Source organism: Oryzias latipes, chromosome 4 (assembly GCF_053564925.1).
Source record: "Oryzias latipes strain Hd-rR chromosome 4, Olatipes_Hd-rR_3.1".
NCBI classification, from domain to species: Eukaryota; Metazoa; Chordata; class Actinopteri; order Beloniformes; family Adrianichthyidae; genus Oryzias; species Oryzias latipes.
In genome coordinates, this window is record NC_136240.1 from 15627426 (window position 1) to 15728643 (window position 101218).

The following is a 101218-nucleotide window of genomic DNA, read 5'->3' on the forward strand; positions in this document are numbered from 1 at the left end:
CACTCTCTATCTTTAAAAAATGTCCTTAGGAATATTTATTGTAGCGCATAACAATTCGCAGACAATTTCATTTGCATATGATTTGAAGTGAAACAAGATTAGAATTTTTCTTCATTTAAATCATGTTTTTCTCAAAGGAATTCATGGTTATTTCCTTTTTTAAGTAAACTAATAAATATGGAGTTTTAAACTTTCAAATTAGGTGATTTTTGTATTTTAACATTTCATTTTAATCGTCCAGATGATAACCAAACATTCACTTAACAAAAAAAAGAAAAAAACCTGCAAATTACTGCAATTAAACACTATTATATTAACTGTAAACCAGTGCCTCCCCTTGGGATTTTATTTAAATGTATCTATTTGCTGAGCTTTTAAATAACTCACTGTGGTTGACACACATTTTTGTTTTTCTACTTTATGATCATCTCATATAGTTATTATGCTGTTGGAATGCTGTTTAGCATTTGGGCTAAGCGTTATAAAATGAGTCCGCGTGGGTCTGGATTTCTGGCAGCTTTTCATGATGGTTGAACTAAAAAAAACACGGTTTACCTCTGCTTTGGTAAATATAACAGCTCAAGCCCTAACGACAGGACTACTACAACCATGCTTCACATCTGCATAGACACTTGGGGGTTGAAATATTTATTTGTTGCTTTCTGCTATATATTAAGTTTTATTTTTGTTTGTTTACAAGATGTGGGATTGTGTAATGTGCTCTTGCGTGTCCATAAAGACAACCCAGTTTGATTGAACATGTATGTCTGCAAGTTGTGTTTACATTTCAAAGGTTTGGTTTATGCTCAGTACAAGTTATGATTCTTGTTAATGATCTGCTAATTAAACCAATTTAAGTGGAAGCTACTGAGCAGCATTAAATCTGTCGAGCATTAAACATTTTTATGTTTTAAGCAGAAACGTTTGAAGTTTTCTTTTTATTTCTCTTAGTATATTTCAGAGGTCTGCAACATTTAAGCTAAGAGAGCCATTTGGTTCTGTTTCCTATAGACCAAAACCCAACACGAGCTGTAGAGTTTCACTTCATCATTTGGAAAGATACATTTGTTTTATGTTTAGTTTCCATTCCCGTCAAAAAAATACAGCTTTTAAATATTTACCATAATTATACCAGTGCTATGTTTTTCTATATAGAACTGTTTTACCTAATTTTACTTATACCAGCACCACATACAAGGTTCTTTCAAGATAAAACACATCCTGCGTCAAATAGGATCCCCCTGCTGCCGAGCTATTCTTAAAACAAAAATCCAAGAAAGAGAAGTCAAACATGGCATTTAGTATCATTATGACTTTTGTGTGCCTTCATCGTTTTCCTCCTTTTACTATTCATATAAACCTGACAACTTGGCGGGGAATCCAAGTTTTTAAAGCTTTAAGGATTTTACCTCTGAACATCAACTAGACACTGTTGTGCATCAGAAGACATGAACATATCCTTTAAGCTTATTCTTATAGTCAATTTAACCTTTTACCACCATGTTACTCGGTTATGTGACATGTCAAAAAATAAAGGTAAAACTGAACAAATTACCCAAAATAACAAACCTATCATTTATTCAAATTGTTAGTATTTTCTTCAAAGCCAAAGGGCCACAATGGAGGCATAAAAGAGCCGTTGCAGACCCCTGCTCAGACATGCTGAGATGTAAATGAATACAAATATGAGAATAAAGCTGTTCTGTTGAGATCAAAAACGGTTGTACTATGGGCTGTTTCTAACACCCTTGAAATGCTATATGTCTTTCTCATCTTCATTAAACTTTAAAGAAGATATTTCTTCCTACATTTGAAAAACATTTGCCGACTGAGAAAAAAAATCAGATATCCTAGTGAGCATGATCCCCAGGGCTGAGACCTTTTACTCATTCATTACTCTCTTCTCAATGGACACAATGTAATTCGTCTCACCACAGAGTCAGAGTTAAAGCAGAACTCCTTCCTAATTTCCCATAAGCTGAAGAAGCTCAGAGAGGTTACATCTCCAGGGAGGAGCGTTAGTAAGAAGATCACGACTGCTTCAGACTGACTGCAGCAAAATGTAAAACATGTGACTATTTGTGACTCAAGTGCATTGTGCTGGTTGTCATGTTTATACAGAAGAAGTTGAATTTTTGGTTTAAAAAAATGCCTAAATTGATTTAATGGCAGTTTGCTCAAGATATAAATGTTTTTCATTTCAAAAAAGGATTTACTAAACAGAGTCTGTGATTCTCCTGATATATTATTCAAAATAGGTTTAACCTTTGTGCTATCCCATGACCCCACCTTTACATTGACGTGTTCTCCCTACCATGACAAAGGTGGACAAAGGTGGAGAGGATTTCATGTAATCCATGGACACCCATGACCCAACTCCCAACGTTAAAGTGCCTAGGATATCACAAGGGATAATGTTGATCCCATGATTTTCAAAGCCAGCCTTAGCTACGTGTTTACAACATTCTCGTGCCCACTGGCTGCTCCGATCATCACTGTTCAATAACATTTTAAGGGCTGTTCAAAAGTATAGCGTTAGTGGGAACCTGTTCCTCCTACCTGCTGTTGATTAATGATCTGTGTGCAGGAATGATTGGGGACTTTGGAAATCTAAGCAGGGGTTCATTGAGCACTTGGATTGATTGATTGATTGATTGATGCAAATTAAAAGTCCCACTCAAATCATCTTTTGATCTATTGTAAAAGTGTTTTCAGTGGTCATTTAGTTATGATTATGCCATTTTCAGCCAAAATAAAAAAAACCTGTGTCGTTTTCTAAGGCATGGGCTATGTCTGAATTCCTTCACTAATCACTACATAGTGCACTAATGTGCGTTTGCCATTTTGTAGTGCTGACCGAATATACAATTCCAAAATTGAGTGCCCTAGAAATTTCGCAGAAGTCTCTGCGAAAAACCAGCATGCATCGATGCACAGAAGATTGGCGAATATAGACCAAAATGCATTGTGTTTGAACAAAGAAAATATATATATATATTTTAAAATATCAACGTTTTCATCTTCAGAACTCAGTGAATTAATAAATGGCCGTCGCAAAATGCTCATTTGAATGAGATTTTCACTTCATGAAATCAATGACATCATATTTGCAGTTAAAAAATAAAAAGTAGTGAGCATGGTGTCTGAATTTTTTTTATAAACCAGGGCACTACATAGTCTGCACTATGTAGTTTTTTAGTAATTAGGGAGTAGGGTGGGAATTCGGAAATGTCCATAGTTTCTGTAAAGCAGCAGTAGTTCATTAAAAAATTGTCTCTGCATTTTGTGCAGGACCATTGGGGTGAAGTAAGCCCGCCCCTACTTCCCGTCATCCTTCTGTTTACACACTCTTCTGCTAGCTCACAGCCCCTCACACCCCCAACCCGACATTAACGGTGCAACAACAATAGAAAGCAATATTGGAGCTTTGCAGCCATGCAGTTTTGAGTTCAGACGAGGAAAACAAAGACGTAGCTGGAGTTGTCAAGACAAAAACTTTTTTGTTGTTTAAACAAGTTTTTGTCTTTTGTATATACAGTTGAGTCACTAGGTTCCCTCTGGAATTCTCGAGTTGCTGAGTGAAACTTTGTTTGGCCCTTAACAGGGCAGACAAATTGATTTGTAGATTAAAAAAAACATAGTGCTGTCACAAAAACATTGAACAATGCTCACTGGTGACAAAAAACATTTGAGGAAGATAGGAAAAATCAGCCAATTACTGTTCACCAGATGGAGAAGTGAGAAGTATTAGTCCACTTTTGATGAACGACGGAGAGTGGAACCAGGATGGTCAGGTGATTTGATGTTAGGGGTCTGTGTGATCACATGGTTTTTATTGGTAATTGTACCCTGCCAGTCTATTTTTGCACTTTGGAATCTCCTGATTTGCTATTTTAGGCTTTAACTTTCAGAGAAATCACGTTAAGATGCGTTTTAAGTTTGCGACACAAATAAACGGAAAAAGCAGCTGAAAGTTAATATGGTCTTTGGACATCTTTTAAATACCGTCAAAGCAGGTCTTCTTTTTGCATCAGTGTTTTATTATTTAGTATTTTATCCGTTTTATGAAACACACCTAATTTATTTGCTGCACCGTCATGAAAGTAGGGGCAGAATTTGCAAATCCTTTGGAGATTGCGCAATAAAATCGGCACACGTGTGTTTTATGAGCAAGGACCCAACAATACAGGTATGTATAAATAATATTTAAAAAATAGCATAAAAGTCAACCAATTTATCAACTTTTAACTTTTTCCCTGAAATCTTGATTACATATCAATAACTACATGAAATAAGGGTAAAAAGGCAAAGAAAGCAACAATATTTAACTAACTATTCTGTGCTTTTTGCGTATAGCTTTTGAATTTAATTGAACATATTTTATTATCATTTATGATGACTGTTTTATTTTTTTACTAAATGTTACCAAGCAGTTTTTCTCCCACCTGTCCTGCAGGTGGCACTCTAGGCACTTTTAATTCTACTTGATTCTGCAAATGGTAACAGGCTATAACAATCGCTTAGTTTTGAGTAAATACAAGATGATATAAGGAAGTTAGATCTATATTTTATCTTGTAGAGATTGGAGCCCTTTGTCTGCTTTGTTTTCTGTCGTATTTTTGGTTTTCTGTCTTGTGTGGTTGTGTTCCTTTTGTCAGTCTCACCGCATTTCATTTGCTAATTATCCACAGCTGCCTTTACTTAGGTTAATTATCCTCAGCTGCCTTTACTTAGGTTAATTATCCTCAGTGTATCTACCGGTAACAAGTTTCTATTTTTTCAGGTTCATTGTTGTCCTCTTATCTGTGTTGTCACAGTTTTTTTTATTTTTTTTAAATGTAATTATCTCCCTTATTTCACCAGTTGTTCTTGTTAAACCTTTGAGTTTCCGTCCAAACCCTGGTCTCCTGCATTTAGGGGTCTGGTTATTGACATGCTTCAGAAATAAACATGAGTCTGTTGGAGGAAGAGGAGCAATAAGAAGACTTTAGGAATCAGGTAAAGAAACAGGAGGCAACATTCACAATGGACAATTAAGAGAAAGGCATTTTTGAGGAAAAAAAAATGACTGAATGTACAGAAGGGGCGGGCTATTCAAAGTAAAAAAAATAAATAGAAAAAACCCACAAATGGCACACATCGTTACAGAGTCTTTATGGAACATTCTTGAAAATTAAGCTTGATGAAAAGGACCGGAAGACAGAACGCTTCCAGTAAATCCTGTGACCTCTTTCTCAGTGTCAACACATTCATAACCTTTAAATGCAATTTTCTTGAAAAATGCCTCAATTTCTGAACATTTCTGTTCACTATCTTCTCTGTAGCAAGCAATTAATTACCAGGGTTCAAATGTTAGGAAAGTACTCTGAAAGTTTGTCCTCCAGGGGAATGCCTGACCTCAAGTGGATCCTCTGAGAGGGAAAGCGCAGTGTATGGCCTCTGTTTTCATTTGAAAACTTTTTTCCTCAAGTGTTCCCATGCATGTGAGCCTCCCAGCGGATGTTAAAATATGACGAGTATATTTGCAGCTTGACCTTTGAGAGTTTTATCACATGACACAAAGGCGGGCTTTGAAGTAGAGGCAAACTTCCTACAGGTAAAGCAGCTATAGCAGTTTATTTCTGGATTTCACAAAAATGAAAATTATGTTCTCAGACTTTTTAAAATATTTGTTTCTATCAGGTTAACAGGCGTATAACCTGCATTAACTTTTTATTTCTTCATCTGGGTTTCCCTTGTCAGCCAAGTTGCAGCTACCTTGTTTTCACAGGATCCCTGTGGCTTTTTCGTGCTCTGAATTCAACTCGGATTAAGATGGAGCAAACAGCTGGAAGTTCTTCCGCATCGGGCCAAAATTCTGTCAGAGGTGGGCCGCCTTCCAGCACAAGAGGTTTGAGGTTGCTGTTTAGTTCTGTCCAACAACGTTGAATAAAGTCAGCAAACCAATTAAAATGAAGTGAAATACAAATGGTGGCAAAAAACTAAAAATAATGGTGACTAAAAAGTTGGATGTTGAAATTAGATTTCATATTTACTGTAAGACTGGATGCAGCGCTGGATTTGTTTATTTGTTTCCTTATTTTTGGCTTCCTCTTGATTTTATTTATTTTTCTATGTTTGTAATTAGTTAAAAAACCAGGAACAGAGGTCAAAAGTTGGTGTCACAAATATGATCCCCCTTTTACCTCTGAGGTTGGTTTCATGTTTAAGTCTAAATATTTATTCGGTAGAGATGAGCTCTTCTCAAAGAATCACTGTAATTTAGTGAAAATAAATGAGAGTGACTGGAAAGAACAGCCCTGTCCTTCCTCCAGGCACAGCGAGTTCAATAATCTGATGGGAAGTTATTTCCAGGTAAGACTTTGTTTAGTTCTTTTCCCGTGTTCCTGCTTCTTGGACTGTTCGTCATTTAACGCTAATATTTTCCGAAGCGGTGTACTTGAAGTTGTTTTGAAAAGTTTCCAAACTTGAGGCCTTTCTTTCGTGTCGCCTGAAGAAATGAATTTTTGTTTGGTGTGTAAATTGCAGCTCAAGTCTATTTGCAAATCAGTCAAGTTGTCTGTGAACATTGTTAACAATTACACAACTGTAACAACTTTATGATGATGTGACATCTTTTTTAAAACGTATAAAAGCTCAAAGGTTGCTGATGAGCCAAAAACAGTTATGAATATATAATCTGGCTATATGTGTGTAGATTCTTGTTGTTTGCTACCTGAGTCCAGTCATTCCTGACTTTTGTCTATCTTTTCATCAAAGCAACTTTCCTCTTTTTGGCAGTACGATTTAACAGCATCGCCTCACTAAACTGCAATAGCGTGAGCCAAAGACTACATTCATATGTTAAATTAAACATTAAATTCTGGAACAATATTTTTGAGAACAATGAAATATAAAATATTTTCTTTATTAAATTATATTGATCAGTTTGTTCTCATTGCTTTTTCCTTTTTTGCATCAATCTAAAATGCCAACATAAGTCACTAAAAAGGACCAAGAAGGACCAAGTCACTCCTTTTTGGTGATTTTGTTTCTAAAACAGTGTTGTATGAGCATAAAATAGGGGTGTTTGAACCTTTTACGTCTTAGCAAAAAAAAAAAAAAAAAAGTAGGATTGTTTTTCTTTTTTTTTTGCTCTGGTATCTGCAAAAAATTTCAAAAACATGCAACAACAGACTATTGTAAACCAAATCTGAACTTGTGGGTGTCTTTATATAAGTTTATATTTAACTTGTTTTTATATGTAATGCTGAGAAAACGCTGACCTGTCATTGTTTGGAACACAGTTTGACATCATGGTAACTAAAAGCCGGTAAACTCGTGTTTGGCTGATGAAGACTGGCTCTTTTGCTTTGAGTAACAAAAAAACAGAAAAAACATCAAACAAATCCACAAGTGTTTTCCCCGATCACTTGATTCCAGGAACAGAATTTAAACATTGGCATGGGATCACTTAAACAGTATTCTTCAATTTGCTTTTTTGAGGAGAATTCATAAATTAAAAGACATAAACAGACTCTGCAAACAGATGAGCTAAAGCATTAAATGTATCAGTATTACAAATACACAAATGCTCTTCAAATGAACGGAAACGGATCGTAAGATGAAACGCAGATATATATTTGTTTGCTTGTACACAAAGTTTTCCTCATCCTATCCATCAACAGGGTTCCCAGGAGAAATCAGTGACTTCATGTCCCGTTTCCACGGTGACGGGGTTCGCTACAGGGCCAAGCTGATTGGCTTGGACCCAGTACCTGACGCACGTGGAGAGAAAATGTGCTGGGATTCCATGATGAAGCTAAAGGTGATCTGTCCTCCACTGCAAGACGAATCTGACTCTGTATGCTTTTGTTCAAAGTCATTCATCTGCTCTCTTTGAAAACACCAAACAAAACCATACTTAAAAAAACTGACTAATGTGACAGAAGTTAAAGTCAGAGAGAACAGGAAATGAAAGAGGGGCCTAATTAAATGTGGGGCTACTCAGCCTTGCTGCTGCAGGAAATTTTGTTGTTTTGCAAAATTGGGGATTCATCTTTTAAAAGAGACATTTGGAAAGAAAAAATGAACTTGGTTCAAGAAAACAACAACAAGATTGTGGGAAAAATCCTGCTTTTGAAAATGGGCTTTTGTCTGTAGGCAAGTAATGACTTCAGGACTTTTAACCATGTGGGACTCTGTATAATCCAGTGAGAGTTTGTTTTCAGGATGCTCTTTATAATTGAGAAGCTAAAGAGGAAAGAGCAAGACACGCACTGTAAGGACGAATGTCTGAGTAACTGAAGAGGCCAGGGTCCAAAAAGTAAACATTATAGATTCAACTTAAATTGACCAAATTATTTTTTAATAGAAACAAACTAATTTTGCAGCAAAATTCCACATGGAGCTGCAGTGTTAGATACATGTTGTACAAATACTCCAACACACTGTTTGAATGGGAAACTTTTAAAGTAATTCATTTAGCTGAAACTCGTCATTCCACTAAAGATGCTGTCAGTTGATGAAAGATCAGTATGTCTTTCCTAATCATGATTGATACAGCAAATCAATAGATTTTTTTTTTACAATTTGGGAATATTGTTGGACAATTTTTGTCTTTCAAATCAGTATTTGTTCCAGACTTGCAGTGTGCTACTTCAAAGTGAATACTAGCAGTCTTTCTGAAGCCTCTGCTAGTTTGAAAAGCTGCAGTTTGACCTTAAACTACATGTTTTAAACCCAAGGTTAAATGTTTTATTGTAAATTGAGTAATTTCCAAAGGCCCTGAATGTTATTCTTTCAACCTCTACACATCTGTTCTATTATCCTGTTAAATTCTGGGATAATTTATTCCTCCAATTTAGCTTATTTTAAATCTTTAAATTGTGTTTATCATAAAGCCTTATAATTTTTTATAAGACATACTTGAGAATCTTTTTCAAATCTTTTTGATAATAATTCACCATTTCTCATTGTTTAAGGCAGATAAATTCTCCAAAATATTGACCTTCTATACCGTATTGAACTGCAAGCCTCATTGTTACCTGCTGCGCTCCATCTTTATTGGTATTCATCATGCAGACATTTTACATTTTTATTTCTGCACATGATGGTTTTTAAGCTTTTTTTGCTTCATGTTTATGTTAACGTAAGACAAACTTGTGTTTTTGTGTGTGTGTCTGCTTGCACATGTGTGTGAAAAGGGCTTGGAGGGTGTTGCACGAAAACAGGGTAAACACAAGCAGAAGATTTGGCTGAAAGTTTCCTCCAATGGCTTGAAAATTGTGGATGAAAGGACTGGGGTGAGTCAACTCACTGATAACTCCAATGTTGCTCACAATTTTTGTTGCATTGGTGATATAGGTTTGGGTTGCGAGGGGGCTGTAAGCTACCGAGGAGAGCATGATGTAAACAGATGGGTGACAGAAAGTGTGTGTATGTGTGTGTGTGTGTGTGTGTGTGTGTGTGGGGGGGGGGGGGGGGGTGTTACTCAGCGCCAACAGTCAACCCTTAACTTCGAGGCACATTTCTGATGAACTACTGCTGCTCTGCAGAAGCTAGTTCCTAATAAAATACAGTTTTTTAAAATTATTTTGCCTATGATTGGAGTCAAATCTCTTTTTAGGAAATGTACGGTAAGCATTGACCTTAATGTCTAAATTCCCCTGCAGCACTATAACTTTTTTTGAACTCTCATCGATCATTTGAGGATGAGATGAAACAAAAGCGTTTAGTTTCTAACCTTGCTTTCCAGTATGTTCTTCATGACCAGGAGAAGAGCAGGATCAGCTCACTGACAAAGGATGGTTCCGACCCCAGAGCTCTGGCTTACATCTATCAACATGAAGATTCTTATGTCCTGTTTTACATCAAGACAGCCTGCCTGGTATGAATGCACACAAAATTTAAAATAAGACATAATTAAAGGTGTGATGAGCAACAACGTAGTCTGCAGGTACTGCGGTTTTATGAAGTAAAATTAAAGAAGTTTTATTTTTTTTCCAATGAGCAATAAACTAACTAATAAATGTGCATAAACAGTGCCATGCCTTTATCTGCAAGAACAAAAATGTTTTTACCAAAAGTTTTTGTTTAGAAATATCTCAATAAAGGACGTAGCATATATTTATCAAGTTTAAAAGCTCAACTTCAACTTGCAGAAAGGAAAAGCGAGTTTTAAGCTTTGGCTCTGTAGAAGTGTTTAAAAGCTTTAAAAAAAAAAACAAAGATGAAAGATGCTGCCATCTTCTTGATGGAGTTATTATTCCCAATCATAGACATTTGCAGTTATACTAATGGTTCACACTGAAGTTGCATTGGATTTATTAAACTAGGAATGTCAAATCGAGTCAAGTAGAATTTAATTGGTTTCTTGAAAGGAAGTACAGTAAACCCTTGTTTTTCGCGGGGGTTACGTTCCAAAAAGAACCCGTGATAGGCAAAATCCGTGAAGTAGAAACCTTTATTTTTTTTTTTTACAATTATCATACAATTAAATACTCTATTATACATTGAAAAGAAAGAACAAACCATTTTACAGGCTCAAACTTTTGTTTAACAAATAAATGTACTTTAGAAACGTTTTTTTCAACAAATAACTTCTATACTGTTCTGTCAAATATAAATTTAATCATCAATGTGAACAGAAGGCGTCAAATCGCGGAGATTAGCCCCGCCCACCGCGACCCGAGTATTTGATTAAACGGGAGAAAATTTAAAATGATTATGAAAAAAATACAAAGTACAGTGGGACAAATAGTGACTCAGGTGTATTTCACTGCTCTTCCGACTAAGCCGCTGCATCCTGACTCCGCTCTGCAGTGTTTTCTCCCTTTGTTTGAAGCCCGCGGTGCAGGTGTGTTTGTTTGGGAGAAGAACATAGTGATAGGCAGTTGTTGTTGCTCTTTTTTCTATGGGTTTAAGAGAAACTCGAAATTGCAAGAGAATTTGCACGTACGTAATGTTAATTTGGCAAGCTGTTGTACGTACGTGGACATATTAAACTGCAACGTTATTGACGCACAGGTAGAGAAGAAGCGGGGTGACTTTTTAGCCAATCAGAATGCAGAACACAATGCACGATGCAAATCCGTGAAGTAGCGAAACCGTGAAAAGTAAACCGCGTTATAGCGAGGGATCACTGTATGAAGAAACAAACTTGTATAATTCCCACCCATGTTGTTTTTCATTTGGCCCAATAAATAATAAACTGTCTTTCCAAATGTTACTTTGAAAGAACAAATAATAATAAATAAGATAAATACATTTGAAATCCTTAGTACAGAAAATTGACTTTAGTGCAAAACAAGAGTCTAAAAATGGGATGTGGTTTAAATGATGTTTATGTATTTGTTGACACATTTTTTGTAAGTTTGTTTGCTGAGTTTTCCTCTCTGGATTCCAGGCAGATCCAGTTATTAATGACATTAAAGAAGTTTGCCAGAACGTGGAGCCAAAGCCTTCAGATCAACCCACAAAAGCACAGGTCAGAAGAATACATTTGCCAATATGAGCAAGTTGTTCGATTGCTCTCATAGCTTGACTGTACGTTCTTTTGTTGTTTTTTTCAGGTTTCCCCTGTGATTGAACAGAACATTTTGGTTTCTCCAGTTCAGGTACTTTCTTTTAATTCTTCAAATGTCATGATTTTGAAATCATAATTTGTTTTATTACAGGAAGCATTAACTGGGAATGTGCAGAAAGAGCCTGAGCTTCCATCATCACAGCCAAAGCAGCAGGTAGTAATTGCAGCACTCATCCTGTGGTGGCACAGGGATAAAAAGAATAATCAGTTGTTTTAACTGAGCATTAGAGGTGGTCATTACTCCAAAACTCTCCTAAATTCAGCAGAACTAAAGACCTGTGTAAAACTGTGATTTGAAAACAGAGGGGAGGTTTTGTCAAAAAGCAAGATGTTAAAATACCACTTGTATTGTACTATAAGGTACATTTTAGTTTGAAAAACGTGTATGAATTTGTGGATAAATATTGTAGATATAAGAGCTTCTTTGTGTTGAAAAGCAGCAGGCATTGAAAACACAATTATTTATGTATTTATGTGTGTCTATGTACTTTTTTTGTATCCACACAGTCCTCTTGCAGTAATGAACTGATGGAAGTGTTTTCCAGTCCACTTCCAGATCCTCTGTCACCCCAAGAGAACGCCTGCATAGGTGAATTGGGTGAGTGAGGGAACAACTGTTGTATGCGCTATGATAGAGAGAATCAATGTCCTGACTTCAGGTCTGTGTTTTTTTTCTTTTCTTTAATAGACCCGGCTGCACAATACACAGGTAAGACTATATTATTTTGCATATTAGAAACTGGTTCATATTTTCCTTTCCCAGCTGGGACAATTGGAGAAATAAAATAAAATTATAATTATCAAACGCATCACAAATCCTCTATGCTTGAAATGAGGAAAAAGGTTTGTGTGAATTGTAGCACCTCTGTATTGTGTTAACACCGTTCAGACTGTGGTGATGAAACTCATTTTAGATGTGGTGACAGGCAGGCAGCACATGAGGCCTCCAGATGTGTCAAAGAAATACAAATGTACACTCACTGGCCACTTTATTAGACACACCTGTCCAACTGTTTGTTAACTCCAATTTCCATTCAGCCAATCACATGGCAGCAATTCAATGCATGCAGGCATGTAGACATGGTCAAGATGATGTGCTGCAGTTCAAACCAAGTACCGGAACGAAGAATAAAGTTGACTGGTCTGAGTGTTTCAAAAACTGCTGCTCTACTGGGATTTTCACGCAGAACCATCTCTAGGGTTTTCAGAGAATGGTTCAAAAAAGAGAAATATCCAGTGAGCGGCAGTTCTGTGGGTGGAAATGTCTTGTTGATGCCAGAGGTCAGAGGAGAATGACCAGACTGGTCCCAGCTGATAGACAACAGTAGCTCAAAATAACTACTGGTTACAACCAATGTTTGCAGAAGAGCATCTTTGAACGTACAGCACATCCAACCTTGAGGCAGAAGACCACACCGGGTGCCACTTCTGTCTGCTAAGAACAGGAAACTGAGGCTACGACTCACACAGGCTCACCAAAACTGGAGAATAGCAAATTGAAATAATGCTGTCTGGTCTGAGTCTCCATTTCTGCTGCTACATTCAGATGGTACTCAGAATTTGGCAACAACATGAAAGCACAGATCCATCCTGCCTTGTATCAATGGTTCAGGTTGAACATGACAAGTTTAATGTCCTCAAATGGTCTCTACAGTCACTAGATCTCGACCCCTTAGAACACCTTTGGGATGTGGTGAAACGGTAGACTGGGATCATGGATGTGCAGCCGACAAATCTGTAGCAACTGTGTGATGCTATCATGTCAACTTGGACCACACTCTGTGAGGAATGTTTCCAGGACCTTGTTGAATCGATGCCACTGAGGATTTAGGCAGTTCTAACGTGACAATGGAGCTCATAAAAGGCAGCCCAAGTGGCACAGAAAGTTTGAAAGTCAGCCACCAGCAGAGCCACTGCACAGCCTCTCATCTAGAGAGACAGAGCAAATGAGAGAAACCACAAATACCCCTGCAGTCAGGAAACACAAGTGTGACACGCTGACAACAGCGTGCCTCCAATCAGAGATCAAACATCACATCGGCCAAATCTTTTCAGCTCCTGACATGTCTTCTCACATTGATTTGAATGTATTGATACATGAATAACAGCATTTTTGTATGATTTCAAAAATAAGTTAATTTCATTCATCTTCTCAGGGCCTCCGGCGGAAACCTTCTCCAAAGATCAGATCCTCTCCATGTTCCCCTCACAGCAAGGTGGAGGGCCTCTATACTCTACCACCATGATGCCTTGGGCTCAGCCGGGGTTTCTGGGAAACCAGAGTGCAGGTGGCTGGAACGCCGCACCTGTCAGCTCTCCTGCTTGGCCACCATCAAGTGTCTCACCACTCCCTGCAGGAATCCAGCCTCAGCCTCACTTTGGCTACAGCCCCCACCCTGGATTTACAGAAAGAAGTGTAGCAGGTGATCCTGTAGTTTCTGTTGGGCACCCCACCGCTTTGGGCTCTCTCTGCCCCACCTCTGGAACAAATGCAGCTCGGGAATCAAACTCCCTGGATATTAACTCTCTGTTGTAAAGACCTGCTCAGACATGGGAACATTTAGCGTAAAAGTCTGAATTCCTTTTCTTGCGAACATAATTCATCATGAACTACATTTATTATATTAATTAAATACATACTGTGCATGAAAAATGCTGGATCGCAAACAAAACATGAAAGAAAACATTTCAACTATAGCTTAATTTCAAATTGATTACTAGACAGTTTTTCTTTAAAATACTGGACAGATGTAATCTGGATTCACATGAAATGCTTACTTCAGAATTTGTCTGTTCTTCCTTGATTTTAACTTTATTTTAGGATCAGAGTCCACATTTAATGAAGGTTTTCAGGACACATTCCTGCAAGAATCAATCGTTTTTTTTCCCACTTAAGAAAACAGCAATACTCTATTTATGTTTGCTCTCTGATTGTAAAATTATTAAAACATAAGAAACATAAAAAGATGGCATTAAAAATCTGCATCAATGAAAATCCCGCATCCACTTCCAGACTGTCTTAAAACTGTACTGCTGGATAGCCCCAATGTTGCTCACCATTTTTGTTTCACCAGTAATGTTAGGTTGGGGTTGTGAGGGGCTGTAAGCTAGCGGGAGAGAGTGTAAACAAAGGGGTGATGGGAAGTGAAGGCAGGGTTAAACCGCACTAACAGTCCCGCCAACAACTCAGAGGCAAATTTCTAGCGAACAACTGCAGCTTTGCAGAGACTATGTCCTAGAAAATGACACAGCTTTTTTGGTTTTGGCTAAAAACAGCGTAATCATAATGTGGGACTTTAAACAGATGTTTCAATATATACTAAAACCTTGTAGTGTGAGATAATTATAGTTTAAGTTTTTTTTTACCAACTGTAACAAACCCTCACATCTTCTACATCTAATGTGTAGGTTAATTTATGATGGGAATTTTTATTTTATGGATGGTTTCTCACACGGTTTCTTGTTTATTTGAATAAAAACTCCAAATTAATTCTTGTTCTGCTCTGTGCTTTTGTCCAGAAGTTGTCAGCATTTTCCACACTCATACAGGTGTTGTCTCGACAAGATTTGCATTTTATCACAGGCAGTGTGGTAACAAAAAAGACCTTTCAGGAAGATGACAGTGGCAGGCTCGTGCTTCTTGTGACAGCCCCCCTCTTACCAAATGTGAATTTCAGAGCATTTCCTCCTTTCACTAGGGTTCCTGACACAGGTCATGGGGCTGTGTTAACAGCAGCATTCAGCCTGGATACTTAGGATTTTCCTGATATGGAGTAACTTTTCTACCAATAAACCATCACTAAAGGCAAACATGGTGAGGGAATTCAAACTGCTTTCTTTTTGTTCTGGCTGCCTGCTCAGTTGCTCTTTTTACCACACACTTCACGCTTTTTTTCGGGTTAGTCTGACTCTCTGACCACTTCCTCTTGACCTTCCTAAGTTTTCAAGAATACTTTTGAACAAATTGTTTTGATTTGCTTTGGGTCCAACTTCAGTTTTCATGTGGGAAATTTGAATAAAAATCATGAAGGAAAAAAATAGAATTCCTTTATAGTTTATAAAAGGGGAAGTATGAGCTGACTGACATTTCAACAGCTGATAAGTTTTATTACACAGACTTTTCTAGTTAAACATTCACAGCATTTTCAGTTGGATGGCTTTTACTCTTCTATTTTTTTATTTATTCAGACTCAAATGAGTTATCTTATCTGATTGCTCGTCTGAAAAGTATACTGCGAGTTGACACTTGGTTGTTTCAATAAAATTCAATTAAAAATCACCATACATTCGTTTATTAATTTTAGTGTTGCAAAAAAGTGCCAAATGCTTATTTGTCTTTTCAAATGAATTGTGACTTGTACAGAGATCCTTAAAGCTGTAAAAGCAGTTTATAGGATTAAATGAACAACACATATTTTTCCTCAGGGGCTCTCAAAGAATAAAAATATAGAATTCTGACATTAAGATGTTATTCTTGTCAAAGGTTTTGCATTTTTAGTTGTGTTGGTGTGGACTGGGCCATCAGTTTTAATCAAAACTATTACTGAGAAAAGATCAGTTAATTTCTATGAAATGCAAAATTATGTTTTTTTCTACCTTCATTTCATCTTTCAGCATTAAACAGCCTGCATTTTCTGTTGGGTTTGGGTGCACCTGCACTGTGGCTTTGCCTAAGTTAATGTATCAAGGAAACTAGACTGACACACACATGCACGCAAACACACACTGCTTTTTTTTTTTTAAATTTGTCGGAATTGGAACTTGTGTGATGGTGTGTACTCATTTTGTGGTGTGAAGAATGCTTTTTTAAATGCTATTTTGCTCTGATGTATAACAAGAAAAAAAAGACTTTTAAAAGAAAACAGTGCTTAAAATATGTTAGTACAGAGGGTGCTTCCATGGCAACCAGTGCAGGATGCTACCTGAGGTGAAAGTGTGGTTGCTAACATTTCCTGCTCTTGGTCCTGTTTTACTTTGTAATCTGACGACATATGCGGAGTTCCTCAGATGGTGCCTTTTACATTTTAACTGTATAAATAGACAGTCATGAGGCTATTTATGAAGAAGTATGGAAATTAGGGTAAATAAGGCCCCTAAAGGATTTGATTAAAACACTATTGCAACATTCAATTGTTGCATCAACGTAGTTTTGCAACAAATTGGTTGTTGGAGTCAGGAGTTGCTTTAAAATCAGTGAGGTAATGTCCTAAAATTAGGAGAATTCAGAGTAAAAACCAAAATAACCCTGACAAGAAATTACCTTTACACATCCTCCATCACGAAGCCCTACATGTTACAAACGGCATGGCTGTTAGTCTATAAAAACTCTCCCCCACACAAATAAAGGCAGGCAGCAGGAACCTTTTTAGAACTGTGAAGAATTTAAACTGTCAGGAGTTCAGAAAAACGATTTTAATTCAACGTTCACATAACCTTCTTGCCATAAAAAGTTCAAGTATATATATATTTATATATAAGGCGCCTTAAAATGCATCAAACAAGGTGCATCAATGCATGACTTTAGTTACATCAGTAATCAAAAGCAGGTAATTCAGTTCAAGTTCGTAACTTCTAAATGAAGTTGATCAAGTAAAGTTAAAACTTTGACTCAAGTAAAGCAACTAAAAATCATAATTGAAATGTACTTCATTTCATAGCCTTTTTGTTTACCATAAACCTTTCTTTACCATGAAGAGTAAAAGGTAACGAGAAATGTGGCACATTTATGGTACCGGCTCTTTACATATGTAACCTAGTAAAAATAAGAATTATGGTACAAGAATAGTACTCTTGGGAATAATGTATTTTAGTAAAAGTAATCATTTTGATACAGGAAGAATACTCTTGGGAATATTTTTCCCTCAAATGTAACTCAGTTTTCTCCACCTTTGCCCATGAATATACAAGAAAATGGACCAGATTGGTTTTTGTATTTCGTAATTGATATGTGTCTTATGTTTACATAAATAGGCACTTATATTTGTTTGTTTAAATAACTTTTGCTATGAAAATACGTAACGAGTAAACACAATTCAAGAAATAAACCACTCATCTGCTACCTCTTCTACCTGCAGAGTCACCTCATTTAACACCCTACACGACTGACTGAACTGTGTTGAGGTGGTGTTGCTTTAAATCAGAAATTACAAGTTCCTCCTCAGGAAAACACGTCAACGGTTCTCTATATGAGTGATCATCCCCTGACATCCGAAATTTCACAAGACAACCCCCTCCAAAACAAAGGTGCCATGGAAATATACAGTACTGTAAATAGCTGAAAATGATCACAATGAAATTCAAAAGACTGATATGTAACTCCAAAAAGTGGAAAATGACAATAAAAGTGAGAAATGCCTGACTGAAAAGGTTGGAGGCAGGAAGGAGTTAACTGATAACTTGCGGAAATTATTTAATTTAAATAAACTACTGATGATAATTACTTCTAATAACTTTAAATTTCAAGCTCTCACACAACGCCAGAGGAAGGGATGGTTTCCTGCTTAGCAGAAGCAACCCAGACACCAAAAGAGCTTCATCAACTTCTTCTGCAGCTTTTTATTTAAGATTCTTTTTTCAAGAAACATTTTTAAAGTTACTACATTATAAAATGCTCTTAGGAGCTAGAATAATCATTCGGTTTTAACAGAGTTGCAGTTACCTTATTTGTTTCATGTGTCAACTGTTCATTTTTAAGTACATGTATTCATGTCACGCTGTTGTTTCAGACTCCTGCTCATAGCCTTCTTATTATTCTGAGTCAGCATCTCTGCACAAAGTGTATTTATCAGATGTGATCAACCATATGAAAGCCGCTGAGCTCATCATTTTACATTTCATCGATTGACAGAAAAAAGGTTATACACTTAAATGAACAAAGATCAGTTGAACAAAAAAAAAAGCAGTGAGGTAGGATTTGATCATAACAGAGAAAATTATTGTAGTTATCATTTTTCCACCTTAACCCTTGTGCTATCTTAGATGACCCCTTGCATTGACGTGTTCTCCCTACCATGACAAAGGTGGATAAAGGTGGAAAGACTTCATGTAATCCATGGACACCAGTGAAGATCACAAATCATTGAAGAAAAAAAGTTCAACACACTGTCTTGTGGGGTCTAGATGACCCCACTACCAATGTCTACCATTAAAGTGCCTAGAATAGCACAAGGGATAATTCAGTGAAATATCTGTGTTGCAGCAAAGGGCTCCTAATTACAAAATAAACGGCAGTACTGTGTTACTGCAAGAATTGAAAATGTGGTAACTAAGACAGTTACTGATTAAAAAATAAAAAAGTTACAGAAACAATGGCCAAAATTGACATAGTATTGCAAAATTTGCATAAAATGTTTGGAAATATTTGACCTGTCATGGATGTCACAAAATTCTGAAGTTCTGACACTCAGCTGTTAGCATTGCTCCACAGTCTTAATTTATCAACGGCTTCCTCAAAAGGAGATACAACAAACCGCTTTACTCTTCCAACAAAGAAACCTTTTTCATAAATAACTCAATTTAAGGAGAGAGCAATAACTTTTTAGTTTTAGTGAAATAAATATTCGGTATCATGCAAACTGTATGACAGACTTGAAAACTATGTATCTTACCAATCAAAAACTTTTTATGACATTAGTTTTTACTAAATAACCCTTCAGTTTGGGCTCAGTTGATTGTTGATCATAAGATGGGCACCTTTTTCTAGCCAGACTAAAGACTTTTTGTAGCTGTTAGGGGAACAGAAAGGGGATTCCCTCTCTGAACCTTATCCACCCTGTGTTTGGTTTCCTTACCGCTGTATCAAAGCCCAAAGCTTCCACCTAATTTAAAATGATGTTTGAGCAAAAAGAAAAAGTCGAGAGTAAATCGCTTTGGAACACCATTTAGGTGAAAAACAAATCCATTTCAAAGACTTTCCAAATAAAAACCTTGACTGTATGATTGAGTGGTTGAGTTACTTGACACAGCCTAAAAAAACTTTGGTCAAAGAAGCTTTTTTGTGCGTGTTGAAGTGATGTGACATCATGTCAAGTGACTTTGACCAGCTTCAAGTATTTCGGATTTTCTCATTGGGCTGGATGGTGGTGTAGTGGTTAGCGCTCTCTTAGCGCCCTGGTTCAAAGCCAGCTGGGTCCTTGCAGGTGGAGTTTGCATGTTCTCGTCATGCATGGGTGGGTTTTCTCTGGGCACTCCAGTTTCCTCCCACAGTCCAAAAGCATGCTTCATAAGTTAACTGGTGTCTCCAAATTGTTGTTGTGAATTGTGTGGCCTTGCAACAGGATGGCAACCTGTTTAGTGTGAACCATACCTTGTGGCTCCAGCAGCCCAGTGATCCCAAAAGAGATACAGCAGGTTCTGAAAATGATTGTTTTCACGACAGATCCAAAGAAATATTGCAATTCTAATACTCTACAAACCATTCGATTTTCTTGGCAACACAATTATCTCCAAATTTAGCTCAAATCAAACAATACTTGCAAATTAATCAAATTAATAGCGTTTTATCTGCTTTTATGTTAAGCACTTTGTGTTTTTAACCGGAATGAAAGGCGCTATATAAATAAATAAAGTTTGAGTTTGAGTTTATGTGTCACTTCATATTTTTAATCTTTGTTTCAGACAAGCATAAAAATGTTTATGACGAAAAAAAATCCATATAAAGGCAAGACAAGTTTATTTCCATAGCACATTTGATGCAAAGATAATTCAAAGTGCTTTACATAAAACACACATTTTAATGTTGAACTTTGTTCCTAAGTTTCTTTTATTTTTAGGATACTTTAAGAGAAGTTTGATTTCTTAAGGGATGAATCTGATCTGTTGTTTTTGTGTTTGCTGTTTTGAGTGTTGACAACCATTGTGTTCTGCAAAAAGATCTACCAGCACAACCAGGAAACAGTGCTGTTGCGTGGTGCATTCTCACTCTGTAGAAGAAGGTGTGGGAGTTATTGTGTTGCAGTGTGGAAGGCATGCCTTGCTCTGTGCTGCTGACTTCCTGTTAGAGAATCAAAGCAGCTGCAGCTGAATTGAAGGTCTTCTGCTGTTTTTCAGGGGGAGACTGTAGACGTGAAGGCTCTGAGGGCAAAGTTTAGCAACTCGGAGGCCAGCAGCCGGGACAGCGGCTCACCAAAATCCCCACGGCCTGGGATTGGAAGAGTGATACTGCCTTTGAAAGAGAGCGAACTGACCTTTAAACTGCCAATTCCAGTTATTCCTCCTGCAGCAAACCCTGGCCCGGTGAGGTACCCCAAGCCAGACTCCATGGCAGCCTCTGTTCCTCTGAGACCAGGTTCCATCCCTCGAAATCCTCCAGTTTCTCCTATCAGACCTTACCTTCAGCCAGCAGAATCCAACAAGATCAAGCAGACGGGGGAGATGCTTCAGAACTTGATGCTGAGGCAGCAGGGACCTAATTTTGCCCCGATGCCATTGGGTCTGCCTGCAAGTCTACCTCAAGGTCCTGGAGTTTCCCCAAACTCAACATTTCTTCCATCCCGACAGAGAAGTTTAGGAGAAGTGACCCCACTCAGGAAGCCTCTACCTGCGGAGGGGGCTAGGCCTTTAAAACCCAAACGACCTCCTTTCGTCAACCTGGAGCCCTATCTGAGGTTCAGACGAGCACCTGCCATCCCACTGCCCAAGAGAAAAGACGGTAACTCCAATCAATCAAACTTACTTTGCTTTTACTCTTTTTTGTATTGTTTTTTTCTTTGATGAAACAAGGGAAACGAAAAATATAGATTTTTAATAAAATAGAAATGACTAGACTATCAAGATTCAGATGTAGCTGCTCCAGATTTAGCAGTCATTGTTGTTTTTAAGTTAGACTGGGGATTGGTTTTTTAAAGACCCTTAAAAAATTTGGCATCTAATTTAAAAAAAAATGCTTCTATAAAGTTATTTATAATTCTAATCCTTGGCTTTTTTTTTGTGGTGCAGAAAAAAATATGTCCCTGCCATCCATTGCCGTCCCTCCTTTGCCTCCGCAAAGATCCTGCAAGCCCACTATGCTTCCCTGCCAGGTCGCCTCCGTGTGAGCATCAGAGGAGTTTCACATTTTTAAATGTCATCTGCTACTCACAAAAATGCTATATTTAAAATCAGTCTTAAATAGATGCTTGCTGATAATTCTTGGCAAGTCTTAAGACTTTCAAATAACTATTTGTGCAGAAAATCTAATGAGAGAAAAAGAAGGTGGCAAATGAATGAGCATTTTTTGGATAGTTTTCATTCTGTGTTGCTGTTTTTTCATTGATGCAGAAATAACAAAGCATTTCACAAAAATGTTGATTTCAGAGACATCGATGATGAAAAGGACCCCTACGATGACATCGGCAGTTTTGATAAAAACGGTAAAACAAATAAATAATTAGAAATAATTGATGAAAATGTAGTTTGTTTTTAAATCTCTTCTTCTAACTCTGAATTTGTCTAATTTTCACACTTTTCAGAGTCCTGCAGTGACAACAGTTTACAGTGTGTGGATGAGGTAAATGCAGAAATAAAATACCATAAACATGGCATCAGAAAATACAGGCGGCTGAGCGCCAGTCGAATTTATAATAAGTCATATCATTATTTAACATCTGATGTTGTTTCTTTGTGCAACACAAGTTCAGATCCAGTCTTTTTTTTGCAGGAAGATGTGTATGAACTCATCGATGAGTAAGTATCAATAAAGGTTCTGCTTTTATGCTGCTGTTTTCAAGAATCCTACAGCTTAGTCCTTTAGCGCTGCTACAGAAAGCTTAAAGGATTTTATTTCCAGTGAAAATGGGTGGGCAAATTCAGAAAAGGGTTGTAAAAATGTGTAAGTCAGCTTTCGCTCCATCCAGAATTATATACTTTATATTTTAAGCTGCGTTTAAACAGCCAGACTAAACCCTGAAAGATTGTGTGGAGAGCTCCATGACCATTTTCATTCCTTTTAAGAGAGGGGGAAACAAATCCAAAGAAGCATCAGGACCAGCAGAGGGGACGGTCTCTGGAGCATCACATGAAAATGAACGAGTTAAGGAGAAACTTCCAGGTAAAATGTGGAATATCAGTTTAGCACAACATAATGGTAGATCCCTCAGTGTGCTCCCTTGTCCCCACCCAAAATCAGACTGGATGCAGCAGTTTGCATGCCTCAGGCATGAAAGGATTTATTTAAATACACATCCAAATGGTTGTGTCTGTTTTTAGCTGCAAGGCGAGATTGAAGTACTTCAATCAACCAGAGCTCGCCATGACTGGATTGGAGGATCAAAACTGGACCTCAGCGTTCGACAGGGAGAAATTCTGGAGATTCTTCGAGTGACTAACAACCCTGAGGGCAAATGGCTTGCTCGCAACTTGAATGGAAACTGTGAGTTTTTAACATATTTGGTGTGTCTTTGAGTTTTGTTTCAGATTTTTGCGGATAAAATAACATTTTTTTGAAGTATCTTTCTTGTGTTTTATTGTAATTTTAATCGGGCCAAAGATGACAAAAGGCAAGACTCATGTAAACCTTAGAAACTATATATGTACATTCTCTAAAGAGAATGTTGGTCTTTAAATAGAAAGCCTAAAACAGTGAACCATTGCGGCAGCAGATGCTGATCTCTCATAGATCGGAAAGCCCTTTGACTCTCAGCTGCCGCCGCAGCTCAGATCATTTTAGTTGAGACGTCTTTTAATGAACATGAACAAAATGCAAACATAAATACCACAATACAGAGCAAATGAGCTTTTGTTTCTGCATGGATACATTTTTAATGTTCGCTCAGGGTGCGACACCTTTTACTATTTATTTGCAATTTGGCTTGTCCCTTCAGGTGCAGCCAAAAGCACTTCCATGTAACTCTCTCCTTTGCATCCTCCTCAATTACACCAACCACCCTCATATCCTCCTTCTCTAAATACATCCTCCTCCTCTTTGGTCTTCTTCCTACCTTTCCTGGTATCTCCACCCTTAGCCATTTTTTTTTACCATCAACGCATCAGTCTCATCTTTCATTGTGTCCAACTCCAAACCATCTCAATCTGCTTTCTTGCACTAATCTCCAGCTCTGTCTCCACTGCTTTCTGCTGATTACCTGGACCAGGTGTGCTGATTCAACCAGAAACTGAAGACATCTGATTAAGCTAATAACCAACTAGCAGTGCTTGGAGATCTGGAAAAAAGTCAGGGTGATCGATCGGGAGGACCAGGAATTAGTAGCCCTGCAGTCTAAACCAACAACATGACTGCCTCCACCACACTCTTTTACACCTTTCCTTTCGTTTTTGATGACACTTTTTGTTACACATCACACCCAAAACCTTCCTCCAGCCAACTTCCTTCCACACGCCTCTCCAACTCTTTCCCACACTCTCTGTTGCTCTTGACTGTTGCCTCTAAGTAAAGTCGTCCACCTCTTTTACCTCTGCTCCCTCTAACCTCTCTGTTCCACTTAAGTTCCTCTCGTTACACACACTCTGTCTTGCTGCAGCTGACCTTCATTCCTCTCCTTTTTTAAAGCAAACCTCCACCTCTCTATGCTCCTCCACCTGCTCCCTGCTCTCACAACAGATCACAATGTCGTCTGCAAATATCATGGTCTGCAGAGATTCCTGTCTAACCTCATCTGTCAGTCTGTCCATCGCCATGGTAAACAAGGAGGAGCTCAAAGCTGATCTTTGGTGTAGCACATGTCACTACTGTATTCCAGCTCTCATACATGCTCTGAACAAATCCAAAGTACTTTTCTGTCACTCATACAAACCACAGCTCCTCTCTGTTTCCTGTCACAGACTTTTTTATAAATCTATCACAATCCAACTTCTTCTGACTTTCTCTGTTCTTCTCCAGAAGCATCAGCAAAGCAAATATTGCATCTGTTAGAGGAATGACAACGAAAGAGAACTCAAAACACATTTTCTAACTTCCAAAACTAAAAGAATTTAGGTGCATACATTTTTAAAAAACGTACAACTACAACAGTGGTATAATGTAGTTTACTTTTCTTTCAGGTCTTTTTTTCTTCAGTATTTACCCTTTAGAATAAAAAAAGGATGGTCTTTTAATGAGTGCTAACAGACATGCTAAAGCTACAATGGCTCATTTTAACCCTTCTTTTTTTTACAGATGGATACATCAGCAACACATGTGTGGACTTTAACTTAAAAAAACTGGATCCATTAGGTTTACCCCCACCACCCCCAGACCCAGACTGGTGAAGTAGAGCTATTAATCCCATAAATCAAGAATTACAGGCTACCTTTAAATGTCTTTGGCTCAAACTAACATGTTTTTTTTTTGTTTCTTCTCATCTGCAGCCAAAGTCAAGATGATGGTGAGTGATTAAAAAAAAAGAACATTAAAGACTAAAACAAGTCATACTAAGTATTTTTGTTTAGTATAATATTTGTCACATGCTGTTATATGCTTTTTTAGGCAAAAGCTATTCTGGAGCAATGTTTTAAAGTAAAACAAAATAATTCCAACTACAATAATAATTTACTTTCTGTTTTGTTTTATATTATATCAAATGTATTATATATTCTGGCAATGTATTATTAAATGTCTGTTTAAAATATAATGTTTGATCTGCAGATGATTATGATGACGTTCAGCCGATGGCTGACGAGTTCCCCCCACCACCACCACTTGAAATAAGGTACATCTTAAATTAGAACAAAAATGACCTTTTTAGAAATACTCAATTTTACATTTGAGCTAAATTCAATCAAAGTTTGGGGTGAAATCACTGACATGGTTCTCCTCATCTCCAAATGCAGACGCAGGAGCTGAGGTCTTGGTTTTTCTCTCCCTCGCCCTCATTTCACTGCATTTAGCAAATTCTTTGTTGTGGAAAAAAAAGCAGTCATTTCAAGATTTTACTTTTAAGCTGAAGTTTTGCTGCTTTAGTGCATGCACATAAAATTCTTTTGTGACAATTGCTTTTGCACTGGTGCACAATTTCTTGCAGCAAAGAACACCAACATGGCCCCCATAATTCACACCTTGGTTGAGTCAACAAGTGTTCCCCCTGAAATAGATCTTTCATGTTGATAGTTAAATATTTTTACTTGTTTGCCCTTTTTGAGGAAAAGCACATTATTTAAACTGCTTTTTGGTGACCGGATCTGCACAAATATAAAGCTACTCAAATAAATGTTTGCAAAGCTCTGGCTTTAAGGAAAATCATAAATATTTCTCTAGAGTTCAGTTTTTCTGCAACATTTTATGTGTTTTTCCCCAGAAAAAATCCTGTTAGACTAATAAAAGAACATGGCATTGTGATGTGACATTGGCACCCTTTAAAGTTAGTTTTGTTTGCTAAAATGTATGTCTTCTTTGATTCAATCGTGCTCTTTTTTCAGGTTTCCCTCTGCTTCCTCTTCTGTTAGTTGATACACCATTTAAGATAGACTCATCTGTTTATCCCCTTTTTTCCCCTTTGTTTCATGTTACTAATAAGTTTTTTACTGTTTATGTTTAGCTATTCCAGTAAGGTTTTTATTTTTTTAAGTTTTACATAAAGACACAAGGCTCAAATACATAGTATTTTCTAAGCTGGTGTGGAACTGTTGTCCATCTATGGTCCAATAAGAATCCATCACCTGACAAAATTCACGTAAAGATTTATATATTTTTCAATTTATGAAGAAATCTCATATACTAGACTGAAAATTGGAATACTATTAATAAATTCTGAAAATTTTTGATGAAATGATGCCCATTTAGAGATTATACTGCATCATGTTTTGTCAACTAAATGTGTTTGTACAATAAATGTCTAATAACTATGTTTGTTTTCAGCATAGATCCAAAAGTGGAAAAAGAGATAAGGAAAAAGTTTAAGGTAAATCATCAGTGCACCGTCAAACCAGCACTCCACTGGTAGAGGAAAAAAGTTTAAATGTCTGTCTGTTTGTGTTCTCTTTATGAACCCACATTTTATTTCATCAATTAAAATTTGAGAAACGAAAAGGTTCCCGTGGCTGAACCTTGAGGAACTTTGACAACAATTGACAACTAACTACAGTGACTGTGAATTTTAGTATGACGGGCCGCTTCAAGCTCAGCACGTCATGATGGTGGATCCCAACTGCATCATAAAGAAACCAGGAGCCAAAGATCTGCTCGTGACTCAGGGGGACATTGTGCACGTCATCGACACCACCAACAGTAAAAAGTATCTCTGTCGGAACAGCTTTGGAAAATGTAAGTGAAAAATGTGGATTCCTCTCTGGTATTATGTTGTTGCATGTGTTAGTATTGGCTGATAGGATGACTTGCTTCAGAAAATGGAAGTGAAACTGAGCTCGGCACGTAAGAAGGAAATTATACGTTCCGGTACAAATTGCTTTTTGTGTGTGAAGTGTGTTACATCCATGATGGAAATCTCACATTTTATGAGTTTATGTTTCTCTCCACATTTTCGGTGGATGCTGTCCTGTGATTTTTATCAAGGAAAAACTGTATCTTGGCTCAAAAAATGTTTAGAAACTACTACTTTTCAGCTCTAGTGAGCATGTGTGAACTTTAGCATCAGTTTTCTGTTTTTCTGCAATCTGCATTATTTTGTATCTGTTTTAAGAGTCAGCAAATTGTGCATTCAGAAGTTAAAGTCCCATTAGCTGCATACCTGGGGTAGTGGTAAGCTGCAGACACAGCTGGGCTTGGGAACCATTTGATGTGTAAACCCCCCCAATCCAACCCCTTAATGCTTAATGTCAAGCAGGAAGGCATTGGGTCCCCGGTATGACTCAGCCAGGATTTAAACTCACGACCTTCCACTCTCAGGGCAGAATGGATGTTGGAGTAAATATTGCCTTTTTGTCATCTTCATCCACTCTTCTATCCATTATACTATGTAATCAATTGAGCATCTTCATCCAAACAACTCATCCATCCATTTTCCAAACCCACTTAATTCCTTTCAGGGTCATGGGGTTGCTGGAACCTATCCCAGCCACTGTTGGGGAAGGAGGGTACACCCTGGATTTAATATTTTCAGTTCATGTATTCTCAGTAAACTTTAGATTCAAAAGACCAAAAAGACCTTCATATGGACTGAGTTGTTACCATGTGTTTGGTAGAATAGCTTTCTCTGTACATTCATTTAGTTTGACCCAAGGAAGCGTCTATGATAAAGCAGCAACTTCTAAACAGCTAATTTGGAAGCTTTAAGGTATCACACATCACATTGAGGAATCACATGTTCTTAGATAACAACGCACGTGATGCATTAAATTGAAAATAATGGGTACAACAAACAATAAGTTATCATTTTTTTCTCTCTTGTTTCACAGACGGTTATGTGCCAGCAGCTCTTCTGCTTCAAATGTAAGTGAACCCCTCACTCTTTCCTGTCACTCAGCCTCTGTTTTGACAAAAACTCCCTGTTGTCGTAAAAACTGAGCTTTTGAAATATAAAAGATTTACAGGAAAAAAACATCAAAAGGAGAGAATTTATATATATTAATAATTTAATTATTTATACTAATAAAAAAAACACTAGCTATTACTTCATTTTCTAGATAACAATACATTTAAAAAGCTTGTAATTTTTTTGTACTGAGCTTCCCTTCACCTATTTAACTGTCTTTCTTCTCAGGGAAGGAGATATTTATGACGATGTAGAATATCCAGATGGTACGTAAACATTATTTTTTCTACAAAAATTAAAACATGAAACAACACCAAAGCAGTTAAATTAAGAAAAAATGATATGTATGTTTGCTACACATCTTTTTCTATTTGTGTTTTTTGTTACAGAGGTCTATGACAATGATGATCCAAACTGAGGCAACTAAAAGATGTCAGACTAAACAACCACACTCTTGCACAGAAACTAACTATCTTTAAATTAAAAAGCTGTATGAGAATTAAACCTGGGCTAGAAAAAAAAAGAATGAAAATGAGGGAAAAAGGAAACAAGTCTCCCTGGAGACCAGCTGTAAACCTCTGAAAAATCTGTCTTTATTTTTGATTAATTTTTTGTTGATTTCTTTTAGCTTTAAGATTCAAACTATGTGGTCATGTAAATACAAAAACTCAAACTATTCACAGTCACTGTACAGTTGTGATTTGAGAAAGCACACCCTATAATAGTTCTAAGCTTTTTTAAGTGGCATGTTAAAAATGTGTTTGTTCATTGAAGCGAAAACCAGCTGTGATGTTTTGTTTATTTTTAAATTAAACTTAAATGTTACCTTATACTTATCAGTAAGACACCGGTATTATAAAATAATAATTTATTGTGTATTTAGTTTACTTTTAAAGTTCTACTGGTTTTGGTCATAAATGATCCACTTGGTTCAGACACTTTCAAGATTAGAACTGAAAAAAAGTGAACTTTTTTATCACACACACATTAATCAAACTGAGACCAGAAAAATGCAATAAAAAAGCATTTACCCACATGAGAATAACAAACTGTTCAATCCATTGTTGATCAAACTGCATGCATAGAAAATGAATACACTATTGAAGCTTTTTGTATTTCTCTGTACTCGAGACACATTAAATAAATCGATTTTGCTCTGTCTGTTTCTGCACTGAATTTGTATTTGTGAAAGAAAAAAATATACACAGAAATAAATTCAAGTTACATTTTTTATATATTTTGTGTAATAAGGACACTGTTCTTACTAAGTTCTATGACTTCATTTTAAAGTGTTTAGTTTGATTAAAACTTTATTTACAAAAAAACAAATTTACACTATTAGACATTTTTAAATATTAGTAATAATAATAATAATACAATATTTTAAGATGTTCTATATAGGTGCATTTCATTATTTTTAAGGTCACCTCACAGGTGTATTTTAAAAATAGACAAAGACCAAACATAAAAACCAATTTCAATGTGTTTAAGTTAATAAGGTGAAATTCCTCTTAAGTGTTGAAGGTAAGCCTAAAAAAGTTCTCGATTTGAACACGGTAAGGGTAGAGAGTGGATGTCGTGTGGTGGAGAGTTCCAGAAACGAAGAGTGGATCTGCTGATGGAGTGGAAAGGAGACACCGGAGGAGATCAGAGGGAAAGGAAGCTACGAGTTTGTAAAGAATTTTAAAAGTGACTAGAAGGATTTTAATCTCAATTAAGAGATGCAGGCAGTGTGGTTGCTGTGGAACAGGAGTTGTGATCGATTAAGAGGTTTGGGAAAGGATCTGGTCAGCAAAGCTGAAGTTTATGGATGGACTTATGTGGGAGATCTAAAAGAACAGAGTGTGAGAAGTCAATACAGGATGTGACTAATGCATGGACCAAAACAGCTGTGGTGTTTGGTGTAAGAAACTGTCAGACACAGTTATTTCAAAAGGCAGTTCGTGTCATATTATTTATGTGTGAGGGAAATAAGGTCTAAACCTGTAAAGACTTTAATAAAGTTCTGTTTTCATTTTTGGAGGATTTTAGTGGCTCCTATCTTTCCCTAAATGCAAAATAGGCTTTATTCACTGATGCTGTAACAAAGAGAAACAAACAGTTTAATGATTAGCAATAAGACTAAATGTAAATGAGTAGTTTTGAACACGGATGGTGGCATAAGCAGAACAGGAAGCTATGGAAGTGCACCATTTCCCTTTTTGATTCCAGCTGCTCTTTTTTCCATAAATTTGCTTCTTTATATCAGTGCATGTTAACCTTATCCAAAAGAAGTCTTTAGAATACATTTGTTGTAGATTGCGCCTTGCAACATTCGACAACTGCAAAAATAAAGGAATAAAGTGTATCCTTCTAGTCAAAGGCCTGTTAGATTCCTTGTTGCAATTTGATTACAGTTTAAGAAGTAGGTTTGTGGTCCTCTTAAGAAAAAAAGAAAAAAAACACTCCAAAAATCTCATTTCCATTTTAAAGTATTTAGTTTATTTTTTCGTTTTTTAAGAATGGCACATTTACAATATAATGCATATATATTTACTTACAGCACAGGTGCCCGGAAATGGAAAAAAAAAGACAAAAAGCCCTATATTGTCACATCTATCCCTTAAAATACAGGTGTACAGTTCAAAAATGAACAGATACTGACGATAGTGTGGCTGTTGAATTTATCTGAAGGGATGGTTCTGTAGTCACAAGGAAGATAAACTAGATGTTGTTTGACCATGAAACTGTGGAAGATTCATAGTTTTCTTTAAAAAAGAAACAAACCAATGAATATTTAGCAAATGTGGAAAAGTTACGACTGAAGAAGAAAAAGCAAAGAATAACAACCTCTGTGTGAGAAAGATAAATAAAATAATGAAATATACAGAGAGAAGAAGAATTACAATTACTGTCCTGAAAAAAAAGAAAAACTTAAATCATTGGAGAAAATCGGAACAGAAGAGACTGGTCAATGAGTTCATAGGGTCCGTCTTGAAAAATGCCCAGTGAAGGGTTGCATGTTTAGTCATGATCCAAAGAGTCTGTAGAATAAAAGAGCAAAGTTCAGTTCACAGCATGTTACAGTCATGTCTGCAGGACAGTTATTAAAATTCTAAATACTGGATAAGTAAAAAAATTGAGGCTGTGTTGTTGAAAATATCCAAAATCGTGTTTTTTTTCCCCCCATGTCTGATGTGAAAGCCGGGTTAGGTTTGTGTTCCTCCAACCTTGAGAATTATCTTTTATTGCCAGAACCCTTTTGCCGAATAAATTATGCTTTTTTTAATATTAATAATACTGTATGCAACAAGAATTGTTAATTTAAAAAAAAAAAATATATATATATATATATAGATTCAAGATTCAAGATTCAAGATTCAAGAGGTTTTTATTGCCATATTCTGTGTAGCTACACAGAGTAGGAATTTGTTTCGGTGCAAATGTGCAACATAAAACAGAAGAACAGTAAGCAACAAAATTTTTACACAATGGACATAACAAAAAATATAAATAGAGTCAGTAGTGCAAGGAGTGTCAGAACAGTGCAGACTGAGAATGTTCAAGGTGCAGGTAGTGGGCTGGTGACTGGTTGGACATTGACGTGAAATTTAGGGGGGGGTTACAGGGCGTTTAAGAGTCTGACTGCAGAGGGAAAGAAACTGTTCTTGTGTCTGGAGGTTCTGGTCCTGATGGACCTTAGCCTCCTGCCTGAAGGGAGTAGTTTCAGTAGGGAATGTCCAGGGTGGGAAGGGTCGGCAGCTATCCGGCCTGCACGTCCCCGGGTTCTGGAGACATATAGTTCCTGGACAGATGGGAGGCTGCAGCCGATCACCTTCTCTGCTGAGCGCACAATACGCTGTAGTCTGTTAATGTCCCTGGTTGTGGCACTAGTGTACCACACGGTGATGGAGGAGGTGTGGATGGACTCAATGATGGCCGTGTAGAACTGCACCATCATCTGGGCCGGCAGCCCAGATATATATATATATATATATATATATATATATATATATATATATATATATATATATATATATATATATATATATATATATATATATATATATATATATATATATATATATATATATATATATATCGTGCAGTATGTTCTTTTTCTACCGAAAAAGGATTTTTTTTCTTATGTCCATTAGCTTATTTCACTAAATTTTTCTAAATTCTCTTCATTCTCAGCCATAATGGCTTAGTAATTACTCACAAAATCATGCAGAACATGATGAAGATGTTCCATAGAGCGATGAAGATCCGAAAGTATCGCAAGCTGAGCAGGAACTCTCTGATGTTGTCGCCTGAAAGCATGAGAACCACGTTTTTCATCAACAAAGAAATAAAACGGCAAGAACCTAAAATCTAATGTATCACTAAAGAACAAGGTTTTTAGAAGCTAAAATAGGACCAGGGGTGATAATAGTTTGCAAACCTATATGCAACAGAGGTGGTCAAATCTCCCTGTACAGAATCTTGAGCAGTTAACACAACAACACACTGCTTATCCTCTTATTTAATGTAAAGCTAATATAGTTAATAAAAAAAAAAAACTCCTAAGTGTAACAGTTCAACTTCAGCCTTATATTGCATTATTCAATTATGCAACACAGCCCCTAGTTCTAATTTATATTATACATGAGGTAAATTGACCTTAAAATTAGATGTGACTTCTGTTTTCTGTTTGAGTCATCACTCTCACCTGTTCTTGGTTCTCTGGGTACATCTCCAAAACCCTGCGAGTGCGACTCCTTCTCCTTCCTCTTTCTGAAACACATCTACTATTAATTCCCTGTAACTTAAATTCAACAAACATCAACATTCAATGCCGCTGATACTTACAGCTTGAAGTTCAGCACCGCCGCTGAATTCAGCAACAGAGTCCTGCGGAGCAAAGACCGTGTTTATTTACAGGTAAATGTGGTTGTTGTTCAGTGGCTAAGGCTAGCTGCTGAGCTGGCATTAGCATTGTGTTAGCTAGTTTTCAATACGACACACTAAAACCTTACAACATAAACGCTTCGCCAAAACACACAGACATACATCTCATAAAAATATTTTACTTTATGAAACTGACAAAATAATAAGCACATTACCCAAATATTAAGAGATCTCCGAGCATTTTGCTCTCATCACAGAAACCAACAACTTCCGCCTTACTTGACGCATCCGCTGATGTGACCAATAGAAATTTAGATGATGATTATAGACTAAATATCCTGAATTTTGATCGTAAGGTACAACGTGCTTTTTATACTCTCTACTAGTTAACCAATTTCTGTCTATATTGATATTATTATGAGTGTTTATAAAGTAAAACAAATGATTTTAATTTTCAATTTAGAAGAGATAACATGACGCAGTAAAGTTGCTAGAAATTGTGCCTTAGAGACGTACTCAGGGAAAACTTGAACACATTTCGAACCACCTCTGATCACATGAAGCGGATTAAATGTAACATTTCCTTCAAATCTTCAATTAAGGTGTAGTGGGATTCAGTTTTGAAATACCAGAAAACGTTAACATAAAAACACATAGATTTCTTTCCTAGAATGACTTTTGAAATATATTTTTAGATTTGGACAATGGTGCCATCGCGTGGAGACATGTCCACATCACAGTCCATTAAAACAAATACGCAATAAGTGCAATGAATAGATAAAAAAATAATTCAAATATGTTGGGAAACGTTTTAAACAAATACGAGGATAAGATGTGGCACCGTGCATTTCAGAATGTAAACACCTAATAATGAGATTACAATGTATCATTAAAATGTAGGTCAGTTAGACGCAGGATCCGGATTATTTGATGTTACCAGAGTGTGCGTAAATCCTTGCCCGTAGGCGTTCATGTCTACACCCGGAAAAGCGTCTAATGCCCCATCAGGAAAAAGCTTTCTATTTTCCTAGTCAAATTTGAAAGAGCCGCAGCTTTGTGGAGCATCGCTGTGCAGCTGATCGGCGCGAGCAAGAGGATCGTGATGCTGCTGCTGCTGCTACTGCTGAGGCTGTGGGCATGAGTGGTATTAATAGGAGGTCTTGAGTGTCACAGGCTTTCACAGCCGAGACAAATCTAGACCGGGGGGCTTGGTGGAGAGTCGGTGGACACCGGTTAACTTAGGGGGGCTTTCATTCCAGACTGAGCAGTTGGAATAAAGCGAAAAACAACAGGGATCCGCTGCTCATCGGGCTGGCACGATGGAAAACGTACTGGCAGTTCTTAATGTGGGCGATTTTGCCCAGGCTTTCTCTAAAATGGGAATGTTCCCCGTCTTTGATCTTGCGTATTACATAGTGTCCATCCTCTACCTCAAATATGAGCCAGGTGAGTGTTTGACTCCTGTATGAGTGCTGCTCATCACATAGATACAATGACTGACTTCATTCTTAAATGACTACGATTACCTAGAATTTAGTGCATCTAGCATGCAACAGATCACAGTTATAAAGTAACACCAAATAAAAAACAGGTTTCTGACATTTCAGTTATTAAAAAAAAGCATTTGTTCGACATACAATAAAGGAATCTGACTTACTTCTTTCATTGCAGCAAATATTTTAGTACACGTCCTGTGTTTTTGTATTGCCTTGTTGGACCTATAAAGTATGACCTGTTACATAAACTCTAACAGCTCTGCCCTTGTTTCTGCTGCACCCTGACATCCATTGGATTGAAAAAGAATTTGAGTTTTTGAAAAATTTCAAATTTGCCACGATACTTTCAATTATTTCAAACCTAGAGCAGCAAAGCCTAAGGGAGGGTGAAACTTTAGACAAGGCCTGTGCATGCCAGAGATAAATAGAAAGGACTGAAATAGAGAGTCAATGAGCCTCTGAAGCCTCTGATGCAATTTTTGGAGCTGCAGTGTGGTGTCTTCAAACACTTAATAAAATGAGCTGCTTCACAAGTGTTGTACATTTAAACATAGCAGATTTTTAAAATATTATTAAAAAAAGAAGTTTCATTGTATATCACACCTTTACAGTGCTTTTCCTGAGGAGATTTGCATATTTGTGATTGGAGAGAATAAGGGAAGCTGCTCCCTTTGCTGATTAACAAAAGGTTTTTTTGAAAGCTTTTGCTACTGCAATTAAAATACAAACATAATTCATGTGCTCTGGTTGTAATAAAAAGTATTTATAATGATGTTCCAGTATAGTGTGCGGAGTTGTTTTAACTGTGTTTGTTTAAAGTTTTGAACTCTTTTCAGATTAACAAAATTCAAAATATATGCAAAGACATTTCTTCTTTTGATTATATTCCTCATGTTTTGCACTTTTTTTAACTTATGGATTACCCTGGTCTCCTTACCCAATACTTTAAATTTGACTTTCAAATGTTCTGCAGAGCTTAAACTCTCAGCTCTCCGTGTTTATCAGGACGGTGAGCTGTAGTTCATGTTGCTGAACTACAAGAAAAAAGGTTTGTGTCAAAGGTCACCACAGCCCAACAGTTGTGAGGCAGGATGAGCGATTTAGCTGAATGTATTTATAGGCAGAGCAGCATTTCTCATGATCGAATTGCTGTGACGGCGAGCAGCCGTCGCACCAGCAGGCCCTCGCACACCTGTTGTTTAAGACTGCTCACTTTACAGCATGTCTCTAACAATGTTGAAGAGTCGTTAGGTATATAATTACTACCTTTTAAGCTTTGCTACAAAATTCTGCAGCATTGTACAAAGTTTGACATAAATAAATTGAACAGTTATAAGTTAACTTAAACTATTGCAGGTTTGCTCTACATATCTTCTAAGACCAGAGTTTTAACAGATTTTTTTTTATTAATTCCAGGAATTTTCTATCTAACAATAGGAAAGAAAAATAAGACGGAATTAACTAAAAGTCTTAAAAATAGTAATGCTAAAGTGATAAAAGTGGAAAACAAAACCATAAAAAGCAGTGAGAGTGACTGGATGCCACAAAGATACCCAAAAAGAAAGATGATCCATCAATTCCTCCATACATTTTCTCCATACATTTTCTCTATATTTTGAAGCCAGTCAGCCACAAAAGTACACAAATACACCTGCAGTCCTTTCAAACTATTTACAAAGGTTAGAGTCACAAAATAACCTGAATAACATGTTTTTGGAAAACATAAAAATTACACATAACGATTCAGTAAATTTTGCATTTCTATTTAACTTGAAAAACGTTTTTTGGAAATATAGTGTTAAGATAAGTCCAGTAGTTTATATTCCATCCTATTGCATGAAATATCTAGCTTAGAGCACAAGTCTGCAACCTTTAATCTTAAAAAAGCCATTTGGGTCAGTTTTTTGCTGACCAAAACCCAGCAAGAGCCACAAAGTCCCACTTCACTTTTTAGAAAAATACACTTTAAATATGTTTTGGTTCCATTAGGCCTTTATTGCTCAAATGTAGCTCTAATTACAAATATTGAACCAAAACAGTGTTTATATTTCTATGTATGGCAATTTAACATATTCTACTTTTGATAGCAGCACTTACAAGTTTTTTTCAAAATAAAATACAACCTGTGTCAAAAAGCTGAGGCATTTTTATTTGAATTAAAAAATGCAAGAAATCCAAGTCAAGCATGACATTTTCTATCAATATCACCTTGGTGTGTCGTCATGCTTTTGCTGCTTTTACTATCAGATATAAACCGGACAACTTCGGTGTATAATCCAGATAAAATGTCAATACATGTAAATCCAATTAAATACTTCAAGAAACGTTGCCTCTGAACAACAACGAGACACTACTGTGAAGCAGAAGACAAGAATGAGCTTATTCTAATAATAAACCACTCTGACAGGAGATAAAACATTTTACCATCACAATGCTCAGTTATCTAAGATGTTAAACGTCAAAGCAGAAATGACAAAAGTTAATTAAAGTAATTCTAACTACAACCCCCCTTTCTTTTCACAGCCAAAGAGTCACAATGGAGGGATAAAAGAACCACACGTGGCTCCACAGCCTCATATTGCAGACCACTGGCTTAGAAAAATAACAGTTTTTCAGATTTCAAATACAGTTTTTGCATTCTAGAGTTGATCGGGTCAGATTATAGTTACTAAGTGTCAATTTACATATTATAATCATTTAAAGTAAGAATGTGTTGGTGATGACAAAGAATGCTGGCAGGGTGGGACCTGAACAGCTTCACAGGGTTGAGACAAAGATATCGCTCATAGACACATGCTGCTCGTACTGATAACAAACTTTCAAACTGTGAAATGTTTTTTACGTTTTTTGCAAAACAAAGAAATCCTCTAATCATTTGGTATTTATGTAGGAATAAAACAGATTAAAATACATAAATTATGTATAGATACACACAATATTATTATATCTAAAAGCTGGGATTTACTTTTGGAGAAAAGTATTTCTTTTAAAATTACTATTAAGGGTCTTCACAGTTATTTTCCTTAAAATATTTTTCCTATTTCCATTTAAAGACTGTATTAGAAACTCTTTAATCTTTTATTGTACACGTGCCTACATTCAGTGTATTGTGACAGCCCCTTGTGTGTTGCAGGCTCAGTTGAGGTTTCTCGCCGAAGTCCTGTGGCCTCCTGGCTCTGTGCCATGCTGTATTGCTTTGGTAGTTACATCCTGGCAGACATCTTGCTTGGAAGCAGCCCCATTGACTATTTCCAACACAACAGCCACATCCTGCTGGCCTCAGCTGTCTGGTGAGAAAAAAAACTGGAGAAAGTTTCATTTTCACTCACACGAAGAGCTTTCATCAAGCATTGAAGCCTGAGCAGGAGACTAGTTCTTCGTATAGATTTGTGGGTTAGTCAGTCTTGGAAAACTAGCTATCTTGGGTGCTAATCTGAATTTGACTTCCAGTATTTCAGAAGTTAAACTTTATTTTAAACCATCTCAATTTGCTCTAAACGTAGCTTTTGCCTACAGGCAGATGAAACATGGTGGCGGTCCTTAAAGCAGTACAACCAACAAATGAGATACTTTACATTAATATCATTACCTTCATTACTTTCATATCAGTCTAATCCAATCTATTTTATCCACCTTACACAAAGTAACCTTATGCCTTAAAAAATTCAAATGAAAAAACAAACAAACTGCAAGATGCACAAAAATGTAAGAATCCCTATAAAGATTATAATCCATTCATTTTCCAAACACACTTGATCCCTTTTGGGGTCACGGGCTGCTGGAGCGTGTCCTAGTGGCTGTTGAGCAAAGGCAGGACACACCCTGGACAGGGTCCCAGTCCATCACAGGGCCACACTATCACAGACACATATACATACTTTGGGAGTGTGTGAGCAAGCCAGCGCACCCAGCACACATCCATGAGGAAAACATGCAACAAAATGTCATAAAATGGGCGGCACCCAACGGAGCGAAAGACGGTGCCTCAGAGATCGAGTTGTCTTACTTCTGGGTAGGAAAATGAGCTGCGAAAATAACTCATATTTAATTAAATATCATTCTTTAGTGTGCCAAAGGTAATATATTATCATATACATGGATATTTTGTACTATAAAAGGTGTAAGAATAACATAACTACAATATTACTACTGTCACCATCCCTAAAGATGATTTGAAATCCGGCAAAAATTAGTCATGAACACATCTCTGTTGTACGCGTTCAAAAATACACTATAAAAACACATGTGGATGGTGCTGCCATGAAATCCTTTAGGGTTATCCATTATGTTTAAAATGCATTTAGAGCTGTGCTGATGTCCAGTTCAGTTTTGTTAAACTCTCCATGCTAGTGGGTGATTCACTGTTTCTCAAAAACTGCAGCTGGAACTTTTATAATTAAAGTTTGATCTAAACACCGAAATCTGAATACTTCTCTAGAGTTAATTTTGTATTTAGCTTCACACTCAGCTGCCTGAACGACATTCATATTTAACCTCAATTAATTTCACATATTAGCTTTCTGCTAATTAAAAAAAAGTTGTCTAGTTATATTATATATAGCATATATACTTTACTATCGTAATATGCACTTACCAGTAGTTTTTAAATCAGAATAACCAAAAGATTTTTCTTAAGATGAGAAAATTGTCCGAACCTATACTTAATAAATTGTAAAGATTGTATATTTTTTAAAGATTTTATCCAAAGGAATGTGTTTTTTTTTATTTGTTTCCCTCTTCATTAAAGACACACTGATGAAAATTGTCTATTGATGTTTTTAACATGTTCTTATGGTATTTTTTCTCATGATGGACATACAGTATATAGAAAGAAATAAGCTCAAAATAGCATTTCTAAGTATTCATACATCTTTGTTTTCCTCGTTTAAGCTGACATCTGGCTCAAAGCTTTACAGCTGGATAGCTCCGATACTGCTTGCCATTTTTTGTTACACCACTAATGCAATGTGGGGGTTGTGAGGGGTTGTAAGCTAGGGGGAGAGAGTGTAAATAGATGGATGATGGGAAGTGTGAGTAGGCTTGGTCTATTCCAACGTCCACAACTCAGAGGTGAATTTCTGCAGACACCATGTCCTAGAAAACGACATAGATTTTTTTGATTTTGGCTAAAAACTGCATAATTATAATTAAAAGACTACTGGTTACGCTTTTAGGATAAATCAAAAGATAATCGAGGTGGGTATTGGATAAAAGTTTGAAAACGCTGGGGTTACAAAATGTAATGTGAACAAGCCTTTAATACGTATCTTTGAAATGAACAGACATTTAAGGAGGATTTTGACTTCCCGATCCTTCTGCCTTTCTGTCATACACCCACAGGTACCTCATTTTTTATTGCCCGTTGAACCTCTTCTATAAATGTGTGGCTTTCCTTCCTGTCAAACTGGTGTTGGTTGCCCTGAAGGAGGTTGTTCGGACTCGCAAAATTGCAGCAGGTGTTCACCACGCCCACCACGCCTACCATCACGGCTTCTTCATCATGGTGATTGTTGGATACGTCAAAGGTTGGTGATAGAACATATGAGGAACTGTGTCCTGTGACAGTCTGTCCACTTTGTCTTTCTCATGCTTTTTTAGAGCTGAATTTGGGTGCAAAGCCTTGAGTGGTTTGTTGTCCCAGCTATAACAGAGGGGCCCACTGCAGGACAAGAGTGATGACAAGAAACTGTTCTTTTTCTGTCCTCATTTTCTCCCTTCTATTTTTATCCTTCAGGATCTGGGGTGGCTCTTATTTCCAATTTTGAGCAGCTGCTGCGTGGTGTTTGGAGGCCTGAGACCAATGAGATCCTCAACATGTCATTGTAGGTGCATGAAAATAGCAGATCGCTGATTCCTGGCATGGGGCATTGCTTTAAGAGAACAGTCTGTTTTTATCAAATATCTTTGATGAAAACACATGTTTATGACTTTAATAAAAGAAAATGTGCAGAAATTACCACCTTATCCAGAGATATCTTCATTTTCAAATGATACTTTAAAAACATAAAGCTTTTAGTTCAGGTTTCAAATAAAACCAAAACTTATGTAAAAACTTAAAGTTTTCCCTCCGATTTATCAAGTTTCACTGACAAATTACAATTGGTTTTCACAGCCCCACCAAAGCCAGCTTGTATGGAGCCATCCTCTTCACCATGCAGGAGGCTCACTGGCTTCCAGTGTCCAAGAGCACCCTCATCCTTGTCTTCACCCTTTTCATGGCTACCATCAAGGTAAAAATCCGTCTTTGAATTGCTCTGTGTGGGAAAGTGTGTCATAGATGGGGGGAGATTTTAAGATCAAATGCTAACAGAACAAAAGTCAGGATGGAAGTATGTAACATCCATCTAAAGAAATTAACTTGCTTATAATAAGTGCAATATATATTTTAAAATCATTTCTGTCCTATCATTGTATGTCCGGATTACATGTCTGCCTCTAGAGTGTTTGCACCTTCATACGAGTCACTTTGGATTTTAATGCATTTTTAATTGTTGCATCGCTTTGGCTACCAGAGACTGGCACACTGCCAGGCTGTGCTTAAACAAAACATGTCACTATATTTTTAGCAGAACAAAAACACGCTGGATTCAGTTTATCCTTTTAGTATTTAGCATGTTATGTGGAGCCATGGGATGTCAAAAAACAGAATGTTGCTTTCTTAGTGTTCATGTTCACAATGTGGTGTGTGTTTATACATCAGCTAAAACTTTTAGTCCTTAAAGTTTTATTTCCACTGAAGGCAAGATATTTGTTAAGAGTGTGGAAACAGAAAATACTTGACAAATCAAAGCCCCACTAAAAGGAAAAAATCAACTAGCAGAAAGGGGATTTGTTAAAGGATAAAGTGTAAATGAGCATCGAACTTGACTACTTTGAAAAAAGAACTTTTGTTCTGTAGGGAAAAAAGAACAATGAACCAACATAGATTGAGTATTTTGCACGATTCATGTTTTCTTTACAGCGAAGGTGTTAATGGTTTTTGTTCCTATTTTCATGCTATTGAGAAGTATGTGTGAAGTATTAGGGCATGAGATGTCTTGATCTGAAGATCAAGGACACATTCTTTTAGACCAAAATAATATATTAACCTTCAGAAGTCCAGGACTCCGGGTCCTTTTTGACCTTTTTTTCCCCCAAACTTACAATTTGCACATTGCATTAAATTATCTTTAAAACAATTTGTGGCAATGCCTGATAGCCATCTTTTTACGTCAACTCAGATTTTTTCCCCCACACATATGTGTGAATACATTACACAATAATTCCACAATGAACCTGAAACTGGAAAAAAAAAAAATCACAAAAATTAAAATAAAAAACTTTTTATGTTTATTAACAAAGCTCAAACACAGAGAGACTAAATCGAAATGTATACTTTTACGAACAAAGCAAGACAAGGTGAAAACAATCTGAAAAATATACAGCCGATGAGTGCAGGGACTACTGAGGGTTAAATAAATCATTTTATTTGTGTTACAAAAAAATCTTCTTAGCCTTAATAACTAGTTTACATGAAAATTTGGGTTTAGCTTCAAATCCCTGAAAAGTTATCTGCTTTTAAATGTATCTCAGTGTCTTTGTCATTGTCTAATAATTTTCATTTTCTTGTGTCATCAAAGCTGACTTAAATATCGCCATCGTCTAAGCATCTGCATCTGTTTGTCCTCTCAGGTGGTGATGACGGCCCGTCATTCTCACGGTTCCCCCTTCACCCTCATTGAGTCATGGATTTGTCACCTGCTGTTCGGCTCTCCTCTGGCTGGCAGTGAGGAGGACCACCATCACGCTTCCTCTCCTGCCACCCCGTCTTCACCTCTCAAAACCAAGGAGGAGCTGAGCGAAGGCGCACGGAAGAGGAAAGCCAAGAAAGCAGAGTAGGAAGCTGTGCACAGGCGAAACTGCATCTGACTCGCCCTCATGCTGTTCGCAGGATGAGACCCATTCTTTTCTGATGAAAGGGCCCCTTTGATACTCTGTCAAAAAAACCCTTTCTATTGGAGCAACATGGTGCTTTCTGCATTTTAAAAAGCTGGAGGACTCTGAGGCAAACATTTCCTACTCTCAACCTGACCTGGACACTTGTAACCAGCATATTGATGTGTTGGTAAACATGTGTGCTCCATGCTGTGTGGTCATCCAAGTTCAGGAACCACACGATCGCCTTAGGAGGGCCTCTGTTCCACATCTGTACATGTGTTACCAGTTAAAGCCATTTTCTTTTACTCCATTTAAAAGCACAATTTAAGTTAAGAGAGAGATAAAAAAAATGCAACTTAATCAGAAATTAAGTAAAATGAAGCTTAATGAACAAATGAATGTTGGCTTTCTACACTGAGAAGAAAACTATTCCTATCTTTAAATAAAAAATTAAAGAAACATGGTGTCCTGGTGTTGTGTCTCATTTTTTGAGGATAATGACATATCATGAAGCATTAAATTGAAAACTTTGGCTTATTTTTAAACAATAACTAGCTGTTTTTCATTTTAGGAACTTATGAACAAAAAACAAATAAATTGTTTGTGAAGGATTTCAAACTTTGAAACAGTTTTCTGTTTATGGTGAAACACCTGCAGAACATCAATGAAACATAATATGTTGTAATTTTCTTTATGTGTTTTGTGAATTGATTTTGCGTTTTTATTCCAAATTATGTTTAAAAAAAGGATGATTAGCACTTTCATCAAAAACTCAAAGCTGTATTTGGAAAAAATTTAAAACATGTCTTTTTGAATTGGGTCACAACATAAAGTTTAATATCCTGCAAAATTTTCAAAAAACATATGTGACCATTTTTAAGTATCACTGTTTATTTTGATGTACATTGATGTCTTCACTTAACTTACTTTGTGCAGTTCAGCATATTTTTAGAACCGGAAACATAATGAAACAATAACATAAACATATTTTGTTGCTTTAAATAAATATGCACTAACAAGCCTTTATTGAGGAAATCTGTGAAAGATGACCAGCAACAAAAAAATCTCAGAATACCTGGAGATCACTTTCCAAAATTGAATCAGCACTGACAGGAAACTGTGGAATAGAGGTTACTATGAAGTCTATGAATCAAGGAAGGCCCTGCCTCACATTACCCTTCGAGAAAAATAAAATTAAAATAGATATGATAAAGTAAAAAAAAAATTGGGTATTTCCAGTGGTGTACTTTGTGTGTTTTATGTCATTCCAAAAATTTTCTTGAGTAAATTTTGCTAAAGGTGCTTATTTTTTTTATATTTTAGGATCCCAAGCTCAATATAACCTTCTTCAGCCCATTTAATATTGTTATCAATAATCGTTACATCATTACTTTCATTGATCGGAAATAGAGTTTTGTAAAGAAAATTCCAATCTTGCACACAATACTCTGCTGCACCTTTAGGAAGAGCTAGCAAGCCGACAGGTGCTTGTCATCATTATCAGACATTTTATTGTGTCCATAACCCTTGTGCTATCCTAGGCATTTTAACATTGGGAGTTGGGTCATCTAGACCCACTAGACAGTGCTCTGAACCTTTTTTCTTCAATGATTTGTGATCTTCACTGGCGTCCATGGATTTCATGAAATCCTCTCCACCTTTATCCACCTTTGTCATGGTAGGGAGAACACGTCAATGGTCATCTTGCCCCCATAGGATAGCATGAGGGTTAAGACTTTGAAAGACTAAAAGTTTAAACCACTACATATAAAATAAAATGAGAACTTCTACTCGTGGAGGGTAATAAATGTTATATACAAATGGAAGTAGGACCAGAATTTAGAGTACAGTAACTCAAACTTTAATAATTTAAAAACTAAAATAGTCCACTATTGGCTATTTTACCTCATCTTCTTTAGGAAAATATCGGGAAAGATTTAATTTTAAAAAGTCCCGTTTGACTTCAAAAACTTTTGAGAGGCACCATGCTGCAGACAAGAGCGAGCAGCTGCTTGCTTTCATTATTTTTTTTTCTCCATCTTCTGCTGTCGTGTTTTGCACTTACCGGCCGGCTGCTTAACAGAAAGGGAATACCCTTAGTACCGGAAGTGAAGCAAACACTTTACCTTGCAAAACATTGTTGTAATTTCTATTGTAGTAATACAGTAATACAATGTTGAAAAAGGCTTTTGTAGTAGTTTTTAATACTGGCAGGTAAGTCAAGACTGGCATGTGAGGCAAGACTGGCAGGTGAGACAAGACTATCAAGTGAGACAAGACTGGCAGGTGACCTTTTATATTTACTATAAAAGGTTTAGGAATGGCATTGTGTAGGCCTTTAAACTGTTTGGCATTGATTATGGCATACAGGATTGACTATAAATACAGGAAACAGAAATAACAATTATAATAAATGTTCTTTACCTTTGTCATAGTGATATTAAATTGTTATTAAACATCAAATATGCAGATCAACTTTGCCCTGTCATCTGTTAACACTATTAAAAAATGTTTTTTTTTGTCTAAATATCTAACAATATGAAGCAGGCGTTTGTCATGGACGCTGCCATTCTTATAAGGAAAATACTATCTTTTAAGATTTTCAAATTGTAGGCTTAAATCCAACTCTATAGAAGTCAATGCCTCAGCAGCTATTAACATCACTGGCTAAATATTATTGGATAATAGATCGTTGGGTAAATAATACTTAAAAGACAATTTTAGTAACTACTTGTTAGATTTCTTTTATAAGTTCAAGTGGGACCTACCACTTGCTATCTTGTCACAGAAAACTAAAGTTGTTGATGTGAAATGTGTTTTTAAGTAATTATTTTTTGTAGTTCTTATTTAAATAGTAATTTCTGCTATAGATTAGGTACCCCTGTATTTCCTGACCACAGAAACAAACTTCTTTGTCCTGGTATACTGTAATACACAGAGCTGAGGCAAATTGAAGAATGGATGCCACAAATCCACACAAGTCTCCCTGTAAGGAATGTAAGCAACATGTGTGGATGCCATTACTGACACACAGCCAAACAGAAATTCAGTTGCAGCAATTATTCAGTAATGCAATAACTATTTCTATTTATTTTATGTTTTCAATACAGTCCTTATGTCAAGAACGAATGCTCAGAAATGCATTCGATTAATGTTCCTGGTTATGTCCTAAAACAACAAAATGGTCTCTTTACTCTTAAATTTAAGCCTTGAATTTTGATTTGATCACCCTGAAGTCTGCTATACTGCTGCCAACTGACTGTAAATGAAAAAGAAGATTATAAGCTTTGGAAAGTTTGCACAACAGATATGCAATCTTACAACAATTACCTTCTAATGAAAGTTGTGTGTGTGCTGTGCATTTTTGAAAAATAGGATTGAGATGTAAAAGGAGGAGGGAGTCATGGTGGGGGTTTAACAACCAATGCAGGGGAAGGAATTGAATCACTGAGACCAAGTCTGCTGGAGGAGAACTGACACTGAGCTGAAAGAAGAACAGGAGACAGAGCTGCTGTGCCTGAAGAATGCTGTGGTTTGTGGAGCTGATCTGTGCTCTGAGCCTGGGAGGGCATGCTGTGGCAGCACAGAGAGGTGAGAACGATTCCTGGTTTTCTCAATTAACTGTTATTTTGGGGGGAAATAGCTAAAAAAATAAAGTAAAAAATATAATATTGGATCAAAATGTTTTCAATCTTTTTAAATACTTGAGTTTAGCTAAGTTCACCTCTGTAATCAGCACTACACATTTGTAATGTTTAGACCAAATAAAACTTCTGTCAAAATTGACACCAGTACTTAAATGTGTTATAAATCAATTTAAGCAGGGAACAGAGAATTACTGAGTTCCACTATCTGTTTTATATGCTGTGGATTTTTTTGGTGAAAGAGTTGCAACTGATGAGAAGAACACGTTTCCTGTGTTTTACACTCCGGAGAAATTTGCCCTGCTATCTGCACAGAGTGATGAAGTAGTGGACCAGAGAAGGTCCTTAGGGAGGAAGTCACTGGGGTCTTTGGGTCAAAAGTTCCTCTTTAACCTGAACTTAAACAGTAGCTGATTGTGATGCTCCTCACCAATGATGGCGAGTACCATCAAAAGAACAAAGAGTTATTATTATGGGAACACATGTCAAGTCATCAGTTTTTTTGGAACGATGCTCTAATTCAAACATGAGAAGTACAAAATTATCCTTTTTAAAGAGACTTTATTCTGTTCACTGAAGTTTTACAGTTTTGTTCAAATGTTGTTTAAAAATCAAAATATCAGCTTATAAAACTATTTTTTTGTTTGCACAACAGCAATGAAAAGAGAGTCTGGAAAACTTTGTTCTGTCCCAAAAGACTTACGAAGACGCCTGCAAATTTGAGTTTCTGTAAACACGTCAAACTTAAAAATTGATCTTTTGGAATGAACTGTTTTGCTGCACATCTGGAAAAACTATTTTGCCGCTGGAATCCAGAGGGACCGACTCTAGTGTTTTTTCTGGATTCTTCAAACAAAAGCAAAAAAGAATTATGGAGGTATTAGTGTCAGGCAGGCAGTGGAGACTTAATGGTGTTATGCAAGACGGCTGTCTCCAAAAGCTGATCAAAAGGGGGAGTAGGTTTTTTCTTCAGATTTCTTAAATTAACTGATTAAACTAATAAACAAAATAGAAACAGAAAATATTAGCTATTGTATCCCAGCATTTAAACCATTTTCTGTTTTGCTATAAAATGCTGATCCCACTTTAATAACATATTTTGGAGACAAAGCAATCATGTCAATTTATTTCCGCTGTTTAAATATTGATTAAATGAGGTTTGAGACCTGGACGGATGAAGTTGTAACACTCTGGTGCTGCACAGTTAGATAATATTAGAGAAACCCTAAGAATAAAAAGACATATTCGTGTCTTTATGTTTTCTTTTACTTTCTTAAATGAAATAAGAAATAATTTTTCAAAGTGCATAAATTGATGTATTTGTTTACATCCAGATGGGGAAATTATCAGTCAGATTAAAATGACAAACCTCGCCTTGGCTGAAATTAAAGAGCTGCTCAAACAACAAGTAAGTGTTGTGCTTTCAGCTCTGATCTGCACTTTTTCATTTGAATGAAAGATGTTTATTGGAGACAACCAACATGGTCCCAATAGTTTTTTCTTTGATTTCACTACATCAATCTTGTGTCTTCTATAGATTAAAGAGGTTATATACTTAAAAAACACAGTCATGGAGTGTGAAGCCTGTGGTGAGTCAATAACACTTTTTTTTTTTTTTAATGTAGCTCTTGTATAAATGCGTGTTAAGGAAAAGTTTTATTGAAAAGTATTTTAGAACTATGACCTGTGACAGGTGCGAAAACTGTTATCAAGTACCTTCAGCCTTTGTGCAATCCTATGGGGTCCAGATGACCCGATCCTTACATTGACGTGTTATCCCTAGCATGACACAGGTGGATAAAGGTGAGGATTTTCTTAGCCACCTAAGAGGATTTCATGTAATCCATGGACACCAGTGAAGATCACAAATAATTGAAGAAAAAGGTTCAGTGCACCGTCTTGTGGGGTCTAGATGACCCAACTCCCAATGTTAAAGTGCCTAGGATAGCACAAGGGTTAGAGGAACTGGGGTTGTGCTGCAGACTTTCATGACAATTCCTCTAAAAATATGTCTTTCATGGAGTTATTATTAAGTACAAACATTTGTTTGTCTGTAGGGACGGGAGGTTTCCAGCCTCGTCCTTCCTGTGTGCCAAACCCCTGCCACCCTGGGGTCAAGTGTACCGAGACTCCTCAAGGCATTGTCTGTGGCCCCTGCCCTGATGGTATGGAGGGCAATGGTACTGAATGCACAGATGTGGATGAGGTATGTACAGGTAGAAGAAAAATTACCCATGGTTCCTTGAGAATGTCCTGATGCGAACGCCTGTCGGATGCTGACAGTGCACCGTGAAGCCCTGTCACATGGGTGTCCGCTGCATCAACACCTCCCCTGGTTTCCGCTGCGGTTCCTGTCCTGCTGGGTACACTGGACCTCAGGTCCAGGGCGTCGGTCTCACCTACGCCTCTGCTAACAAACAGGTGAGGTGTAGTGATAACAAGACGAGGCGCAAGCTGGCATCTGATTTAGCAAATAAGGGGGGAAATTTAGTTATCACGTAAGAATGGATCCTTCACTATACCAACAGTATTAACACAATTTGAATTTTCTGTGGATGTTCAACAGAGGTTAAAGATAGAAAAACTAATTTGTTAATGTGGAAAGTTATATGTATTGTTGTTATAGTTGCTTTTGGTTTATAAAACTCAATGACAAAAGTCTTAACTGCTAAAACAGAATGTAAAGAAATGTAGCTGTGCAATAACAGTCTCAGATGAAATCTCCTTAGAATGCTACTTTACCCTTACAATTGTTTCCTCATTAAAATTGAGCATAAAACCAAAAACTATTCTTTGATCATACACAGGTTGAAAGAATCAATATTTATCTGTAAAGTTGTTCAAGTTCTCACATATATAATTTAATTAAAAATCTGGAAAACCTCCAGATGCATCTCATCAAACATGTTGGTTCATACAAGCATTTGTTGCAACTTTTCACACCCTAAACAAACTTCATAAGTTTTAAATATTAATAAAAAAGGCTTGGCATCAAAGAAAACTGCTCCATTCACACCTACAAACTCACATGAAAAAAAACAATGCATATGACATAAAATTTATTTTTTTGGTCAATTTTAAATGTAACATTGTCAATGTAGATATCAGATGAAGGTGTTCAGTTCTATGTCTGTTGTTTTAAGGTGTGCAAGGATATTAATGAGTGTGAAGGTCTCAACAATGGAGGCTGTGTGAAGAACTCTGTATGCCTGAACACCCCGGTGAGCAAAACTACAATAATATCACATTTAATGTGAATTTCTTTGGGATTTTGTGTGTTCTATAGCCAAAATATTGTGGACTTAAGGAAAAGCGTTCCAGAAAAAAACATTTCCCAAAAATTTTATAGTGTGGGACTCTCTGGTGCCCTGGATTTTAAAAGATTTCCCAAACTAAAGAATTAATAAGTATGAAAATTCTACGAAGACAAAAAATTTTTATTAAAATGCATTTTATTTTCACATAAAAAAATAGATCAGACGCAATGCATTGTGGTCTATATTCACCAATCTAGTGAACATTCTTGCACAATGGTGTGTCGCAGTGACTTGTGGTAAATTTCCAGGGCACTGGATTTGGGAATTGGCTGGTGCTACCGCTCAGCTTACCTCATATCTTCTCAATGTCTTTCTTACCATCCATTATATGTTAAATCTTTTTCTTTTTATTATTCAAGACTAACCATTTGCATCAGCTATTTGCACAGGCACATTTAACTGAAAGGAGCTTGACTCGGATGGAGGCCTTGTATGACTCTGACCCACTAACACCAGCCGTGACTCCACCTTCAGCTGTGGTTTGGGCTGCTTTCATTGGTTGGCTCACATATAACTGCAGTCAGTAAAATCTCAACACCACTTTTAGTTAAAATGACCCGTCTCTTTCTTTTCTCTGTCTTGTTCGTATGTGTCTTAAGCTTGATGAACTCGCTTTCCTCGGATAGATTCATAAATTATTAACAAAGCTTTGTGGTTTCACTATATATTTGACACATCTAATATACAGATATTAGAAAAGAATAGTTTGAAGAGACAGTCTTTGTCATAAAAACATTTGACTCTGAAGGCAAAATCTTCCTTTTGTGTGAACAGGGTTCGTTCAGGTGTGGTGGCTGTAAGCCTGGCTACATTGGGGATCAGCGAAGTGGCTGCAGACCGGAGAGAATGTGTGGGGACGGCCAACCCAGCCCCTGCCACGAGAAGGCAGAGTGCATTGTTCATCGAGACGGGACTCTGGAGTGTCGGGTGAAACAGCCACACGTGTTGAAGTTACATGTTTAATAAAAAGGGTGTACTGTCTCTCACACAGCAGGGTCATGTCAAAAAGCCTGCTGAGCGTCTGACACTTTCTTTCCTCTCAGTGTGGCGTCGGATGGGCTGGAAATGGTTACCTCTGTGGTCCTGACACTGACATTGATGGTTTCCCTGATGAGAAAGTCAGCTGTCCTGAGCTGAACTGCAACAAAGTGAGTTGCCGTTATTAATAACACAAAAAACATATTTTTAATCCCAACAAAAAATATAAAGTACTTGTAAGAATTAAAGTATATACTAAAGCATCAGAAATGTTATTGAAGAGGCTTTTAAAGTCCCACCCCAGTCTATTTCAATGCAACAAAAATGGTGTGCATTTTTGGAGCTTTCCAGCCGTACAGTTTTGAGCCAGATTCCAGCTCAGACGAGGAAAACAAAGACGTAGATACATCTATGTGTCTGCAAGTAGATGCATCAGAATGGAGCAGAGCAGGGAGCTTGTGCCCCGCCGATTGTAGCTTCTGCGTGACTGCAACAAGCTTTTTCCAACTGTATTTTTTTGTCCGCTCCTAATTACCAAAGGATTTGAATAAAGCTATACTCAGAAATACAATTTTAACTTAAATTTCCTTTATATGTCCTCCATCATCAAAGAAATGCTATAAGAACATGTTAAAAACATAATTTTCATTGGAGTGGGTTTTTATAAAACAAAGCAATGAGTAGTTCTGAGTGTGACAAATGATGAGATTGATTCTTCTTTAGGACAACTGTCTTACTGTGCCCAACTCCGGCCAAGAGGATGCTGACAGAGATGGTATTGGAGATGCTTGTGATGATGATGCCGATGGGGATGGGATCCTAAACGTACAGGTTTGTGCTCTCATTCACACTAAAGTGCATTTGCAGTTCACATGTAAAAACTAGAAACGTCTCATCCACAGGATAATTGTGTGCTGGTCCCCAATGTGGACCAGAGGAACATTGATGAGGACGACCTGGGCGACGCCTGCGACAACTGTCCCGCTGTCAAAAACAATGATCAGAAAGACACAGATCTGGACAAACTTGGGGATGAATGTGATGATGATATTGATGGTGATGGTAAGAAAGAAAAAATAAAAAAAAGAACTATTTTGTTTTTTGTAAAAACAAATATTTTTGGCATGTAATTTGATTCAAATGTTAGTTCCCTTAAAGAGTGCATGGGTCATGTGACTGTGCTACAAATCACACATATGTTTCCTCATGTTAGGCATCCCTAACCACCTGGATAACTGCAAAAAAGTTCCCAACCAAGACCAGATCGATCGAGATGGAGACAAGGTTGGAGACTCCTGTGACAGCTGTCCTTATGTTCCCAACCCAGATCAGGTGAAAAAAACAATTTTATTAAACCGAAACCTTTTTCCACGATTAACGATTTACAGCATTATTCAAAAGTGATGTTTAGATTTGAAGAGCAATGTATTTGTGGGACCCCGTGACCCTAAAAGAGATCCAGGTGGCTAAGAAAATTGATGAATGGATGGATATAAATGTTGTTGTAGGCTTCCAAAAAACCTTCACTAGACGAGAAGGAAACAAAGTCTAAAAAAAAAAAAAAAAAAATGCGCTTAAGCAAAAGTAAATAAATGAAACAAAACAAAATTTGACAAAAAAGATTAGATGAAATTAACTATACAGAGAGATTAAGAAATTTAGATTACCAGGAACAAGAAAAGTGGGAAAAACTGCCGGATGCAATAAATTAACATCTAATTTATTAAGAAATATTGGACAGAAATAACACAAGTGTGCAGAAACCCATAAAAATAGGCTGAATCACACACAAAACACAAAAACAGGAATCACCTAAGTTGCAGAAATTCAACAGATTCTGACAAAAACCAGAAAATAAACCATATATTATAAATATTCCATCATATAAGTCATAAAAATCATTTTAAACACTAATAATGTTTAATCATGATAATAAAACAAAAAATATTTTTAGTATCTTTGTAACTTTTGATATGACCTGTTTTTCAGATGGATGCAGACAACGACCTGATTGGAGACCCCTGTGACACCAACAAGGACAGGTATCAGTATCTGAACAAACACTCCTGTCTGTCAGCAACGTCTCCCCGAATAAAATCATATTCATTAAATTCAGTGATGGCGACGGTCACCAAGATTCCCGGGACAACTGCCCAGCTGTCATCAACAGCTCCCAGTTGGACACTGACAAAGACGGAAAGGGAGACGAGTGCGACGATGACGACGACAACGACGGCATCCCAGACCTGCTGCCACCGGGCCCTGACAACTGCCGGCTGATCCCCAACCCTCTGCAGGAGGACTTGAATGGTGGCTAATACTGCTGCCACCACATTAACATTTTTTCTGGCTTTGAACCCGGAAACAATGATGAGCTCTGTTGGTCCTTGCAGGTGATGGTGTGGGGGATATCTGTGAGAAGGACTTTGACAACGACACCCTGGTAGACCCCATTGATGTTTGTCCTGAAAACGCTGAGGTCACCCTCACCGACTTCAGAGAGTACCAGACGGTTGTTTTAGACCCCGAGGGAGATGCACAGATTGACCCTAACTGGGTGGTGCTGAATCAGGTCAGAAGATTGGAAATGGGGCTTTAATGTTTAGATGGTAAAACAAAAAGGTATGTTAAAGCCACTTTCCTAAATGTACAGGGAAGAGAAATAGTCCAGACCATGAACAGTGACCCTGGATTGGCAGTCGGTGAGATAATCAGAACTGTTTGACATTTTAGAAAACAGAATCATCTGAAATTTCTTTCAAAATATGCAGCTTTCAAAGCATCCATCAACCTTCATCATTGCGTTCTGCAGGTTACACAGCTTTCAGCGGTGTGGATTTTGAAGGAACCTTCCACGTGAATACGGTAACAGACGACGACTACGCTGGTTTCATCTTCGGCTACCAGGACAGCTCCAGCTTCTACGTGGTGATGTGGAAGCAGGTGGAGCAGATCTACTGGCAGGCCAACCCCTTCAGAGCTGTGGCCCAACCAGGGATCCAGCTAAAGGTAGTTCAGGACCATCACGGAACAAGGAAAACAAGTATTTGACAGTCACAGATTCAGAGAGGTCTCTAATCTTCATCATATCTACACTTTAACTGTGAGATATTGTTCCCGGTGTCCTTCGACAGCTCTTTGGTCTTGGCTGAGAAGTTGCAGTCTTAATTGTTTAAGGTTGTGGACTGGTGTCTTTTATACAGGTAGCATTAATTCAGGTAATGAAGCCAGAAATGCTTCTTAAATAAATTGCTTGTTGGAATTCCACTAAAAATAAATACTTAAGAATTAGACTCTCGAGCCACACCCCATACCAGCAGGTGCATGCACCTAAAGGTTATGTGCCAACTACCATAAGCCAAAAGAATAACAGGAAGACAAAGAGTCTTCGTTGTTTGAAGGAGCTAAACACTTGTTTTCAGCACCATTACACGGATAAATTCTTCTATAGTCAAACAATATTATTTCGTGGATTCTTTTTTTGACATTTATAAATGTCATAGACCTCTCATTTTTTAAGATCAGTGACTGATAAATACTTGTTTTTGCCCAAATTTACTCCCCTTAATCCATCCTTGGACCGATTACAATTTAAGACCAATTGTCAGGAGTAACAAACTAGTTTTATTAAATGAACTTTTTTTAGGTTTTGGAAATTTCCTCTACAAAGTTTTTGGTGACAAAGTTTTGTAAACTAAAACCTTTTAGAAACAAAAGAGGCCAAAACATCAAAGAACAACAATTACATTTTTCTAACTTCAATTGACTTCTGCTAATTTAAAGTAATCATCTTCAATTTTTAACATTTAAATATGTAACCCTTGTGCTATCTTAGATGACTCCACCCTTACATTGACGTGTTATTTCTACCATGACAAAGGTGGATAAAGGTGGAAAGATTTCATGTAATCCATGGACACCAGTGAAGATCACAAATCATTGAAGAAAAAAGGTTCAGAGCACTGTTTAGTGGGTCTAGATGACCCAACTCCCAACGTTAAAGTGCCTAGGATAGCACAAAGGTTAAATGAGGAAGTTTGTGTTTTCGTCAAAAGTGAACATAATACTTATTAAAAAAGTAATTATACTAGCTTAAAATGGATCAGTATACATCACAAATAATAATTCTACGTTTTGCTTTGAAGACCAGAAAAAAGGAACTTTATATCCTTTTAGATCTTCCTTTTGTTTTTAAGAAACTTAAGAAAGCTTATTAAAGAATTTACTGCTAAAAAACATACTTCATTGATCAAACGTTTACGCGAGGGATGACACAATTCTCAATTTAAAATCAAACCATGTTACACCACTGAACCGAATCGTGGGTAAAATGAATTGTATCATCCATCTTGCATAGGTTTGCAGATGTTTAGGTTAAATGTATCAAACACGTGTTGTATTACATTTTGAAAGAATTTACAACTTATTGTTTTATTACGGTACTTTTACACCAGGCTTAGTATAAGCCAGGGGTCCCCAAATCCAGGCCTCGATGGCCGGTGTCCAACATGTTTTCCAACAAACCTGCCATTGAAGCTCCTTCTTGGCTAAACACACCTGATCAAGGTAATCAGCAGCAAATAAGACAGGTTTTCTGAAAAACCAGCAGGATGCTGGCCCTTGAGGCCTGGATTTTGTGACCGCTGGTATAAGCCAACTGAAAGGTTTTTCTTACTTTTTATTTGCAAATTAAAAAAGGATACTTTTGAAGTTTTTAGTTTTTTGTCATACTAAATTACATACAAAAGTTTATATTGAACCAAAACTGTGACTCAAAAATCAAAGTTTGAACCAAATTGTGGGGGAAATGAATAGTTTACACCAATCGCTCCTTCTGGAAAAACGTATTACATTTTATTTTTGCAAGCTAGTTTGCTAAAAACAACAAATTTTAGTCAAAGTACCATTAAGCCCAACAACAAGAGAGTTCTCAAAGTTATCTTTTTTTCTGAGGTACTCCACAGGTGAAGACAAAGCCACTGTGTCTTTTGCTGTTCTTGAACAGGCGGTGAAGTCAAACACAGGTCCAGGTGAGAACCTGAGGAACGCCCTGTGGCACACCGGTGACACCTCTGATCAGGTGAAGCTTCTGTGGAAAGATGCTCGTAACGTTGGCTGGAAAGACAAGACTTCATACCGCTGGTTTCTCCAACACCGGCCAGCTGACGGCTACATCAGGTACCGACAGGAGCATTTCACTACAGGTCCACGACGAGTCCCTTCACTGCATGCAAGTTTTGATGAGAAACTGATACCTTCTTAGACTCATTTCACAAGACTTTTCTCTTTCTAAATGCAAGGAAATGAAAAATTACATTTTTAATTTGTGGGAAGAATCTGACAAAAGTGAGAGTTTGCAGTTTTGGTAGCTCCTCTAAGAACTCTTACTGTAAATAATTTGTTGTTTAAAGACCAAAAAGATCACATGATCTATTTATTTTTGTTTTTTGTGCTTTCGTGTGCAGAGTTCGCTTCTACGAGGGCCCTGAGATGGTGGCTGACACAGGGGTCATCATAGACGCCACGATGAGAGGAGGCCGTCTGGGAGTCTTCTGTTTCTCCCAGGAGAACATCATCTGGGCCAATCTGCGCTACCGTTGCAACGGTCAGTCAGGGGGAGCTCCTTTTTTTAAATCACAAGAACTTATGCTGCTTGATCTGTAAAATATTTAGCTCACAATAACAAAAAAAAATGCTTTTTTTGTTCCTAGACACTCTTCCTGGGGATTTTGATGCCTACAGAGCTCAGCAGTTGCAGCCGACAGCCTGATGAATGAATCAGCATACATTTAAAATCCTCATCTGATTTGTTCCAGGGTTTTTTTTGCAGCAGTTTTTTCATCGAAAACTTAAAGTGGGGCAGCACTGACAAATTTTTTTTCCTTACTGTGAATAAAAAATATGCTCAGCTCCCAAATGCTTGAACTCCTCATTTAAAAAAAAAAAAACAAGATTATGAATTTAATTTTGAATTATTTATTTCGTGGGGTTACTAACTAACTTGAGTCCTAGTTTATATCGAATATCTAAATATTTAAAAGGTTATAGGAAGACTGGACATTTAGAAAAGCAAAATACGGATGTGGGACCACTAAAAGTATGGAGCCACAGGAAAGTCTAATAAAAATACAGAAATACGGAGTAGAAAAGATCACAAAAATGTGGATCCTGTGCAGAAGGATGAAGTGATAATCTCAACTTTTTGAACTTGTGTGTAAGTTTTGCTGCACAAAAGGCCAAAGACTTGAACTAAAATATCAGACATTAGTTGTAGTTTTTCTTTTCAAACTCAACAGCTTTTAGTGGAAATCAACATTCTGAACATTTCACAAGCATGCATATATCCAAAATAATCTTTTCAGTTTGCATTTGGAAATACAGATTACAAAATAGAAACAATAGCAAGGACAATATACAACAGGGCAGAAACATCATGCACGTTCACAGCAACGCGCTGCGAAGTTGAATGACAAGGGACAGATTTATTCCTTTTTTTTTTCTTATTTTCAAGAAGCATTATTCTGCAAATAAAGACTGTGCATGGGAAAAAAATCTGTCTTCAACATTTAATTTGACAGTTTTCTTTCATCTTATAAACAAATGATCACATAAAGAGTCACATGGCAACAAATAAAGAACTACAAGTCTGTTACTACGACTTACAGGACAACAGTGACATAATGCATTTCTCACTAGAAGCTTTAAGTTGAATTTCCAGAGCCTTAAATAGGTTTCAGGGAAACAGAGTCATTAGGAAAACTCCCAAGTTATTAAAGGGACATGTCGTTGACACCTAAAACTTTCTGCAGTCACGCCAAACGCAGCTCCATCTCATTTGGGAACAACAAAACCAGGCTGTGCGGGAACGGAAAACCAGTCAGAAGCTGGTGTTGCAGACTTCCAGGATAACGTGTGTGTCTCGTGTTCCATAAACGGACCAGCAGCTGGAGCCTGTTTCCACATTTCAGTCACCAGTAAGGCTGAAACAGAACTTGAAACATGATGCACTTCCTTGTTAAAACTACTTCAACTATTTCCTACTTTAAAGAAAGTTTTTTTAGCTGCCTAATCTGGTATCAAGTGATTTCCCAGAGTTAAATTTGCTGCCAGCAAACTTGTCACAATTTAAGAGATTACTAACACCTGTCACAATTTTATAACTTTGAGGTTCTACGCTAGAGTTGGTCAGAAGTCTCTCCAACAAAAGGTTACCTCCACATTTGGAGGAAACAAATTTGAGCTACAACACAATTGCAGCACCTGACAGGAGTGTATTTTAAATCCACAAACTGCTTTGTGTGGACGTTTTAAAAGTGTACGCAACTTTTAAGGCCAATCGCAGTAAGAGGTGTGACTCTTCCACGCAGAGTTCATGTTTTATGGTTTTAGGCGATACATTCTGAGCTTTTCGAGAGCACATCTGTGTTCTTGCTATCCTAAATTCCCCCAGATCTTTGATTACTTCCATCAAATCAAATTTGGCAATGATTTATCCAACACACAAGGTGGAGTCAGGTTTGTGTTAGAACAACAATGCCCCTCAAAAAGCTTAAAATGTGTCCAAAGACATGATGAAATCTAGCTTTTTTCAGGAAAAGAGGTTGGATTGGGAGATTTTCAGAAATGTAAAAAATGTTAAGAAATCATTAAAAATTGCTTACTAAAAAAGGAGAAAAAAACAAAACATGGGGAAGTTAGGATTGTGGAACCGAAGAAACCGAAGAATCCCTAAATTCCTTCCCAACACTAAAGCGAAAGCTGCACGGGAAAAGCCCTTTCTAATTTTGCATCCTCTAAAGTCATTTTTGTTCAAAAAGAAAAAACACAAAAAGTTAAATCAAATGTAGAAAATAAAATCAAGAATTCCTTTAGTCTTTTACGTCAGCATATATGTGGTGTGAAACAGTCAACGTTCACACCGGGCAGAACATTCCCTGATCAGGGAGTCACAAATAAAGTGCGAAGCATCTACAGGACTAAACATTGCACAAAAATCTAAAGGAAAAAACAAAAACAGGTGTATTTCATCCAGCTTCGATGAAGGAAAAATAAAACGCATGGGTCCTAAAACACACACCACTTCAGCATAGCAAGATACAAGACCTGTATATAACAGGGGATAAGAGTCAGATCAGTGTGTCCATCGGGTCATGCGGTCGACTGCAGAAGCAAACAATCGGTGCACATGCCAGTCTGCAGCCGTTACAAGACAGGTCCTGCCAAGAAAGGTTGTGCTGTGACAAGAGGAGGGCCTTTTTGAAAAGAAAAAAACAAAAATCACCCTTTGCAGAGATGCTACCATGAGACAACAGAACAAGCAACCATACAAAAAAGCAGAGAGCCAAGCCCCGCCCCCGACTGAGACGGGACACTCAAAACAAGGCGAAACCAGAACGTGGTCGCACAAATTACATTCTTTTATCATTCGTGAAGTAGCATTGTACAGAGATGGAGGTAACAGAGAGATTTAACTGGAGTTCACTGCACAGAAGAAACCTATTCATGCATCCCTTTAGACTTCCCTTTACCCATTAGAGTTATGTTACACATATCAAACCTGTGGAGCTATAGGAGGCTTGCATTTAGAGGCTTGAACTGTCAGTTTCATCATGCATTTAGTTTCATCTATAATATGTACAAAAGTCAGTGTGAGTGACCAGTCTTTGCAGGATGAAAAGGAAGAAAATGACCGGAAAACTCTAAATGCTGGCATTATTGGCAACACAACGGTGAAGTCCAAACACAAAGCTAACACTTTCAGGGACGTAAACCTTTGGAAACATGGAATCTGTAGACACTAACTTCAGACTTAAAGGAAAAATCCATCGTTTTTACAAGAGCTCAGAACCAGGAGAAGTATCTTTTTGTCTTTATGGAGTGAATCAGATCTGACATCATCAACTTTGGGTTGAAAAAGGAAAAAAAAAAGGAAGAAACTGCTTTTCAATAATAAAATTGAGGAAACTCCTCAGTGGTGAAATAAAAATAAAACAAAAATAAGTTAGAGCAAAGCTGGATTTATCCTTCTTTGTGGATGTTTTCTGTTGTGAATAAATATTCTAAATTACTTGATTGTCATATCGCCAGCAGGACACTCAGAGCCTCGTTGAGTTTTACCCAGTTTATGAAAGTAGATTAAGATTTGAAAAAGTGGGAAAATCTGAGCTACAGCGGAGAACCTAAAGTCCTCCGAAAATTGGGTTTTGTTAGAAAATCTCTCAGATTATAGGCGTTTTGTAATAAACGTTAGAGAAAGATATTTTATGTAGCAATAAAAGTCAAAGAAACGAAAACCTAAGCAGGTTGCAGATTTCTGTGAAGATGCAGTTTTAACAGTAAAATTGCCTCCATTGTCAAACAGTTTTAAAAAAATAAATCCAGCTGAGGTTGTGGAAAGAGTTGGATTTTTCCTTTAAGGGTGTTTTTTTTTTCTTCTTCACAATTTCTTTTGCATAGGAATCACGGATGTGTTAAAGGCAAACAAAACTGCTGATGGAGCTTTGCAGCAGTCGGTGAACAACTGAACGCACTGTCCAACGGCGGAGGTAAACTCAACATCACTCTTCATCTCTTCCCATCAGCGCTATAGGTGAGTAAAAATGAGCACACAGAACATTACACTACACCCAAAATGATACCGCACGTCTGCACAAGCCTCTCAGGGAAACTCTGACAAAAAAATTGAAAAAAACTAAAAATAACTAAATGGCGGCAGATTTATTGGCACTGACAGTTCAATTTCAGTTTAAAAGCTGGACATATTTGGCAACAGTCATTAGAGATGATGGTTGACTGAGTTAAACCAGTCAGATCTTTAAAACATTTAAATTCTTAAAGTGAAGCTTTAGCTTCTATATTTCTCATCAAAGACAATAAAATACTCTTAATTTCATAAACTTTCTTAAATAATCTGAAGACAATCTGCATCTCCTTAGAGATTTCTCTGAGTGGTTTATCCTGATCGATACGGAGAAATGCCTTTTTGTTAGAGATTCCCTGTTAAGGAGCAAAAAGCCTCCCCATAATTGCATTCCTTCTCAGAAACCTTCATACGTTCCTTTCCCACCCCCTCTCCTCTTAAATTTGAAAAAATAACGATTTGGCTATTAAGTGTGTCGCTACAAAATACAGTACATTGATCTGTCAAACAACAAAACCACAAACGTCACCGAGCAAAAGTTTTTCTCTCAAATACAAGAAAATGTTACAATAAGTTACGAAAATACATCGTCACGTCAGACACGAAAGTAGAAGAGTAGAATGTTACTGTAAGGCAAAATCAGGTGATTTCACAGTGACCACTTAAAAAAGATTAAGATTTTTTTTTTCTTAGTGTTGTCTGCTTTAAAAATTGAAGCCTTCCTTCACTAGGTAGGAGGATAGTCTCTCTACATAAATGCCACTGACTGACTTCTGACGCTCCCGTGTTCTAGTGAAGTAGAAAAGGCCTGATGATTCTCTGAGAAAAACCTCACCTCCAGTCTCATTTCTGGAGCGCACGACTTTGATGTGAAGTTAAGCGAAAACTCGTGATGTTTGAACTGTTGGCCTGCAGCATGTCGACGTCCGAGAATGTAACATCTAACACCAAACAGCAACCATGGGGAGGTTTTGCACTCCTTCGTTAACCAAGTAGCTTAAGCACATATAGAAATATGTTAGTAATAAGTACACGCAAATCACATCAGTGCAATTCTACACAACGCCTACAGACAACATTTTGGCATTAAATTTAGGTCATGAAATGGAATATAAAATCTTTTAACCAAATAAATAAAACGTATAAATACACAAAACATACAGTACCAGTTGAAAAGTAACATTTGGTTGGTAAAAAATAAAGCTTTGAGTGTGAAATGCTGTTATGAAACAATGGGATAACACTGTTTTCCATGTGGGATCATAAGAAAACCGGAATTCTTTTTCTTCTTATACCAATGATTATAATAACAGGGTTAGCCCAGTGTCCTTGTAGCTTCCTGCTACAGGCAAATAAAGATAAATAGTGGATATGACAGGAAAATGAGCAAAATAAATAAGCTGTCAAATGAGCATTTTTGGAATATATGTGGGGCGTGATGGGACACTGTAAACACAGTAGGCTAGCAAAAGCGCTGAGCGACCAGTCTTGTTCAGAACAATGGCAGGATCATTCCTCTGTAAGCCACTGACATCTTTTTCCTCTTTCCCTTCAAGGTTACGCAACTTTCAGAGGGCTTCACAGAGCTGAGGGTAAGATTGGACAGCCATGCAACGAGAGAGAGGGTTCATCCTGCCCTTTATTCCACCCCATCAACAAGTTAGTGCTATCGTTTCTTCTTTGATCCAGAACGCGGTCGGTCAGTTTGCTCACAGCCTGTCCATCCTGAACGTGTCCTCAGTGGCGGGGTCGGTGAGTACCATGTCTGGATCATTGAGCATGTGCAGTCCGTCCAAGGTGAGGGGGTCGATCTTCAGCTCGTCCAGAGGAAACTGGGAGTCTGCGTCAAAGCTGACATCGCCAACGCCCGCCAGAGAGTTGGTGAGCTCTTTGGAGAGGCTTGGCGGAGACTCTCCTGTGACTGAGAAATGTCAGATATGAGAAAAGTTGGGCTGGTTGAGAATCTCTAATATATATTGAATCGGAAGGAATTTTTATATTTTTCCTGAATTGCTACCAAACTCCATACATTTCCCATTAAAATGATTGATGAACCATTATTTTACATCTATACAGCACCAACAACACATCCCAGTTAAAATGACAACAATTAAAAAAAAAAAAAAACACTGTTATTTGTATGCATCTAATCAGTAGCTACAGTACAGTCCAAAAGTTTGGACACACCTTTTCATTCAAATGAATGAAAAAGTTTTGAACAACAATGGCTCAATGATAGGAGTGTCACAATAATCGACTTCACCGATTAAATGATTCATATATCCAACAACATCAATCTGTCTGAGGAAAGTTGTTGTTTAAATCAAGCTATACCATTATAAAAGCTTATATATAATGAAATAAATTGATAATATCGATATTGGAAAATACGATCAATACCTAATCAATCCAATGTGTTGCAACACATTGAATTTTGCAGACGTGTGACCATACAGTGTGGTAGAATTTTCTAATAATGATCCGTTTGTATCATTTTGATGCAGAAAAACAAGAATTGGATCATTCAAAATGAGCCAATAGAGACGGTGAATCGTATCGTCAAACAGAAATTTGGATTTGAGTCGAATCGTTGTTAAATGAGTCTATACACTGCCATTCAATGCCACGTATATTCTCTTTTTCAGATTTGAAAATTGAAAACAACAGATGCACCAAAGCTGTGATAAAGTGTCTACCTGTTAGGATTATGTTGGGGATGTTGCCATGGCTACTGTAGCCGAGCTGCTGCGAGTCTTGAAGGGTGCTCCCGGTGAGGCCCATCATAGCGGCTTGAGTGTAGTTGAGCGTGGAGCACTGGCTGAAGAGGCTGGACGAACTGATGGGACTTTCGATCATGTTGAACTGCTCCAACTATGAAGCAAAGACCTGTGAGATGGGAACGCACAATCGGAGCAGAGAACGCATGCTGTTTGTGAACTTTCTCACCTGGTGAGAAAGGGCGTTGGTCTGCCTCGATGCAAGCTGCTGATCATAAAAGGAGTCTCCGAAAATACTGCCCACCACAGGAATGTGCTGGAGCAACACAATTATGAAGAAGGGCTTTAAAGTGAGGCATCTCGGAAATCAACACAATTATTATCAGCATGGGTGTGGTGCGGAGCGTTACTAAGGTCCAGAAGCAGACATTTCAGCCGCAAAGCAAACTGAGACTGAGCAATGACCAAAAGCACAAAGTTGTCAGAAGGAGGGCAGCTGTGGTTCACAAACAGAAAATGTATGACAAAATGGCCGTGTTCACGTCTAAAATAGCTTATCGTCGGCACACTGATACTGACGATAATAAAAATAAACGGGAAAAGATTGACTCTGATGTAAAGATGAGGTGTGAACTGATGCAGAAAACAGTTTCACTGTACTGTACTGCAGCTCTGTTGATGAAAAAACAAACACTTTGGACCTGACTTACTGAAGGACTGCGTGTGCAAAACCATGCGGTTCATTTCATTTACCAGTGAGATGCAGTGAGGGTGGTGTCTGTTAAACAGGAAACTTAATATGTGCAGTCCATTTAGTGCATTTGCCTTCGGAATAAATGTGGTAATTCTGGCAGGATGCACAATAAAACTAGGAGGAGTAGAAACAAAAAGATCAAACGTAGCACGCCCATTGTGGTTTATCTAATGTGAAAGAGGACTACTGTGGCTGTTTTAGCGTCTATATTTAGCACATCTGAAAGGCAGGTGCTAACTGGCACAACATTTCGCACATAAGGCCACTGTCATTGTAGCCCGGAAGTGTAATCACCACAAAGGCAACAAAGAAAGAATTTTCTTCTGCTCGTGGTATCATTTTTGAAAGATGGAGGCAAACATTTGTGAGCCATTTCACCCATCTAATTTTCCAATCTTGTATCTTCAGTATGAGCCAATATGGAACCATTCCTATCCGACTTTAATTATGTCTGTGAGCTTCCCCTACGGCTCAATAATGGTCAGAGGCATCTCTTCTGCCAGCCCTCTGCCTATCTATAAGCTTTATTATAAGACATTTATTTCTTCTTTCATCTGCTGTTCTTCCCATTCTGCTTCATGTATTTACTGTTTTGCAAATACTCTTCCATATTAAGTGCTTCAGGTGACCTTTGGATTTCTTTGCTTAGCATTATTTATATTTGCCTCTTCCACTAATTTCTTCATTTCCATCGGGGTCAAATTTCATTTTGAGGTTGCTCGCTCTTATTCTCCACGGGGAAACCAAAGTTGACACTCAAATACAGCTTTTTCTTAATCTATTACCTGGAAATCTTACACAAACAGCACATGTGGTACATTTGCATATGCAATGTTCTGCTTTCTATTAAGGATCTTAGTAAATCAGGCCCCAAGCGTCTCAAACTTTACTTTTATTCTAATAATAAAGTCAGTTGTTGGTGCAGAGTGAAGGAAAGTCTGGAAAGTCTGGAAAGACGAAAACAAAGGCTGAAAGAAATGGCAATAGGCTAAACATTATTAAAGTAAATATACTACTGAAAAAGGACAAAAAAGGGGCAAAAATTAAAACATGCTGGAATTTTACTTCTTAATTTATTGCATTGATAAAAGCGCAGCTGAACACCAACGATGAGGTGAATCTACTTGAATCAATCATAACACAAAAGATAATTAATAAAAAAGTAAGGAATGATTAGGCAGCCTTTTGCGTTTGTACTGTAAAAGCAGGGGAGGATCAGCATGCATCTGGAAGAACATACAGATGCAGCACTGATCTTCCGACAGTGACAGAGGAGATGAAGGAATGGCTTATGCGGTTTCTGACACCGTGACAGGCTGACTGCTGGTATGGAGAATGGAAAGCAACCTAACCGACTACAGTTAACCTTCCCCCAGGAGTGAAGCCCCTCCCCAGACACCAGCTAGGTTGGTGGGTGGGCTCTTACTTGAGGCGAGCCTCCAGGGGAGAAGCCTTGATTGGAGACTGGGGAGGTTGGAGACTGAGTGGCTGGTGAGCCAGTCTGATTGCGGTACTGTTGGAGGGAAGAGGGTTAGCTGGCACTAAGCCTCATAGCTGTCAAACACAAATCCTGAAGAATTAGCTGAGAAGGAATATTGAAAAGGGACCAATCACCTTCAGACAAAGCAGGACGGCCAATTTGTTTCTGTGCAACTTTGAACTGACTGCTGTCTAATGCAGAATCAGTGCGGATGATTTTAACCACAACCAGAATGACCTTCTTCAAAATATTTTTCTTTCTAACCTTGGGTTAATCAGCTTTATCATATACTATAAAACTGAAAAACCTTCATTAAAAAAAAACAAATAAAATATAATAAAAGGATTTCAGGTTTTCACCTTTAAAGGCTAGTGTAACCCTTTTTAAAAAAAAAAAGGAATTCCCAGAAAATTTCATTTTTTACAAATTAAAAAAATAAAATGTTTTGGTTCTGACAGACTGAGAGAGTCCTTTTGCAGAGTTCCTTGTTCCTCACCGAGCTGACTGTGATGCTGGCGGTGGTCTGGCTGTCCGGAGACGGGCTGCTCGCAGTGGCTGAACCAGAGGAAGCGAGGGTTGGCAGGGTGATGAGCTGGATGCCCTGCGGGAGGCCCTGCTGCTTCTGGAGGTCATTGAGGAGCTGAGCCTGGGCCTGAGCGGTCAGCTGGTTGAAGAGAGGGTACTGGGAAAGCTGCTGTTCCAGGGTTAACGACTCTGTCGGCACCGCCTGTAGATACAGCAAGGACACCCAAAGTCATTATAAGAAACGCTTGAAAGTCAGCCTTTTCTACTCTAAATGAGAGAAACTTAATGGAGGATGAGAAACAAAAGCTTTTATTAGTTTTGAAATGAGCCTCACCTGTGTGACGTTAACAGGTGAAGACAGGGTGGGCGAGAGCTGCTGTGAGGACTGTCGAAGATGGAGGTCAGAGGTGAGGGTGAGCGGCATCACGGGGGGTTGTCGGCGTTGTGCAGATACAGTCATGGTGGGCTGGGAGGAGGTGGAAATCCCTGCGACAAAAAAGAAAAAAGCAGAAACAAAGACATGAAAGGTGTCAATCAAACAGACATGGCAGCTGAGGATTTTAAGGAACATTAAGAACAGCTGAGTGCATCAATCTTTAGCTACAAATGTTCAATGTTTAAAAACACCCTTTCAAAATTATGCTTAAAATCCAACTGAATTAAATATTATGCACAGCAGATCTAAAGAATCGAAGGAAAAGGTTCCATGAGCGATGGAACCACAAGGGCACAGCATCAGCATCAAATGTCTTTAAGGGAAAAAGTAAAAAAAGGAGCAACTTAACTATGAAAAATCATCATTTTTAATGTTCATGCCACAGCCCTGAGGCTTTTGTCTTCAACAACAGAATGCTTCTGAAAGAAATTATTACAGCAAGGCCGAAGAACTGATGTTGTTTGGCCACAATAATCGTCTTCTCAAGAGAATTTATCTTTATAAAATAACACTATCCGTCAAAATGGAGTCCAAATCATTTGACCTATAGTGCATGAAAGAGCTTAAAGTTTTTTTGGGGAAAAAATATGTTTTATAGTTTCCAGCAAATGTGCAGTTCTACTAAAGTTAAAACAACATTCAGTTATACTGACATGGAACAAAAAAATTCTTACTAATGCTCACAGCGGTTTTTTTAAAACTTTTTTCTTTTGGTTTTGGGGGACAGAAACAAAAGGGGCTTCTCACCGTGGCTACCAGCACTGATCCCCAAGTGGGTGAGGTTGGTGGTCAGGCTGCCTGTGCTGTTGGCTGAGCTGAGGGAGGGGAAGGATACAGTGTCCTCCGGGTCCAGAGGAGTAGACAGAGGAGGAGGGAACTGAATGTTGGTCAAATCGGGAAGGGAACCACCGCTGTTGTGTGCGGCTGGGAGCACAGATGGGTTCAGCTCCTGGTCTGGTGACGGAAATATGCTGGAATAGATGCAAAGGTTCAGTCAAACACAAGAAGAGAACAATCAATATTCATGAGAACGGCTCTGAACTAGATAAAGAAATGCAAAAGTCTCCATGTATTTGAAATTACAAAAGCATAAGAACAAGTCTCATGATCACAATCTTAACAGAAATTACGCTATATTTTGAATCATCTAAGCAATGGTGATTCCAGTTTTTTTTTTTAAAGTTAATTGTTGGAATTTCTAACAATAAACAAAAGCTAAAGAAATCTAGAAAGAAGACCAAAAAATAGTAATCAAGTTACTCACTTGTTACAATGAAAATTCACTAAAGTGTCTAAATAAAGAAGAATGACAGTGTAGACTTTGCTTTTTAAATGTAATAAAATACCAAAAAGTGGGTATATTTATATGCACATTATAAACAAATTGAAGTCCATTAGGGTTAATTAACTAAGATGATCTTCAGGCATAATGTGTTGCAGGGGGGACACAATGGGATACTATAGCTCTTATTAATCATTTTTAAACAGATTCAACAGGATGCTTCAACGTTTTTTATTTTGCCGTGCTTCTACAAGTCGTCAAGGACAGTTCAAACATACAGACCAAAGGTAAAATAGAGGTAAACTTTTAAAGCATACAATGATATTTTTTTTTTATCTAAATGGACTTTATGTGTGTTCTGGAGAAAATTATTCAAAAATCAGAAAGTTTAGTCTCAGGTAAAGGTCTTACATACTCCTAGGATAATGACTCAATCACATAGTTACACTACAAAAGATGGTAAAGAACACAAAAAGTCTATTCAGACGTAGCCTTTAGAAAAACCTTTAATAAATCTATACCAAGAACGCCTGTATATGCCCAGTTTTAAAGAACTACTCCGATGAAAATTGTGTTTTTAATATGTTCTTGTAGCATTTTTCTGATGATGAAGGACATATATAAGGAAAATTAAGGTTAATTAAGATTATTTAAATTGTTGAGAATCAGGCACCAGCTCCCTGCTTCGCTCCATTCCCATGCATCCACTTGCAGACAAACAGATTTATATAAATTTTCATTAGATTAGATTAGATTTATTAATCCCACAATGGGAAATTTCCTTGTCACAGTAGCATGGAGTTTGGCACAAGTATGTACAGACAGTAATGACGATTACCCACATCTGAGCTGCATCTGCCTCAAAACCACACGGCTGGATAGCTCCAATATTGCTCGCCATTTTTGTTGCACCTCTAATGTTAGCTTGGGGTTGTGAGTTTTTGATTTTACCAAAAAAAAAAAAAAAACAGTGTAACCATCATTAAAAGACCATTGGGAATGCTTTTTTAAATATATCAAAAGATGATTAGATTGGGTCTTGTAGCAATTGATGAATGTTAATGGGTTCAAAATACCTATTAAGAAGTGCAAATTACTTTAAAAAAAATAATAAACCCACATCGAAGTGCCCAACTATTTCTGGGGAATTTAGAGAAAAGTTTGAGTTCATAGAGGCAGACCAAAGACAAAACACTTTTTAGGCTGTTAAGCAGCTCCTGGTCAGGAAAGTTCTTCCATGTCAATTTGTTCAACTGTTGATGATGTTACTGACTAAATAGCTTAACTCACTTAATTCCTGGGACGTCACATGCATTAGGCTTCGATCCATCATCCTGAGAAGAAAAGGTGAACATCAGCCAAAAATCATCCAATACAACAGTGCACTTTGTGACTGTCCAATAAATACCTTCGTGTCATCCCACAACTGTTCCTGTGCATCCCTGTCTGCATCCGACTCTGAATTATCCGTCCCAGGAACAGTTAGCAGCAGCACTGATCATTAAAACACAAGACACAGTTTCTTTCTTTGAGCTTTCTGTTCTTTGTTAAAAGGGATCTTTTGCCGTTGATGCCATTTGGGCAAAACCCACTGCTGCAGTGAACTCAAATATTCATTCTAAAAATAGCAAAGTGACCACTGGCCAAACTGAATGAATGCCAGCCATTTTTGGTTCATTCTGCAGGAGCTTGAAACGTAATAAAATAGTCTGTTTACTGATCAGGTTGTCAAAAGCACTTTGGATCATCTTAATTGAAAAAAAAAAAGTTACATTTCTGAGTCACTTCCCCCAAACTCTCTGAAGATCGATTTCCATTTTATTTTCAATTATTTCATCGAGTCTACATCTGATGTCATTGGGGTTTTGTTGCTTTTATTAGCACATTAATAAAGCAAAGCAGCTGTGTCTGTAACCGGATTCTCCTTTACCTCGTTTAGGCTGCAGCTCCTGCGACCCGCCGGAAAATGACTCCTGGGGCTTTGGATTCATGGCGCTCTGGTGCAAGGCAGAGTCGGAATTTGTCCTGCGTGTGTTAAAATGACAGAATGTCAACAAAACTGCAACCAAATCCCAACGTTGGTCTACAGGCAGCTCTACAACACAAATAAAATTCCAAAATTTGTTTAGATTGCACTTCCTTTGTGGCCATCTCTGTGGTTAGTCGAGGCTTAACCTTTTAGGGTCAACAGGAGCTTAACGACCACTTTTATTTATTTATGTTTTAGAAAATGTTTGCCTGTGTCTGATGTTGATTTTCTAGCAGAAAAGTGTGTGTGTGTGTGGGGGGGGGGGGGGGGGGGGGTCCTTACCTTCTCCAGCTTGTGTCTGGTGGTGGGGAGAGATAAACTGAGCTATAGGGACAGCTGTCAATGTGAATCTTGTCAAGGTTAATAATCCTAATCAGACAAAACAATCCTGAAGTTTAGATGGAAATTTTCAGGAACCTTCTGCTTCAATAAATTATTATGAATGATTATTATTATTATTCTTATCATCCTTGGAAAAGAAATAACATCTGTGCATACAACTGAGCACAAAAAATAACAATAAGTATTTTATTTTGAAGTAAAACAAAAAGCAGAACATTGAAGTAAAAGAAAATCTGAATTTCAACACTCTTTAAAGGATATTTGGCGGCCATGTTTGTCGACTAAAAGTGGGCGGCGGTGAGGGGATGTGATGCGGTTCCGGTCACGGTAAACACGGTCCACCAACCCATGGTGCCTGCTTGTACGACTGGTATCCAGTACCGAGTTCTAGAGGAAACACACCATTTGAATGAGGCCAGAAAAACAGGTTACTTTAAGAGCAAAACTCTGTTTTAGAATACCGGCAATTGGTGAAAATTTATACATCTTCAAAACGAGCCAAGCCAGGAGCCCAACAAATAATGATGCCCGAGCTGGCAAATGTACTTAAGGATGAGAAGCCATGGCAAGCAATGGTGTCATTTTACAATTTAGGAACCAAATTACAATGCTGGGAAAAAAAGGAAAAGAAACATACTGGTAAAACACTTTCTTCAATCAATAAAAACAAAATAAAACCGAAAATGTGCAGCTTTTACTGGGAGAAAATGCTGATTTTCTGTCTAAAACTCTTTACATTTTGACTGACATGAAACAGTTTTCACCAATGTGTTAGAAAACCTGTTTGTTTCCATTATTCCCCAACCGCTGACAAGGGTACACGGGTTTATTAAGAATGAAACAAAGCAAAAAATATCAAATTACCAGCCAGGAGAGGCTATGGGCTCACCTGAAAAGGCAGGTCAATGTTGCCATTTCCAATCTGATTGACATTGGGCAGTGAGCCTCCATAGTACTGTCCACGATTCTGCCCTAGTTGCAAATACTGGGTCTTCTGTAACTGCAACTGTGCAAAGTAAAATTGCATGAAAGCATGAGTGAATGATTAATTCGGATTTTAAAAAAATCATAACGTCAAAAGAAAATGAATGGTACATGCAATTCTACTGTGAAAATATCCAAGATTGGTTAAAATAGGTTATAAAGGGTCTTTTTAACTCGTGCCAAAGGTTTACTTTACTTTTTTTTTCCGATTACTCTATTTGCTGCAGAACAGAGTTTGCTCAAGGTAAAAGATGGATTTAAGAATTTCCATGCAAACAAACTCTTCATTAATAATGCATCAGTTATTGGTAGATTCTTTCCTATTAAGAATATAATCAATGAAGGTATGACTTCTTTCATGCTTTTCAAATGTTGTGCAGCTTTAATCAACATAAAAGGGTCAGCGAGTCGATAGATCCAACAGGAAAATATGCTTTTTCACTCAATATCAAAATGTATACAACATAAAACAGGAAGAAATAATGAAAGAAACTAGTATGAAAGCCAAATTATGTCATGTAATAACGTGGCACATTAACACAGAAATGTATGTGAAAAAAAAATAAAATAAAAATCACCTTGTTAAACAACACAAATTGGCAATAAAATGATCAGATAATGAAGGGGATATGATTATGAATGACAACATAAAGAAACTAGGCAAAATATTTCAAACAATGTGTTTATTTGTTTTCCTTCTCTTCTGTAATAAATACAGTTCTGGCTAAGGGTCTAAGCTGATGCAGTGCTTATGCGTCATTTCCAGCAAGCAGACTAACAATTAGCCCAAATATTTCCTGGCACTAACATCTAGAATTGCGAGAATTTTCTCATACGCTGGCTGAGAAGTAGTGGAATTAAAAAAGAAAAAAGGGGGCAAAAGCCAAAAAACATGTTTCTGAAAAGGGAGCAAAGGCTAAGAGGAGTGCAGGGCTCCAGAGTGTAACTAAGTCATTAGCATTTCTTCATCAATTTAGAGATCAAAACCCAAATGCCTTCAGATATACTTTGTCATTGGGATTTGCCATCATTTACACACATCCAATATAAAGTAAGTGTCACCTTAACAGCAATCTGGTGAGCTAAAGTTGCAACAGAAAGTAAAAAGTTTAAGGGCTTTGTAAAATTGTGTAATTATCCAAAACAATTCACAAAAAAAGAAAAGGGGAAAATAAATCCCCTTCCTTCTTCATACAATCCCACAAGTGTACTAGGATTAATCAGTGGAAGCAGCTGCTGAAACTAAGTTGGTCTTCCTTACCTGGAAGGAAGACCTACTTCTGACAACATGAGCAACTTCTACTTATGTTGTTTTATAAAGCAAAAGTAACAGTGCTTGATGTTTTATTTAGTCCCTCTGTGGTTCCATTTTTCTTAAAGAACTAGTTCAATGGCTTGACCACAAACATTTTAACATGAAACATTTAAAAACAACAACAGCAAAACGCATGATTATTAGACATGTAGGTCAACACAAAACGTCTTCAATCTTAGCATCATAACTGATAGATTTAGTAACGGTTTACCTTTAAAAAACAGAAATGATAATATTGTTTATTATCAATTTTCACCTGTGAAAAAAATGAAACATTTGTTTTTAACAAACCACTACTTCCCTATACAATTTCTTGAACTTTTTTTTTAACATTTTTACAAATAGTCCAATATAAATAGAAAAAAAATGCATGCTAACAAGCTGGTGCCTCTCATATTCATCTAGGGTGAATAGGGCTACAAGTGCTGTGGCAATTTGCACTTGACAATAAAAATGGGTTGCAGCTGTTCATCCTGGATCTCCTCAAACTTTTCCTGCAAGACCCAAACCTCATCTTTATTAAGGGATGAAGAAGCAGTCTTTTTTTGCTACTTCACCTTTCAAAAGCTGCCTTGTTCAACGCAATCTACAACAATCTAGAACAGCTTCACACCTGAGGCACACCAGCAAACCCTCTGATTTGGTTTTTATAAAGGCTTCAAGTCCCACTCCAGTCTTCTTTTGATCTATTTTAAAAGCTTTCACAGTGGTGGTTTGATTATGCTTATGCTGTTTTTAGGATTTTTTTTTCTAGGTCATAGTTTCTGCACAGCAGCTGTAGTTCATTGGAAATTCGCCTATAAGTTGTGGGTGGGACGGTCGGCTCAGAGTAAGCCTCTCCCCGATTTCCCATCATCCATTTTGTTTACACTCTCTAGCTAGCTTACAGCTCCTCACACCCCAACCTAAATTTACCAGTGCAACAAAATAAGCAAGAAATATTGAAGCAATCCAGCTGTACAGTTTTCAGACGAGGAAAACTGGATCTTATTTGTCTGTAGGGATGCATCGGAATGGAATAGAGGTGGTGGCTCGCCGACTTAACAGCTACAAGCTTTTTCCAATGGCTTTTTTTTTCATCTGTTCTGGATTCACATTAATTTTAAATAAAGAAATACTCAGAAATGCGATTTTGAGATTAATTTTCTTTATATCTGTCCTCCATTATGAGAAAAATGCCTCAAGAACATGTTAAAAACATCAAAACTTTTCATTGGAGTGGCTCTTTAAAGGTTTTCTGTTCAACCAAATAAAGTAAATAAAAATAAAGAAAAAAACATTTCACAACCCTAAAGTAAAAAGGGCCCTTTTAGTTATGCAACGTGGTCCTAACTTTTCTGTAATATTTCACTTATAACAAGGTGAACGTGTTTTATTTTAATAATAAATCTCTTCTGGGATGTGGGTAAGAAAAGGACAGTCAGATATTCAGACAAATGTTTATATGGTCTACACATTCCTTATATATTTGATTTCAATTTTTTTTTACAATAATCTGATGGTGTATTGTCCTGATCTTCATTGTCCAAAAAAGCTGATTCATCTTCTGTTGTTGCCCATTTTGATATTAAAGTGCAAACAAATAAATATTTAAAAAAAATCAAACATTAAACTTGGACAAGCCTAAAATTATTTATGGCCTCGTGTTTACAACTGCCTTACGTCAAAAAAAGTATTACTACGAAATAATAATGGTAAACATGAGAACAGAACGTCATATAAAGGGGGAATTGAGGTGAAGTTGGCAATGCAGTTACCTGCGGGATCCACAGCTGATCAGCATCCGATTGGCTCGCTAAGCTATCGTATCTCCACCATCCCAGTCAGCGCTGCTCTATTTTGGTTTCTTCTAGCTAACTCTCCCCCGCGCGTGCGATCATGCGGTGATTTATCCGCGTGTTAGCAAACAAATTGTGAGCAACGTCTGCTGAAAAAGGCAGCCACGGGCGAGGAAGCAGGTGTACACAACCATTCACATCTCCAGCAGAGAGAGAGCAGCTAGCCGAGCTAAGAAAAAAAGCTCTTTTGTTGTGACGGAACCCCCTCTTGCATGTTTTGAAACAGACGCAGAAAACAAACATGGTGATGATCCGCGGATGCCGTTCGAGAGAACTTCAGAAAAATGTACACAGAAGCACATTATTATTCATCTCCGCAGTGTTCGCTTGCTGCCACCACCACACACACAGCCCTGCAAAAACCTTCTGTGTTCGTCCGGGGTGTGGAGGTCTTACCCGCGCGGCTCTGGTGATGTTCAGGTCCTTCATCACTTCTTCAAACGCGGCCGTCTCCTCCGCCTGTTTTTGATTATGCAAAGCGATTTTTTCGCTAAATTTGCGAGGATTATTCGAGGACGCCATTTTTCCCTCTTCTTCTCAATGGAATGTTACGCTCCCCTCCGCACCAGAGCCCCCTGGTGTCGTCATTACGTACGGACTACGTCTCTATTAACTCAAGGTTGAAGATTGTCTTTCTGCTTTATTTTCTATTGCATAATCCCCCCTCCCCCCAATAAAATAAATTAAAAATACATAAAAAATAAAAGTTGACACATTATATAACTCTAGTAAATTTAGGCAAAGTCTTTTCATTAAAAAAACTATAATAAAGTTTACAAAAAAGTCTTCAAGAGATGCATGATTTCAATACATTATTCAGTGTTCAACCTTTTATCATCTTTTATATAATATTCAAAAATGCCTAAAGGAGCATTGGTGTAACTTGTTCATGAGACTTTTCTTCCTGTCTGCTTCAAATCCATGGCTGTTCTGTAAAACAGCAGCATTCCCCGAGCCAGAATATTCCTAGAGAGGGAACACAAGAAGGGTGGGAGCAGCTGTAGGGATAGGGTGACTTTTACTGAGAAGTCCAGGAAAGAAAAACCTCTGTTGTGTTTTCTAAAAAAGGATCGTTCATGCTGAAGTTCAAATAAAATGTGGGTCAGTTTGCAGCCACAAAACAACAGAATGACAATGTAATAAAGGTTCCATATAAATAGAAAAGGACATTTTCACACATCAACGTTTACAATACCAAGTCTACTGGGGGCATACCTTTACAATGAAAATTAAGAAAGAGATAAAAACATTTAAAAACATCTGCATTCATCACAAACCACATCTATTAAAGACAACTTAAAGGCAGATATGTGCCCCAGTCCTCAGCAGTTCATTTGCCATACTTTTTTGCAGAAGATCTGTCCCTGATGTTGTGTTTTTTTTTTTTTTTTTTTTGGACAGAAGTGGTTTCTTTTCTGACCTTCTTGACACCAGGCCATCTTCCAAAAGTCCTCGCCTCACAGTCCATGCAGATGTGCTCACACCTGCCTGCTGCCATTCCTGAACAAGCTCTGCACTGGTGGCACTCCGATCACGCAGCTGAATCCTCTTTAGGAGACAATCCTGGTGCTTGCTGGACTTTCTTGGACGACCTGAAGCCTTCCTAACAAGAATTATAACTCTTTCCTTGAAGTTCTTGATGATCCTATAAATTTGTGATTTAGGTGTGTTGGAATAATTGTACATTAGTTATCTCATATTTACTCTGACCTTTTGAACTATTGAATGTGTGTGTGTGTACTGCTTTTCTGCAAGAAACTGGTTCTCAGGGAAACAGGAGATGAACCAGCACAGCTGTCCTGCATTTGACCTGGTGACAGCTGATCACCTTTGATATGGAGAACCTCTGATTTGCAGGAGATGGGCCCTAAAACCACAGGGGTCAACAACAAAGCTGCATCTAAAAGGGGCAATTGTTCTTCGAAGATGTTTGTTTAGATTAGCTTTCTGACATGTGTGGGCTGCATTGTGTTCCCCCTCCCCTTCAGACCTTTGTAAACTCAGAGCAAACGGAGAATTGCAGGAGTGTGTTCCTGTCTGCTCTCTCTGGAGAAAAAGTTTAGAGTGAGTCTGAGTCCTTTCTTCCTGCTTAAATATAGTGGAGAAATGTTGGTTTAGACTAGACCCAACAAGGTGCAATCTTAGTAGCCACAATATCCGTGCCTGTGAGCCATTTTCATGCCATGCAATGATGGCGGCACGTGTTTCTATGCAGCTTACCTTGCTTAACAATGGAAGAACAATGATTTCAAGCATCCCCCTCCTTTTAACATGTCTGCCATTCTAACCCCATCAGCCTGTCATAATGATCTCCAGCCTCGTGCTCGTCAACATTCTCACTTGAGTTAACAAGACGATCACTGAAATGATCTAAGCAGGTCCTTTAGTGACAGCAACAAAATGCAGTGAATATTTTTTTATACGGGATCAAGTTCATTTTCATGGCAAAGAAGGACTAAGCAATTTATCTGATCAATCTTCATAACATTCTGGAGTACAGTGATCCCTTGCTATATAACGCGGTTTACTTTTCACGGTTTCGCTTCTTCACGGATTTGCATCGTGCATTGTGTTCTGCATTCTGATTGGCTAAAAAAGTCACTCCGCTTCTTCTCTACCTGTGCGTCAATAACGTTGCAGTAAATTAATATGTACACGAATGTAAATCAGCTTTCCAAATTACGTACATGCAAATCATCTTGCAATTTCAAGTTTCTTTAAAACCCATAGAAAAAGAGCAACACCAACTGCCTATCACTATGTTCTTCTCCCGAACAAACACACACAGCTGCACCGCGGGCTTGAGAAAGAGAAAACACTGCAGCTTCTCAGACTGAAGAGCTCTGAAATACACCTGAGCCACTATTTGTCCGTTTGTACTTTGTATTTTTTCATGATCATTTTAAATTTTCTCCCGTTTAATTCAATTACTCTCGGGTCGCAGTGGGCGGGGCTAATCTCCGCGATTTGAAGCCTTCTGTTTACATCGATGATTCAAATTATTATTTGATTGTACAGAAGTTATTTGTTGAAAAAAAACGTTTTTAAAGTACTTTGATTTGTGAAACAAATGCTTGATCCTGTAAAATGGTTTGTTCTTTCTTTTCTATGTATAACAGAGTATTTAATTGTATAATAATTGTTAAAAAAATTAGAGGTTTCTACTTCACGGATTTTGCCTATATCACGGGTTCTTTCTGGAACGTAACCCCTGCGAAAAACAAGGGTTTACTGTATATGCAAATTGCTATTATAATAATTTAAGCAGCAATTTTTCTATTTTCCAATATTTTGTAATTCTCAAAACCCTTGGCCACGACGGTACATTTTGACAATTGACCTTTTATAATACGGTATTCAGATTTTACTTTTCTGCTACCTTAATCCTAAAATGCGGTAGAATCAAACTAAATTTAGCTATGACGTGTAAAATCAAAGAAGTTATATTTATTATTACAGATTATTGCATAAATCCAAAAACATTTACCTGCACGAATAGTCCTGATTTGTGAAAACAAAGGAGGCAAAGTTGTACTGGAAGAAAAACCAAAATGAAAAAATACATGAATCAAAGAACCTCATTACGTATTAGGGACTTGAAAATTGCCAATTATCAGTCATTTTCTCAGTGAGTTTAGAATAAGGTCCTTTTGGACCCTTTTAATATTTAGAGTAAATTATTGTACTTTATATAAGTATGGATTTAGGAATTAAAAAGACAGAAAACAATATTAGATAAACAAATTACAAAATAAAAATTTCTATTTGGCCTAGCCATCCAAACCCTCCACTGTTTTCTCTTCAAGTACCTCCAAAATTTCCAGTACAGAACTTTTTATTATGAGAAACTTTTAGACTGGAAGGTCTTCATTCGATCTATATAAAGCTCCTCTAAGTACTAGAGTTACACCACAATAAAAACAAAGGCAGATTTAAAATATAACACTTTTATTAAAGGAATAACAGAGTCACACAAACATGTACATTCTCCTTAAACAGTGGCAGTTTTTGGTATATTGCACTTCATAAATGTAATGTGCTTTCATTGTTACAAGTTAAACAACGCATACTAAGGCAGACGGGACAGTTTTCAGTAAAATCTTGTAGATGGATGTCATTTGTCTCAAACATTAGTATGGTAATCATCGGTTACAACCTGGAAAAGTGCAGCAAAATTATGAGCAAAAATGAATGGGGTTACACATAAAAATAGGAGATTAAAAATAAGTTTTGAGGTTGTAAAGCTAACGATTTTCTTTGTAAAAGATCAGGTGCAGTTTGGTCATTAAAGTATTTCTTTTTTCAACCATGAACAAATACACAATCCTGTAAAAATAACTTTGTACGTAGCTGCCATTAGGGCTATGCACTGTTTTGTCTATAGGGGGCAGTGTTACTGCAAGTTTGATGCTCAGGAAACCGATCTACAGTTTAAAAATAAACACCAAAAATGTAAAACAATGCCTTCCCAAACTTGTTTGATACTTGTTTTTTATGATGCTCGTTGAATTCTGATATGAGGATTTTAGAAACCCAAAGAAAAATCACAGATAAAAGTAGAAAGGTTTCAAGCCATCGTAGTGTTTTTCATAAAATCTGAGCTAGAATAAACAGAACTAAATAAATAAACTTACAATCAAACAGCTACAAAGCTTAATAGTCTGGAAGTAGTTCCTGCTCCTACATTTTTGCTTGGACAAAATGTAAAAATACAAATGTGTGCAATTTGTAACTTAAGCCCTTCTTGACGTGTGAAACTTTTTATTTTATTTTAAGTTTGATATTTGTGTTATATAAGTACTTGGCTTGGTAATGTTTGCTAAAGGACCTAACAACAACTCTAATTTTCTCAATGAATGAAATCTACATGACTGGATTCATTATACATTCAAACTAGAAGCAATTTTAAAATGTCAGCTTGTTGAAAGTCATTGCATTTGAATACCGGTATATTAAGACATTGGTCATCTGCTAAATATCATAAAACCAAAAGAGTTCAAATACAGAGTATTGGTGAGAGGTAACTTGTTTCTAAAACAGAGACGATTTCACACAGTATAAGTAATGCTACTTTTTCACATCTTCAACAGAGAAACAAAACGGACAAGCCTGATGTTTTGTCGTTTGATCTAAATAAGCGTTCTCCAACAATTTGTGGAGTAAAATCTTCACGCGTTTAATTTAGCACTCTTAACTTTATGTGTCGTTCTGTGGGAGTTTTAATGGCGTACAAGCAATTCCAGCAAAGGATTCTGGAAAGTGTAAGTCCCTTTCCCACTCGTCTGTTTGAGTGTTGTACACCTGGACGATGCTCGTGACGTTGTTCAAGTGCCAGTTGTATCCTCCTATAATGTAGATTTTCCCGTCCAGTAGGCAGCAGCCTGCCTCCGACTGACCCGCTCGCATCGGAGTGACAGTGGTCCACTGGTCGTTGTCTGGAATGTAATACTCAACCGCCAGCACGTCAAAGCAACGGTCCACGTGGTCCATGCGACCGCCCAGAGCGTACACACGATTGTGGGTACTGACCATAGCGTGCAGCACTCTGGGTTCGTTCATGGGGGCTCGGAAGTTCCACTGGTCCGATCCTGGATCGTAGCAGTGGAGGGTTTTTTTGTCCTCTACGGAAACGCCATAACCACCTGACACATAAAGCCTTTCTCCAAAAGCGGTGCCGGCATGACCCCATATTCTGCGTTTCAATGGCTCTACGAAGGACCACTCGTTCTTTTTGGGGCAATAACATTCTACGGATGACAGGCTGCCGGATCGATTGCGGCCGCCCGTGGTGTACAGCTTTCCCTGGAGCACGCTCAGCTGAAACTGAATGCGAGCTTCTTGCAGGGACTGGATACGCAGCCACCGATTCAGGTGTGGGTCATAGCGAAAACAGCTATCGACGGCTCCCTCCCCACTGCGGTACTGCAACTGCTGCCCACCAACTACATACACGAAGTTATCGAGCACGGCGACGCATGCGTGGCTGCACCCGGTCTCCAGCTCAGTCAGCTCCTTGAACTGTCGGGATGCAGAATCTGGAAGATGGTACACTTTAGTGCTCACGGTGCGATCGTTGTCAGTGTATGGGGTTCCACCAAAGGTAACAAGAGACATAACATCAGAGCGAATGAGGGTTCGGACAGACTGCATTTCGTGCTGTCGGAAGGGAAGGATCTGGTAGTTAAAGGCCTCAAGGAGATACTGACGGCAGAGCACATCCTCCACCATGATGTCCACCGTCTGAACGATATCCACCAACTCTGAGGAACGCATGAGCGGGAACCGCACATGGTAGAGGACACTGCTGGCAAGGACCCGGCGGGACTCGTCGTACCGGAGCCACCTGACAGCAGCACGGAAGAGATCAATTTCAGGACAGTTCTTCAGTTTGTTGCTCTGAAGGAAGAAGATGAGTCGCTCCAGGGGAATGTGTAGGAAGTCCTCCTCCTCTGCAATCTGCAGGAAGTGACGAAAGGTAAAGGCATCCACCGACTCTTTGAGGGAAGACAAGCTGAACGTGGTGGCCATCTGTCCAATGTGCAGGCAGGTCTCCACACTCATGGCTGACTTGAGGAATTCTTCGCAGAGCTCGACGACGGGAACCATCTGGAGAAACACAGCTGCCCCGAGGACATCCTGAATGCATTCCAGATCTAAGGTGACTTCTGAGCTGTAGGCAAAGTCGATGATATGCTTGAGGCCCCGGGCAGACAAGCCCTTCAGCTCAATGGTATCTTGGCTCGACTCCCTCATGCCTCCAGTAAACATGGCTCTAAACACAAAATAAACATCTTTATTTTTATTATTTTACTTTATCTGAAGCACAAAGTTAGTAGTTGCATGTTTGAAAAGCAGAAACCACATTGTCTTCAGAATCACGACATTTAGGATCAATAGTGTTCCCTCGCTATAAGGTGGTTCACATTTTCAATGCAATTTTACATCCTACACTTTTTAAAACAGCAGAGTTCTGCATCCTGATTGGCTGTAGACTTTGTCAGTCAATTTCCACAGTGCAGTGTCAACCGCTGGCAAATATTTAGTTTCATTCTATAAAACTGGACTTATTTTTTGAGCTTTAAGATTTTAAACAAGAAAGAAAAGTGTGACAATGTTAATATCAGTCTGAGAAAAGTGTGCAGTGTGTAGCGAAGGGTTACAGCCCTAAAACATCTACATTTTTGTAAAATATAAATGCTTACTTTGCAAATTTCATCTATCGCATGTTATTTTCAGAATGTAACTCTCGCGGTAAATGAAGGATCACTAAGGAAAATTTTGCACACAAGTGATGTTTTTTTTAAGACAGATTTTGTGTAAAAACCATTTTAGCCCTCCGAATTTAGACTTTAGAAATGTCTACTTGTTACAACTGTTATAGAGATCTTTAGCATTCTTGACAAATCCATTCACTGCAATATGTACAGGTAATTATTGTCTATTGATTCAATGCAATTTATGTCCAGCGGTGCTTTTTGAACAGCATAAATATGCATTTTAGAAACGTCTTTAATCGGAAATCTCTGAATAGAGGTTCTTCTGTGGCAATCTGAGGAAAACAGGGAGCGTTAGGTCTCCTGCTTCAGACTGACCTGAAGTAATCACTACAGGCGGCAAGCACAGCTTTATGGACCTGGAAGTGCTCTTCATTTACAGCCAGCACAACGTCCAGAAGTTGACCCTGAGCCCGCAAAAGCGACAAGCCCTGGAGGAGCGTGGCGCTGTGGCTGGGGGCGGAGAAGGAGCAACGCAGCGTACTATTCTTGTTAGCCATACTGAAACGAGAAAAGGGTCTCATTACCATCAATGAGTCAGGACATAATCCCCCCCCCCCCCCCCTTTTTTTAAACACATAACATTCACACGACCTTTACTTGAACTATTGAACTTAATCAGGTCTTTAGTTGTGTGCAGAAACTGTTATCTTTTGATGAAATGTGGTGAGGGCAGCAATAATGTGCGGATATAGAGGGTCTGATGGTGCACTGATGGGAATGTAATGTAATTTTTGAATTGGATGGAGGAGATGCATTTCATAGTTTTCCAAGTCTTTGCTGTCGATAGAACATCCGTCCGTATACTCAAACACTCAGTTTTTACAGAAAACAGAATTTGTTTCACAAATTTTCTACGCAAAAGATATTTGGTTGCCTTTAAAAATGTAATGTTACCAAATATATATACATAAAAATGACAAATAAAAGAAACATTTAAAAAATATATTTTTAAAGAATGTAATAATATAGTTGAAATAAAAAAATAGAAATGTTAAAATCTTATAAAAAAAATATTTATGGAATAATTAAAGGTCAAAAGTGACTGTTAAAGACAGTACTTGTGAGCAGTTAAATTAAGATTCCTATTGTTTACACTGAAAAACAAAATCAATCCAGTTTACATTTTGCACATGTGAGAAATTAAAAGAATTTGACCAAAAAAATCCTTTAAAGACCCAGCTTAATGAAGATTATGTTTTGGGTGGGTTTATTTGGTGTTCTTGTGCCATTTTTCTCATTAAGTTAAGCTTCAGAAATTGCATTTTGAGTATTTCTTTACTCTTGTGGATCTGAAGAAGACGAATATGCAGTTTGAAAAAGAGAATATTTGTTACACAGAAGCTACAATTGGCAGACCACAACTTCCCCGCTCTGCTCCATTCCGATGCATCCACTTGCAGACAAATAGATCTTCATTTTCTTCGTCTGAGCTGGCTCAAAACCGTACGGCTGGATAGCTTAAATATTGCTCTACATTTCTGTTGCTCCAGAGAAAGATAGTTTGGGGGTGTGAGAGGGTGTAAGCTAGCCAGAGAGGACGTAATAAACAGAGAGCTCTTAAAAATAAGGAAGGTAAGGGGGGGCGGGGTTGCTCCATCCCAATGGTCCCACCCACAAAGCAAATTTCTAAACAACTATTGTCGCTCTGCAGAAACTATGTCCTAGAAAACAACACAGGTTTACAGATTTTGCCTAAAAGGCGTAATCATGATAAACAAACCGCTGGGAATGCTTTTAAAAAAAGATCAAAAGATGATCAGAGAGAAAAAAGTGTGAAAAAGGGGGATTCTTTCTTGTCAGTCTTACTTTTTCCAAAAAAGCTTGAGCGTACATCAATCAATTCTAAAAAATTAAAAATCATTTAAAGTATTGAAGACTATCATCATTAAGAAATGCATGCTGGGTAAGACAGTGATCTTTAGGGACCGAAAAGAGGCCCATGGTGGTTATGATTTTGTCACAGAAGCTTTTTAGGGTTGAAGCTGATCTGAAAACTGTTCCACTGCCCACCAACTGCCATGCATGCATGCATCTGTCAGCGGTTCCTGCACTTAAATAGAAAGTTTGTGGGTACTCTGGGCTGAAAGGCCCGCCGCTAACTCCAGATGTCACAGATGAGTCTATCAGCTTCCATCTAACCACAGACCTTCTGAACAGACAAGGTACAGAGACCTACGCTGAGGCCAGAGAGCAAGACCTCAGCAGCACATGAGCCTAAGCATAACACGAAGCAGAAAACTAACAGTTGAGGCTACTTTTCATTCAAATTATGATGTAAAAGAAGTAAAACTAAGACAACATGTACAATTAGGGCTTAGCAGAAAAAAGACAGACTTAAGCTTAAAGTCCCACCCCAATCATCTTTAGCTCTATTTTAAAAGCATTGTCATGTTTATTCTGTTTTTAGGCAAAACCTGTGGCCTTTTCTAGGACATAATTTCTGCAGAGTAGTAGTTTCTTTAGAAATTCCTCTAAACTGTTGTTGCAGAGTAATCCTCCCCTCATTTCCCATCATCCCTTTGTTTACTCTCTCTCTCTCGCTAGCTTACAGCCCCTCACAAGCCCTACCTTACTTTAGCGGAGCAACAAAAAATGGCAAACAATATCAGAGCTATCCAGCCGTACAGTTTTGAGTCAGATGCCAACTCAGACGAGGAAAACAAAGACGTCCATGGTAGCGCTCGGTTGATCAAATCGCTTAATCAATCTGAATTGATCCAAGCTTAATAAATCATTAATCAATCCATAAAAGTAGAGATCGACCTTTGATGCTTTTCCTTTTCTGGTGACCTAATGCACAACAGCAGTAAAGCGGACGTCTGCTAGCTTGATGTTAATGTATGATGGCCAAACTGAAAGGCCCTCCAGGAGAGGCAGAACATGATAATCTGCACGGTTTTGTTTGAGCTTTTCCTCTTGAGAAACCATGCAACACTGTATGGTGTTACGGTGTTGGTTTATTATTTCACTGATACATATGAATATCGTCAAAACATACATCGATTATTAATGTATTTCTATACAAATATGTCGGAATGTGTAAGGCGTGTAAATTCAAAACTGAACTGAATCAAGTGGATCGAAAGAATTGAAAACAAAATTGTGAATCGATCCAGGCTCTGGTGAATCGAAATTGTGGAAATTATTGGTGATACCCAGTCCCATTACATGGATCAGGGAGGAACACTTGGGCCTTTTGGCTTGCCGTAGTAGCTTCTCCGTCACACCTACAAGTTTTTTCCAACTGCATTTATTCATCTGCTTCTGATTCACAATGATTTGAATGAAGAAATACTGAGAAATGCAATTTAAAGCTCTTATTTTATTATATGTCCTCCATCATAAGAAAAATGCCACAAACTATGTTAAAAACACATTTGTTTACTGGAGTGAGTGCTTAGTGTCAAAGCTTGTGTATATTTGCAAAAATGAGGCAGCTTTCTTGCAAATATATACAAGCTTTGACATTTATATTTATATTCTTTATTAATCCTATTAATCCTATTAATACTTTATCTAAATACTTTGACAGTCAGTGTTTGCTAGCATTATTTGCAGTCTGAATTTCACAACAATTTAAGCACATTAGTTACATTTTTTTTAAATTAAAAAACTAAAAATGGAAAAATAATTAAACATGAAAATAAATGTATGGATTGCAATATGACATTTTACTAAGAACAGTTCAGAAAATCTTGGATATGATATTTACTCTAAAGAGCATTAGAGCGAACAGGAAGTTCAAAGTTTGGACACATTTTTTGGGGCTTTCACGATGACGTGTAGACGTTCACCTGCAGCTGTAGGCCCGGCCACCGCCTCGGTGTTTCCTACATTTTAGCCCCGGTGAGGAGTTTCCCAGGGTCCACACACCGCGGACACGTACCGTCAAATGCAAACCCCGCTCAGCGCCGTCAGCCCGGCGATACTCACCCGCTCTGAGAATGTTTCGGGACAAATTCGCCGTCCGACTCCGCCATCTTCTAACGCGGGCCAGCGATCATTGGGCATTTTTTACGGGGAATTAACAGGATGTCAGCGAAAGTACTAGCCCGTTCATGATGGTTTTATTCTCCCCGGAAGCGCCTCTTTTTTGACACGAAGGTTACCGTCTGTCTCCTTGAAATCCTGCGGTGAACGGTCGGCAGCGGTGACCCGTCCTGCTGCCGTCTGCTGAGCGACCTGCTCTTCCTCTGAGTGACCACTGCGGGGCGCCAAAATCACCACTCACAAGCCAAGGATGCAACAATCCAGCAAATTAATTTATTATTATTATTATTAAAAGGTTTAAATAATAATAAAAACGTATTGATAAATTACCACAACATTCCTATGGAAATACCCATCTTAACAGAACCAGCATACACTTAAAACAATGTCCAAACATCAAGGACTGTTGATAAATATACATAAACAACATTAATAAATTGTGATATATTTATGTAAATATTTATGGATATAAATTTGTACAGGGATTTAGGTAAATAAGATTTAAATAGAATGATGAGTGTCTATACAGAACAAATGTATGTCGGATGCCCAAGTGTGAATGTTTTTATCTATATGCGTAGTTATATGTGTGTATATGGGTATCTAAAAAAGAATGTGTACTCATTAGGGAGGGAACAGGATTAGGGGAAGGGCTTTTTTCTCTTCCTACTCCTTTTTTAAAATATTTCTCATATTTATTTTTATCCTGTCCTATCTTTCCTTTAAGGTGTTTTGTCTGAAATAAAAAATTATCCTCATCATCATCGTTACTAACAGCAAATCACTTCTGATTTGTTAGCTGTGCAAAAAAAAACAGCAACAAGAAGTGAAAAACATATTTCTAAGGGCTTCATGCTTTTCTGTTTCTGTAATTGTATGTAGCTGCGACATACATAACATTAAACCTTACATGAAATAATGAGTTTTTGCCCTTCACATCTACAACACTAGAAACTGGGCTTCAGCACATTTTTTCCAAAAGGAAAAAAATCTTTTAGTGCTACACATTTCTGCAGATTTTTGTTTTTAGAGTTGACTGGTGTAAACAGAGATAAATGCTTCTTAAAAAGGCTATGCATATGATACCTAATGGTCAATGAAGGCTATGCATATCAGGAGAAATCCTCCTTTGAAAATGTCAAGGAAAAAATGGCAGCACTCACTTAATAACATTAATTTTAAAATTAATTTCAAATTTTCATCCTCATTCTCAGCTGCAGATCTTAAACAATTTGCTTCAAGATTTGAGTGTATTTTCTATTTTAAAAAAAGCGTTTTTTTATCATTTGTTAAAGGGACCGGATTTTCGTCAGCTAATATACAAATATTTCGTTTTAATTTAAAAGTGCATCAACAGACTAATTCTTGCTGTTCTTGTTCCTTTTAGTTAAACCAAATTTGTGAAAAAAATGGGTCATTCTTCTGAGAAATGAAACTACATTATAAGAAAAAACTATGAGTGTTTTGCTAATTTCACATAAATCAGTAGAACATATTGTATGTAAGTCAAACCACATGAATGTCTCTTGTTATGACTTGTCCTTTTTCACAATACGTTTCTTTAACCTTTTCAAGGTCAGTGCATCTTTTTGATGACCACTTCCTGTGATGAACTTAACTATCCCATGCTCATACTTGTTTTTTTAACAACCACATGCCCTGACTTTTAATGTTTTTTTGCTTTTACTTTTGTATTCTTTTACAACAATCAACTATAGATTAGTGTTTGGACATTTCAGTTCTAATTCGCATGTTTCTAGTATATAACATTGCATATAGTGCCATATATAACACAGCTGTGATATATATTCTGTGGCATGATATTACAGTTGTGGAAACACTGGTATGACTGTTTACTGAAAGGATAACAATTAATGTATTTTGTCATGGGTGTCTTTTCTGTATAGACTACAAGTCTGCAATGAAATTAATGTATTACTATAAAAAAATCGGAGTGAAATATGATTAGTTTTTACTTCAAATGTTTTGCTTAGTTGCATCTAAATGTTTCCAGCAGCCCATATTTTTTGAGGCTTTGATGTTTAGAGTAATGACATGAAAAGGTTCAACCACATCTTAGCATCTGCAATAAAGTAGCAAAGAATGCACTCTTGTATTTTTTTATGTCTCACATCAGATCATAGAATGTCAAGCTCATCCTCACCGGGATTTCCAGTCAATGTAACCTCAAACAACTTGTTTCTCATGCAATTAAAAAGAATTAAAAATTACAAGTTTAACTCAACTCAGTGTAAGTTTAACTTAGTTTAACTTGTAAACACAGATGCTTTTTAACTTGTTTATAAACTATGATTTTAACTATATTTGGAGTTTCAAAAAGTGATCCAAAAGGTTTATTTGTAAAAGTTAAAGTAAAGTCCCAAGTTTTCATGCATAGGCATGTGAAATCTGTTCTCTACATTTGACCCATCCCCTGTGGAGCAGTAAGCTGCAGACACAGCCACACTGAGGAATCGTTTGGTGGTTTAACCCCCCAATCCAACCCCTCAATGCTGAGTGCCAAGCAGGGAGGCACTGGGTTTGTCTTTGGCATGACTCTGCCTGGATTTGAACTCATGACCTTTCTGTGTCAGGGCGGACACTCCCTGAATTAAATGAATTATAAATAATTTGCCACTAAGGAGGAATTTTGGGTGTTATTTTTTTAAGAAAATAGAAATGGTGTTTTTGGAAATCCTGCATTCATTTATTCAAATTCTAAACCCGTTTTGTCCCTTTTGGAGTCACGGGTCTGCAGAGGCCTATCCCAGCCACTCGTGGGCAAAGGAAGGGGACATCCTGGACAGGTCGCCACTCTGTCGCATGATGTCCGTCGCTTAAATGTTCATTTACTTTTTACCAAATAATGTGAATTTAAACCAAAATCTTTTATCTTTTTCCAAAAAAAATATAGCATCATATCTTTTGTTGCTAAAAACGAAACACACAGGTAACAAAAATATACAAACATACAAATATAATTTTAAACACAAAGTTATATAAACATCACATTTTTCCAAAAAAGAAAAGCTGTTTAACCGTATATTCAGAATAAATCACGTATGGACAATTTTAGGGTGATTCTCCTTTGACATCGAACACCAAACCATTTCTATATATCAGCATGGCAAGTTCTACATCCATCTTTTCAATATCCGTCATCCCAGATTTTCTCAGTGCCTGACTTGTTGAGTTTGAGCTCTCACACTCATCACTGGATCCCTCTGAGTCACTCCCCTCATTCTCCATGTCACTCCCATCACTCCACTTCTCTGTGAAGACGGGGGTCTTTTCTGTAAGGGAGGTCCCCTCCTGGAGTAGCTGTAGCAGAGTGAGCTCATCCACTTCCTCTTTCCTCTCCCACTTCTGCTATTGTGGGACACATTAGAAGACAAGGTCTTAAAAGCAACCAGCACAAGAAACTTCTTTAAAAGGCTTTTTACAAGTTAAAAATATGTTTTTTTTTTGTTTTAAGTCAGTATAAATTAATAATTGAAAGAAAATAGCCTTAAGTATATTGTAAAACAATTAAATTACAAATAAGAGAGAACTATGAACAGTAAGGTTTTCTTTGTTTTCTGGTTTATTGCTTTTCATTTTAATATTCATTTAATTTGGTTCAATGTGTTATCTTCCTGTTTCATTTTGTAAATATTAGTCCACTTGGTTTTTATTCAGTCTTATTTATTTGACTTCAGTTAATTGCCACACCTGTGTCCAATTGCTAATCACTCAAACGCAGTTTGGTTTAAATGTTCGTTTCCTGACCTTTTTTTAAAATTTGTCTTCTTTACATTTGGTTTTTGAGAACTATATCACAAGGCTTTGATAACTCAAAACTGTAAACAGCCTCTGATAGAGTTTTTTTTTCTGATACGTGTTCAGAGTATTTTTTTTTTTTACCATACTTTCCTGGCTTAAATGCTAAGCAAAACCTAGTTTCCTGTTGGAAAAAATCTCTTCAATAAAATTCATCAAAATGAGTTGTTCCTTGTGACGTAAGCTTAACTTTTTTATTTCTGTGGCTCAAAAAGTTAATGCAATGTAATACTTTTTTGTGAGACTCCCAGTGTGCAGATGTTGGATCACATTCCTGCACAACTATGCTTACATTAGCAAAAAGTATTGCACCAGATGCATGTGAACCCGAGGACAATTTAAACTAAATCTACGCAAGTCTACAATGCCAGTGTCACTTATAAGCATGAATTCTCACTAATTGTTTTTTTTTTCTTAATGTTCAAAATCTTTAACCAGTTTCAAGCTACTCTAGTTTAGTAAGATAGTGGCTTTGTTAGATTCTGCGTTTGCTGCCACTTATTCAATTCGTTTTATAACTCTGTGCCTGAAGGAGTTTTTTTTTATCTAATAAGAGAACAGTTTTGCCCTCTGTTTGGTTGGCTCCCCCGTTTGCCCTGCATTTGTTTCCTGTACAAACAAAGTCCTCAAGCAACAAAATTCACATAAAATATAAAGACATAGACTTCTATGGAATAAATGTCTTTCTCTTCTAAAGCCTTTTTCAATCAACTCTAATTAAAAGAGAATTTTTCTTTCTTCAGTTACAACACATTTTAATTTTGTAATTAAATTGGCGTGGTCCGAAAAAAAAAAAAAAGTCACAATAGCTTCATGTCAAAAGCTGCATCTTACCTCGCTTTCCGGCTGACGGGAAGTGAAATCTGGAATCACAGGAGTCGGCACAGGAGGGAGGATCAGGATTCTGATTCTGAATATCAACACAGCAGACATTGATTATACAGCATGTTTGCTTTCACTACACTGACACCAAAAACATTCAGCTTTCACTCGTCTTTACCAAAGATATGCATCTTTAAAAATAACAAAAATGCAACAAAATTGTTGAGCAAAATATGTCAGGCATCACCCACCTCTTTAAAACAACGGTGCACATCGTTGAGAATAAAAAGAACCCAAACAGCAATCCAAAACTCAACCACACTGGTCCAAAAGAGAGGAAAAAAAAGGGAATTTTAAAAAGGACAACAAATGCTGGCATTAGAAATAATAGAAAGAAAGAAAACAAATTTCAACGTCAGAATTGATTTTAGAGGTCTGGTACCGTTCACGGGACTCTCTGACAATGTGATAAAAAAGGCTGTGGCTTGAAGTCCTTTTCCCGTTCGTGTCACTCCAGCCAGGCTGATGTTGTATCTTGTATCTGGTGTCAAGTTTTTCAAGCGGTAAGATGTCTTTGATGTAGATATGTTGAAGCACTCTGGAAAAATAAAATGAGGATGATGAGGGTTGATTGCAACGATTTGAGGATCCCACTCCAATCGTCTTTTAATCTATGTTGTACCAGCTCTTTGGCATTGTGGAAGAATGTCCGCCCTGAGACTGGAAGGTCATGAGTTCAAATTCAGGCAGAGTCATACCAAAGACCCTTAAAATGAAACCCAGTGCCTCCCTTGACACTCAGCATTGAGGGGTTGGATTGGGGGGATAAACCACCAAACAGTTCCTCAGTGCAGCTGTGTCTGCAGCTTACTGCTCCCCAGGGGATGGGTTAAATGTGGAGAACAAATATGAGGTGCATGGCAACTAATTGAAATTTAAATTTTAAAATGATTCCCAGTGGTCTTTTAATTGTCTTTATGCCATTTTTAGCCAAAATGTTAAAAAATAGAAAGTGTTGTTGTGTTTTGGACACCGTTTCTGCAGAGCAGCAGAAGTTCATTAGATGTTCAGAAGTTCAGAAGCTCAAGTTCATTCGAAATTTGATTCTGTGTTGTGAGCAGGACTGGTGGCATAGAGTAAGCCTGGCCTCATTTCCCATCATCCCTTAGTTTACACCCTCTCCCGCTAGCTAACAGCCCTTCACAACCCCAAAGACGTACATGAATCTATTTGTCTGCAAGTGGATGTGTCAGAACAGAGCAGGGAAGTTGTACCACCTGTGTCACTGCTACAGGCCTTTTCCAACAGAATTTTTTCATCTGCTCCTTATTCGAAGAAATACTCAAATACAATTTTACGCTGAGTTTTCTTTATATAGATCCTCCATCATCAGAAAAATGCTACAAGTACGTTAAAAACACCAAAAAAACAAATTGATATTTTTAAAACATCCATGTAAAATGAGTCGAAACATCAGATCCATACCTTCATTTTGTGAATTGATTTTCACACACAATATATAGTGAGTGAGGAACCCACGCCGGTGCTCATACGGAATTGGTTTCCAGAACAATTGAGCTGAATTTTGTGTTTCATCAGAAACAAAAAGTTCTTGAGGTTCCTTGTTTGGCACTGAAAAGGAAGAGAGAGGATGTTTTACACCTGATATGAGTGCATGACTGCCTCTGCATGCACTCTGCTTAAAACCTGGAAAGCCTTGCTGCATATACACTATATCCTCTTTTACAAGGACATACATGTCAGCACAGTTTCTCCACTTGAGGTGAGGAAGGATGAGGCCAATGATGACACATAAACACATGTTTATCAAGAGTTCCAATGGATTGTTGAATAAAGTTTATTCATTCAAAGTGTGATGCAAAATTCTTTATCTTTACATTAACCACCAAATATACTAAAACCTCCCTCTGAGTCACCTCATTTCACACTGAAGCATCTCAAGAGCAGCCAATGAATATTAATCATTTCAGAATACAATGGGTCATGAACATGGCTTTCTCTTAGTTGGACACACTCACAATGCTTCGTCAGGAAGGTGTACTAATAGCTTTCTTGATGTCCAAACCACCTCTCCTGACTTTTTCGTCATGTGAAGTAGCTGCTGTACTCCAAGTTTACCTTTAATTTCTAAGACCCACTTCAATCTTTATATAACACTTCATAAATGTCTTTCATCAAGCCAGACCTGACTTTTTTCCTCACCAATTTCTTGGCTAAAAAGTGTCTGTCTTCATCTAAAACGCAAACATTCTAAAGAAAATTAAAGTCGCTTTAAAGCATTTATTTCATAAATGTTACTTTTACAGACAGTCATAAATATGAAAATGGAGATCATTGAGAGTTTGGACATCATCTTCTAAAGCCAGTGCATTTGAAAGAGCTTACCTCCTTCCTTCTTATAAAAGAAGCACATTTGAACTGTCTGTGGTTTCCCATTGACACATCTGTGCTCAAAGTAAAGGTACCGGATGTAGTCCCTCATATCTGAAACAGAAACAAAGTTTGCACCTCAGTGCTGTTTATTTCATCCTTTTTTTATTATATCTATGGCCATAATAATATGCAGCATAAAAAGAATATATTAGGGATATAAAAATATAAATTGTAATACATTTTAGCCACCTTCTGTGCCCAAAATAACATTTTAAAGAAGTTCTTCAAGGAATATGTTTGTGTTAAAAAAAGGGAAAAGATAAACTTTGAAATAGGAAATGACTTACTTGTTTTAATTTGTTCCCTCCTTTTCTTTCCCCCCCTTGCTGTTAAAATCATGACAGGTTTTGGCTTCAATTGAGCATCTTGAAGCTCGTACAACTCAACACAAGTTGTCTTCTTTAATTTTCCATTGAGTAATGTTTCATTACAAACTGCAAGAAAGAAAAGCAAATAACAGTTTTTAGCATTGCCTTATAAGATAGACCAACAAAGAAGTATCAAGCAACTACAAAAAAAAGGCTGTAGTTCATCTTACACACAATGTGACCTACTTTTTAAATTTGTTGCACTTGCAACTGGTAGTCTGATGACGGCCTGTGGAGACTGGCTTGCTGGGTTTTTGGCGACGACGGTGATGTTGACAGAAGAATATGACACATAAACAGTGGCGCTGTTTTGCTCTGTGTTGTGTTCCTTTTTCTTCTTCCTACATGGACAATCATGAGACGACTGTGTGTCTTTCACATTGAACGTCACATTTGTGACTGCTGCTGCACTGGGCATCGGCTGAGGAGCAGAAGGGAGATCAGTTCTGACAAACACACCAATTTGAAGCAGCAGCAGAAAGTAGATATAATTTCTAATATGAGTGACACTGAAGAAGGTCCCTATGAGGAAGAGGTGTAATGTGTCAAATTATTTTGTTCTTTTTTACAATTTAGATGTCACATGGTTCAAGCATAATACTCCGACGGCCACAAAGATCTTGATGATGAACAGAGAAAATAAACATTTTCTTAAGTATGTTAATGCAAATTATCTCTATTTCCGAGAGCAACCAATGATAATTGCCACAATGTTTTTTCTTTTTACATGTTTTTGTAAATTGTGAAAATTTTGAGCAGTATGTGTATAAAATAGCACAACATCTTCTTAATATTTTGCTTGTGAATTGGTAGTAATATGCATGTTAATATTACTAAACTATCCACTACCATACTTTACTACTGCTGTACTGAGATGGTAAAAAAATAAGAAGCTATTGAACAAATCACAAGAATACACAGCTTAAATCTTAAACGATTAAGAGGAAAATGTGGGAGTAATGTGTTTGAGAGGTCAGACTACCATAAATCAATGAAATCAGTTTTTTGAGTGATATCAAAGCATGTGGACATGATCAAAACGTTTTGCTTTTTGCAGGAGTAAATGGTGCCAGCTGGAGATCAAGCCTGCATTGACGACACAGATGTGGTTTTTTATGGTCTGTTTGTTTATCACTTCTTTTGTTTTGTTTTTTGATTTTTGTAACAATGGCAAGTAGACTATGTATTTTTAACAAAATCTCTAGTAGCATAAAAGATTGGAGATATGCTTGTTATTTCTACATTTTTTTTAAATAATTGTAGAAACAATACATATTCATTTTGATTTCTGTCTGTTGATGGTAACCACTCTCATAAAATTTAAAATATATTTTTTCTTAAGGTTGTAACGGTGTGGCACAATTAAATCAAATCAAACTTTTTTTATATTGCACTTTTCCTATGAAAATACATAACACAAATTGCTTTACATTAAGACAAAACAAAATATATAATATTAAAACGAGCACGAAAATTAAAATAGAGCCCCTTCCCCAGACCTACCCCCAACCCCTTTCCCACCTCCCACCCCCTAAACTGCTGGAGATAGACAATGGGAAAACGTCTGAGGACGAAAACAAAATGTTGGTTGTTGGAAATGCTAATATTTGAGACCTCCCTCTCTGTGAGTAGTTGCATAGGCCAGCCAAATGCAGCATCACAGGCGGGGACCAGCCTCACCACAGCTAAGTGGCGATGCAGGTGCCCATCTAGAGCTGCAGCGGCTGAATAGCAGCCAAACCAGAAAGAGAGAGGATCCAATCAATAGCTGTGTCACCCTGGACATGCCCAATTTCATTTCATCTTGATTGGTCTGATCAGTCCTTGAATATAAAGCACGCACAGCAAATTTCCAGAGTTGAAAATCTGGAGTTATGCAAAAAAGCATGAACAATTTGGATTTCAGGAGTTTATTTTTTAATTGTGACTAAAGTAAGTGTTAAATTTACTCTTAAGTGTTGTCCCATTTTAGAGTGCAATTATGGGGGTTCAGGAACCTCCCGTTATCAAACTGTGAAGTTGGTGGTTGGATGCGGTTGGAGTAAAAGGCAGAGCTCTGTCAGAGCATGTCTTGTCACAGTAGGACTCTTCACAGCATGAATTCCAGGGCCAGAGCTTCAAGGCTTTAGATTTGACTGTGCCACAACAAGAATGTGAAAGGCCAAGCTCCCCAAGTCTCACAGATACGTTGCTGCTCTTGAGCAGTCTGGGTAATGTCACAAGTGATTCTGGGGGGAATCAACCAATGGACAGTATCTTTGCAAAAAATATGATTGTTGTTTCCTTGCATGATTTCAACATTATCTTTATAATCTGTTTATATAAAACATAGTTACTAGACAGTATTTGTTTTAAAAAAAACATGCTTTATCTTCTGCTGTCCTGAAAAGCCAATTTCACAGTTCTGAATGTGTGGTAAGATGCAATGTTTACTAATTTTTTTTTTTTGTATGTGATGCACTGGTAACTTTTTTATTGTTAATTTTCACAATGTTTTTTGTGAATTTGGTACATTGTATCGCAACATTGTTTTATCTGTGAGCGGCAGTGGCCGAGGAGGTAGAGCAGATCGTCCATTTTGATCCCCGCTGCCCCTAGTCAACTGTCATTGTGTCTCCATTGTTGCTCTACTAGTGTGTGAATGTGAATGATGGTTAGAAGGGCCGTGGGCGCGAACTGGCAGCCACGCCTCTGTCAGTCTGCCCCACAGCAGCTGTGGCTATATCAGTAACTTACCATCACTAAGTATGAATGAGGAGTGAATGAATAATGAACACATTGTAAGCAATTTGAGCATCCGGAAAAGCACAGATAAATCTAATCCATTATTATTTTTTATTAAATGTGAATGTGTGCATACATCTGAAAAATAAAAAAAACAAAAGACGTTCACTTGCAGTTGCATGCAGAAGATCTCACTTTTGCTACTGCTTTTTAACGACCACTGAAACACATCACAGCTTCCTTTTCTGAGCTTTTCTGACATCACCATGAGACTAAATACAGTCATAAAGATTTGGAATGTATTCAGTGACAGAAGGTCAGCATGAATCCAAACAGGAAGTGATACTTAATCTAGACAACAAAGACCAAAAGAGCCATGACCAGTTGATGATTTCTTAGTGTTATGCTTACCTTCCAAGTTAGCATCACCTTTCGAGTGCCATTTGAAAGTTCTAATGTGCTGGTTATCTCAGGTTCATGTTCAAGTTCTGCAGTGAAAACAAACCATTTGAGCACATTTTTATCTTTCTAACTCACATTATAAATGTTTGTGATAATAAGAATTTATTTTAACCACAAACAATTGGAAACAATTCTAGTAACGTCAGATTTGATAGAAATGGTGACGTTTTAAAACCTTCATGCTTGAATTTTTTTCCAACTACATTAACGAATGTTCTAATGTTGTTTTTTTTAATTCAAGGTGATGCTACAATAAAGACCCACTCCAATGAAAATTGAATTTTTGGTGTAAAAGTTTGAGTTTGAAATTTCTGAGTATTTCTTCATTCAAATCATTGTAAACCAGGAGGAGATGTAAAAACTGCCGTTAGAAAAAGCTTGTAGTGGTGACATTGGTGCTACAGTCAATGGCCCACGAGCTTCCTGCTCCGCTCCACTCAGATGCATCCACTTGCAGACAAATACCGTAGATCAATGTTGGCGTTCACCTTTTGGCATATTCTTTCAGGGAATCAGCTTTCACTGATTTGGTTTGACAGAGATTTTTACGCTGGATGCCTCGCCTGACACGTACGTCTTTGTTTTCCTCGTCTGAGCTGGCATCTGACTCACAACTGTACGGCTGGATAGCTCCAGTATTGCTCGCCATTTTTGTTGTATTGTTTGGTTAGGGTTGTGAGAGGCTGTAAGCTAGCAGTAGAGTGTAAACAAAGGGATGATGGGAAGTCAGGGCAGGCTTACTTCACGCCAACAGTTCCACCAATAACAAAGAGCTGGATTTTTGATGAACTACTGCCACTCGACACAAACAATGTCCTAGAAAATGACCATTTTTTTTTAATTGAATTTGAATCATATTTAAAAGATCTCTGAGAATGCTGTGAAAATAGATCAAAAGATGATCGGAGTGGGATTTTAAGTGACGTCCTGGATTTAATGACGCGTTCTATATTAGCAACATACAGCATGAAGGGGTTAAAACTCATACATGGTTTACATTTAAATTTTTACTCATTAAATCTTCCATTCATTTCTTTACATATAGATTACCGGCAGGAACAACTAAATCTGGATTCCAGTTGCTCCATAGTGGGTCTTTGACTCTAGTTGATCGATGTCTGATCCGAACAAGGTAGGCTTTATCCCTCTGAAGATTCACAATTAGAACTTTGTCTGCTCAGGTAAAAAAATAAAAAATTAACACATTGCAAGAAGTTTTACTAAAAACAAAAAAATGCTTCAACATTGGCAAATGTTTTCCTAGAGAAAAAGAATTCATAAAAATGTTGTAGTTTCTTTCTTTGTTTTACTAGCAGAAGAGTCAAACGATGACCTCTGTTTGTACTTAATGTTCATATTCTGAAAATTGAGAGCCATATCGTCAAATATGAGAGATTAATAGCCAGACTTAAATACAAATTTTTCAAAACAGATGGAAAAAAGAAGAGGGTTTGACATACAATTTAGAGGAAAAGGTGGTACTCACACTTCAAGGCCTCAAAGGTGGTGTTTATGAACCTCTGTTAGCACAATGCATTAAAAGGTTATCAAGGTTGCAACATAAAATGCTCAAACAGAAGATTCAATAAAAAAAAGGCAGCTTACAGATACCAAATAGTTTGTAGGAGCATCCATGGGACGAATGTGAACCTCTGCCAAAGCTGGATATGTCTCTGGAGCTAGCCAGCTTAAAATGAGGCCGTTGCTCCACCAGGATCCAGAAACATTTCGTGGAGCCTCATATTTAACTGTTAGGAAGGAGATTTGATCAAAATGTTCATCAAAACCCCAAATGAAACCTTGCTGTAGTACCGCATTATTACCTCTGTCCTTTAGCACACCAGACCACCTGGGTGACATGCAGCTGGAATTACTCGTATTACCTTCTATCCAAATATCAATTTTAAAGCCAACAACCAGTCTTTCTTTAACAATTTCATACGGGTTCTTCGTAGTCTCCCCTAACCGTGTCTTCCTACCTGTGAAACTATCAACCAAAAAAATGCAAGCAATCAGAAGAAGGATCAGCAAAAGAAAACATGTCTTGAAGGTGGACAAGAAAAGCACTGATAAATATCATAGTAAAACAATACGTTTTACTTCTTATTCTAATAAAGGAGGGTTTATAATTTCCCCTTAAATCTGGCACGGATTGCATTAACTTATCTATTGACCTGTTGGGGAAGGAGTGTTATTTGGAGAAAAAAAAAACAGCAACCAATATTGTCCAGAACCTTAAAAAAGAAAAGTGTGAAGATTGGACTGGGTTGAGGACACACACTAATATTTCTGCACAATATTTTCTTGAGTGAAACCCTTTCTCTCCAGAGCCAGAGCCGAAATATTGATACATGCTTTAAAACTTTTAGAATTGATTTTTGTTCTTTCTGGCATTCAAAAAATACAATTTAATTGGCTGTAGCCAGTTAAGAAATTAAAAATTATTTTACAAGTTTATTCAACGTGAGAGAGGCCTTTAATTTTCATCATATGTATACCTCAACGATGAGAGAGAAAATGAGAAAAAAATGCAAATCACATTGTCTGATTTTCAAAGACTTTTTTTGCAAACTGTGGTGGAAAATAAGTATTTGGTCACCTACAAGCAAGCAAAATTTCTGGCTCTCACAGATCTGTAACTTCTTCTTTTTACCTGTATTAACAGCACCTGATCTAACTGGTTATCGATATAAAAGACACCTGTCCACAACCTCAAACAGTCACACTCCAAACTTCACTATGGTCAACCCAAAGAGCTGTCTTAGGACACCAGAAAAAAATTGTTGACCTGCACCAAGCTGGTAAGACTAAATCTGCAATATGTTAAACACAAGAAAACCTTTAGCTCTTATCTGTTTGCTCAGCTGTTGGATAGGACAAGTTAAAAAAACAAAACTGAATCTGCAATAGGTAAGCAACTTGGTCTGAAGAAATCAATTGTGGCAGTAATTATTAGGAAATGGAAGACATGCAAGACCACTGATAATCTCCCTCCATCTAGGGCTCCCTGTAAGATCTCACCTTGTGGGGTCAAAATGATCACAAGAACGGTGAGCAAAAATCCCAGAACCACACTGGGTGTGTCCCGCCTTTGCCTAGCAGTGGCTGACCCCAAAAGGGATTGCGGAGTGATGCACTGCTGAATTAAGCGGGTTTGGAAGATGATTTTCATGCTCCTTACTCACTCAGTCACCACTGTTATATTGTGTTAAGGGTTTTTAGGTTATTGCTTGAGCCATTTAATTTTCTCAGTGAGTGTTGTGTTTTCAATGTTTACATTGTGTTGCTTTCCCCCCAGTCACAGTCACACTGGTTTCAGTTTTAGAAACCAGTGTGACAATTAATTCTGTTAATTGTTCCTCATTTTCCATGGCCGTGGTTTTCTTTGTCATTGGCAGATCCCTTGTTTAGACTGTTAAATTCACTCAGTTATGTTGTGTTTGAGTCAACTGAGCCTTTACTGTTGTTGCAACAAGTACAACAAAATAGGGAGAAAAGGGAAATATAGGAGAACAAGAGTGGCCAAAAGACCAGGCTTATATAGAAAACCACAGTACAAGACATACACACAGGATATGGGATGGGATATTGTTTATTTGTTGTAATATTCTCTCAACAAATTAAGTTCAAAATTAGATTTCGGTGTTTTTCTCAGGTCGTTTTTTTATCCTTAGCGTTAGTGAAATTTGCAGAGCTCATTCATCTGTGTTTGTATAATTAGGATTTAAAAACACCCAGTAGTTACTAAAGAGGTTAGCCAATCAGAACAGACCCTCTGGGAATGGGGATGGGGCATCACTAGGGGTGGGGTTTACAACAAACACATGGAGGAAGAAAACCTTTGTGCCTTTTTTCAGTTTCTGTTATGAATGAACCCAAATATTGATGCTGGTGTGAAGTTATACAAGGTTACTATTACAGAATTTTAAAAATCACACTCATATGGCTGTTTTATTGTTTTATGATGCTCTCAGTTATACATTTCAACTGTTCATTTATTCGTTCATTCATTCATTCATCTTCCAAACCTGTTTTGTCCCTTTGGGGGTCACGGGGCTGCCGGTTCCATATTGTGACAATGATTAAAAAAAAGTAAATAATTTCTGTTAAAAGGTGTGTCACAATTCTAAGATTTTATTTCACAAATTTAGGCAAGTGATTCTCTGTTTGGACAAAAACGTAGCCGTAGTGTGTCTGCTTGTTATGGCCTGTCTGCCTCTTCTTGCTTTAGAATGTTGACATCCATTTGGATCCAAATTTTCATTTCCATCAAAGGATTTTTAAGAAACAAGAAGTCTCCACTTTTTCCGGTTTCATTTTGTTGGATTTTGCCAAAAAATAATTTAACAAAGAAGAAAGAAGAACCAAAGAAGAAGTTCAACCCAGAAAGTCCTAAAAGGTAAAAGTGACAAACAGAAAGCACAGATCAGTACTTACTTAAAGTAAAAGTCAAACCTTGCATCACTTGCGTTTGTATTAAAGCTCCATTCACAAAAGTAAACTGATTGCTCGTTATTTTGTCTGAAGCACTCAGGGCTTGAAGGAAGTTCACATCCTGACCCTGCAAAGAAAACAAATCAAAATTCAAAGATTTAAGAAGTACGTCCTTTTAATTGGCTTGAAATGTTGATTCTGAATGCATCTGCTTTAACAATTCAGCATTTTTGAAAGCCTGTCTTGTCTCTGTGATTCTATGGGAACAGCTTTTGATTCTACTCAGCAAAATTTTTCTCTATAAATGAGATCAAAAGCAGTTTATTAGACTTTTTAAACCAGCTTTTTGGGATTTCTGCTTCGTGTGTCTTTGTCAGAGTGTAAACTGAATTGAAATTCGGGTCTTCATTGTGGGAGACAGCGATATACGGATGTCACCTGCTATAGGAAACCACATGATGCAGATAAGCTAACCATTGTTTTGCTTTAACTGAACAGTCACTTTCATTTGAATGAGTTTTATCTTGCATTGAGTTTTACAAGTATGTTATTGTGGTCAAATTTAGACAGACTTTGTGTTAAGAGAATTCCACGTCAAGTGATAAAAAAGTAAATTTAATGAAGAATAAGTGGGTTGTTTTTTTACCTTTGCTGATTGTTGTCAGGAACAGAAAGAAAGTAAATCCTTGTAAAGAGTTCCAGTGCACGATGGTTTCCATGAGGTGCTGAAAGTTTAGAAAGATGGTCATTATTTGGTGGAAGTGAGTCAAAGTTTTCAACCTGTGTTCCTGTAACGTGGCTCTTTTTCTCAGAAATGTCAGCAGAGTTTCAAGTCAGTTTATATAAGTCTCAGTAAAGCCACAAGAATGGCGGGTAGGGGTGGAGGCTTTAGTTTCTCACACTCAAGTCAGACACAACAGAAATTCTTTGTAAAAGTCTTTGAAGTCACTTGCAATTTTTTTTTTTTTTTTTACTTTTATGCTTCACTTTATCAAAATCATTTTAGGCTCTTGCTTTAGAGACATTTTTTTCAGTTTGCTGTGGAAACCCCAGAAACAAGACTTACTAACACCTACATGTAACGTAATGTGTCAACAGACAGAACATAAGTTAAAGGCTATAAGAAAATTTTCTGAAAAACATTACCAACAGTTTTTACTTGTACATTAGTTTTATCCTTTAAAAGATAACAAATGTTTTTGTTTTTTTCACAAATTCTAATAGCCAAGTTTAGAAAATGCCCCAAGATCTTCTTCCTTAAAAATTAAAGGGGCAGGTTGATTACATACCTTTGCATTTTTCTGATGGGGTTTTTATTTTTATTTTACTGAAACAAACAATCAAAAGAAAGGCCAATTTTACTTTCCTGGCGCCCTCCTGGCGGGAAATTGCCCTCATT

General features: G+C 37.5%; 8 protein-coding genes across 21 annotated transcripts; 4 read left to right on the forward strand and 4 right to left on the reverse strand.

Moving 5' to 3' along the window:
* Positions 1–4758: 4758 nt before the first annotated feature.
* LOC101160058 (uncharacterized) lies at positions 4759–15056 on the forward strand. Of its 7 annotated transcripts, none has more exons than XM_078946604.1 (12): positions 4842–4998; positions 5771–5890; positions 6315–6354; positions 7668–7807; positions 9186–9284; positions 9737–9868; positions 11387–11467; positions 11553–11597; positions 11658–11720; positions 12074–12164; positions 12255–12275; positions 13723–15056. In XM_078946604.1, exons 4-12 carry the CDS (start codon positions 7694–7696, stop codon positions 14100–14102), a joined length of 1026 nt encoding a protein of 341 aa, XP_078802730.1. In that variant the 5' UTR covers positions 4842–4998; positions 5771–5890; positions 6315–6354; positions 7668–7693; the 3' UTR covers positions 14103–15056. The 7 variants fall into 7 exon arrangements, with proteins under 7 accessions (XP_020558028.1, XP_011472299.1, XP_078802730.1 ...); XM_078946605.1 differs by having other exon boundaries at positions 5771–5866; XM_078946603.1 differs by lacking the exon at positions 4842–4998 and adding an exon at positions 5573–5596.
* A 186-nt stretch (positions 15057–15242) lies between these two features.
* si:ch73-40i7.2 (FYN-binding protein 1) lies at positions 15243–29077 on the forward strand. The gene is made up of 16 exons (XM_011473998.4): positions 15243–15380; positions 20615–21215; positions 21503–21596; positions 21860–21915; positions 22015–22052; positions 22203–22228; positions 22496–22592; positions 22751–22913; positions 24657–24744; positions 24848–24864; positions 25125–25188; positions 26334–26376; positions 26576–26738; positions 27830–27863; positions 28135–28172; positions 28296–29077. The coding sequence occupies exons 1-16, from the start codon at positions 15378–15380 to the stop codon at positions 28322–28324; spliced, it is 1554 nt and encodes a 517-aa protein (XP_011472300.1). The 5' UTR covers positions 15243–15377; the 3' UTR covers positions 28325–29077.
* A 1287-nt stretch (positions 29078–30364) lies between these two features.
* Positions 30365–33126, reverse strand: smim7 (small integral membrane protein 7). The gene is made up of 5 exons (XM_004067906.5): positions 32991–33126; positions 32737–32778; positions 32597–32661; positions 32108–32198; positions 30365–30929 (listed from the first exon to the last, which is right to left on the reverse strand). The coding sequence occupies exons 1-5, from the start codon at positions 33014–33016 to the stop codon at positions 30914–30916; spliced, it is 240 nt and encodes a 79-aa protein (XP_004067954.1). The 5' UTR covers positions 33017–33126; the 3' UTR covers positions 30365–30913.
* A 628-nt stretch (positions 33127–33754) lies between these two features.
* Positions 33755–42647, forward strand: tmem38a (transmembrane protein 38A). Its single transcript, XM_004067907.5, has 6 exons — positions 33755–34221; positions 37405–37561; positions 39612–39796; positions 40006–40093; positions 40384–40501; positions 41943–42647. The coding sequence occupies exons 1-6, from the start codon at positions 34095–34097 to the stop codon at positions 42147–42149; spliced, it is 882 nt and encodes a 293-aa protein (XP_004067955.1). The 5' UTR covers positions 33755–34094; the 3' UTR covers positions 42150–42647.
* Positions 42648–45621: 2974 nt separating this feature from the next.
* On the forward strand, positions 45622–56044 carry comp (cartilage oligomeric matrix protein). Of its 2 annotated transcripts, XM_023954230.2 has the most exons (19): positions 45622–45779; positions 47167–47240; positions 47370–47421; positions 47890–48038; positions 48116–48253; positions 48976–49053; positions 49924–50076; positions 50193–50297; positions 50851–50958; positions 51030–51189; positions 51341–51459; positions 52117–52169; positions 52244–52437; positions 52521–52699; positions 52781–52829; positions 52940–53136; positions 55133–55305; positions 55593–55732; positions 55839–56044. In XM_023954230.2, exons 1-19 carry the CDS (start codon positions 45713–45715, stop codon positions 55895–55897), a joined length of 2247 nt encoding a protein of 748 aa, XP_023809998.1. In that variant the 5' UTR covers positions 45622–45712; the 3' UTR covers positions 55898–56044. The 2 variants fall into 2 exon arrangements, with proteins under 2 accessions (XP_023809998.1, XP_023809999.1); XM_023954231.2 differs by lacking the exons at positions 47167–47240; positions 47370–47421 and having other exon boundaries at positions 45623–45779.
* Positions 56045–56391: 347 nt separating this feature from the next.
* crtc1b (CREB regulated transcription coactivator 1b) lies at positions 56392–74051 on the reverse strand. 3 transcript variants are annotated; one of them, XM_078946607.1, is made up of 14 exons: positions 73866–74050; positions 70222–70338; positions 69592–69719; positions 69273–69332; positions 68892–68986; positions 68370–68455; positions 68252–68295; positions 66427–66650; positions 65578–65729; positions 65215–65445; positions 64665–64751; positions 62714–62800; positions 62464–62638; positions 56392–61688 (listed from the first exon to the last, which is right to left on the reverse strand). In XM_078946607.1, the coding sequence occupies exons 1-14, from the start codon at positions 73989–73991 to the stop codon at positions 61477–61479; spliced, it is 1824 nt and encodes a 607-aa protein (XP_078802733.1). In that variant the 5' UTR covers positions 73992–74050; the 3' UTR covers positions 56392–61476. The 3 variants fall into 3 exon arrangements, with proteins under 3 accessions (XP_078802733.1, XP_078802735.1, XP_078802734.1); XM_078946609.1 differs by lacking the exon at positions 70222–70338 and having other exon boundaries at positions 73866–74051; XM_078946608.1 differs by lacking the exon at positions 64665–64751.
* A 3349-nt stretch (positions 74052–77400) lies between these two features.
* Positions 77401–85026, reverse strand: klhl26 (kelch-like family member 26). 4 transcript variants are annotated; one of them, XM_004067971.5, is made up of 3 exons: positions 84680–85026; positions 81062–81244; positions 77401–80241 (listed from the first exon to the last, which is right to left on the reverse strand). In XM_004067971.5, exons 1-3 carry the CDS (start codon positions 84724–84726, stop codon positions 78666–78668), a joined length of 1806 nt encoding a protein of 601 aa, XP_004068019.1. In that variant the 5' UTR covers positions 84727–85026; the 3' UTR covers positions 77401–78665. The 4 variants fall into 4 exon arrangements, with proteins under 4 accessions (XP_004068019.1, XP_011472304.1, XP_078802737.1 ...); XM_011474002.4 differs by having other exon boundaries at positions 84541–84941; XM_078946611.1 differs by having other exon boundaries at positions 81103–81244; positions 84680–84935.
* A 2582-nt stretch (positions 85027–87608) lies between these two features.
* On the reverse strand, positions 87609–100713 carry il12rb1 (interleukin 12 receptor subunit beta 1). 2 transcript variants are annotated; one of them, XM_020702373.3, is made up of 15 exons: positions 100466–100713; positions 99823–99946; positions 97209–97372; positions 96991–97133; positions 96872–96905; positions 96436–96558; positions 95335–95411; positions 92386–92620; positions 92119–92265; positions 91784–91882; positions 90863–91009; positions 89820–89975; positions 89629–89698; positions 89390–89465; positions 87609–88102 (listed from the first exon to the last, which is right to left on the reverse strand). In XM_020702373.3, exons 1-15 carry the CDS (start codon positions 100566–100568, stop codon positions 87809–87811), a joined length of 1992 nt encoding a protein of 663 aa, XP_020558032.1. In that variant the 5' UTR covers positions 100569–100713; the 3' UTR covers positions 87609–87808. The 2 variants fall into 2 exon arrangements, with proteins under 2 accessions (XP_020558032.1, XP_011472307.1); XM_011474005.4 differs by having other exon boundaries at positions 87609–88105.
* Between the last annotated feature and the right edge of the window lie 505 nt (positions 100714–101218).

Bases quoted from the DNA above. Each gene is read 5' to 3' on its own strand.
- LOC101160058 (XM_011473997.4), top strand. From the start codon at position 5,815: ATGGAGCAAACAGCTGGAAGTTCTTCCGCATCGGGCCAAAATTCTGTC. The intron at 5,891-7,667 runs GTTTGAGGTTGC...ATCCATCAACAG, and splicing joins GCCGCCTTCCAGCACAAGAG to GGTTCCCAGGAGAAATCAGT. The intron at 11,598-11,657 runs GTACTTTCTTTT...GTTTTATTACAG, and splicing joins TTTTGGTTTCTCCAGTTCAG to GAAGCATTAACTGGGAATGT.
- si:ch73-40i7.2 (XM_011473998.4), top strand. The intron at 21,216-21,502 runs GTAACTCCAATC...TTTGTGGTGCAG, and splicing joins ACTGCCCAAGAGAAAAGACG to AAAAAAATATGTCCCTGCCA. The intron at 26,377-26,575 runs GTAAATCATCAG...TGTGAATTTTAG, and splicing joins AGATAAGGAAAAAGTTTAAG to TATGACGGGCCGCTTCAAGC.
- smim7 (XM_004067906.5), bottom strand. From the start codon at position 33,016: ATGCTCGGAGATCTCTTAATATTTGG. The intron at 32,662-32,736 runs GTAAGTATCAGC...GATGTGTTTCAG, and splicing joins GCGGTGCTGAACTTCAAGCT to AAAGAGGAAGGAGAAGGAGT. The intron at 32,199-32,596 runs GTGAGAGTGATG...TCATGCTTTCAG, and splicing joins ACCCAGAGAACCAAGAACAG to GCGACAACATCAGAGAGTTC.
- tmem38a (XM_004067907.5), top strand. From the start codon at position 34,095: ATGGAAAACGTACTGGCAGTTCTTAATGTGGGCGATTTTGCCCAGGCT. The intron at 40,094-40,383 runs GTAGGTGCATGA...TGGTTTTCACAG, and splicing joins GAGATCCTCAACATGTCATT to CCCCACCAAAGCCAGCTTGT. The intron at 40,502-41,942 runs GTAAAAATCCGT...TTGTCCTCTCAG, and splicing joins TTTTCATGGCTACCATCAAG to GTGGTGATGACGGCCCGTCA.
- comp (XM_023954230.2), top strand. From the start codon at position 45,713: ATGCTGTGGTTTGTGGAGCTGATCTGTGCTCTGAGCCTGGGAGGGCAT. The intron at 48,039-48,115 runs GTATGTACAGGT...GGATGCTGACAG, and splicing joins AATGCACAGATGTGGATGAG to TGCACCGTGAAGCCCTGTCA. The intron at 52,830-52,939 runs GTGAGATAATCA...TGCGTTCTGCAG, and splicing joins TGACCCTGGATTGGCAGTCG to GTTACACAGCTTTCAGCGGT.
- crtc1b (XM_078946607.1), bottom strand. From the start codon at position 73,991: ATGGCGTCCTCGAATAATCCTCGCAAATTTAGCGAAAAAATCGCTTTG. The intron at 68,987-69,272 runs GTAAGGACCCCC...TAACACACGCAG, and splicing joins CCAGACACAAGCTGGAGAAG to GACAAATTCCGACTCTGCCT. The intron at 66,651-68,251 runs GTGAGTTAAGCT...CATCTATTCCAG, and splicing joins TGTGACGTCCCAGGAATTAA to CATATTTCCGTCACCAGACC.
- klhl26 (XM_004067971.5), bottom strand. From the start codon at position 84,726: ATGGCGGAGTCGGACGGCGAATTTGTCCCGAAACATTCTCAGAGCGG. The intron at 81,245-84,679 runs GTGAGTATCGCC...TTCTCGTTTCAG, and splicing joins CCGAAACATTCTCAGAGCGG to TATGGCTAACAAGAATAGTA. The intron at 80,242-81,061 runs GTCAGTCTGAAG...TTTTGTGTTTAG, and splicing joins GCCTGTAGTGATTACTTCAG to AGCCATGTTTACTGGAGGCA.
- il12rb1 (XM_011474005.4), bottom strand. From the start codon at position 100,568: ATGACCATCTTTCTAAACTTTCAGCACCTCATGGAAACCATCGTGCAC. The intron at 92,266-92,385 runs GTAGGTCACATT...TCTTTCTTGCAG, and splicing joins AAGTGCAACAAATTTAAAAA to TTTGTAATGAAACATTACTC. The intron at 89,699-89,819 runs GTACCAGACCTC...CTTTTGGACCAG, and splicing joins GTCAGAGAGTCCCGTGAACG to TGTGGTTGAGTTTTGGATTG.